This window comes from Cupressus sempervirens, chromosome 5 (assembly GCF_028749045.1).
Source record: "Cupressus sempervirens isolate cs-2001-9-10 chromosome 5, ASM2874904v1, whole genome shotgun sequence".
Classification (NCBI taxonomy): domain Eukaryota; kingdom Viridiplantae; phylum Streptophyta; class Pinopsida; order Cupressales; family Cupressaceae; genus Cupressus; species Cupressus sempervirens.
The window spans coordinates 68,071,025-68,215,203 of record NC_143122.1 but is presented as its reverse complement, the minus strand read 5'-3'; the positions used below and the strand labels follow the sequence as shown (position 1 = coordinate 68,215,203).

The 144,179-nt window shown below is 35.2% G+C and overlaps 1 protein-coding gene and 1 long non-coding RNA gene across 3 annotated transcripts; one reads left to right on the top strand and one right to left on the bottom strand.

The window, feature by feature from the left end:
• Positions 1-50,611: 50,611 nt before the first annotated feature.
• LOC149554584 (uncharacterized) lies at positions 50,612-80,608 on the top strand. Its single transcript, XR_016364389.1, has 3 exons — positions 50,612-50,796; positions 60,891-60,958; positions 80,311-80,608. It is a non-coding gene; the product is annotated as an uncharacterized LOC149554584 (long non-coding RNA).
• On the bottom strand, positions 51,638-78,097 carry LOC149554585 (Regulator of Vps4 activity in the MVB pathway protein). Of its 2 annotated transcripts, XM_089828641.1 has the most exons (6): positions 77,890-78,097; positions 75,211-75,343; positions 54,544-54,647; positions 53,858-54,029; positions 53,304-53,444; positions 51,638-53,181 (listed from the first exon to the last, which is right to left on the bottom strand). In XM_089828641.1, exons 1-6 carry the CDS (start codon positions 77,958-77,960, stop codon positions 52,066-52,068), a joined length of 1,737 nt encoding a protein of 578 aa, XP_089684767.1. In that variant the 5' UTR covers positions 77,961-78,097; the 3' UTR covers positions 51,638-52,065. The 2 variants fall into 2 exon arrangements, with proteins under 2 accessions (XP_089684767.1, XP_089684768.1); XM_089828642.1 differs by lacking the exon at positions 75,211-75,343 and having other exon boundaries at positions 77,890-77,997.
• Positions 80,609-144,179: the final 63,571 nt, after the last annotated feature.

Here is a 144,179-nt window from a genome sequence, read left to right as displayed (position 1 = left end):
AAATAATGCATCATGTATATGATATTGTCAAAAGATGACATACTATCTACCCATAGGTTAATCATTGGTTTAGGTAAACATAGATCCACAAATGTATTGATGAAAATAAAATAGAGTATTAACAAATTGTTTTAAAACTATCATGAAATAGAGGTAATATTTAGCCTCATCAAGGACTGACACTCGACACTTGTGTGTCCTGCACACTCTATTCATATTGTTTTTTCTCTATTGTTGCCTTATCATCATCTTGCTTTTTTATTTCTCCCCCAAATATATTATCTTTATCATCCTCTTCCTTATCATCATTTTTATCATCATCTTTATCATCATCTTTACCCTCTGAAGGGTTAGCTTCTCCTTGCTTGACAATGATCAACCCATAAATGAGTTTCCATATTTGTGTTGACTTTTTCACAACATCCTCAAAATTATTTTGGAAAATGCTAAAGGCTTTGTATTTAGGTGTAAACCTAACTACATATTTCTTGGTAGCCTTAGTAATCTGTCCCTTTGTTAATTTTGGTATTACTTGGGATAAAGTGGTTTCCCCGATCTATTTTTCCAAATTTAGACAATAATGCCATTTTTGCTAAAAAATATCATATAGACTCTTAGGTATTGTGTTGGAAAATTCTAGTTGTGTGTTCTCCTCTTTTCCTAATTTATCAAAATCAATATTTCTAAGACCTGATAAATCAGCATTTCTTTTGACATTTTCACATAAGTTTTCAAGATTTGAGAGAGGGTTGTGACTTACCACCTTGAATTAACTGTTATCATCTAACTCTATCTTTTCTTCATCAGAATCTGGTGGAGCCACATACTTCCTTCTCTGTCTTTTTTGTTCATAGCCTCCTTGCTATGTCTACTTGGTCTTTTCTTTGCCCTTTTGAGTACTTGCATGATTGGTATCTCAAGTGGTAGGTGTAGTGAGCTTAGCTTTCCCAAGTTTGACAATTTTCTTTTCCTTAGCCACTGGCTATGCCTTTGCCTTCCTCTTCTTTGACTCAACAAGAGTAGGTGCTTCCTCAACTTCTTTTCCTTTGACAACTTTAGTCTCCTCCTCTTCTTTGTCTTCTCCCATGCCTTGAATAAAAGTTAGAGGTTCTTGAGTTTGAGGTTCATCTTCCTCTTCATCCTCTTCTTCTTCTTCTTCTTCTTCTTTGGCACCCTCTCCAAATTTGGCTTGCAATTTCTTCACTAGCTTGTCCTTCTTCTTAATTGTAGAGGCAGTTTTCAATTCCATGGTAATCTTTGATTTCACAATCTCATAATTTCCAAAGACTTTTGCAATCTTATCTACTTCCTATGCAAGTAGAGTTGTGATGGTTTTTGAGGTTTCATCTACATTTATCTCATATCCTAAGGGTCTCAACCATCTTACCCTTGGTATGGTAGCTTGCACATATGTGTAGTCAACATCAACAAGAAAAAATACATCATTATAATGTTTCTCCACTAAGGAAACTAGTATCCTCATCCTTTCCTTCATTGACTTCTTGAAATCTTCAAAGTAAATTGTCATTATGGATTCAAAGTTTTCTCCTAGTTGCTCAATGTACTCCCCAATTTGTACTGCAACTAACCTAATAATTTTCCATCCTACTATTCCAAATGATGGAAATGTGTTCTATACATAAAAGAATATGCAAACTAGTACAAAACCAAACTTGCATTGTGCACTCTTGGTTTTCCTTATTGCTCCAAAGTTCTCCATAAGTTGTTGTAATTAGAGTTCTGCCAGATTATATGAATGATCTTTCTTGACAATTTTATAATCTACATCCATAGTTATGTAGGATACACTATTCAATCTACTAGATTGATATAATTTATGTGAGATTACCCTTATAGCAAAGTTTAGCAATGGATCAATGATGGTATCTATAGTCATACCTCTTTTATTCCAAACTACTCCAGTATTCTTCTCAATTACTTCCTTTGAATTACTTATGAGTGTCTTTGGATGATCTAGTGTTGGGTAGCCTATAACACTATGAATTATTCTCTTGGTAATCCTAATTGGTGCTCCTTCCAACCACAAGGAACCATCATGAATTTGGCTTGGCACAATACATATCCACTCAGTTTTGAATACATTTGGAAAATCTTAGGCTTGTGTTAAACCCTTTTTCTCAACAATTTTGTATTCCTTTTTCAAAACACCATTTTCACACAATCTATTGTATGTAGCTCTTATTTTCACATCCCCTATACTTCCTATCTTGCAATTATAGTATTTCTTTACATCTTGCACCATTATCACATTTGGTGGGATCATAGACAATGTGTTGGATGGGTCTTGTTTGTAAGTGATGTCAGGAATGACCTTAAATATAGGTTGCTTAACTTCATTACTGACTAGCTAAACATTTAAAACTTCCTTCCCTTCAACATTTTTCAAACTTGATGCCATTTTGAAAAACTAGGGTTTATGAAAATTTAAACTACATAGCTTAGTTCTCGATAAATACCTTTGAAAATCTGATGAACTGGTAATGAATTGCTGCACAAATCCTCTGTAATTAGTTTTGATGAATTTCCAGGTTGCTTCTAGCTCTTCTTACTCTTTCTCAATTTCAAAATGATGAAAAATGAGCTCAAATCGATCATATACCCTTTGAAAACCTTGTATTTAATGCTAAATGTTACACAACTGTAAGCTTGGCAATAACTAACTTTTGGGTTCATTTGGCATCTATTGATATTTTCATTACTCGACAACTACTGTGACCTTGGCATCCACTAATTAGTTTGACATCTTGGCATCAATTAGCATTCCACTTGGCACATACAGGAAACTTTTCATACTCGGCAACAACATGAAAAATTTAAAGATTTGTCTTGAATTTATAATAACATCTTGCATACTTACTTATGCTAATGTATTCCTTTTAGTACTATCTTCTTCTGGAACTGATGCATTATTTAACCTTTAAATTCCAATCCCATGTACCTCTTATTTTCCTAATTTGGTGGGGTTTGATCACTTGACCCATTGGGTGAAGTGATCCCTTCTCCATTTGATGTACTACAAACATCTTTCTTTTTTCATGTCTTGTTCATCTCATCTCTAAAGTGTTCAATGTTTGCCTTGCCTTTACCTTTATTAAATTCACAACTTGGTGCCTTTGACCTAGTTGGACAATATCTACTAATGTGACTAGTCTTCAAACAACTAATACATGTAGTTTGACTCAACCATCATTTGTAATTGCCACTAAAGTGTGTCCTAATACAATTCTTAGGGATATATCCATATTCTTGACAATAATAATAGCTGTATCTTGTGTTATAATCCCAAATATAAGAGTTATCATTGTTTGTTACCTTTGATGGCTTGTTAAATGATGACTTGGATCTGCATTCAAATCCATACTTCTAACAATTGTAGCAATATCCTTCAAATCTTTGTGTATGCATGGTCCTAGTTATGCATTCATGTGCCTAATGACCTTGCTTGTTGCACTTATGACAATGAATCATGTTCTTAGGCTTGACGTTCTAATTTTTAATCTTGCTTCTACACATATTAGTAGTATGTCCTTTCTTACCACAATTATGACAAGTAGGTTTGGAGTTCTTACCTTTGATGTTCTTTTCTTTTGTTACTTTGGATGATTCTCCTCCAATGCTTGTGTAGCTCAGTCTTGATGTATCATTGTTGGATCTAGGGGATCTCAATAATTTCTCAAAGTATTTGATGGCTTCATTTGGCTTGTTGAAACTTTTAGCAAATTTCTTTTCTCTCTTTAGGTCACTCTACAATTGTTCATTTTGCAACTTCAATGTGGTTATCTCAATGTCCTTGATATTCAATTTATAGTTGACATTCATCATTTGACTTAGGGTATCCAATTGCATGTTGAAAATCTTGGTTAGCTCTATTGAATTTTCTTCTAGTCTACTAGCCAGAATTCTTTTGTCTTCTTCAATCATGGCCTTATCTTCCATAGATTTCTTCTTTTGTTCAGTCACCTCACATAGCAGTATAGCTTGAGATTTCTAATTTTCTTATCTTGGACTCTATTCTTTTCCATTAAATCTAAAACTACTACATCAAATTCATTGGAGTCACCATCTACAAATAGCTTGGTAGTATCTATTTCTTTGTATAGTGTGTCATTTGCCACAATAGCAATCGCTTTCCTTCTCTTCAAGGATTTCTTTATTTCCTCTCTTACCTCATTTAGTTGATGTAGTATGAGAATTATTTCAATATCCCTATTTTCAATAGTCTTTACCAACTTGTAGACTTCCATTTCAAGATGTTTCCTCAAAGTTGCAAATCTTCTCTTTTAGAGAACAAGGCTTTGATACCAATTTTTGGAATTAAAAGTTGAAAGAGTAAACTTTTGAGAGGGGGGATGAATTAGTAGTTCAACCTTGGACCCATAAAAATTTCAGTATTCATTCATAACATGCATTAACAAGTAAGCTGAAATAACATGTAAATCATATGCATCTAAAATATATAATCATATAAGCATTCATACATAACACCAAATATGATCTCCCAGAAACCCCTCCAAGTGAGAAGGTAAAATTGGGGTGGGTATGACACCTAAAAATCTTCACTACTGCAATAATAAAGTATATCTAATGAAGATTACAATGTTTTGACTATGAAATATGATCTACCTTGTGAAAGGTTTTCCCTGTCAAAGGCTTACAAAGACTGTTAGGTCTTACCTTGTTAGAAGATTTCAACACCCTATTAGAAGTGTGCCTTGTTAGAGGACTTCAACTTACAACTAAGTAAGCACCCTATTAAAATATTTCATACAACCTGTTAGGACTACTCTACTTAAGAGATTTAACTAAAATTACCTATTAAAATGTCTCAGCATAGATCTTGCAATTGGCACTTGCTTGACTTATAACGATCACCTCTAAACAATGTCTAATTGATCCTTCTCAATTAGATGTCATAATTTTTTATCCTTTTCTTTATCCTCTATTCTTCTCTACTTTTTCTAAGTCACCTTGAATGCTCTACATGTAAACTATCTTGTTTGCTCCTTCAATTCCTTCCACATTCACTCTCCTCTATCTCATTAAGAGTTTAGGGCTTCATCCTCCTTAAGTAGACTTAGGTGTCTTAGGGTTAGGTATGAATCTACAACTGAGATTCATTCATTTTGTCACTTAATCCTTCCCATTTTTTGATTGGTTGCATGTAATTGCATAGGGAATCCAAATAGAGATTCGAAGATATCAAAATCTATCTTTAAGTTGGCTCAAAAATGGTTTACATAGTTGTTTTTTGCATTACAAACAAATACATCAAAACTATGTTACTTAGCATATGAAGTATTTGATTCTTGGCATGCACTGTTTTGTGTACTATGACTCAGTATCTAAATTACTTAGGATCCATTATTTACTCAGCTCCTGAATCACCTGACATGGTCTATCTGCTTGGCACTTGAGTGACTCAGCACATGAGTGAATTAGCACTCATTGCAACTCGGCATGGTCTAATAGTTACATGTTATGCTAGGCATGTATTACTAGTTCAGCATGAACTAAGTAAACAACTTAAGTGTGTTGACACTCACTTGTCAAAACTAATCTGAGATCAACAATTTGTAGGTCTTCTCAAAATGGCCAGTTACACTAGATGATTTCTTCATAAAGCATCTCTAAATAGAATAAACTATAAATAGGACAAGCTTGAATCATTTTTCATTATAAAGACTAACAAAATGTCATGAATGGATATAAAAAGAAAGAGAAGGAGAAGAATGACAGATGTCTAGAAGAGCATCATGCCTTCTTAGAAGTAATTGATTTGGCTCTGTAAGCTTGCATGGCTTCAATTACTTTGTCCAATTCTTAGGCATCTAGGCATCTAGAATGATGATGTTGTCAACTCAAACCATCCAATAGCCATGCATCTCTATCAATTCATCTATTATGGCAACCCTTGACTAGAAATTCTATGATTCTCTCCTTATGATTACATCTGCTACTGAGTTTTCTAGATCTTGGACACTTGAAAGTCAAGTGGGTCAACATCATTGACAAATGCCAAGAAATTTGATTTCATTCTCTCAATATCCATGAGCTTTCCATTAGTGGACATAAAGGACTCTATGTGCAATATGTTCAAATATTGAAATAACTTCTCAATGACCTTCTGCACCAAGTCATGCACATCCTTGAGCTTATTTGTGGATCTCATAGAGCTTTCTATAACAAACTCCAAGGATTATTTCCAATGAAACAATGAATCCTTACCAATCTTGAGGATCCCATGAGTTATGGCAACATTTGTCTTTATGTCAATTACCTCTTGCACAAGGCTTGACTACTCTGTTAGCTTGTCTTCTTCATTTTATATGGCAGTTTGATGATTTGAAGATGCCTCCCTGATCTTGTGAGCATCCAACACTAGAATTCCCAAATTCTCAACTAATGGGGGACCTTGGGCTTTCATTTAATCTACCCATGCTCGGCTAACCTACCCAAATTACTTTTCTTGCCATAACTTTAGGAGTAAATTTTTATTTTCTTCTACATTTAGGTCAAATTGACTCAACAAAATTTTCCCAAGTGCAGACCTTATGTAGTCCACCAATTCTCTATTCAAGACCTTCAAATTTTCCTTTTCTTCTCTAAGCTCTTCTAGCTCATCTTCAATTTTCTCATTGGTGGACTTCCACATGTTTACTATGGAGTCATGAAGAGGGATGCCAAGATCCACTATTTTGATCTAGAAATCATCCTTGGAAAGCTCATGAATGTCTTCCTTTTGTGGCTTAACAATCTCAACTAGCGTATGGCCAGTTGTTGAATCAATTGCTAGTGCAATGATTGTCTTCCTATTGATCTTCTTGGATGGATGGGAAGAGGTTACTTGTGTGATCAAGTCCTTTGATGGATCTACATCATCATATCTCCTCTTCTTCCTATTAATGGTCTCTTTGATCCATGACTCTATAGATACCACATTGATAGCCAATTGCAAGGCAATAGGGTCAAATAGCTTCCTCAAAATTATGGGACTTTTCTTTCTCTGAGAAGAAACAAGGAAGGTAGATACCTTAGTTATCGAGAGGGAAAAGGTATCTCCTTGTTGAGATGCATCTTGTTCTTGGCTATCCATAGAGCTAGTATCACCAATTAAATTGATGACTTGGACAGGGAAAGATGACTTAGCCACAAATTTTTCTTTTTCTTTCCCTTTATCCTTGTCATGCTCCTTCACCCCAACTTTCTTATTGTTTGGAATAGAGCTAGCTCCACAAGTAGGAGTAATTGGCACATTCTTCTCTAGAGGATGGTCACCACCTTGACCAATGGACTATGATGGGCCTACATATGTTGATCTAGTAGCTATAGTGGTTGTTGTTGCACTTGACTAGGCAGCTTCAATAGATTCTCCCCCTATAGAACCAGTGCTCCTGGTCCTCTTCTTCCTTGCTTGGGTCCACTCCACCCATTTATCTATTCTTTTGATTATCCCCTACATAAGAACCTCCATAATGTCAATGACTGGACCTGTAGGTGGGGTAGACAAAATTGGGGTGCCTTTGATCTTCTCATAGGATGTGGAGTGCATGTAGTCTCCTTCATATGCAAGGTTAGGAACATCAACAGAGTCATTACACAATTTGATCTCACTAATAGTTAACCACAACCAAAACCTTTCTTGAGTTTGATACTCATTGAGACACTCAGAACATAAGGCTTCAATATCCAAAAAACTCCTATAGGCATATGCCAACTTCAAGTGATCCCTAACAAAATTGTATGGGTCATATTGAGGCCTCAGTACCTCATAGTCTAACAATTTAATTCTTTTGTCAAAGATCTTCACCAAATTATGAGCATCTAATTTGGAAGCACATGAATACAGTCCAACCACTATAGGGAAGGCAATCCTGGCTATCTTCTTCACATTAGAATACAGGGTGTTTACTTCAAGGATCTGTCAACAAAGTTCGACTAGAACTACCTTGTCTTTTGGATATCTTGGAAACCTCTTAAGAAATCCATTGTAAGATCCTATTTTCAAGCGGGAGAAACTCAAAAACTAGATGAATGAATATCTGAATTGGCTTATCGTCAAAATTGCCTCTAGTGAAAATCTCCCTTCAAGGAATCTTTTCAATTCTAGGCATAGTCTCATTGTGAAGGAATCATTAACAACCACATACTCCTGATAACTTCCTTGTACCAACAGATGTGGGTAAAATTCAATATACTTTAGTGTGCTCATCATCGTTTAGGATGCTAGGGAGGTTGAGCCACAAGTGGTGAGTTGCTAGGGTAAAAATTAGATATAAGGACATGTAGAATTACTTGAATCCTTTGGCCAAATTCAACCAGGAGTTGAGCTCATCATAGATCATCTATGCCCAGTTAATCTACATATCCTCAACACAAATTTCTTTTACTAAGAAGAAATGGTGCTCAATGAACTCCAAAACCTCCTCTTTTCCTTTTAGTCTAAGGAGAAGTAGGAGGATATCCACTATTTCTCTTTTCAAATTTGTGTCAAAAAGGGTCTTTAGCATTTTTCTCTTCTTTGAGCAAGTAGTCTGGAACCATGTCCTCTACATATCTTCCTATCTAATGGTCTTCTTCTCATTGAACATATATTTAGAGGAGCCAAAATAAACATCACAATATTGTTCCATTACAAGAATTTTGAACACGAACTACATCACTTCCTTGTTGATTGAGATGAGGATAGATTGATCAGGAAGTAAAATCTACTTCATTTTTTGGTTGTATCTCTTGATACATTCCTTCACAAGCTCAGGTGCATGCACTGCCATTGGAAAGCTAGCTACTTCAACTAGTCCACTCTCCTTAAGCTTTTGAGTGATTTGGATGAATGGGTTGAGAATTGAGTCTTCTATGAAGATCACCCAAATCATAGAATTTGAAAGATGTGTCTGTTATCTCTTTTAACTCACTCTCCAAGCCAATTAACCTATCATAACCAATAGATCTGATTTCCAGTTTTTATGATTGCATAGGATACATTTCTTGATAAATAGTTGTTTTAATACACTTGAAGAAACCAATTACAAGTGACTTTGATGAAATCATTTTAGGAATTAGAACATTGGTGGCACATGAATGAAATTAAGTTTGACTAATGACTATAATGGTAGGATTTTCATTTAACTTGATGAGTAATGACTATTTAAACTTTCTATTCATTTGCATGTAAAATATTAAATTCTTGAAAGCTCTATTACTTAAAGTGATATGACTAAGAATCACTTAACAACACAAATGCTTTAGCTTTAGGGGAAGTGCCTTACTTTGCTTTAGAATCTGAAATGCATTTATACTTGATAATGTTAACATATGCACACTCGCACACGAGAGAGAGAGAGAGAGAGAGAGAGAGAGAGAGAGAGAGAGAGAGAGAGAGAGAGAGAGAGAGAGAGAGAGTTAGCTTTTCCATAAACCCATTTTCCTTGTATTCAGGTTCATAGCATAGGAAGTGATCCAAAGATGGCTTGCACACTTCATCCTTGCATTTTCTGCACTAGGCATATAACACTTGTTTTCCCCTATAACAAGATTGCATTCTCACTACTAACTTCTCTAGAAGTATCTTTCAAGCATCTTCGAGGAATATTCATACTTTAAAGTTGCTTGTGTTTCTATATACAAAGCCTTTCGATAAGTAACCTTTTTCATTACCTTGGGATGAAAAAACCCTTTCTCAACAACATTTCTTGAACTAGAAGTGAATCAATAGCACTTAACCTTTTGATCACAATCTGATGGCTATGAGGTTAGATTTCGAGCATCACTTATTGATTATGAGCCCAGTATTATTTATTCAACATCATGTTCATACTATTTGATCATTGAGACTAGGATTTGGCTCAAGTTATTATAGCTTTAGAAGTAGAAAAAAACAACTTAATTTCCATAAGTGCATAGTAGGAAAGATATAGTTGCATTCCCTTGTAGAACTTGATTTTAACTCTACATATTTGAATGGGATTCACTCTGGCTTCAATTCATAGCTTCTTAGGCCTTTCCAACATGACATAGTCATATTCACAGTTTGCAAATCACTTGCACAGCTTCATCCTTTGGATACACACTTGATATGGTTTGCTCAAGGGGAAAAATAGCTAAAAGGCTCAAAATCTATGGGACATGGTATGCTAGGGAAAGATAGCAAAAAATAAGATGTGGAAGAACTTACTTCTCATCAGGAAGATGCCCAAACAACTCCTAAAGACACTTAGATCACCTAGACCCCTTACGCACTGGAAAAACATAAAACCCACACATCATGATTAGGAGACTCGAAAGGCAAAGGAAGTGAGGTACTAGGGAAAGATGATAAGTAAGTAACCTAAAGGATACTTAGACATCACACTTGAATAAAAACTCACTTTAATACCAATAACTTCTAGCTTTAAGGGAAGGACTAAAACTTGGCAACAACTAGCTCTGATTGGGGACTTAGGCAATGCAAATGTTTGAGAAGGGACCCAAAATCTTTAGTTTCACATAGCTGGAATAGAAAACTACAACAGACAACTAAACTACACACACAATTGAAAGAGACAACTAAACTAGGAAATTAGGAAAAAAAAGCAAGGAAACACACAAAGAAAACATACCTAGGCTAACACTAATTGTAGGTGTTACCTACTTTTCAATTATGAATTTGAAACAAATTTAGATCCTGACCATTATAAGAAAATAGCATAATCTCTCTAGAAGGATACTCTAGAATGAAAGAGTTATTCTGATTTACTTGCATAATCTTGAAAGGGCCAAATGGAGTTGAACTTGTGATGCATACCTTTAGGTTCATGCCTTCTATCCCTCAACATGACCAAATCACCCTCCATGAACTTCCTTGGTCTAGCTTTCTTGTCAAAGAATTTTTTTATGCACTTTTGATGCTTCGTAATGTGATCAACCATCCTTTTGCATTCTTCTTCCATCTTAGTTAGGTACAAAATGCACTTCTCCAAACCATTTTGGAATATTGGATCCTTGATCACTTATTTTAGTTTTCAAATGGATAGCTCTAATGGGAGAGTAAGACTATCATCAACTCCATATACTAGCTTGAACAAGGAAATCCCAATTGCCTTCTTGGGTGTTACTCTGTCTGACTAGAGGGCATCATGCAATTTCTTGTGCAAGTTCTTCTAATTTTCATAAATCAACTCCTTCGTGATATTAATCAAGTTCTTATTGCTTGATTATGGTTGACCACTTCATTGAGGGAAGTAGTCTAATGAATGACTAAGATGTATGTTGTTTTCATAGCAAAATTCTGTCATTTATGCAGTAAAAAAGTAGGAAGCGTTGTCCATGACAAGCTTCATTAGCACTCCAAACCTTATCAAAATGTTCTCTTTGATGAAATCACAGACAAATTAAGAAGTAGTTTTCTTAGTAGGCTTGTTTTTCATCCATTTGGTGAAGTAGTTTGTAGCAATGATGACATATCAATGACCAGGAGAAGAGGGCATATTTATTGGTCCAATGAAATCAATTCCCCATTGATGAAAGGGGCCTTCAATTATAACTAGATTCAGAGGAAGAGTAGCTAATTGAAGCTTGCTAGAGAACATCCTACACTTTTCACACTTGTCCACCCACTTATAACCATCCTTGAACATGTCAGGCCAGTAATAACATTGCCTCAAGATCTTCTAAGTTGTAACTGTTGAAGAAAAATGACCACTACAGGCCTCACTGTGGAAACTATGAAACAACCTTTCTAGTTGAGGTTTATCCACACATCTCAAGAAGGGTCCATCTATTGTTCTCATATAGTTTATCATCATATATGACATACCTAGCCAATTTAATTCTAAGGTCTCTCTTCTGCTTGTATGTCAATCCATCAAGGCAATCTCTGTAATTTAGAAAATAGGCAATGCTGGTGAACCAGGGGTCTTGGAGACTAATCATTAGATCCTTTTAAGATTAATCTCCTTGAGTTAAACCCTTATTTTCTACAATTATCTTGTAGAAGCCATTCCTACACACTACTTTGGTTAGCTTTAGCTCAATGTCATATTATTGAACTTTTTCTATCCATGCACCTCTAGTGTTGTAACCTATCTCTTGTTGGGTCAATATGCTTTTGATAGCTAAATCAGGTATAAACACAAAAAAATGATAGTGCAAGACATAGAACCTTAAAATTTTGAGCACTCTTACCACTACATAGGCATACTTTTCCAGTTGAGAGTATCTCAACTCATGCTCTTTAAGGGGGGTAATCATGAAAGTGATTGGCACTTGGAAACATTTTCTTGCATGAGTATTATAGATAGCATATCAGATAAGGCATAACAATATATTGAACTCCTTAGTGTAATTTGGATGTACCAATATAGGTGCTTTGGCAATGATGTCCTTAATTTGATCGAAAGCCTTTCTTCTTCAATCATTCCATTTGAAACCTTGAATTCCTTTTATCATATCGACTATGCACTTCATGATTTCGAAAAAATCAAGGACCAAACATCTTAAAAATTTCACTTGTCCAAAGAATGATTTGACTCTAGATTTTCTTCCTAGTGAATTCAACTGCTAGATGGATCTAACACTTTCTAGATGAATCCTGATGCCTTTCTGGGAGACTATATGACCTAGCAACTTTCCTTTTGTAACATAGAAGACTAATTTCTTGGGATTGAGAGAAATTCTATGTTCCCTACATCTTTTCAACACTTTCTCCAAGTCCTTTAGATTATTTTCTCTTTTCTTGGAGAATACTATTAGATCATCCAAGTAGATGATGATTATCTTATCTTTTAGATCATCAAAGGAGGACTTCATAGCCCTTTGAAATATGGCACCAACATTGATGACCCCAAAAGGCATCCTATTAAATGTGAATTTTCCCCAAGGAGTGGTGAATACAACCTTGAACTAATCTTCTAGATTTACCTCAATTTGATTGAAAACGAAAAATCCATCTAACGTTGACATCATTTTAGGTTTGGCCACTTTTTATAGTAAATGATCCGTATTGGGCAAGGTGTAGTTGTCCTTTAGAGATGCCTAGTTAAAATTCCTAAAATCCACACAAATTCTAATCTCCCCACTCTTTTTCTAGACTGAGAAAATGTTAGCTATCCATGTCAAATAGTGTATGGGGTAGATAATTCTAGCTTCCAACATCTTGTGAACTTTCCTAAAGATGGCATCTAAGACCATAGGGTTGTAGTTACTATGCTTTTTCCTAAAGGGAGTAGCTTTAGACTTGAGGGGAATTTCATGCTTGAATTCACCATTCCTAATGGTCTTTAGGTCTTCATATCCCCAACCAAATACATCTTGGTATTCATATAAAAATCTTTTTTCTTTTTCCCTTTCATCCATCGAGCAGTTGCTACTGATATTAACCATCTTAGGGTTTATATTTAGTGCCAATGTTCATTCCTTCATAATCTTTGGAAGTTCTACCTTTTCTTTCCCTTTTCCTTCTAATAAATGTAGCATGCTTGTCAAATAGTTTCTCAAGGGAAATAAGATGTCAAGGGATCTTGTTACCTTTGAGTTGTTCAGCTCCAAGCTCCAACTCTTTCTTGGAGTCAGGGGAGAAATCTTTGTAGGCATTTTTTCTTCCTTTGAAGTACTAGTCACTAAAAGGTTTGGATCCTTCTAGGAAATGCTAAATCGTCTTATCATCATTGAACACTTGCCATGTCTCAACGTTGTCAGGAACATTCATCTTGAACAAGAGTTCAACCTTGTATTATTATCTATGAAATCTAGATGTGGGAGTAGAAGCGAGGATGAGGTGGATACTAATTTTTCCCTTGAATTCTACTCCCTTGGAACAACTTGTATTGAGAAAGTGTCCAAGTGCTCAATCTCATCCCAACTCCTATTTCTATAATTTTTGGGCCTTGCATTCTTTATGGTGTACTGAGCTTGAACATGCTTCACTATAAGCTCCACATCTCCTTGACCTCTTAAGACCTTTGCTCCTCTCTACTTTGAAGTAGTGATATCTAACAATAAGGCTTCATATTTTATTTTATTATTGGTGTTTTTGAATTGCAACTTATATGCAATTTGAGTCACATATCCATTTGGGTATACAATCACTACACCAGCTCTGAACTGGGCAGTAGTGCAACTGTCATCGAACTCTAGGGTCCAAATCTTTGGGTCACTAGAAGGCTTTAGATTTTCCTTAGAACAATTGAAGTCAAAGAGTATCAAGTAATTTTTAAACTCCATTTCTTGATATAAGATATGTGTCTTAGGGTCATCAGACTTTAGGAATGTGAATATGGCCTTCTCCTCAAGTTCTAACTTGATCTTTTTGTTACCCACGAGAATTATGGCATGAGACCAATCCATCTTGATCTCCCCTCCCATGTCCCTAAAAAATATTCTACTCAAAATCATACCATAGTTGGTCAAAATATCTACTATTAGGATGGTTAGCTTCATTCTCTTTGCAGGGAAAGCAAAAAATGCTACTTGTTCATCTTTCACTTGACCTAATAGAGGGAACTGCTTTGCATCCATGGAATAGAAACATCCAAAAGTTTTGGTAAGGGTAAAACCAAGGGCATGAGCAATTGAAGAGGGCATGATTTTATCAAAAGAACCAAAATTAATTATGCAGTTACCAAGCTTATAATCATTTACATATAAGAACATATAGAATGGATCAGGCTTCTAACTAGGGGAGGTAGCCAAAATTGATGTTTCTTCCTCTTTGAAGAGCATAGGCAAGATAGGCTTCTTATCAACTAGTGGGCCACTATCCAATTGAGGCTGGTACCTAGAGTTGACATTAGGTTAAGATTTGGCATTAGCATCACCTTTACAATAATCTACTAGCTTTTGCAATTGAACAGGATGAGTTTTGAGATAATCAAGGGGAGATACATGGATATGAGCATCCTTACAATATTTTATTATGTCAAATGAGGATTTAGTCTTACCATTTGGCTCAATCTTTGTATGGTCTTTCCTCCAGGATGAGGATGAGGATGCTCCAGCTGTAGCTGGTAAAGATCTAGTGACTATGTTCCAGGAAGGAATAGAGATCACTAGATTCTTCTCTCTCTGACTTCACATAGCCATGTTCATCTAAATTCCATCTAAGGCAGTGAAGCATTCACCTCCAACCTATAAATTTGATTCATACTCTAAAAATAATGTTTCAGAGTCACCATGGGAAGCAGAACTTTCTTCACTTTTGGGGTACTCAATGGCTAACCCATTAGAAGTAGTGAGATGCTTATATCTACTCATTTTTGGTTAGGAATCACCATCGTGATCTGCTTGTAGATGAAAAATGCACATATTTTTCTTTTTAGAAGGTGCCTCAATAGCAAGCTTTTATTGAGCTAACAAAAATTTCAATGGTCTAGCTTCATGTGACCTTTGGGGAATGTCTTGACATGGTTACTAGAGTGAAGAAATAGGCTTCCCCATTTGCCTCTTCATGACAATCATTTCATATGAGAGCTTCTGAAGCATCACTTTAGTATTGTTAGTTATACTCGGAGTAGAGCTTATTGAGGCTCCACTCTAAATTTCTCCTTTCCATTCCTCGATTTCTATTAGATCATCCTCCAATTTGATTATCAAGGTCTAAGTAGCTAGAAAATCAGCCACATATACATGTCTAATTTGAAAGCCTATGTCAGGGGGCATGGAGCTAATGAAGAACATCTTCAGATTATCAATAGTAGGTTCTTGCACCAAGAATCCTATTAACTAATTTGTTAAATTTTGCAATGAAGTATCTCATAGGTGTATATGAGAAATATGTTAGCAAGTAATACTAATCTATTCAAAAACAAAAGCATTAACTAGCATAAAAACCATAACATATATGAGAGACAAAGTGAAACCCTCAAATGAGAATATGAGCCATAGAATGGCTCTCCCAATGAGGATGGTCACTTGATTTAGGGATGAGTCTATTTTCTTAGATTTGGTATTTATGCTCAAGGTTCTCAAAAATAGCTTCAATGGAGATGGAAAATGGCAAATTGGTAGCTTTGTGAGCTCTCAATTTGGCATTATAAGGTTAAGGTTGGTGGTTTTGGCTCTCAAAAGGGCATTATAACTTTAGCTCCAAGATTTTGATAAAATGGCTTGGGAGGGGATTCAATTTATAGGCTAAGGGCTTGAGGGATGGAGGGCTAAGATGCAAGGAGAGAAAAAAGCTTATGGAGGGCTAGGATGCACTCAAATGGGAGCACATGGATTGTGCTTGTTTAGCACCAATTAGGGAGTGACACATGTCACAAGGTGAGTGGATGGAGGAAAGGGCAAGGATGAGTCAACAAAGGAGGCTCAAGAGATAATATCTTCATAAAGACCCTTCATAAATGGCTTGTAAGAGCTTGTAAGAGTCTTTATTGCCTTTGTAAGAGCATTCATTGTTGGGTGGTTGGAATATTTTGGAGGGAGTTGAGATTGTTGACTTTCCTTGGCTTAGGAAAGTCTTAAGCTTGCTTAGGGAATGTGACAACATTAGGGGGTGGATTAGGATTGGGTTTAAGATTAGATTAGGGATGTTAGAGATATGCAAGTGGATGGCATTCATGAGGGTGGGTGAGTTAGTGGCTAAGCTTGGTTAGTATGGGTGGATGGGGTGGATTAGGCTAAAAAAGGGGTTATTAAATTTGAGGGTTTTATTTATCAAATAGATTTATTTGATAAATGGGGATTTTGGAATTAGATAGAAGAATAGGATTTAATTGATAAATAATAGGTTATTTGATTTATCAATTAGGACTATAGATGATTAATTAAATTAATCAGCTAGGGGATGGCAAAGGATTAATTAAATAATAATTTAATTAATGATGCCTTTAGAGATAACTAAATAGGATTACCAAAGCGGTGTAATCAAATTTAGGTGTCTAAATTTTGCCCCTCTTTGACATAGTGTTGAGAAAACATTATTTCAAAGAAGTTCGAACGAAGACGACACGAGGAAGATGTTTTAGCAACAAGGTTGCCCCAGTCTCAAATAAGAAGAGGAGAGACTAGACTTAGATGATGCCCCCTCAAGAAGGCAACGGGAAGAGAAAGTGAGGCTCGACGACTTCTTGAAAAGTACAAGAATCCAAGATGAGCAAGGAGACTCAGATTGGCTTAAGAGAAGAGGTTTAGTTAGCTCAAACTCTCACTATGGGAGAATGATAAAGGGAGAATCAGAGGCACAAGAGGAAGCAAGCTTAAGAATTTCGGGATTGGGGGGAGGATGAAGGAGCAGAGAAATATAAAAAGGAATCTAGGATAGGAAGATGGATGATGGGATGATAGAGCTGATGCAACAGGATTTCAAAGAATCAGATTGGTGGAAGATGGTTTTCGGAGATCCCTAGGACTAGGATTGTGGATCTCGAAAGATGAGGCTTGGTGAATTGATTGAATTGGTGGATCCCTAAGACTAGGATTGTGGATCCCTAAAGCTAAGAGAGATGATTGATTCAAAGAGATACAGTTGCACAAGCTGGGGTAAGAGAGATAGATGCTGGAGATGGATGGGGGATAATGGAGATGAAGGGAATCCATTGGAGCCTTTTGAGCAGGGGGATACTTCAAAGAGAAGTACCACCATGTAGTTGAGCACTAGATTTGCTATGGGACTATTGGTTAATTGCCAAGGTTACCAAGAACATCAAGGCCTTTTCATCAACTGTCTAGAGGACTGACGAACTAACTCAAAACAAACACACAAGGATTTCCCAAGCATCACACATGAATCTTGGAAGAATCAGAGTGAAACCGAAACTAGGTAACCCACAAGTAGAAAAGAAAACAAGCAAAAGACATGATCAAGACCTAACACTTAGATTGTCCCATTCGCAGTATACCGTGATATGGAAGATCGTGGCAACCATGAGGAGGGAACAAAAAGATTGCTTAGAAAAGATACTGCAAGACCCAAAAGGGAAGATTTCAAATCAAAAGAAAGTGAAAATCCAAAAGAGAACCATTTGCCAACGAGATGGGTAGGACGAGGTACTAACGGACCAAGATCAGATATGAGGAAAGCTATATCCTGCAAGGATCTATTGGAGAGCACCTAAGCTGATGGATCTGGATGAGTGATGCGTCTGGCAAGCTGAACTAAGAAGTATAACACTTTGGTGACAGGAGATCTAGCTAAAGGATGCATTAGAATAGCTAACCAAGGGTTGTGCGATGTGTGCAAGATGTTGATCAACGAGGAACTGACACAAAAGCTGCATAGATACAATGGTACTAAGCTAAAGAGGATGTACAAGCTGACAGAGCAAGATATTTACAAGCTGAAGCTGACCAAGATAGTTACAAGCAGGCAAAAGCTTAGGATGATAGGATAGCAGGATGGTTCAATGCTGTACAAGATGTGAAAGCTAAGGATGGGGTGATAGCGAAAGGTATGAATTTGGCAGGATGCATCCAATGATGATGATAGATGTGCAAACAAGGATGGGGACAATACTAAGGTTGGTGGTAGCTGAGCTGATAGTGGTGGTAGAGTGAATGGCTAATGAGAGGATGACATTGGATTTGCATGAGGATAGCCTAGAGTGAGATACCAATGACAAGGGAGGATGGACAAGACAAGATCTCCAAGGAACACAATGTCCCCAGTCAGAAGATGACATGCGGAAGGAGGTCTTACAATGGATGTGATAGGATTGAAGCTAGGATGGAAAAGTTGAAGGCGCTAGGGAGATGGATGATAATGGGGATGATGGTTGGCTAAAGCTGTAGGAGATAAGGGGATGGTGTGAGATGGAAGCTAGAGGGTGCAGGATAGGTGGATAGATTGGAATATGGAGTTGGATGTCAAGAGATGACCAAAAGCATGAGGGTGATAGGCTAGGCTGGGGATGGCGGGATTACGCATGACGCTTGTTTGCCAAGTTTTCATCATGGTACTGGTCCAAGGCGCTTGAATTACCAAGTTTTCACCAGTGGACGCTTTATTTTTCTTTATTTTTTTGACTTTTTGACTTTGGACTTAGCTTGAATGATTTTGGCTTTCTTCAACTATTTTTGACTTCTCCTTTTTTTTGGGATTTTTCACTGGCTATTAGAATGTTCAATTTTGTTGCTAGTTATTGGTACATCGGATGTGTGATTTATGCAATAGATTGGATTAGATGGGATTGATGGTAGGAGATGGAGGGATGAAAAGGCTGGAAAGGAGCATGAGATGGGGATGCTTGTAGGATCAACATTGGCACATGTTGGGACAGGTGTGAAAATAGCATATGGGGGATAGATGGTAGATGTGGGCTTGATGGTGGATTTTTGGAAGCGCGCTTGGGGATATAGGCACCCAAGATGGAGTTAGGAGATGGGGGACACAAATCATTGGATGAGGGATTAGCAATGGTGGATGCCATTATGCATTGGGTTTCAACTTTTTTCTTTGGGATCCACATGTTTTTGGATTTTCTTTTCATAGGCTTTTGCATTTTTTTGCATTCTTTGATTGGATTTTACCTTTTTGGAGTATGTCTTTTAGAATAGACATATGATTGCCTAGGATGTGGATTTTTAGCTTTATGCATTTTGAAGTTGGCATTCACATTGTTGTGGTAAGCTTTGGGAAGATGGTAAGGAGAAGCTTTGTGAGATGAAGAGGATATGGAAGAGCATGTAGGGGGATGATGATGGATGATATGCCCTAATATGTGCCTTTGTTGATCTTGCATAGGAACGAATGAAATAGGATTTTTATGACGACTGATAGGAGGATGGAGGATGGTAGATTGTGGGACATAGGGACCCCAAATGGATTTAGCGGATGAAGGGGGGATATGGTAAGTTGTTTTGGGTTTCAAAGATGGTGGAGGGGGGATGACATAAGATTTCTTGAAGGAGTGATGGGAGGCTGGCATGGTGGGCCTGGAGATAGGCTTGGTTTGGGGATGGCGTGTACCAACACTTTTAGATGGTGAGCCTTTGGATACATATCCAAGACCATGAAATCTTGGATTCTTTTGTGCAATAATAGGCTTTCTAATTCCTTGCTCTTGTGGTCCTAAACCTTGACCTTGATAATGCCATTGATTGAGCATTTGAACTAGCTGAGGATACTTTTTGCTTGCAAAAAATGGTGGAAGTGCTTTATCAGATGTACTGCAATTGGGAGATATTGTTCTTAATTCTTCTGTTGAGAGGAGACCACCATGGATGAATGTAAGTGAACCAAGAGGGTAGATTATAGATGGTGGAATAGCTTGGATAGGTGGTAAGATGGAAGCATGGAGTGGAGGAGATGGTAGGATAGGATTTAGATTTAGTTGATGGGATGAAAAGATATCCTACAGTAGAGGAGGTATGGTTTGAGGTTTTGGAGATGGAGGGGATGGTGATTGCACTATGGATGGAATACATGATATGATGATATCTTCGTTTATGCTTTGGGGGATGTCAACATGCTTTTGGGCAGGATCTTGATAGGATTGGATTGGAGTGGATGGTGCGATAAAGGGTGAAGAGATGGATTCTTCAAAGGCAGTGCATGGATAGATGGGAGATTCGGTAGTGGAGATGGGTGAGTAGAAGATGGATGCATAAGGGTCATTACGGGAGATTTGGGAAATGCTTGGAGGTGATGTGGATAGGATTTGGAGGGATTTGATAGGTGGTGGGATTTTGATGCTTGCGGGAAGTGGAAGGATTTTAAGCAATTTGATGGATGGTATGGGGATGATAGCCATGGGAGATGGAGGTGATATTATAGATGGGGAAGCTTCATCACTAACTACTTCACATGGCTGGATTAGATGACATGACTCATCGACTGGAGGAGATGGATTTTCTTGTATTTCCTCTAGGAGATTCCTTAGAGACTCGTGTGTCGAAGGTGGAGGTGGATTGACAAGAATAGCTAGTGTGATGGGGGTGGAAGATTGGAAGCTTGGTTGATTGGGTGATGGAGGAGAAGCTAGAATATCAGATGGCATGACTAGATAGTTTGCAAGAATGCAAGGATTTTGTGGGATAGTTGGGGGAATGTTTCTAAGGCTTTCAATATACCTATCATAGTCAACAAGATTTTATTCATCATTGGAATAGGAGGTGGCGGGAGCAAGGACAATACGATCGAACACATCATGATAGGTTTTGGATTTCATGTTTTGATGATGAGTCAAATGTGGATGGGGTCTTACATATGGATGAACACGGAAGCTCATGGTTGGAATTGGATTAAGTGCAGATTTTGGATTGGCCGATGAAAGATTTCCTAGGGAGAGTCAAAGCTGCATGACTGACCTAAGGAGGATTGGCTACAAATTTTTGGCTTTCTTGTGGAAAGAAGTCTTTCAAGGGTATGATGTCAAAAGGTGAGAGTTTTGCTTTCCTACATGCTGGATTTGGTGGTGGTTGTGTTAACTTGAGGATAGACTAATGATCCTATAGGCATGACACGAGATTGACCACTTGTGGATCCCAACCTTTAGCTCAAGGTGATGAGGGATACAAGTGACAAAGCTGGATTACCCTAGCCAATGCTCTGTCAGAAGGATAACCTTGGTGAGATTAGGTTGATTGGTAGGATTGATTGGATAGCAAAATTCTAGCAGAGTGACAACAACTCTTTAAAGGCTTGGGTGTGATTTTGGATTTGGTTGCTAGCTGGCTGGGGGGGATGATTTGGATGGACTTTGGATTTGGGATTGTTCTAAGGCAAAGAACTAGATAGATTTTGTTGCAGCGTGGGAGCTTGGATGATTCTCTAATGAGGCAGTGACTATGCTAAGTATGTCTTGAGTTGGGATGATTTCTGCTTTTCTGGGATTTTGACCAAAGTTGGCAAACATTCATTCAAAAGGTATGAACAAACAAGCAAACAAAAGTTTGGAGCAAGCACGTCAAACACACCAACATCCTAGGAAGCTTTCTACAAGGATGAAATTTGGTTTAGCTAGGGAGTCCTCGATATACACAAGGTACATGAGGCCCATATCTGTAGATGAAACCAAAAAGATGTCACATAGCTGAGAGGAGCGGTAACCCACTTCTCCTCTTTCACTTCTCAAGAGTATAAAGTTCCTTGAGGCTTAGCCCGAGTGATAGAATTTTGATCCCAAGAGAGGTGTCTTTGGATTCACCTCCTGATCTTTATACTCTGCCAAAACACTGGAGTTGAGGTCGTCCAAGGGGTGATGAAATCCCCAAGTAGGCCTCCTAAAACTAAAAACAAGGTTTTGGATCCTAATCTTATGCACCCAAGATGGCCTGCAAAGGCGACAAGGGGAGAGAAGATTCAGATGACCTTGGGCTAAAAAGCAGAGTTCTTTTCCAATTGATGATTTAAATTTTGTAAGCTATGATTGAATACACTTGTGATTATGGCATACAATGTTCATTCTAATTTGACAGCATTGTCAGCATAATGGAAGTCGAGAGATCATCAACATAAGAAATGCGATCGTCATTGAAAATGTGTCAAAACCATGTGATGTTCATTGATTGTTAGGCATTCAAGATTGAGTGTGAGTTTTTTTTAAGCCCAAAACAAAGATGTATGAAACTCAATTGTCAAGCGCACGCTCGAAGGTCCTCCACATCAATTGGTTGTTCAATTTTAGTACCCAAATGAAGTGTTAGTGAACCTAATGTGCATTCAAGAAATTTTCTAACTTAGAAAAACTAATAAAAACACAAGTAGAGTTTGATTTTTGTGGAGCACTTAACACCCTCTTAGGTGGACCCATCCCCATAGATGGCATTGAGATTGCAACCAATGGTTAAATTGATGGGTGATTAAAGAGGGTGAGTCCAATGAGAAACTCACTCAAAGCATTTTTATTTGTTTTTATAACTTAGAAGATTACAAAAATGTGGATTTAGATTCATTTTATGCCCAAAAGTTGAAATGTGAGATATTGCAATGGTTAATTGATCTTATGCATTCAAGATTGAGTTTGTTTGTTTTAAGCATGCATTCCAAGAAAGATTAATTTTAATCCATTGCATTCAAGAGTGTGTTTTGAGCAACATACATTCAAAGAAAAATGCTTAAACATTCAAGTTCATTTTAGCAATATGAGAACCTGCAAAAAAACATGGTTAAGTTTGTTGCTCCAACCTGCAATAAGGCAGAAAAAGCAAATTGATTAGTCACTCAAAATCTTTCAAAATGAAAGCTTAACTATGGGAAAAAAAATTTCAACTTTTTTTGTTATTTTTCCTAAGTGTAAAAATGCTTAGAAAAACCTCTATTCTATGGAACCACCAAAAGTTAAAATTTGATTTATACTCTTCTTCTTCTTTTTTTAAATAAAAAGTGTAGGAACTGATATGCTAAAATAGAAATGCAACATAAACAGGTAGAGACGATAGTTCAATAGGAAAAGATGCCAAAATGTGAAGACCCTGATTTGCGGAGACGATAGTTTGGGTTGGCAGCAGCGGAGACGACAGAACAGGAAAGGCGACGGCAGAGTCGATAGAGTATCTAGCAGAGATGCTGATATGCACAGACAATGGTCTAGTGGCGATGCCGACAGCAAAAAAATAGGCAGAGATGCCAAACTGCGGAGATGACAATTTGGTTACGGAGATGACAGAGTAGTTGGTGGAGACGACAATTTGCAGGCATAGATGCTAATCTGCGGAGACAACACTGCGTGAGAAGAGCTGAAATGCATAGATTTTTTTCAAAAAAAATTATATTTTTTATTATTTTCAGATTTTTGAGGGTATCTCTTCTTCTTAAGTGCGTCCTTCAACCTGAAAAAATAAGTGAAACACCCTACAACTCACTCAAACAACAAGAAACATTAAATTATTAGAAAAATAACATATAGATAGAAATGGATGATTAAATGACCCATAGTGGGGTCCCATCAGGCGTGCCAAAATGTATATGAGAAATATGTTAGCAAGTAATACTAATCTATTAAAAAACAAAAGCATTAACTAGCATAAAAACCATAACATATATGAGAGGCAAAGTGAAACCCTCAAATGAGAATATGAGCCATAGAATGGCTCTCCCAATGAGGATGGTCACTTGATTTAGGGATGAGTCTATTTGCTTAGATTTGGTATGTATGCTCAAGGTTCTCAAAACTAGCTTCAATGGAGATGGAAAATGGAAAATTGGTAACTTTGTGATCTCTCAATTTGGCATTATAAGGTTAAGGTTGGTGGTTTTTGGCTTTCAAAAGGGCATTATAACTTTAGCTCCAAGATTTTGATAAAATGGCTTGGGAGAAGATTCAATTTATAGGCTAAGGGCTTGAGGGATGGAGGGCTAAGATGCAAGGAGAGAAAAAAGCTTATGGAGGGCTAGGATGCACTCAAAGGGGAGCACATGGATTGTGCTTGTTTAGCACCAATTAGGGAGTGACACATGTCACAGGGTCAGTGGATGGAGGAAAGGGCAAGGATGAGTCAAAAAAGGAGGCTCAAGGGATAATATTTTCATAAAGACCCTTCATAAATTGCTTGTAAGAGCTTGTAAGAGTCTTTATTGCCTTTGTAAGAGCATTCATTTTTGGGTGGTTGGGATATTTTGGAAGGAGTTGAGATTGTTGACTTTCTTTGGCTTAGGAAAGTCTTAAGCTTGCTTAGGGAATGTGACAACATTAGGGGGTGGATTAGGCTTGGGTTTAAGATTAGATTAGGGATGTTAGAGATATGAAAGTGGATGGCATTCATGAGGGTGGGTGAGTTAGTGGCTAAGCTTGGTTAGTATGGGTGGATGGGGTGGATTAGGCTAAAAAAGGAGTTATTAGATTTGAGGGTTTTATTTATCAAATAGATTTATTTGATAAATGGAGATTTTGGAATTAGATAGAAGAATAGGATTTAATTGATAAATAATAGGTTATTTGATTTATCAATTAGGACTATAGATGATTAATTAAATTAATCAGCTAAGGGATGGCAAAGGATTAATTAAATAGGAATTTAATTAATGATGTCTTTAGAGATAACTAAATAAGATTACCAAAGTGGTGTAATCAAATTTAGGTGTCTACAATAGAAATTTTGGGTTCCTTCTTTATTTGGGTAAGTTGAGTCAACAGAGTATGCTCATCCTTTATACTATCATAGTGTACTTCAAATTGGTTTCACGTACCATCCCAAGTTGTGATACATCCTATTGGAAGGTGCTAAAACCAACTAGTTGTGTTCTCAACCAAGGTTTCCACAAATATCCTCACTGCTACATCCTCATGTTGAGGAAAAATAATATTGCATGTGGAAAAGAACACTGTGATGTGCTCATTAGTGAAGACCTTCCCATCACCATTGAATTCGGGAAATTCTTTCAAGAAGCTCTAGGCAGGTCATTATTGGTAGCAATCCATAGAGGGCCATTAGAATCACCCTAGGGAACAACCATTGAGGTAGGGAGGATTACTAGTATGGCCTAAAAAGTGAGAGGAGTAGGGGTAACTACTCTGTGAAGAGTGAGGGCATTGCACAATTATGGGATTTGAGTGTGGAAAATAGGAGGTAAAGATGAATGGTTGCGCATCTAGGAAATAGGGAGAGGTGGTGGAAAAAGAGAACCATGGATACCTTGATATACTAGATCCTAAGAGTGGGTTCTCTCTCTTCCTATAGGATCTTCCAATAAAGGAAACTCATCTTTCTACAATTCTTTGAACATAGGGTCGACTTGTCCTTTACCATGAGCACTGCGGGTATATGTAGGATCCAGAGTGAACTATCTTAGCTCACAACAAGCACACTTGTCTTAATCTTCTTTCTCATAAAACCCCCTCCCAATATTCAACATTGGCTTCTTCTCTTTCAAGGGTGAAGCTTACTCTTGTATATTAGTCAAGGAACTTTTAGCTTTTCTAGATGAGAGTATTCAACTGATTTATTATGTCTTCTTGTTCATCATGGAAGCTAAGATTAGGTTGCACTACAGGGATTTTTCCTTCACGAGGAAACCGTATTTCTTCTTATAAGTTGTTATGCCTCACTCAACTATTTGAGTGCCATAGAGATCATTTCTAAGTTTCTCAAGAAAGCCATAGACATACTTACTTAAGAAAACTTAGGAGATATGGGTTCAATCCCTAGTAGAGTCACCAAAATCTATTGGTTAATAGTTTGTCTCCTTATCTTTTTGGTTCATACCTTGACCCTTAACCTACCTAATGGCCTATGGAGAACAAAGAAGTTAACAACAAAACGGTTCAATGTAATAATTTATCAAGGACCCTTGAATTGAAAGGTACAACTCCCTTTTGAATGCAAGATAGGCAATAAATTTTGTTTTTTTAGGTTTTTGGGGTATGCTCTTAACTAGAGAGTAGAAGAGGCAAATGTAGACACCTAAAAAACCTTTAGAAAATAAAGTATTTTTATTTTCTAAAAAATTCCTGATGACATCATCATTTATTAATTTATTAATTTATTTATTTTTATGCCATTAAATCCCTTTATCTTAATTAAAAATATTTAATTAAGAAATCCCTCCCAAAAATGTTTAAATCTTATTTAAACATTATTTCCTTATTTATTAATTATTTAATTAATAAATTGACCAAAAATCCCAAAATAAATATTTAATTTATTTTTTTCCCAAAAGTTGGACAATTTCCTTAAGACCAATAACCTCTTCCAAAATCTTCTAATCATTCTTTAATTTCGATTAAAGGCTAATCTCATCATTTCCTACCCCTAATCCCAACTCAAAATATTTAATCAATATTAAATATTAATCCTCATGTTTATTAAAAATATTTTAATAAATATCTCCTCAACCCAAACCCTTTAAATAAATAAAACTTTATTTATTTCATAAAATCTTATCCTAGGAAGTTCTAGACTCTTCTAGAAAGTCTTCATCCTCATCCAAAGCCTAGACTCTTCTAGAAGATGTCTTTAACCCTAATCCTAATCCCCTCCTAATCTTGTCACATTCCCTAAACATGGGTTAAGACTTGCTAACTCAAGCCAAAGTTAACAAATATCTCCTCCTTCACCCACCCTCATTAATTGCAATCCACTTGCCATCCACTTGCCTAGTCCTAAGCCATCTCTAACCCTTCCTCTAATCATTTTTACAACCCTAAGCAAGCTTAAAACCCTCGTAAACCCTCAAATTCAAATTTCATGGTATCTCTCACAAATATCTTCAACCACAAAACTTTATAAAGCCCACAAAGTCATAAATGTTCTTACAAAGCACTTATGAAGGGTCTTTATGAAGATTTTATCTCTTGAGCCTCCTTTGTTGACTCATCCTTGCCCTTTTCTCCATCCTCTCACCCTGTGACATGTGTCACTCCCTGATTGGTTGTAAGGAAGCACAATCCATGTGCTCTCCTCTCATGCAATCTAAGCCCTCCATGAGCTTTTTCTCATCCTTGCATCCTAGCCCTTGATCCCTCAAGCCCTTTGCCTATTTAAGGAATCCTCTCCCAAGCCATTTTAACACAATCCATGAAGTAAAGTTATAATGCTATTTTGAGAGCCAAATCCATACTAAAGCCATCTATCCACACTAAAAATCCACAATCATCCATTGAAGCCTTTGGAAGCATATTGAGCATACATCCTATCCATTTAGATAAAAGCTACTCAACAAGAGAGCTTCTTATTGAGAGAGTCCATTAATGGCTCATATTCTCAATTGAGACTTCATCTTAGTCTATCTTGAAGTTTATCAATTTTGTTTAGTTTGTAGAAGCTTTATTTAAATTTGGTTTCTATTAGCATACTAACATTGCTCATATACAGCAAAAACCAAGTTGCTCAACACTTAAACAAACCTAGGCAATTGAAAGGGGGGACTAACTCACAACATGCAATTTATTCTGACTAAAATGCAATGAATGGACACATTCATAACAAACTATGACAACAAAAAGAAAGGAAGAAATGGCAAAATAAGTAATTCCTGGATTACACAACTAGCAAACAATACCCAGATTATATATCCCTCAGCTACTCTACACACCAATTGTTGGCTTCCTTATGCAACAAACTATACTAAAAATATAGATTACAATGTATATCAGAGAGAATAAAGAGATGCTTATGCTAAAGAAAATAAGAAATACAATCTGTCAACAAAGGAAACAAAACCAAGTTCATTTACACTCATTCAATTCTCAACATTAGCACATTCATTCCATACACTATATTGAAACTAAATGAACAACAAAACTAGAAATGGACTCAGACTCACACACAGTAGTCCTAGCTATAGGGGTTTTCCCAAAAGTAATTTTGTCGATCTTATTAACTTCTCAAAAGGTTACATTTATAGGCCTTCTCAAAATGGTTGGTTACACTAGATGATTTCTTTGCAAAGAATATCTAAACATAATAAACTATAAATAGGACAAGGTTGAATCATTATATGTTATAGAGACTAATAAGATGCCATGAATAGCTACAAAAAGAAAGATAAGGAGAAGAATGATAGATGTTTGGAAGAGCATCAGAGCATCATGCCTTCTTAGAAGTAACTACTTTGGATCTATAAGTTTTCATGGCTTTAGTTACTTTGTCCAATTCTTTGACATATGGAATAATGATGTTGCAAGCTCGAACAATCTAGTAGTCATGCATCTCTATCAATTCATCTATTCTAGCAACTCTTGAATGGAACTTCTCTGATTCTCTCCTTATGATTGCATACACTATTGAGAGTTCCTGAAACTTGGACACTTGGAAGTTGATTGGGTTAATGACTTCATCGAAAAATGCCAAGAACATTGATTTCATTCTCACAATATCCACAAGCTTGTCATTAGTGGACACAAAGGACTTTGTGTGCAATATATTCAGATATTGAAATGACTTCTCAATGACCTTTTGCACCAGGTCATGCACATCCTTAAGCTCATTTTTGGATCTCATAGAGCTTTCTATATATAACTCCAAGGATTTTTTCCATTGAAATAGTGACTCCTTGCCTGTCTTGAGGATCCCATGAGTTATGGAAACATTTGTCTTCATGTCAATTACCTCTTACAGAAGGGTCAACTGCTCTTTCAACTTGTTTACCCCATTTTGTATGGTGGTCTAATGATTTCATGTTATCTCTCTAAGCTTATCAACATCCAACACTAGACTTCTCAAGTTCTCAACTAATGGGAGACCTTGGGCTTTCATTTGATCTACCCATGCTCAACAAACCTGCCCAAATTATTGTAGCCTTAGGAGTAGATTTTTTTTCCTTCTACATTTGAGTCAAATTGACTCAATTAAGTGCTCTCGAGTGCAAACCTTATGTAGTCCTCCAATTCTCTATTCGAGGCCTTTAAAATTTCCTTTTCTTCTCAGCTTGTTAATCATTGTTATGGCTTCATCCTTTGGATACACACTCGATATGGTTTTCTCAAGGGGAAAAACAACTCGAAAGATCAAAATCTATGGGACATGGAATGCTAGGGAAAGATAGCAAAAAATGAAATGTGGAAGAACTTACTTCTCATCAAGACAACACCCAAACAACTCCCAAAGACACTTAGATCACCTAGACCCCTTGCGCATTGGAAAAATAGAAAACCTACACAGCATAATTAGGAGACTCAAAAAGCAAAGAAAGTGAGGTACTTGGGAAAGATGAGAAGTAAGTAACCTAAAGGATACTTAGACATCACACTTGCACACAAACTCAATTTAATACCAATAACTTCAAGCTTTAAGGGTAGGACTAAAACTTGGCAGAAACAAGTCAAATAAAGTGTTGTGTGGATTAAGGCAAGCACCTAGAACCTGATGTGTGAGGTTTGATAAGTATTTGGCAAAATTAGGATTTTCTAAAGGTACTATAGATAGTTACCAATATTTGAAAGAAATTGAGAATGATTTTTTGACTATTGTGATATTTGTGGATGATATAATCTTTGGAGGTGATGACGAAGAAAGTGACAAATTTGCTAATGAAATGAAGAATGAATTTGAGATGAACATGATTAGTGAGATGAGATATTTCTTAGGTTTATAGATTGTGTAGAAAAATGATGATATTTTCTTATCACACACTAAGTATTTTAAAGACTCATTGAAGAGATTCGGCTTGGAAAGTTGTAAACCTATTGGTATACCTATGATAATTTGTCATAGGTTATCTAGAAAAGATGAGACACCTGCAGTTGTGTAGAAGAAGTATAGATCCATGATTGGAGGTTGTAATATCTACCTCATACACAAGACTAGATATTAAAAAAATGCAGTTGGTATAGTAGAAAGATTTCAATTAGACCCTAAGGAATCACATTATGCAGCAGTAAAGAGGATATTTAGATATTTCAAGGGTACATCTGATTTTGGGTTATAGTTGGAAGATCAAATGACTTTACTATATCTACATATAATGATGTGGATTGGGCAGGAAGTATAGATGACAAAAAGAATACAAGTGGTGGAGCATTTTTCCTTGGAGGAAGATTATTTTCTTAGCTGAGCAAGAAGAAAGATTGTATTTCATAGAGTGCATCAGAAGTAGAGTATCTTGCAGTAGCAAACAATTGCAATCAAATCATGTGGATGAAATAGATGCTAAAGGATATTGAGATTCAGAACATATTTTCATACATTATGATAGCACGAGTACAATATATCTAAGAATCTTGTGTTACATTCTAAGACTAAGCATATATCAATTAAGTATCATGTTCTAAGGAAGAAAGTTACAGAGAAAGAGATTAGATTAGAGTATGTTCATACAAAGGAAAAATTTACATATATCTTTACGAATCCTTTGCCTAAGAATACATTGAGTATCTGAGAGGTATGATTTGTTAGGAATAAGGTGTCTCAACCTTTTTATAATTCCTATTCTTATTATTTGTTTTGTAAAATGTATTTCTGGCAAATAATGTTGATGTGTCGACATCTTGAATTGTGTGTAAGGAGATCATGGGTAAAACGGTTATGACGGATTCCTATGACACGTAAGAGCTATGTTAGGAAGATTCAATGATAGGTGAAGACATGTGGCAACTAATATATTTGAGTACTGTATACTCTACCCAAATAGTGGGGTGAAATTTTTTTTGGGGTTTCTATTTTCTCGGAGAATGGTAAAACCCTAATACGGTTTACCTTTGGGAGTAGCCCTAAAGTGAAGCGCATGTTATAAGCATTTTTAGGGTTGTGAAGAGAGATGATGTGAAAAAGGTGTATTGTTGGTACTGCGAGTTGCTACTAGAGTCTTCTGTTGTCGATGTTGAACTTGCATTGCAAGTGTATTGTAACCTTGTGTTGAAGATAATACATTGTGTAGGTTCTGAAGGGTTGGGGTTGTTTTACCGAAAGGTTTTTCCCCACTAGAAAATCTTTGTGTTATGTGTTTCTTTCTTTGTCTATTTTTGGTATGCATGGTTGGCTACAATATTGTTGTTTACATGATATTGAATATGTAAGTGTAGAAGATTTTAATAGGATTTGCATCATACTTTCCTTATGAGATTAGTGTAGGAAGCTGTTTCCACACCTGAGTTTCCTTACATGATTGATGTTATGCCCTTGCCTACTTTAGAGAAAATGATGTAGAGATTGTATCAATCTAATGGTATAAAGGACTATTATTTATCTAGACTAAATGTTAATGCTTCCTTTATGGGGGAGTATCTATGATTGAGCAGAGTCATGAAGAATTCTTGGTTGCTGGTATTGAACTTGGTGTCTATGGACACTTGAGATAGTTGAAGACTTTGAGTAGATAATTGACATAATATTACCTTTGATATTGATGTCAATGGGGTGGGGGGGAGAAGCACTTGAAAAATACCTCTTAAATATTGAGGAGATAATGCATGGAAAGATAAGTATACAAAATGGGGGAGAATTATGAAGAAAAGATAGGTTTTATGTCACTGGGAAATTTATCAATGAGGGAGCAACAATTGTTCCTGAGAGTATCAGATTTGATTGATGAAGAGGATTTGAAAAGATGAGAGCAGCAACAGTAGCAGAGTTGAATTTGGTATTCTTGGAACTTAGTGTTGTAATCTGATTGAAAAAGATCATTGTATGAAAGATATTGTTGCTATAGAATGTGTTCAATCATTATCTTGTCATTGATGTCAAACCTACTATTTGCTAGAATGGAAATTGCTTATAAGATCCAAGCACTATCACTTAGTTGATTGATGAAGAATCAATAAGATGTAACAAAAGCATCTAAGGGAAAGGTTGAGTTATGGTTTTGTAATGAAGTGCAAAGATCAGTTAAGACAATGATAAAGTGATGTATTGACAATATACTTGAAGATGAAGAGGTTGGCTACACTTAGAAACTGTAGAAGAAGAAGTTGTAATATGACTGTCTACAAAGCTTGATTAAATTCATCAGAGGGAGCTGAGCAAGCTAGATCAAGTGCCGAGTGAAGATCAAGTGTCGAGTTATGTTCATGTGCCAAGCATCAGAAAGTCAATAAGTGTTGAGCTACTGCATTATTTGAAAAGTTGAAGATTCGCCTGATCTGAGCTAACATGGTTGTTATCTAGAATTTTGTGAAACAGATAGAAGATAAGAATGATGAGTTGGTGGCATAGAACTCTATGTAAAATATTTTTGGGCGAATACAACTAGATTCTAGATGAAGTTTCTAGATAAAAATGAGATTTAGGATAGATGCATTGTATCCTACCTAATCTATTAAAACCCTAAAATTGGAGAAGGAGAATCGAGCAGGAAAATTATTCCATATTTCTATTTAAGGAGTCATAAGGTCACGAAGAAAAAGGTTGGTCAAGTATGAAAGCATGAAGTGTTGAAGAAGGTGCTAAGGAGGAAGAGAGAACAGAAACTCTGTTTTGATAAGTGACCATAGAGATGATTGCATTGGTATGATGAGAAACAAGACTCAAGGAAATGAAGCTTGAGAGGAAGACAAGCTGTCAGAGCCACAATGATTAAATCCAAGCAAAGGATTGAACTGAAGTATGATCTAAAATTTACAAGATATGTTGTGAGTTGTATCAAATCAAAAGCCCTTATTGTTACTCTCCAGCAATTGTAACAGTTAGTATAAATCCTATGGACTTAGGTTGGTTTAATAGTCATGTTGTAAATCTTTTAACACGGTGACATTCCAAGTGAATGTTCCAAAGTCCTTTGACCAAGCCCACTCCTAACAGTGTGGTGAAATCCTCTAACAAGGTCACATTTAATAGTGTGTTGTAAGCCTTTAACAGGGCATCACTTTAGAAAAGTGAAAATTGAGTAGCATGTTACTGGTAGTTTTTCCCAAATTGGATTTCCATGTAAATCACTGTGTCATGTGTTGATCTTGCATGTTTTATTCTTGCATGATGATTTGTTGTAACTTGTTAAGATGGTTGTTTTAAGCTTGGATGCATGAATATTTTAATGGACTCACTACAATAATTGTTGGAAATGTTTTTGGATAACTGATTCACCCCCCTCTCAGTTATTCTAAAACATTTTCGACGATTGGTATCAGAGCATTACTGTCGGTTTAGTTTAAAGGAACTAGAAGCAGAAAAGATCAAAATGCCTAAAAGAGAAGTTCCCAAGCTCAAAAAAGACAACTTTTTTGCATGGCAAAGTTTGATGAAGCTGCATCTTGGATCAATAGGTGATTATGCCCAAAATTCAATTGTTACTGAATATGTTGATCCAACTGGTACTCTTACTGCAGAAGATTTGAAGAACAAGGCATTTAGACCTTGGACAACTGATCCACCCCCCCCCCCCCCCCCCTCAGTTATTCTAAAAAATTTCCAACAATCGGTATCAGAGCATTGTTGTTGGTTTAAAGGAACTAGAAGCAGAAAAGATCAAAATGCCTAAAAGAGAAGTTCCCAAGCTCAACAAAGACAACTTTGTTGCATGGAAAAGTTTGATGAAGCTGCATCTTGAATCCATAGGTGATTATGCCCAAAATTTAATTGTTACTAAACATGTTGATCCAATTCGTACTCTTACTATAGAAGATTTGAAGAAAAAATAGGAACACAATTAGACAATGTTGGAGATTGCTTCTGCACTCAACTACGCTAAATTTAATGATATAAAAGGATGTAACACTACAGTCAAGATTTGAAAAGCCCTGTCAGACTTTTATGGAGGAGATTAGAATGTCCAAAGAGCAAAAAGAGAAAGCCTCAGAGGAAAGTTTGATGAAATGAAAATGGAAGAAAGTGAGAATGATGCTCAGTATGCCTCTAGAATAAAGGAAGTGGTAAGTGAAATAACATGTTTGAATGGTCAATTAGATGATGATATTGTTAATAGTAAGTTCCTAAGAACCTTGCTCCCTATCTATGCTATTATAGTATCAGCTATACAAGAGCTAAGATGTGTACATGGAAACAATCTAAGTTTTGAAAGTATAGTGGGTAGACTTACTGCATTTGAGTTATCTAACTTTGACAACTACAAACCTGAGAATGTTGAATCTACTTTCAAGAAAAAGCTATCACTAAAAGATACTGAATAGGTGAAATCAAAGAAGGGAAGAAAGATGAAGTATGTATCCAGTGACAGTAGCACTGATGAGGAAGATGTGGAACAATTGGAAGCATTACTAACTAGAAGATTTCATAGAGGCAGAGGAAAATTCAAGGGTAAGATGCCTATCATTTGTTTCAATTGCAATGAAGTAGGACATATTGCTACAAGGTGTACATAGAAAAAGGATTACAAGCAAGGTAGAAAGTACAAAAATAGAAGAGAAGATGATAAGATAAATTACAAAGACAAAGGCAAGAAGTGTTGTTGGATTCTGATGATAATGATGATGAAGTTGTTTATGTGGCCATGAAGGACTAGTTTGATGAAAAAGAGCCTACAACACTAGTAACATGTATGAACAAGAATGACAAATGGATCATAGACAGTGGGTGCTCACATCACATGACAGGAAACAAAAGTAAGTTTGTTAACTTTACTCAGTATGATGGAAATAGTGTTAGATTTGGAAATGATGCTCCATGTCAAATCAAAGGAAAAGGGACGATTAAGCTTACAGAGCAAATTTCATGTGATAATGCATACTATGTTGAAGGACTAAACTACAATTTGCTAAGTGTCTCACAGTTAGGCAATGTAGGGTGCAAAGTAGAATTTGGAAACAAAACTGCAAAAATCTATGATACTGATGGTAAATTGATAGGAAAAGGAGAACAAACAATAAGTAATCTATTTTATCTTGATATGGAAAATGCTTCTTTTTTTGTTGCAAAATTTGATGATGTGTGGTTATGGCATAGAAGGCTATGTCATGTCAACTTTGATAATCTGGTCAATATTAGCAAAATAAAGAAAGTTAGAGGTTTACCTAAACTGAAGAAGCCTGACAACATCATGTGTAAACAATGTCAGCTAGGAAAGATGACTAAGTCAAGTTTCAAGAGTAAAAACTATACATCTAAAGAAGTACTTGAGTTAGTCCATATTGATTTATGTGGTATAGAAGTGCAAAGATACAAAGGAGATAAATATATAATGTTGTTTTTTGATGACTATTCTAGGATGATGATTGTTATGTTCTTAAAGCAAAAATCTAATTCTTTTCAAATGTTTAAGTGGTATGTGGCTAGAGTTGAAAAAAAAATAGGAAAGAGTTTGAAATGCTTGAGATCAGACAGAGGTGGAGAATTCACATCAAACGAATTTGAGATATTTTACAATGACAAAGGAATCAAGAGACAAACATCAGCTCCTAGAACGCCCCCACAAAATGGAATTGTTGAGAGAAGAAATAGATCTATGGTTGATTGTGCCAGAACATTGATGATGGAAAAGACTGTTGCTTTGAAATATTGGAGAGAAGCTGTAAGTGTAGCTGTTCACACACTAAACCGAGTGCAAGTCAAGAAAGGTACAAATGAAACACCTTTTGAATTATGGTATGGTCACTCACCCAATGTAAAGCATTTCAAAGTATTTGGTTGCAAATTCTTTATCCTTAAAGATACTAGAAATGGAAAATTTGATGCAAAAAGTGATGAAGGCATATTCCTTGGTTACTCCACTAGAAGTAAAGCATATAAGTGTTTAAATACTAACACTAAAAAAATTGTGGAAAGTGCAAATGTAAACTTTGATGAGCATACAGAAGTCCAAGTTGAAGAACCAAAGAGATTAGATAAATACAAAACCTTTGTGTATTCTTATGAAGGAATGCCTGTTGACAAGGATGCTATCAATCAAATTGGGATTCAACAGCAAATTTTAGTTTCAGTCGAGTCACAACTACTGAATGTTGAGTTGCATTCAGGCGCCAATTTGTAGAATGAAGAAAATGCACATTTTGATGCTGAAATTAGTACATATGAAAGAGATGTAGAACTACCTAACATCGACGTGCATAGTGACCTTGAATCTAAAAGATCAAACATGGAAACAAGGACAAAACCAAGATTATCCAAATATGTGAAGAGACATCACCCTGCTGAACAAATAATTGGTGACAAAGATGCAAGACCAATGACAAGGAATAGACTAAGAAATTAATCATTTCTGTTAAGAAAATTTGAACCTAAGATAGTGTATGATGATTTACAAGATGGTGACTGGTATAAAGCTATGGAAGAAGAGATTGATCAAATACAGAAGAACAAAACTTGGAGTTTAGTTCCTAGACCAGCTGACAAGAATGTGATTGGCACCAAGTGGGTATTCAGAAACAAGCTAGATGAGAATAGTGAGATTACTAGAAACAAAGCTAGACTAGTATGTAAGGGTTATGCTCAAGAAGAAGGATTAGACTATGGGGAAACATTTGCCCCTATTGCTAGAATGGAAGGAGTAAGAACTTTACTTGCATATGCTACATATAAAGGTTTTAAAGTCTATTAGATGGATGTAAAGTCTACTTTTTTGAATTGTAAATTGGAAGAGGAAGTCTATATTGAACAAACAAAGGGATTTGTTGATGAGAAAAATAGGGATATGGTTTGTAAACTACATAAAGCACTCTATGATTTGAAACAAGCACGTAGAGCATGGTATGAGAGACTTCACAAATATCTTGTCAAGATAGGATTTGAGAAAATAGTTGACAACAACAATCTATAAATCAAGGAAGAGAAAGGTAAAGATGTTTTGATATCTGAGATCTTTGTTGATGATATAATATTTGGAGGAATAGATGCTCTATGAAAATATTTCACTGATCAGATGAAACATGAATTTGAGATGTCAATGTTTGGAGAGATCAAATTTTATGTTGGATCGCAAGTACATCAATTAAAACATGGTATATTTGTAACCCAATCAAAATATATCAAGGAAATACTCAAAACATTTGGTTTAGATGAATCAAAACCAGTGAGTACACCAATGGCGATAGGACATAAGTTATCTAAGAATGATGATTCAGCTAAAGTAAACCAGACAGTATATCCATGATTGGAAAGCTACAGTATGTTGTACACAGTAGATCAGATATTGCTTTATCTGTTGGAATAGTGGCAAGATTTTCTACAAACCCAAGAGAACATCTTATGGTTGTCAAGAGAATAATGAGGTATCTAAAAGGTATAGATGATTTTGGTTTGTACTACAAGAGGACTAAAAAATTTGATTTGAAGGCCTACACTGATGTAGACTAGGGAGGTAACATAGATGATAGAAAAAGCACCAGTGGAGGAGCACTTTTCTTAGGAAAAAGATTAGTCACCTAGACTAGTAAAAATAAAAGTTGTACATCATAGTCCATAGCAGAAGCTGAGTATGTTGCTACTGCTATAAATTGTACCAATATTGTGTGGATCAAGCATCTGTTGAAAGGAATGAAGGAAGAAATAACTAAACCTGTGATACTTTATTGTGATAACACAAGTGCTATCAACATATCAAAGAACCCTGTGATGCATGCCAAAACAAAGCATATTGCAATCAAGTATCACTATGTAAGAGAATTGGTGGAAGACAAGCAAGTGAAGATGGAATGTATCAATACAAAATAAAAAACTGCTGACATCTTCACAAAACCATTACCTAAAGATGCATTTGAATATCTTAGAGTTAAGTTAGGGGTGATACCCCTAACCAAGGTTGCTTAAGTAACAGCAAGACTGCCCTGCATCAAATGAGTTGATTGTTTAGATGATATAAGTTGATGCAGAGGGTAATTACTTTAGGTTTAGCCTGAAGTAATCAAAGTACTGACATTCCAAACAAGTCACAAGCAAGGTGGTAGAGGGAGATATTGGAAGTTCTTGTAAATGCTACACATGCATGATAAGATGCTAAAATAATGTGTCTTTGGCATTGTTGTCAAAGAGGGAGAAATAGCAGAAATTGATCAAATCTAGAAAAGAGGGAGAAATAGCTACAATTGGTCAAATCCCTGAAATAGAGAAATAGCATAAACTAATCAAATCATGAAGCAAAAAGGATAGGAGATATTAAAGGGAGGAGTAGAAGCAAAGAAAGAAATCAAGATGATAGATCTCAGAAGGAGCAGCTTAGGAGATTCAGTTAATAGATAGATCAGAAGGAATAAGATCAGAGGAAGATACAAAAGTCAACAAGTTTTCTTTTTGGCATTTGACTTACTATTTTAGACTAGTTAGAATTTTTTTAACTTGGTTGATCATTCAGCTTTGGTTTGGTTGATCAGTTTGGTTTGCCATCAATGCCAAAGAGGGAGATTGTTGTAATCTGATTGAAAAAGATCATTGTATGAAAGATATTGTTGCTATAGAATGTGTTCAATCATTATTTTGTCATTGATTTCAAACCTGCTATTTGCTAGAATAGCAATTGCTTATAAGATCCAAGCACTATCACGTAGTTGATTGATGAAGAATCAATAAGATGTAACAAAAGCCCCAAGGGAAAGGTTGCGTTATGATTTTGTAATGAAGTGCAAAGATCAGTTAAGACAATGATAAAGTGATGTATTGACAATATACTTGAAGATGAAAAGGTTGGCTACACTTAGAAATTGTAGAAGAAGAATTTGTAATATGACTATGACTATCTGCAAAGCTTGATTAAATTCATTAGAGGGAGCTGAGAAAGCTAGATTAAGTGCCGAGTGAAGATCAAGTGCCGAGTTATGTTCATGTGTCAAACATCAGAAAGTCAATAAGTGCCAAGCTGCTCCATTATTTGAAAAGTCAAAGATTCGCCTGATCTGAGCCGACATGGTTGTTATCTAGAATTTTGTGAACCAGATAAAAGATAAGAATGATAAGCTAGTGGCACATAACTCTATGTAAAATGTTTTTGGGTGAATACAACTAGATTCTAGATGAAGTTTCTAGATAAAAATGAGATATGGGATAGATACATTGTATCCTACCTAATCTATTGAAACCCTAAAATTGGAGAAGGAGAATCGAGCAGGAAAATTATTCTAGATTTCTATTTAAGGAGTCATAAGGTCATGAAGAAAAAGGTTGGTCAAGTATGAAAGCATGAAGTGCTGAAGAAGGTGCTAAGGAAGAAGAGAGCACAGAAACTCTATTTCGATAAGTGACCACAGAGATGATTGCATTGGTATGATGAGCAAGAAGACTCAAGGAAATGAAGCTTGAGATGAAGACAAGCTGTTAGAGCCACAGTGACTAAAGCCAAGCAAAGGATTGAACTGAAGTATGATCTAAAATTTGCAAGATATGTTGTGAATTGTATCAGATCAAAAGCCTTTATTGTTACTCTCTAGCAATTGTAACAATTAGTATAAATCCTATGGACTTAGGTTGGTTTAATAACCATGTTGTAAATCCTTTAACAAGGTGATATTCCAAGTGAAAGTTTCAAAGTCCTTTGACCAAGCCCACTCCTAACAGTGTGGTGAAATCCTCTAACAAGGTCACATTTAACAGTGTGTTGTAAGCCTTTAATAGGGCAGGCCTTTAATAGGGCATCACTTTAGAAGAGTGAAAATTGAGTAGCATGTTACTGGTGGTTTTTCCCAAATTGGGTTTCCATGTAAATCATTGTGTCATGTGTTGATGTTGCATGTTTTATTCCTGCATGATGATTTGTTGTAACTTACTAAGATGGTTGTTTTAAGATTGGATGCATGAATAGTTTAATGGGCTCACTATAATTACTATTGAAAAAGTATTATTAAGGCATTTAGACCTTGGATAATTGATTCACCCTCACACCCCCCGGACCACCCCCCACCCCCCCCCCCCCCCCCCTCTCAGTTATTCTAAAACATTTCCAACACTTAGATGTTTTTCATTTATGTTGCCATCAATGGAAAAGGGGGAGATTTTTAGCATGAATGTTGATGATATTCCTATGGGTGATTATTCTAATATTTTTGAGAGATAGTATAGTTAGCATGACTATGTGTTGCATTCATGACTATGTTTGTCATTGATGTCAACATATTGTGAAGATTGACAGAGTGGCATACAAAGAATGAGATTGTATGGATCAAGTATTAATGATGAGGTCAAACACAATTGAGGATATGTTCTACAGTGTGTCCTGGTGACATGGACAAGTGCACGTACAAGAAGCCAAAGATATGTGAGAGTTATTTGTGATTTATAGAAGAGAGCATGCATATAGAGTACCTGAGAAGTGGATTCTTGTGTTTGGATTGTATCTGCTAATAGGGATATAATCTAGATGAGTGAAGCTAGACAAAAATAGTAGATAGCCTAATGATGATGTCAGCAAGTGGGCAAAGTCTAAGGTTGCATGTGTGATAATTTGTGAAGACTGTGAGTCGATAGTTTTTTGTAATTGTGAAAAGATGTAATGAATTGTTTTCTCTTAATGAGATCCTATTGTAATTAATTGGGAAAGCCTCAAGGCTGACTCAATGAATTATTTTGAGGATATGGTATAAAGAAAGATATTTTCCTTGTGAAAAAGGATGACATGTATGTGTTGGAAGCAAATTGTAATGGATATGCGAAGTTGGTAAATGTGAGTAAGCAATCAAAGGGATCAGCATGATGCAAAGTTGGAGATATGGTATTGAGATCTAAGAAGTATTTGGTGTGGTATTGGCACAGTAATAGGACAGAGAAAGAGTTTGAGTTGTTGAGATCAGTTGTATTTCTATTATTCTGAAAGGAATAATACACATGCCAGTTGGACAGTGAGTTTGATGGTCTTTCCCTTGAAGCTGTTTGGGCAGTTGGCCCTTCTACCTTCTTCAACTCCTAATAGGGTTAGCATAACTCCTAACAAGGTTGGAATTGCCTCACAGGGTTTTAAAGTCTCCTAACAGGGACTAATATGTACAAAATTTATTTCATTGATTCCTAATAGGTCCATCCTCTTACAAGGAACTTATATATTAGTACACCATTTTGTGGGTACCATCCCCATTGGGGCTTTCCATTTGATCAAGGGTTTACCTAGTTAACATATCTAATATTATTGTGTATGTGTATCTTCTTATGGTTGTTGATTATATTAATCAAATGTGTAAGGTTTAATAGGGTTGATAAAAGTTGTATTGATCTAATAACTGATTCACACCCCCCCCCCCCCCCCCCTCAGTTGTCTTGGTGGACTTTATTTTCTAATGACATGTAGATGAACATAGGTTGACCTTCTTTTATGATGCTCTTGATATATGTTGTACATGGTTTTATTTACATTGATGTATGAGTCTTTGGTAATGAATTTGACATTTAGGTTGACTTCCTTGATGTAATTGATTATATTTATGGTCATGTATTGACATGTTGCATTCAACAGGTGTATCTTGGATGTAATTTATATGGCATCTTACTCGTTCGACTTGTAAATTGATATTCATGTGTAAATTTATTTATTATTGAAAAGGAATTTATTTTGGTTGGCTTGAAAAATGTGTTGTTGACCTTTGAATTCTATTTCAATGTTTATGTAGTTCTCGCATTGTAGCTTTTGTGGCATGTTGGTGAAAAGGTGATCTTTACATGTGGTATGCGATTTTTAGTCTTTTTAAAAGATTAAGTTTAAAATAGTTTGATTTTTTATTATATTATTTTAGTTCAACTTCTTTCTTCAAATTTTTTTTGTATTAACATAGTTCAATCAACTTGGTTACATCATAGATCTTTAAATACACTGAGCATTTTACAAAATATGCTTAGTGGGTGATATATGTTTATGACCGATACAGAAACTAGGAATGAAACAGATTCATTACAATCCTACAATACCTTTTAACTGCTTACATTGCCTACTATTAGAACCATGTTTTATAATATAGTTAATGCAAAAAACAACTGAATACCAATCTTGGCCAAGCATCTGAACATCAAAAAATAACCCAAATTTTGGGCTAACCACTCTGTCTATCTGCAGCATGATCATGAGAAGTGTAGTTTCCACCTTTAGCTCTATCACCAATACTAAGATCTTTGATAAATTAGTTTAGATTTTCCATCTCCCTTTGCTTGAGCATATCCTTGTGTATCTCAAGATATTGACAAGACACAATATCATCTTTGTGAATCAGGATCATGTCCCTCCCGCATCAACATCATAAACTTGTCCTTGGAGATTTCCAAAGAAGCAACAACTTGTAACATAATATGAAAGTATATGAGTTTACAGCCAAACTTAGTAAGTTGTCTCCATCTCTTGTAAAAAATCTTTGCATTTATCTCCTTCCAAAGAAACCTAAGAACTTCACAAGTAAAGACAGGGCAAAAATTGTTCATTTTCAAATCAAAATCATACGCAAAACCAGTAATCACTTCACTCCAAGAAAGACCTAGCCTACTATTCCAAACAATGGGTGACCCAAATAAAATAGCCCAGACACCCCTGGCAAAAGCACAATAAAAAAAAAGGTGGTCAAAGGTCTCATGGACAAAACAAACCCCACACAAAATAGGACAACCATGACCATTAGGAAAAGTGTTATTCACAACAAGTTTCTTCAAAAGCAACAACCATCTAAAGCAAGATTTCTTAGGTTCACACTAAGAATGCCAAAATAAATAAATGAATAAAAGGCCATCTATCAGCCAAAACCCCTAGCCCCCAGCCAAAGTTTACCCTGTCAAAAATAGAGCAATCCTCTTTAAGCATTTTGTAAATATGCCTAGATGAAACATAAAGAAATGATTGCCATATTTCCATTTGATATTTTGCACAAACTGATTTGAATTCATAATATGTCTAGGAAAGACATTTCCTAAAGCTTTAACAATGATGGAATAAGTCTTCTTTTGAGAATTTGGAATGTTGAACTTGCCAGCAATCTCATTCCACAGCCCTAACCTATTGTCAACCAAAATATCACCAACAGTAGAAATGCCATATCTATTCTAGTTTTTTGCAAAACAACTCTATGTCAATGCAAGAGGTTTACCATTAGCTTCAACACCCCACCAAATAGATATATCCAAAGTAGAGTATTTAGGAGGGACACCAACTGCATCCCTGAATGGAAAAAGTTTCCTAACCTGAGCCCATGCTTTCCATAAAGGCTAAAAAACTTTAGCTCCAAACACTGCTAACTCAAAGTTCCCAAACACTTTATCACGAATCTAAACATTTTGCCAACTTTTCCCTTTTTTATAACAGATCTAGTAATATTATTTCTAATCAAAACCTTCTATGGTTCATTCCCATTTAGAGCTTGAATGGTCCACTTAGAAGCCAATGTCATACCTTGATCTTTCAAATCAATTATCCCCTAACCACCCTTATCTTTGGGTAAACAACACCACTCCCAGTTAACACAGTGCCTTTTTTAAGTCCCTAAGACATCAGACCACAGAAAATTCCTCATAATTCTTTCTAGACTATTGTTATGATATTTGGAAAATAACCAACCTGAAGACAAATATATGTGATGAGCAAATAACACTTTCTATACCACTTGAACTCGACTTGCCAAAGATAATAAATGTGTTTGTCACTTCAAATATTTCTTCTCCACTCTAAAAAAGATCCACATCCACATATCCTTAGTAGATGGTTCAATGGAGAATGGTATACCAAGATACCTAACAATTTCATTAGGTCACATCCATTGCCAACCCTTATTCCCCAACCAAGCAGGAGGTGACACTGACCATCCAATAATGGATGATTTGTGGGGAGCCACTTTGTCCCTAGATATGAAGCAAAAAATCTATAATCCATGGAACATATTATCAAAATTAACTTCATCCAAACCTATGAACAGGGCAGTATCATTGGTAAATTGAGCATTAAGCAAAACCTCTTGATTGGCCAAAGTAATACCCCTAACAAGAGGTCCTAATTGAGAAGCTCTAAGAATATAAAATAATGCATTAGCAGCCATTACAAATAATGAGGGAGCAATTGGACATCCTACCTTATAGATCTTTGAAGAATAATATTATCAATCAATTCTCCATTAGCATTCATAACTGTAGAAGAATCATTAAGTAATATTCTAATCCATTTACGAAAACTAGGAGGGAATCCAAAATCTTGCATCATCCCCATTACAAAAGGCCACTCTATTCTGTCATAAGCCTTTTCAAAATTTAATAGAACCATTGCTGCATCCTGCCCATCATGTTTAGCCCACTGCATTGCTTCCCATCTAGTGATGAGATTTTCCAAGATAAACCTTCCTTTGATAAAACCAGTTTGTATAGGAGAAATAAACTCATTAAGGAGCCCCCCAATCCCCCTAGCCAAGATTTTAGCAATAATTTTGCATGAAAATTTTAATAAGGTTATAGGTCTCCAATTCTTAACCTTTGATTTATCCCCACCTTTCGGTAACAGTTTTATAACCCCTTTATTAATGTTAGCTCCAAGTGAGCCAATCTAGTAGGCATTCTCATACAAATCCATCAATTCAGAACCAATCCACTCAATAGTATGCTTATAAAATTTGGCATAGATACCATCAGGCTCGGGAGCCTTATCATTAGCTAAAGAAAGAATAGTATCCTTAATCTCCTCCAAAGTGATGAATCTATCCAATTCCATAGCATCCTTATTACTAATCTTTTTTGGAATAAGCTTAAGACAATTGTCTAACTCCTGCTTCTTAGTATCATTGAATTCTAAATTAAAAATATCTTTATAAAAACTATAGAAAGCTTCCTAAATGCAACTAGGATCATTATTTGGATTTTCATTGACTTTAACAAACTCAATCATCTCCTTCTTATGTTTAGCCCTGATGATATTAGAAAAATATTTATAACCTTTATCACCTTCCTTCATCCAATTCATCCTAGCTTAGATTTGCTGACCTCTAATCATATATTGTTGAATCTTTCTTAGATGGGCTTTAGTCCATATAAGTTTCTCCTCTAAATTAGGATCACAACCCTTGCTCTAAAGATCTCTTTCAATGAAATTCAAGGAACTCTACAAGGCCTCCTCTTCTTCCCCCCTATCCCTAGCTCTTTTCTTACCAATAATTTGATAGACTTTTCTCCAAGAGTCCACCAAATGGCTCCACCTATCCCTAGGATTCAACTCAGAGTTACACAATTTACAAAGATATGTCACTATATGAATGGCCCCATCATCCTCCTCATTGTTTAATAAATACGTGTTGAGTTTAAAACCATTTTTAGATTTCCTAGTGTTATCAAGCCCACTGTCAACAAAAAGATTTGCATAAATTGGATGATTAAAAAGAGATGCAGGAACAACACTAATAGGATTATGACCACCTTTATTGGCAATACTAAACATAGAATCCTCCACATAAATCCTATCAAGCCGACAATATACTCTTTGCCTCCCAGACTAATTATTGAACCAAGTGAACCAGATATCAGAGAATCTTTTCTTTTGCAAACTCATAGGATCAACAATTCTATATTTCCTCTTGAAACTAGACCAGAAGAATAACTCATTACCTTCCAACAATGTGCAGAGCCTCCACTTTTATCTTCCTTATTATCTATCATATTAAAGTCCCCAATAAAAATCTAGTGAGCTTTAGGTAGGTTACAGGTTAACCACTCATGTAATGCAACATGCTCTCTATAGTCATTAAGGGCACAAATGTTACAGATCCCAATAAGCCTTTCATCCTATTTAAACAACATCCACATAGCTCTATGACATGGAGAGAACCCATTCTCAGCAATCTTATCAACCCAATGTGGACCGACCATGATAGCTAACCCACCTTTTCCTTTGGGATGATTTGAGTAAAAACCAAGAGATTGATCCCACATAAATTTCAATATGCTATGGGATTAAAACCTAACAATCTTAATTTCCTATAAACAGATAATATCTTTAAGATTGCTGACCCACTTTCTAACCAAGTATTTCTTGTCAGACATCTCTAGACCATGCACATTCCAACAATGTAAATGCATCAATTATGATGGAGAGATTTAGGTTTATTATACAATTTGTTAAAACAATTAGGCATCTCATTACCACTCTTTGTATTTTCATAGGAAATGGACTTTCTTTCCACCATTTTCTCTTCTTTTTTGCAATCTTATTAATAACATCTATAAATGGTCCTTCCTCCATAACAACATCTAAGTTACCACTGCCATTCCTGACCACCACAAATTTTAGGGCTTTGGCTAGGCTCTTACCCCCATTCAGGGATCCATTAGTGCTCTTCCTGACACCCTCAGCTCTAGCGTTAATGGTATTAAGAGCTAATTGTTGAGCATTCAGTTTAGGGGAAATAACAAAAACCTCTGCACTTCCACTATTAATGACCAAAGGAGATATCGACTGACAAAAAGTTAGGGCTCTGGAAGAAAAAAGACCCAGGGTAGGCACAACCTAAAAATCGGTTTCAAACAACATATTATCCAAATTGCAAACTTCACAAACATTCACGGCCTTGGAAACTGCCTCACTAACTGACACAACTTTAGAAGCATTAATAGATTCAACATTAATATCAGTTCTAATATCCTTCACTGAATCATTACCAATATCTACAACTTTTTTAGAATTATCCTGTTATCACCATTTTTAGGGTTAGCTTTAGCCAAAGACTCAAATCTAGGATCTTTGAAATTAACAAGGGCTGGACAATCCTTCTTTGTATGGCCATTCAGTTTATAGTGAAAACATGAACCAAGGTTCGCTAGTAAAGAGATTTCCCGCAAAAAACTTTCCTCTTCTAAATTCATCGAAATAAAATCTTGGAATTAAATATCAGGCATTAGGGCAAGCAATATTCTAGCATTCAGATGGGCATTGTGTATCTTGTGTTCTCAACCTGAAGAACAGGTCCTAAAGGCTAAACAATCTGCAGGATAAACGACCAGAATTCAAGCTGCAAATTCTTAATCTCAACCCATCTAGGGGGAGAACGAGAAACTACCTACTCGAACTGACCCGAAACCGACCATTGATAAGCCCTAAATAGTGACCTACCAACATTCCAGTAATTTTTCTTGAAATTTGTCTTCTGCATTCCATGTGTCTTAAGAAAAACAACAAAAATCCCTTTTTGGATCATTCTACAAAAACTAACTTTAATCCCCAATTTCCTCCCCCAAATATTAGCAATCCAGTCATCAAAAAAATTACAGAAGGAACAGACTTTCTATCAACACAAACAAAGAAAATGACAATGTCCTTCAATCTTTTATGTTCCTTCATGATAGCAACAACCATATCTTCATTAGGAGATAAAGACAAAGTTTTGAAGTCATTAGAGACGAACTTACCAGTTTCACCATTGTCTTGGACTCCATCCTCAGCTAATCTTCCTTTACATCTACCTCCATAGGTTTTGGGCCTTTGACATCCGTCGACTTCCTCTTTAAAAACTCTTGTGGCTTGTTATGCTTTTGTAAGGCTTATATATCAACCATCTAAAGTGAAAAGATGACAAACTAGCAAATTGCTTGCCAACATTAAGAAGGAATGAAATGAATACTACAAAGAAAATCCACGTATTGGCTACCCACTATTATAAAAAAAAAATTGTATTAACATAGTTCAATCAACTTGGTTTCATCATAGTACTTTTAACACATTGAGCCTTTGGTAATGAATTTGACGTGTAGGTTGACTCCCTTGATGTAATTGATTATATGTGTAGTCATGTGTTGACATGTTGTGTTCGACACATGTATCTTGGATGTAATTTATATGGTATCTTACTCGTTCGACTTGTAGATCAATATTCATGAGTAAATTTATTTATTATTGAAAAGGAATTTATTTTGGTTGGCTCGACAAATGTGTTGCTAACCTTTGAATTCTATTTCAATGTTTATGTAGTTTTTACATTGCGGCTTTTGTGGCATGTTGGTGAAAAGGTGATCTTTACATGTGGTATACAGTTTTTAGTCTTTTTAAAAGATTAAACTTAAAATAGTATAATTTTTTATTGTACTATTTCAATTCAACTTCTTTCTTCAATTTCAAACAATATATAAAAACTAAATGAGCAAAAGTGAGAGTGGTCAAACTCATAATGTTGAGCTTGAAGCCAGTAGTGGGCAGCAATAATCTTTGGTTGAGCAAGGGAGACTCTAAATTAAAGGGTGTATCATGAGCTCCCTTGTTGTGCCTAGTTTTTTGGAGGCAAATCCTTCTGTTCGAATTGTTGCTTCCTAGTTGGTTTTTTGGTTTTGGCTGGTAATAGGCTTTTCTATCACCACAGTTACCCCTATTTGGGCGATGATCAGCTCCTCTTTGGTTTGTTGTAATTTTTTCCCTGTGCTTATTGAATATCTTAAACTGTGTATAGGGTTTCAGGCACCCTTCAAAACCTATTTTCCTTAATCAAAAACAAAAATAATCCTCTTCTTCATTATGTCATACCCAGGGGCTCAAAAGAAGAAAAAAATGCAAGAGAGACTAAGGTGTGTGATTGTCATGTTGGTCAAGGTAACTTTAGGACTAGATATACAAGGGTTAGGACTCACTTTTTGGGTATTGCACGCCACAAGGTTATAACTTGTCCAAACTTAATTGAAGAGGAGAGAATAGAGTGTTATAGATTGCCCAATGAGGGAACAAGGTCTGAAACATCTAGCGCCTACTTTATCAAGTGCACAATCATCTAGCCATTCTCACCCACTATTGATGTTAGTCCTATTAACGCAAGAGAAAAGAGTTAGGTTATTGGTGGTAACAAAGGAACTGAAAGTATGTTTGTTGCACAACAACAAGAAGATATAGAGTCATCAATTTCTAAATTATTTTTTTATATTGCTACCCATGTCATGTTGACTGCCTCTTATTTCAAACAAATGATGAAAGATTTAGTCGTTATGGTTCCATCATTCATACCCCCAAGTGATCATAAGCTACAAACTACCCTTCTAAACAATGAGCCCTCCAAGATTATTGTGGTGTTGAAGGATATGAGATAAACTTGGTCTAGGATAGGTTTCTCTATTGTGATAGATGAGAGGATTATGTTAGACAATGTCCACTCGTCAATATCATTGTCACATCCCCTGCTGCTTCTTATTTTTACAAAGCCATAGATTGTTCAAAGAAGCATAATGATGCAGAGTTTCAGCTCACCATCTTGGGAGATGTCATAGAGGAGATTGAACTTGCTAATGTTGTACATGTGATCATAGATTAAAGATAATTTGTGCAAATTAGTTGGTTTGATGGTGGAGGGTGCTTACAAACATATCGTTTGGACCCCTTTCTTATGTTAAAAGATATTGGTAACACAGATTGGGTGAAGCTAGAGAGGTTTACATGTTTATTTTCAACCACCACACCTCACTTGCTCTTTTTGGGTCTTTCTCAAAGGAGTTAGTGCTGAAACAAGATCTTAAACCAGCTGAAACAAGATCTACCAATTTGAAATAGTGCTTTTTTTAACTTCATTTTAAAATTATTTAAATTATTGTTACATGTGTTTTGATTTTCTATTTAGTGAAAATTATTTATATTATAAATATGTCACTTGCTATATCTTGATGAAGACGCTTGAGGTGCATGAGGCATTACAATTGATGTGAGTGAATCCAGAGTGGACCTAGTGATCTAATTCTAGCTCTACTAAAGGAAGATAAGTAAAGCTAAAGATCCTTGATCGCAATTGGTGGACTACAATGAGGTAAGTTGTTGATTTTCTTTAAAATTAAAATGTTACTTCATATTGTTGATTTTTTTATTATATTATTTTTTTAATTCTCATTATATAATTCTTTCAAATTGTTTGTTTACATCTTGCAAATATCTTTGTGTTGTCATTTCCCTTTACATAGACATCATTAGATACGTTGATACAAACTCTTAGTCTTGGAGAGATACATGAGATGTTTGATTATAAAAATATTTGTAGCTAAGGATCCTACTTTGGAGTTTTATGAGGAGCATAGTGGACTCATTGTGACGTGGAGGTGGAACATAATGAATACCCTATTGGCATAACTAGTTTAGTCGTGAAGAAAGGGGGAGGTTGTTGGTATAACAATGATCAGTTGAAGTATGTGGAGGACAAAATGCAAGAACACTTTGAACAGTTTAAGTTTGATCTTAAACTGGTAGGATTTGAGCTGACTCCAATAGATCTTTCATGATGGAAAGTTATGTGTTGATGTGGCAATGATGTAGAACTAATGGGTTGTGATGAATTGGTCATACATTGGATATTGTGATCGAATTTCTCGAAGTCAGGCATGTTCATTGGAAAAAGTACATAATGTCAGATGTTCTTTGTTGAATCAATGTGTGATTCAAATTAGTGCTCAAGATCTGATAAGGAATGGATTAGGATTTCCAGAGATGGCAAGCCTAAGGTAAATTTCTAGTGTAAGCTCTTAACTAGATGCATTTCATAAGAGTGTAAACTACTTGTGGGTACTAATTCGCAATGTGATTTTTCCCTCTGACAAAGAATTGTCACATTAAAAAATTCTTGGTGTCTTTGTGATACTTGTGTGAATGTTTTCTTGACTATCTTATTGTACATTACATGCATGTGGTGAATGGTTCCATGCTAAAGATCTGATTTGATAGATCGTTGTTTGGTAAGTGGTTGAAGTTGGAGATCCAGAGTGCAATCGAGGAGCAGAGCAAGCAAGGAGGTGAGCTGCGAGTTGATTGATTGCATTACGGATTATTTATGTGCAGAGCTTGGAGATAGAATCTTTTCATTGTATTGAATAAATCCAGCTATTTTTGAGGCCATCTGTATTCGTGAACATAGACGCAACTTGAATTTGTATCTGTAATGCTAAGTTGCAAAGGATAAAGAAATCGTGTTTATACCATTCGAATTTGTGTCGCATTGTGTTGTTGCGTTCATTTGTGAGCTCTTTTATTTAAGTCATTGCTTGCTGGTCGAATCCAATCCTTAAAGTCTGATATTGAATTGTGCAGACCTCAAAATCATCTTGCACTTGGCAGATATCTAGATCACCAGAGCCAAACAAATTTACAAAGGAATGTAAGCCGAATGTTGATGAACATACAAAAATATTAAAAAATTCTAAGAATATATCTACATCGTTATAAAATCAGTTACAGTGAGAACTGGAATACAGAACAGAATTTTAGTAGACCGGATGTCCCCCTATTATATGTTTTATCTATAGACCAGGCACCTTTGACGAAAATGCAAAACCGTTACTGCTATTTAAATTATTGATCTTTACACTAGAATAGTAGACACCATAGTTTGCAGCAAACTGAAGCCTAACTTATGTGAACCACGCAAGCAACAACAAGTCATCTCCATTATTCATGAGCTTTCAAAAGCAGTGCTACAAGATTTACGTGTGCAGACACAATCCCATACGGGAATTAATTTCAGATACTATTCCTCTGAATGCCGGGTGTGCAAAGTGTAATAAGAACTACAGAAAAGTTACTGAAAAATAAAATTTGCTAGCATAAAGATCAAAATGGTGCATAAATCATTTCAAATGTATCAAAATTAAAGAATCGTCTTAACCCTAATCAAGGTTTAGATTTCATCATTCACTTTGATTTATTAAGAAAACAACAAATTAGAAATTACAGGTAAATATATTTGAATATGGCTCCCAGTTCAGCACCAGTGTCAGAAGCTCGGTAACCTTGCTTAAAGCCACGGAAGAATAGAAGAAATAATTTTGTACCAAAACAACTTAAATTTTTAAAATGATCAATAATATGACTTAATAACCGCTACAAATTTCTAAAGAATGTTAAACATTCGTGATGTATTGCGACCTCCTATCCGTACAGCAGGATTTATATACCTTGGACCTTGTAAACCTTGGTGAAAAACCATTATAATGTATGGAAAGAACAGAACAGAGCTGCCTTCTTCCGAGTGCTCTCATTATCTTCATCAACACTGTTATCATGATTTATTTCCTTTGGTACTTTAAGGACTCGAAACGGGAAGCCAAGGCGTCATAGTCTGGGAGCTTTGGATGAACATGGTAGGCCCTTGAATTGCTAAGAGTCGAGGATGTCACTCCTGGAGGAGCCCTTGTTGGGGGTTGGTGGTTTGTTTGCCTTAATTCTGATTGAGGGTTTCTCCTAGTCTCAGAAACAAACTCTTCTGTATCACTATCCTCGTCATTCTCAGAGTCTGTGTAGTCTGATTCATCAAAAACTGGAGAAGCAAGATTGTTTGAGTACACCATTTCAGTCTTCCTGGGAGGCACTGATGGGATGTTCGAGTCCCTGAGTGTGTCATCTCTGTAGCCGCCAAAAGAGAGCCTTTCTGGTCTCATATCTTCATAGTTTTGCCTAGCATTTGTATTGTTACAATTGTATTTTACTTCACTTTCATTGTGTGCAGCATCCTGTTTGCTACTCCTCTTCACAGGCATTTCATAGTCGTCATCAGAATCTTGCACTTCAGTTTCCCTTCTTAGTTGTCCACTTTCATTCCTCGAAAGGTTTTTGTTTCCTACTTGACTTTCAGCCCATGTTCTCCTGTTGTGATCATACCCATGAAAAGATTGTGCCTGATGTAAATACTGTTTTCTGTTCATTCTCAAATTGCAGGCAACATCCGTCTCATCGTCACTTAAGCTTGGACCATATGGACCAGGTGCTTCTTGACAATGATGTTGAAGATTATTCTGCTTTGCAAGTTTGGCAGCAGCTCGTGCAGCCGCAACTGCTAAGTCTGCAGAATCGGCAGCCGCCTTAGCAGCAGAGGCTGTATCTTTGAAATACATTATGTGATCTTTCTCAGCATGCTGCAAAACAGCATTCTCATTGAATGTGCCAGATGATTCTGTAGATGTGCGCGATGTGTTTCTTTTTGTAACTCCCGAGTCATGAGTGTCCTTTGGTTGATATGTTGTAGGAGAATGGGATGGTAGAGCGCTTTTAGAACCGAATAGCTGGGGACTTTGATGTGAATCTGGGGATTTTGATTCAAACTTGTGACCAGAAAGAGTAGGCGAGTGATCCTTTTTTGAGGCTGTTGATAAATTGGTAGCAGCAATAAACTTACTTGGTCCTTCCTGCAAAGAATTGAAGAGACAAGTTAGTTCTCAAGGTCCCATAAAAATGAATTACAAGTTACTGTCAAGAGCGTAGAAATTCTTGTTGTAATCTTACAAGTAAATTCTTGTTATAATCTTACAAGTAGATCTTCTGGGCGCTTTAAGAATTCTACTTCTGATTCTGCTGGATCCCAGTCAACATGATATTCCTTGGCTATTTCTTTCATGAGCTTTAGCTTCACTTGACCACTAGGCGCTTTTACTGATAACTTCTCAATAATCTGAAAAGAACAAACTGGCATCAATCTCAATGTTCTGAGATTGCATAATTTAATTGGAAATAATTTTATAAATGAAAGTCACAGACATGTAGCAGTTACATGAGGCAACCTCCCTTGTAATTGTTAGACAAATGGAAGGCAACCCAAAGTCTGAATTGTTTTGCAAAGAACAGGGGGAATTTAAACTCATGACCAGTGATAGGCCAAAATCTCTCTTAATCATTACACCAAACTCAATTCCCATTTAATCAGCATGGCAATATCAATTGTTCTACACTTTCACAATTCAATATATATGGTGCTTGAATACCCCCAAAAAAATAAAAATGGGTTTACTTAAACACAAAACAGATTCCTAACATTTATCATACTTAGCTTCATTTAATAGTGTACAATGTTGAAATTAAACGTACTGTTCTGTTGACAGCACAGTCTGGTCGTAGTTCTGAAGCTGCAGTTACAAATTCTTTACCATACTTCTTTCCAAAGAGATCACGAATTTCTAGAAGTTCTGGAATGTCGGCGCACCTTGGAGCTGCAAATATTAAACTTGAAAGAGCTTCCCGTAAATCAAGAGGGCATTTGCTGTGTAACACACAAACGAGCTGTCATCCAGGGGAAAAGTAAAATACAAACAAAGTTTTTAAGGTTAGATTGCAAGGTAAATAATGTAAGAAAAAAATACAATACAGTATTAAAAGCTAGATTGGAAGGTAAATATTGTATGAAAGAAAAATATAGTAAATTGATTAAACAATTATCAAATGCTCAATGGCATTCACTATTCTGAACTAGTATGCCCAAAGCACTTGAAAAGAAAAATATATATAGAAACATGGTTAGCCTGCACATCTGTTGTTGATCGATATATAATCACTACTTGGAATGTTTAATTGGGCAAATGAAGCTATAGTAACTTGCTATACTAATTGTTCAAGGATTATTGAAGGTAAAATTCTGTTCAAATTTCCAAAATAACTTTAAACTAAACATGCTTGTATTAGTAATCTACTATGATGCAGTGTGCAATCTTTCTTCTTCCAACTAAAAATGGAATTACTGAAGATTTCTGTGTTTTGCTAGAGGTAAGGATTCATACCTCTGGGATTCAATGATGGATAGGCGTGCCACAATTAGCTCACAGAAGAGTTCAATGATATCATATGCTGCCATGATATTTTGCTCTCTAATTACATGTTCAACCTGTAAGAAACCATTAAAGATAAACAGGGGAAATACACAAACTGAAATCAAATGAATGGCCCAGAAATTAAAGTCTGAAAGATTTGTTCAAACAACATGCAACATTTTCAGACATGATAAAAGAGAGATTTTGAACATCAATGCAGGGAGTTGTTTATTTTTTCCCTCTAAATGAATGCATCCTATATTCATGGAAGAACATCAACTTATATCAACTGAGTAACAAAGTTGTACAGAAGAGGTTAATATTTGAGCCTTTATCCCCGAGGCTGAAACAAATTACAGTCCATAGTGGAAACTTATGTGAAAGATGGGACAATCAATTTTCCGTGAACCAGTATCCACAATCTCAATAAGTCTTCTTGTGTGAAGGTGCTATTCTTTCTTATCAAAGGAATCATATTATGTAACCACAAATAACATGTAAATAAATTAGATTGCTTATAAATGTAAATCCACATTAAAAGACAAAATCAGAGATTTTGATGAGTCACTCGACTTGATTTCTCTCTCTTGTAGCCTTTCCTGAGTGGAGCTTCTGTCCATAACTCCATACTTGCTTTATAACACTCCACTATTCAGAACTGAACTCGCCTCATTTTACTTGGCAATGTAAATCTACACAAGGACCAATCAGAGCACAAAGTGAAGCCCTTGTATTTGATTTTATGATATATGTCTCTCAAGTAGAGATTTACACAAGCATGGTGTATGATAAATTATCATGTATGCAAATACAATTGTAATTTGTATCATGAAAAATCATCTTTTAGTGAAATGCTTGAATTTTAATGTAGATGTAGAACTTAGTTATGACTGAAGTCGAGATATTTGATGGGTATAGTTAGTAGGCAAGGGCATAAAGCTGCGCTTTCCTTACAATTGTATGTATGCTTGTTCAAGGAAACATCATTTATAATTGAAACTTCGCATTACCCTTCTTCCCCCATGAGATTCCTCAGCGATCATTTCATCAAATGGATAAGTCCTAGTTTCATTATTATTATTGATCTAAATTAAGTCCGTAGACATGCATAAGTTGAAAAGCTTAATGTATAATAAGCAGCAACTGAATACAACTAAAATGAAAGAAGATTGACACTAACAGAAAAGCCGAGCAAATCAAATTTGAAGCTTCTTTGTGTATTGGAAAGCTTTGGCATAAACAAGTCAATTCAAATTGGAACAGAATGTAAGCACATTGACCATTACAATAACAAATTGTGCTCTGAAAAGCCTCAAAATGCAAAAGTAAAGTATAAAATGTCGAAAAAATACCCAAAAATTAAAAAATATATTTCAAAAATTTGTTCATGACTACCATTTGGATGATTTGAGATGGTTTGGATATCTTTTGCATTGGGCCTCATTGCTCACAGTTTTTGCACTAGGTAAGGGTATTTTTGTTTACTATGATTCCTAGTGGATGCTAAATTTCTGCACAGTTTCCCCTCTGACAAAATAATATCTAAGCAACTCTTAGTCACTCTAGTTAGTAGTGAACTACTTGCCCTAATGCACAAATAGAGTGGAATTTGTTGATTAATCTCCTTGACAAATTTATCTACGATTTAATACGTAGAGAGTATGCAAGGGTTTCGTTTTATAATCTGCAATTGTTCAACCACCTCTGACATGTCCAACATTGATAAAATTAGGGCTGAAGTGATTATGTATTGAGCACCAATGCAACAGAAAATTATGATGACAAGTTCAGTTTAAATGCACCACATTGAATGGTGTAAGGTTTCTATTTGGCCACTAAAACCCTTCTTTCTTAATGTACAACAATACCTTGTCTCAAAACTAGAACTCATAAGGGTCCCAATACTGATAATTTGCATGCTTGTTTTTGTTATCACATCTCTAAAAAATCCTATTAACCTGTCGTTAAATTGTGGCCTAATCCAACTCATTTTTATGCTGTGGTGATGTTTCAGCTAACACAAGTAGTGCAATTCTGATAAAAGCCCATGGTTGAAACCTAAGACAGACTTTGAATGGGCTGTGTCTTGAAGGTTCATGAAGAGATTGATCGTAGTTCTGTTGAACATAGTGCAAGCTCTCACCCCGTGTGCAAGGATGCTTGTAGTAGTACATTTGGAGAATGTAAACAATAATCTAGCTGACAACCTCTCTTGTCAATTTTGAGTCCATCGTTACCCACAAAGAAGACAGAAAATTGTTGAGAAACATGCTGTCCGTGTCTAAAACAATAGCTTGTGATCAGCCAAAACTTACAAAGAACATCTTAGCAATGTTTTTTGCAAAGACAATCTTGTTTTGGAGCATCAAAATTACCGTCTTCAAGACTGGTCAACCACAACCTATACACAATCAAGACCGTGTGCGATCATAGAGAGGCCAGACATGAAATTGATGCGCATATGAATTTCTATGGCTTGCCACAAATCATTAGGTCTTGTTCTTTATTGGTTAGATTTGCAATGCCACAAGTTATGCAAGATTTGATATATCCTACATCCAATGTAATTTTGGCCAACAAAAGTACTACAAAATCACTTATTTTCTCTATCTAAATGTGTCTTGCCACTATGGCAAGCTTAAGAATTTGTATTTTTCTAAAGATGGATCGATATCTTGTAACCGTCATTGCATAATCTTATGGTGTTAATGTGCTTGACATTGAAAATTGTTTAGTATAATTGTGGAATTTTGTTTATGTTATCCACGTTTCTTCTTCTATTTGTTACAAATGGTGTTATTTGTTCCTTCTTCAAATTGGACATGGGATGACATGGCATTATGACCCATACAAGTCTAAGGTGGCTCGTGTTATGACACATCATTTTTTATTATGTCACTTTTTGGATTTGATTGTGTAAACGTTTTTTATCATCATTTTTCCTAGATTATTAATGTTTGGGTTCATTGTAAAGAAACAATGTGTCCATTTGTATTCCACTAAAAAGGAGACTATTCAATCTTGTCGATCCCCTGGAGGTTGGAATTCATTGAGTATTGAAAATTGTTCATTTGTATGTGAACTCTTGGTGATTGTTGTATATGAAGTTTCATATTCTCATGCCTAGAGAATAAGCATTGAAGTATCTATGAGATAATATTTGTTTTGTATTTTACATGGCTAAGGTGATTGAACTGTAAAAGGCTTATTGATTGATTGATAAGTTACGAACAATGTAATTGTTTTGAATCTTGGTGATTGTGTTGAGAACAATGTAATTGTTTTGAGCTTACAATAAAAGGATCAATATTTTGTGGGGTTGGATTTTTCTAGCTCGTGAAGAAGGTTTTTCCCAGGATAATTTATTGCTTCATATGTTGTTATGATTTTCTGAGTTTTTGGTTAATGCATGTTATGCTATTCTAGTTCTCAAAAACTTAACAAAACAATGCCTTTGAAAGGAATAATGAGCTTTTGAGGCATGTTCACAAGTTATATACAAAATTTCAAAATATGCAATGTCTCCTAAAATCGCCACCCTATATAATGACGAGCTTTGGGAAAGCATTTTAAGTCATTTTAATCATAAGACGGGCTTTGGAATATGCAATGCATGTGAAATTCGTCGCCTATGGGTAATGAAGGGTTTTGGCTTTATTTTAGCATGTCAAAAACACAGAAAAGAATCAAAGGGCTTTTGAGTACCACTTGCAAGTCAATACATGTAATCCTCAAAACAAAAATGATACTTATAAGTAAGCTTTAAAAGCCCAATAAGCAAGTATAAGTTTAATTAAAAACATCCTTTTGGTTTAAGGATGGGTTTCTCACACACATTTACAAGCATTCAAAAATTTAGAGAGAAAACATGTATTGAAGCTCAAGAAGCCCACCAATGCTTTATAATATCATTGAAGTTCATATGTTCCCTTCCAAATATCAAATATGTAATGGTGAAGTTTTAATTCCATCTTGCAAGCATATGATAAACAATAAGACATGTAATGACTAACAAAAAGTCCACTTTGCAAGATTTTAAACAAGAAATAAAGACAATTCAAGCTTAAAAAGCCCACCTATAGTGTGCTTAATTCCTCAACATCTCGTGAAAAATAACTATGCTTGAGACCTAAGATATCTTGAAACAAGTGAGATTGAAAATGCGAAAAACCTAGGGTGAAAACAAAACAAAAAATTAACCAAACTAAGAAATTGCCGTAGAGAGTTTAAACTACAAGATTTTTTGTAGGGTTGTCCAATTTTGCTAATACAAAATTGAGGACAACATTCATAAACTAGTCATCCAAACTCCTAACTCCTAACTATAATCTAGTTGATGCCACCATTCTATGGATGATACCTAAATTTTGTAGGCAAACTAACAGTCTCCCCTAAAAAATAGGGACCTTCCCAAGAAAATAGGAACTACAATCAAAGTCTCCATAATGATCTCAGAGGTCCCTTGATATGTTTCAGTCAACTTCTAGTCAATCCAAAAAAAGGAGGAATCACTCCTAAATTTTAGATGACTATCCCAAACTACCCAAACAGCTTATATAGTTTGTGCTTAGCTCCACAAACCTCTGGATCAGTCCCCTATCCATACTACTGACCAATGGGAACTCAACTAGTAGGCCAACCTTTGTTGATAATTTAGTTATCTAAGGAAGGGACATTACAACATCACTAAATCAATAGTTTAGAGTTGTAACCAATTTCGTAGCATAGAAGTTGTTTTGGCTAGAGCCAAAGAAAAAAGTAAAAATGGTTGAGAAAAACAAGTAGAGGCGCTCCAAGGGGAACTAGTTAGATCTAAACTAGTGATCAAGTAATTTGTTGAAGAAAACATAAAACTAGAGGATGAGCTCAATGAAGCTACATGACAATATCGTCAACGCTTTCTTGTTGACATGGAAGCCAAATTACTAAGAGCTAGATTAGAAAATACAGAATTGATTAAAAGAAATCATAACTAGAGGAGGAGATTCAAAAAGACAAACATAAATATTATAAGCAGGTTCATGATATGGAAGATGAATTATATGGAGCTAGATTCCTATGTAAGGCATTCAGTACAAATAGATTGGGAAAAAAGGAGTTGATAAAAAGAAAAACAAAACAAAGTAAATGAGCTCCACAAAGATAACAAGAAACATTATAAGAAACTTCATGACATGGAAGCCGGATTACTTAGAGCTAGAACCAAAAATAAAGAATTGGTTGAAAGAAACATCAAACATAAGGAGGAGCTTCACAAGGATAAAGAGGAATAATGTATGTAGATCCATGACATTGAAGCCATTTTGGTTAGAACCAAAACAAAAGTTAAGGAATGGGTTGAAAGAAACAACACGAGGAGCAGATTTAAGAAGCTCAAGAAAATGAACAACTCACTACACAATATCTTGAACAAACAAGAAACAAGTTGCATGAGTGGTGTGCAACATTAGCTACAATGAAATAGGAGTGTGATCAAGTAACAACAAGAAAGAAGAGTGTGTAGGAGAGGCACCACAAGTTTATAGAAAGAGGAAGTATGTTCTTGAGCTTTATGAGATTAATGACTGTGTGAATCTCCCAATTTGCTTCTAGCCATGGGCTCAATCTCGAGAGCATGTTATACTAACAAATAAATCTCAAAGACTTGTAATTTCAATTTTTGTTGTATCAAATTATGAAATTTCAAGGAAGAATTTTAGCATTCATAACAATGGAATTCTAGTTCATTTTCCTATGGTCATCTTTTTAGCAAATAATACATAACACAATGCATCAAAAAATTGGAACTTAGGGTTCCTTAAGTTGAATTGAACTTGACTCATTTTATATTTTTTATGCTACGTGAATTGCTTCAATTGATGGGATTATTTTTTTATTCAATGAAATTAATATTTATATAACTTATCATAGTGTCCATTATGCTCAAATAAAGTAAAATTAAAAGAAATGAGAAATCACTATGTATCAAAAACCTATGTAGGGCATGACCAGTTTTTAAAAGGTAGTTTACTCAGCTTATATATCTTATATAAACAATTATTTGTGATCAGAACATGTTTTCTATAAATTACTGTTCATGTCTTGTTTATTTAGATCAATACTTGGATAAATAGAAGTATATTATCTTATTGTAATTGAATTTTACATGGTGGAATTCATCCTCTATCCTATCCAATAAATCCTCTATTTGATATGTTTGAAGTATAAATTTTCAATTAAAATTCTCAACTTGGAATAATAGCATATAGATTTGTGAAAAATAATTACTTTGTTCTTAACATTTCAGCAAACTAACATGGTTCCTTTTGTTTTACAAGTTTGAAGATATCTAATTATAGTTGTGCAAATGTGAGATAGTCTTATAAGCGGGTTATCGGGAACTTTGGTGAGTATAATTTTCAATTATCTAGAAATTTGGTTTAGATTTCCATAGTAAATAATAATATGAAAATTTTTTATTATTTTAAAAACTTGAATAAATGTGCTATACTACTGTACAGTGCTATTCATTTTGATGATGTGATTGACCAGCTCTAGTTATTTTTCTGTATGTATTTGAATTACACAAGTTTTGGAAGCCACATTTAAAAAAAAAAACTTAAGCTACCATACCTATTGATAACATTAGCAAAGTAATCCTTCTTCCTATATCTACTGTCCTAGATTTTGATGTTTTCAAATATACGAGGTAAAAAATGCTGAAATCATTGGCAGAGAGTGTATGGGATTCAAAACTAGTTAAGAAACAATGGTTGGTATGCAAGTTTTGCAGCGTAGGATACTGTTTAAGGAAAAGAGCATACAATAAAATCCACTCTACAAAAAATACTTCCTTTTAGCTGCATTATAGTATTCCTAATATATGTATTTATAGTTTTAAAAGCTGAATTTTACTATATCTAATTTTCTCATAAAGTAGATGTCAAGAAAACAAATGTATTTACTTTGAAAAAACTAAAATTAATTCAACATTCATAATAGACAAAATTATCCATGTAGAAGGAAATTTGCTGCAACAGTTTCATCATATTCATCTATAAAATTCTAATGCACAGTGTTAATGAATTGTAGCTTTGATTGGATTATTCCTATCGATGAATCAAATGCATAAGTGGCCTATTGGCCTTGAGCATTTGAAATCTATCCTTTTTTTGTATTCTATTATGATTTATCATAATACATGATTAATAAATAGTTAGGTAACAATCATATATGAGACAGAGTAGGATTACCAACCATATTAGATAATAGTTAGATAACGATCATATATGACAATCTATATAAATTCCGTTGCAAAATAGGATTACCAGCCACAATATGTGAGATAGAGTCTCTCCTACCTTAAAGGGAAGGCTCCTCTTAATCATTGTACCTTGGATCAACTCAAGGTAAGCAAGAAGTTTAGATATATTTGTAAAGGGTGTTACCGATATTCTTTCCTCTTGTTTCAAGAAAGAATCGACTCACTCGTAGAGCAAGAATGGGCAAGATAAATCTCTTAACTATACTTCTATCTTAAAATTGGAAATGATGATACCAATAAACTCACACCAACTCATAGGCTGATTGAAAGTGTACCGCTTAGATCTTTGTCTATTTTTCTATACTATGAAAGCAAATCACTACTATTGGGGCACACAGACTTCCAAAAGTAGATGATTTCTAAATTCTAAGCCTATAAGTTATTCTAGTTCATAGAAATGAAAATAACGTAACTCTAATAGTATGCATGAACACGAGAAAACAATATAAACTACAATCACAACTTCTAATTTGTATTATAATAATTGCTTCCAGACACAGCTTCGAAACAAATTGCTTCCCGTACTCACTTTGCCCCAAATACACACAAGATTAACATGAGCTAAATATAGCAACACAAATTGTAGTCACAACTTCCAATTTGAGCTACCACAATTGCTTGCAAACACAACTTCGAAACAAATTGCTCTTTATATTCACTTTTCTTCCAAATTGTACAATTAATCAATGTTATTGCACAAACAAAGACAAGCAACTACCATTAAATTAATGATTCCAAGAGGGTTTTCATGCTCAAGGAATATGAAAATAACTCAATCTGTCACTCAAAGCAAATAGTGTTCATGCAAATTTTAATCTATCCTTTCTTTCCATACAAAACTCCTTAAATAGGTACTACAAGACAACTTTAGTGCAGCCGAATAATTTACCTTGTAAAATTTAATTTTCCCCCTCAATAATAAAATAATACTTTCTTATCATTGATTTTGATGTCACTTATAAATAATAACCCTATAATTCACTTGTAACCCATGCCTAGTGCTCAAACATTATGGTATACACCATAAGTTGCACCTATAATATAAAGTCACCTTAAGATAATTGAACTATTTATTTAATTACTTTTATCCACACATTCCATGGTCTTACAAAAGTTGGCACTCTCCAAGGAGGTTTGATATCTTCAAAAGTGTAGAATACTATTTGAAAGTTGGATCTGCATTCGAAAAAATGTCATTGCAATCATCTTGACCCATGGAACACTCTTAACATTATCAAGAATTGTTTTGATGAAACAAGCGCTCTCCAAAACTATAGGAACTTACCAATAATGTTGGAATGGACCAAAACAACAACATTACAATTTGTAACAAGGAGAAGGAAATTAAATAACCTGCAAAGATTATTACAATAATAGATAGTCGTCTATTATTAGTTAATGGTTATCTATTGTAAATATCTAGTTACCTTTAGTTTGCTTTCATTTTTTAGCTTTCTCTGTTAGAATAGAATGGTTCTATTCTTTATGATCATTTCCTAAGGAAACATCATTTTATTCTTTTGTATAAATTGACCTTTCGGTCTCTATTAATAATAAGCAAGTATTTTACCAATTACTTCCGTAATATGGTATCAAAGCAAATACTTCAAATTCTTTCAAAAAAATTATAATTTCTTTTTGAAATAATTTCAGAGTTTTTGTGTTTGATAAAAAAACCTGGCTAGGGTTTATGTTCGGATTTTTGGAGAGTTATCAACAACAAATACTCAAATTTGTCTGAAGATTGAAGGATCTCAAATTCATGACTACAAAAAAACTTGCATCCCGTGCAATTTTAGTATTTTCGCAAAGCAATCTACCCTCAAAATCATGATTTTCATGAACTCATATTTTTTCTTGCTCCCATTTTCATTGGCTAAGGAACTCGACATCTTCTCCACGCGTTTTTTGCAAGGTCTAGTGACGAGTTTGGCAATTATTCTCGAATCACGGCTCTGCAAATCGAAGAAACAAAAAACCCAAGTCGTTTTTTAGAACAAACTCCGTCGTTTTTTTCCTTCTGATTGTGACTTCTGGGCATCAATCTTCCTTCTTCATGTTGTTGTAACCTCCTTCTAGCACTAGTTGTTTGTCTATATTGCATTTTTCAACCCAGTTTCAGTATCAGTTTTTCTCAAAATTGTCATTACTTTGAGATTTTTGTAGCCGGTTAGGGTTTTGCTCGAAACCCTAATTTTTAGGTTCAAAATTTTTTTTGATCATAGATACTTGGTGGGTTTTTCGAGAGCCCAACTGGGTTATCATCAAATTTTTCTAGGTGCATCAATTTTTGTGCCTCAATTTTTGAGCCAGCAAATCCAGAAATCGACAACATATTCCTTCTGGGTTTTTCAAGCTCTCTTCTTGGTCACTCCTTTTTTTGGGCCTTCTGTTTTTTTGCCTTGAAGAACATGCCTTCATAGTTTTTCATTGAAAAACGTGCCATGGCATCTCCAACAAACATTCTGCTCAAGCACAACTCCAAATTCAATGGTTGAAATTATGGCACTTGGAAGCAATGGATCATCACAATCTTTGAATATCTGAACACCAATTAACTTAATCTGGGTGATATGAAATGTCCAACTTCTCCTAGTCCTGATCAAGATAGATGGGATATGAATAATCAAGAGGTAGTGATGCTTCTCAAATTATTCGTGGTTGATGATCAGCTTTCTCAGATTCCATCTGGCAAGATAGCTGTCAAGATCTGGACACATCTCAAAGGTCTTCATGAGACTTCTAACAAAAGCAGAGCCTTCTTTCTGAAAAACACTTTGTTTTCTATTGTCATGGATGAGCGCACCTCTCTCTAGGTACACCTGAATCGAATTCAAGAAATCCGTGATCAGTTACTTGCCATCGGTCGTAAGATGGAGGAAGAGGATATTGTGGTTATCACTCTTCGGAGTTTACCAAAATCCTATGAGCATTTTATCAAGACTCTCAACATCACATCTTCTGGTGTTGATTTGAAGTTCATTGATCTCTGCAACCTGCTACTTCAGCAAGATCAATGGAAACAACAGTTTAGTAGCAACTCCAATTTCACCTCCACAGAGCAAGCCTTTGTTACGAAATCCTTTCAAAAGGATAAAGGCAAGTTTCAATAGCCATCTCAGCAGAAGTCTTTTGCTCCAGAATCAGATGGTTCCCGAAAGAACATTCAATGCAACTACTCCCACAAGTTTGGACACATGAAGGTTGAATGTCAGAAATGCTTAGTTGCACAATCTAAGCAATTAGGTTCGCAACCCAAAGCGAACAGTGCAGAGCACACTGAGTAGGTGGAATCTGTTGAATTCGAAAACGCTTAGCTGCACAATCTAAGCAATCAGGTTCGCAACCCAAAGCGAACAGTACAAAGCACACTGAGCACCTCACTCTAGGCACACCTGAATCGAATTTAGGAAATCCGTGATCAATTACTTGCCATCGGTCGTAAGATGGAGGAAGAGGATATTGTGGTTATCACTCTTCGGAGTTTACCAAAATCCTATGAGCATTTTATCGAGACTCTCAATATCACATTTTCTGGTGTTGATTTGAAGTTCATTGATCTCTAGACCCTGCTGCTTTAGCAAGATCGGTGGAAACAACAGTTCGGTAGCAGCTCTAGTTTCACCTCCATAGAGCAAGCCTTTGTTGTGAAATCCTTTCAGAAGGATAAAGGCAAGTTTCAATAGCCATCTCAGCAGAAGTCTTTTGCTCCAGAATCAGATGGTTCCCGAAAGAAGAACATTCAATGCAACTACTCTCACATGTTTGGACACATGAAGGTTGAATGTCGGAAACACTTAGCTGCACAATCTAAGCAATTAGGTTCACAACCCAAAACAAATAGTGTAGAGCACACTAAGCAGGTAGAATCTGTTGAATGTCGGAAACGCTTAGCTGCACAATCTAGGCAATCAGGTTAGCAACCCAAAGCAAACAATGCAGAGCACACTGAGCAGGCAGAATTTGCCTTTTACGCCTTCATGGCTAAAAGACCTGCAGATCATGTCAAGTCATCTGCCTAGTACATTGATTCAAGTGCCTGTCGTCATTTCACTCACCGCAGAGACTGGTTTACTGACTACCAACCTTATTCAGACTGTTATTTTTTGTGGCACAAAAGAGTACATGGTTGTCGGCAAAGGCAACATTTAGATTCAGTCTATTGGGAGGAATCTCATATTCCTCTATGTGTACTATGTTCCAGGGATGGAACTAAATCTACTCTCAGTCGGTCAGTTGCTGCGACATTCTCCACACTTGGCAATCACCTTCAATTCACATTAGTGCATCATCACTAATTGGGCGACTAAGTCTATTGTTGCAGTGGGTCTTGAGGATCATGATCTTTTCAGACTTATCGATTTTGGTGATTCTCAAGCTATGCTACTCGACGGTCCTCTGTCAACACACTTTGGCATCAATGATATGGGCACTTAAATGTACATTATCTCTCACAGCTTGCTTGGGATGAGCTTGTTCTTGGATTGCCAGAGATTCAAACTCAACAGCTTGGAGTTTGTGACGCATGTCAGGCTGGGAGGCAACATCGCACACCTTTCACCAATGGCGATTCATGGCGAACTTCTCAAGTACTTCAACTTGTTCATGCTAATATCTGTAGCCCTATGGCCACTCCTTTTGTTCTTAGGTCCAAGTATTTTTTGTTGTTTGTTGATGATTTCAATAGAAAAATGTTGGTGTATTTCCTTAAGAAGAAATCAGATGCATTTCCTGTATTTCAGAAGTCTAAACCTTTAGTTGAAAAAGAGTCTGGGAAATCTATTATTACTCTTAGATCAAACAATGGGGGAGAATTTTGTTCTAATGTTTTCTCCAACTTCTTGGATACACATGGCATCAAATGCCAATTTACCACACCCCACATGCCACAATAGAACAGTGTAGTTGAATGTCAAAACAGGACAATCACTGAGATGGCTTGATCCATGCTCGAATACAAACATGTTCCGAAAAAGTTTTGGGCAGAAGCAATTAACACTATAGTTTATCTGTTGACCTAGTCACCCACAGTGGTGTTCAAAGGTAAAAACTCCGAAAGAGGCATGGTCAAGTCGCAAGCACAAAATCAGTCAACTGAAGGTTTTTGGCTCCCTTGCTTTTGTTTGTATCCCTGATGCATCACGCAACAAGTTAGATGCCAAGAATCAAAAACTCATGCTTACTGGATTCACAAAGCCTACTGTCTGATCGATGTTGAGACATCTGGTCTCATCTATAGTTTAGATGTAGTCTTTGATGAGTAGCGAGGACCATTCATGTCTGTTTCTCTTGTTCCTAATCCAGTAGACCAGTCTATGATGGCTCATCATTTGGGAGTTCGGCTTCCATTAGGTCCACCTGATGGGAGGGCTCCAATAGCTCCTACAGCTCTAGTTATACCAGTGATACCTATACAAACACCTCCGGCTTCTCCTACAGGATCACCACGTTTTGTAGATGCTTCACCTGAGTTTGATCCAGATTCTTCTGATGAGGGAGCCTGTTGATTAAGCATCTCCTGATACACGTCAGTCATTCCCCTATCTGGCCTAAGTGGTGGGCTAAGACGCTTGCTAATCTTCGTAATGATGAGCTCATTGATGGGAGAACTGCTCGGAAAAAGAGCAAAACTATAGATTTTGTTAACTTTTCTCTCATGGCCAACATTTACAGTGTGTTTGAACCTCAAACATATTCCGAGGCTAAAGGAATTTCAGAGTGGGAACAGGCCATGCAATCTAAACGTCAGAGCCTGCTGAAGAACAACACCTAGGTCCTTTCTGATCTTCCACCAGGGAAGAAACCCATTGGCTGCAAATGGGTTTACAAAATCAAATAGAAATTGGATGGTACTTTGGACAAGTACAAAGCTCATTTAGTTGCAAAGGGCTTTTCTCAGTGTCAGGGCATTGATTATGAGGAGACCTTTGCTCCTACTGCAATGATGAGCATCATCATATTAGTCCTAGCCATGGCACTACAGTTTGGCTGGAAGGTCCATCAAATGGATATCAAGAGTGCTTTCTTGAATGGTGATCTCCATGAAGAGGTCTACATGACGTAGCCTCCTAGTTTCAAGGTTGCTGGTAAAGACCATCCGGTTCTCAAATCGGTAAAAGCTCTCTATGGCTTGAAGCAAGCCCCTCGAGCATGGTACATAAAAATTGACAAGTACCTCAGTGATCAAGGCTTCAAGAGGAGTTCTTTAGACTCAAATCTATACATCAAGAGTACTGACAGTGACATCATCCTTTTGATTATTTATGTGGATAATCTAATCATCACTAGCAGTTTGGCATCTTTGATTCAGGGAATCAAACAAAATTTATGCCAATCTTTTGATATGACTGACCTTGGGCTCATGCATTATTACCTAGGTGTTGAAGTTTGGCAACACTCTTCTAGTATATTCATCTCTTAGTCCAAATATGCTAGGGCCCTGTTAGACAAATTTCGCATGAAGGATTGCAAGCCTGCATCTACACTTATGGAGAAAGGTCACAAGTTATCTGCAAAGTCTAATTCTCCTTCCGTTGATGATACTATATACATGCAACTAGTAGGTAGCCTCATCTACCTCTCTGCTACTAGGCCTAATATTGGCTTTGCAGTCAGCTATATTTCACACTTTATGACAATTCCTAAGGCTGATTAGATGGCACTTCTAATTATGGACTTTTGTACTCTTGAAGTTCTAATCCTAAACTCAGTGGGTTCACAGATTCAAATTGGGCAGGCTCTGTTGATGATAAAAAGTCAATGTCTGGATATGTGTTCAATTTGGGATCTGGTGCAGTCACATGGACCAATAAGAAGCAATAGGCAGTTTCTCTCTCCTTTACAGAGGCCGAATACAGAGGGACTGTTAAGGCAAGATATGAAGTTGTTTGGCTTCATCGGACGCTTGGGGATATGCAGATGTCACTAGCAGGACCAACTACTTTGTTTGTTGATAACAAAGGCATTATCAAGTTAGCACAACATTCAGTCTTCCATGAACAAACGAAGCATGTGGATGTTCATTGTCATTACATATGACAGCTGGTTGAAAACGAGACTACAGATTTGTAGTATTTTCCTACCATAGATCAAACTGTAGACATTCTCACCAAGCATGTTTGTCCTGATAAGTTTGTCAAATTCAGAGGACAAGTTGATGTTCTAGATAGATTAACCATTAAGGGAGGGTATTACAATAATAGATAGTCGTCTATTATTAGTTAATGGTTATCTATTGTAAATATCTAGTTAGCTTTAGTTTGCTTTCGTTTTTTAGCTTTCTTTGTTAGAATAGAATGTTTCTATTCTTTACAAGCATTTCCTAAGGAAACATCGTTTTATTCTTTTGTATAAATTGACCTTTCGATTTCTATTAATGATAAGCAAGTACTTTATCTATTACTTCCATAATAAAGATAGCAAAGGAGAAAGAATTGCATTTGGTTTGGAAAATGATGACACCCATTAAGGTAAGTTTGTATCTCTTCGATTCACAAAGACAATTCTTTCAAAATTCAACAGATACTATGTGGCTAGAAAATCACAATACTCATAGATAGTGTACCTAGCCACACCTCCATTGTTGAGGGTTGGGCAATCAAATGGGCTCAAAGTTTAAGGATTTGAAGTAATGAATGTGAAGTCCCCATTTTTGGTGAGTCCCTCTGCAATTGATTGAGTCATTTTGTTGGTGTAATTAAATATTCACTAATTACACTTACTTAAGCTTACTTAGGATAATGTATTGCATAGTAGTTTGTGATTGAGACACTTGGGAGTTTGCACCTCAATTAAACACATGGTGTAGGAGAATTCCACTCTAGGTGGTCATAGTTGTTATTTCATTCCACCTTTAGTGTACTTATCACATTATCATCCTCATCATCGTACATACTTCATTGCATAATGGAGGATGATCCACCTTTGGTGGACATGTGATTCCACCTTGTGTGGGTGATAGCTTATCTTCTTCTTATCATTGTCTCTTATCGCCTCTCCTATATAAGGAGGCCTATTATGTACATTTCAAATCAATCCATTGGATGTCAATCAGGTCCATTATCAATAATAGCATTCTTGCATCTTCATGCAATTGTCTTCTCATTCTCTTGTGGAAATTATCTTGGTCTTTCATTTGCTCCTAGGGGTGTTGTAGAGTCACCTAAAACTCTAACACATTTCATCATAGCAACCCTTGTGAATTGACTGTGAGATTTGAGGGTCTCAATTGTGGACTTACTATTGTTAGTAAATTTATTTCGGGCAGTTGCCATATTTGGCAATGCAGTTAGTGACGCTAGTATTTGGTCATTGCCTAGATTAGATGGGCTATTTATTGCACAAGCTCGTATTTATTAATTAATTGTTAAGTTTACATTATTATAACACACTTTATTATATTTAATGTTATAAAATGATGTGTTGATGAAGCTTCTTAAGTGGAGTTACGTTTGGGAAACTAAAGTGCCCTTTGGGGATTATAAATATAAGCTCACTATGAAGGAAAAAACATCCAATTGTCTAATTTCCTTTTGTTGCTTTCTTCAAAGAGTTTTCTAAATTGTGAATTTCATTCCCTTGATGAGGTATAAGGGTTTAATCTGAGGTATTTCTCCATTGTTGAAGCATAGTGGAGATTGGAGTTTGTATATTCTGAGGAATTACCTGTCACTTCTTCTAGTATTCTAACTGTGCTCGAGAAGTCAATTATTTGGTGGTAGATTTGGAGCTCTTGTGAATTTCGATTTGCCATTGTTGAAGGGGTTTGGTGTTAGCATTTCAAATTTAGAGAAATTTGTATTTGAGTATTGGACACTAATTGTATTGGCATATGAAACGCCAATATTCTCTGTGTAGGCATTGATCTGTTAAGGTTTTGGAGAGCTCTTAATAGCTGATCAAATTGATTCTTACACTTGCAAAGTTATCTCAGTATAATTGCAACTTGGGCGCACATTTTCCTAAGCTTGGGTGTGACTTACTATTGCATTACATACCCCTTGCGTTAACTTATAAGAGGGGTTTGATCTGCAAACAAAATGGTTGTCGCTACCTTGCAAGGCAACGATTTGGAATTCTACTAAGTGGCATTTATGTTGGGGTGCCAATGAAGACATTCTGAGGTTGTGTGGTTGAAATTGGGAAGCCTACAAGTTGTAATGTGGACCTGTGTATTTCCTAGGAGAACTGTGATCTAAATTGGGAGCCCAGCATTTGAGTTTGAAGGTGTCTTTGGCTAGCATATATAATTCTAGGAGTTACATGTTGAGTTTGGACAGAAGTTTGGGATTTATACCATCAAGCAAACAAGTTCCATTATTAACTTTTATAATTATCTCTTACTGTTGAGTTGGGAATGTTAATAAATAATTGTAAATTCTTAGATTGCAAATTGGGAATTCAAGAAATTGAGTTTAGCATAATAAGTGTAATTCGATTAACGAAAGTATATTGGCTTGAGCATTTGAGGGTGAAACAATAGTTATGAATGTCAGATTATTTGAAACTGTAAGCAATGAATTGCAAAACACAACTACCTCATATTTGGAGATTGGAAAGGTTATAAAATATTTGTTATCTTTTCCTCCTTGTATTTTGAGTTGTCTTGGCATAGACAATAGAACTTCAATTTCACTAAAAAAATTGAAGAGCCAGACAAGGTTATTACAGTGGTATCAGAGTGATTTCCTACCAACCTATAGGAATTGGGCTCAAGAGCTATTGTTTTCAGTGTTTTATTCAGAGATTATTAGCATTTGATTTGGTGATCAATATTCAGTGTTCATTGATGGAGATATGAGATTTTTTCTAGGTAGGCATTATACCCGCAAAGGGCACACTTCTCCACCTAGAGCTGGAGAGCCGGATATTCAATTTGGTTCTATTGGCGACAAGGATGGCTAATAGTCCAGGTGGTTCTACTAGTACGAGATATAGAGATGTTGGCACAGGGTTTGAGATTGGCGAAGAGGTTAGAGAGACATTCAAGGACTTGGCAACTACAACATCATGTTGCTAAGGTGTTGTGGTAACATCTAACATGCTATAGCATATTGTTTTACCTAGAGATCGAAGCTTGGAGCGAGGTGCTCGTGATGCTTCTGTCAATTCACACCGATCCTGAGTAGCTGACAGGATTGACAAGGTTGGACAGACTGGCACATATGATAGACTGCAAAGGCCCATGTTTTTGAGACCCAAGGCAATGCAGTCAATAATGAGTCTAAGGCTGCACCTTTTGCAAATGATGTTGAACACTTTGCAAAGTGGGATGCTCTACCGCAGGCAATTAAGAAACATTTGGAATTTGATAGATTTATGACATATAAGCGGGAGCATTCTAAAGGTGGGCCTATGTCGGATAGACAGAGGCCTAGGCAGGTGGCTAGAAAGATGGCGCAATATGATACCTTTTGCAAATGATGTTGAACACTTTGCAGAGTGGGATGCTCTACCACAAGCAATTAAGCAACATTTGGATTTTGATAGATTTATGACGTATAAGCGAGAGCATTCTAAAGGTAGGCCTATGTCGGATAGACAGAGGCCTAGGTAGGTGGCTAGAAAGATGGTGCAAGACATTCATTTTGAGTCACCACACAATAGTGCTCAAATGTTTGACACAGTGGATGTGGAGTATGATTGGAATTCATGTCAGGTTGAGTTAGATGATGAGATTGTTGGCATGAATTCGTGGGATCAGGCACTCATTGGTGATGTAGTGATAGTGATAGCATGCTATGATATTGTCAGATCAACATCTTCTTTCGTGCCAGTTGAGTCATCTGTTGATGTGTTTAGCAGTATGCATGTGGTTGTTGATGTGTGCACTGATGTTGTTGATTTTGAGGAGAGTGATGTAGGGATAGCGCCATGTCATACTACAAATCAATGCAGTGTTGAGGTTCACTTTGTGGACAACCCTATGTTCAACATGGATGCAACATGGACTTATGGAAATCCACTTTTAGAGGTTGAAGTTGATCACTCACTTGAGTGGAGCTGGGCACAATTTACACCATCTACAGACACAATTATGTTTCCTATAGCAGTAGTTGGTGATGATCAATATTCCAAAGCAGTATATATTGTGGGGAGTGCACACAACTTCATATTCAACCCACGTCTACACAATATATATCGGGTGTGGAGTTTGTTTGTGCCTACGTTAGATTGTTGACAGAGTAGTTGGGTGGATACATGGAAGGAAAGTATGTTGAGATTTCCTTTGGAGTTATCTTCTTGTGATGTCCTGACTTCTACATCATCAACGTAGGTATTGGGTCTTATGTTGCAAGTTGTGTTGATACCATTGATGATGTTATTGGCTTACAATTGGTTCATTGATAACAAGGATGTCATGTGCTTCTTCTTATGGGATTCAGGTGGAGGTTTCAGTGTGTTGCCGAATTGCTTGAGGACAAGCAATCTTGGAGTGGGAGGACTATAATGTCCCCATTTTCTTGTGAATCTTTACAATTGATTGAGTCAATTCATCATAACGACCCTCGTGAGCTGACAATGAGATTTGAGGGTCTTAGTTGTGGACTTACTATTTTTAGTAAGTCTATTTCAAGCAATTGCTATATTTGGCAATGCAATTGGTGACGCTAGTAGTTGGTCATCACCTACATTAGATGGGGCTATTTATCGCACGGGCTCGTATTTATTAATTAATAATTAAGTTTACATTATTATAAGGCACTTTATTATATTTAATGTTATAAAATGATGTTGTGTTGGTGAAGCTTCTTAAGTGGAGTTACATTTGGGAAACTAAGTGCCATTTGGGGATTATAAATATGAGCTCATTGTGAAGTAAAAAGCATCCAATTGTTTAATTTTTTTTTGTTGATTTCTTGAGAAAGTTTTCTGAATTGTGGATTTCATTCCCTTGCTGAGGTATAAGGATTTGGTTTAAAGTATTTCGCCATTGCTGAAGTATAGCGGAGACTGGAGTTTGTGTATTCTACCTGTGACTTCTTCTACTGTTCTCACTATGCCTGAGAAGTCAATCACTTGGCAGTAAATTTGGAGCTGTTGTGAATTTCCATTTGCCATTGCTGAAGGGGTTTAGTGTTAGCATTTCAGACTTAGAGCAATTTGTATCTGAGTATTGGGCACTGATTGTTTTGGCATACAAAACACCAACCACTCTCTGTTTCCGTGTTGATTTGCTGAGATTTTGGAGAGAATTGAGTCTTACACCTGCAAACTTATCTCAGTATAATTGCAACTTGGGCGCACATTTTTCCTGAGCTTGGACGTGACTTACTACTGCATTACATACCCCCTGCGTTGACTGGTAAGAGGGGTTCAGTCTGCAAACAAAATGGCTGCCGCTACCTTGCAAGGCTGCGATTTGGAATTCCACTGAGTGGCGTTTATGCTGGGACGCCTGTGAGGACATTTTGGAGTTCGTGTGTTGGAAATTGGGAAGCCTGCGAGTTGTACTGTGGACCTGCATATTTCCTAGCAGGGCTGTGATCTAAATTGCGAGCCCTGTGTTTGAGTTTGAAGGCGTCTTAGGCTAGCATATATAATTATGGGAGCTGCACGTTGAGTTTGGACAGAAGTTTTTAATTTATACCATCAAGCAAACAGGTTCGATATTAACTATTATAATTCTCTCCGACTGTTGCAAGTTGGACTGTTAATAAATTAATTGTAAATTTTCAGATTGCAAGTTGGGAATTCAAGAAATTGAGTTTGGAATAATAAGTGCAATTCGACTAACGAAAATATATTTGCTTGAGCATTTGAGGGTTAAACAATAGTTATGAATGGTAGATTATTTGAAATTGAAAGCTGAAACAGTGAATTGCAAATCACAACTACCTCATATTTAAAGACTGGAACTGGTTATAAAATATTTGCGATCTTTTCCTCCTTGTATTTTGAGTTGGCTTGCATAGACAATAGAACCGCAATTTCACAAAAAAAATATGGGAAGAGCCAGACTATTACAGAGATAATTTTGTCTCGGACAGGCTTCCCTAATCAAATTACTCATTGAAAACTCAGATATTGAATTGAATGCCTAATGCAAAATAAGTTAAGCCAAATATAACTTGGATAGCACTATCTTCTCAGATCGAATCTACGTACAATATTTACCCTGTTTACGATTCTTACGACAGAGGCCAGAAATTTCTTCAAGTAAAAACAAATTAAGTGAAATATAACTTGGATGCAAACTAAGTATAATTTGTGAATAAATTCAAATTCAAGAACAGAATATGCAGTTATATTATTGAGATTTCGATCTCTGATTTCAGATGAAGGACTTGAGAAAAGACAATCCATCAAACAGCAAGGAAGATTACAAAACAAACCCGGATTCTAGCACTTGGATCTTGACCAGATTGAAGAAGAAGGGCCAAATCCCTTTTCAATTGCTGCAGTAGCATATCCCTTTTATTTCTCAGCAACTTTATACGTGACATTGCCAGCCTTACTAAGGTTTTGCTGTTCACACAGGCAAAATGGGTATTTGATATTTAGCCAAAGAAACAAAACATGCATTCAAGTATAATTATCGAGAGACAGAGCATCAGTGATCAGCACATGCTTTCAAATTCAACTAATCTACTACTAAAACCCTCAGCAGAAGATCAAAGGATATTTCCAACTGACTTGAGGCCAACCAAAATTATTGAATCTATGTAATGGGTTTCCACAGTATACACTGATGATAATTGCAAAGACGTAGAAAGATTGTTCTTGAGTGCTCTACACATAAACAGAGTATCAACGTGCAACATATGCTTTAAAGCAATCAAGTAGATAAAATCCCTACCAGAGACACTTGAGATGATCTAAGAAATGAATGCAAAGTATCCTGAGAATGACTTCAAAGAAAAGACTCATGGCCAGCAACCAAACGCTGGTTAGGATTAACCGATTAAGTAATCAGATACTACATAAACCTAAAACTCATACAAGAGGGGTTCATAGACAAAGTTTATGCATTTACCTGTAGTTACCAGGACATGAGAATTTACCTGTAGTTTTTTCACTTAGGTTGATCAAACAGAGACTTATATTAAAATCTTAAATGTCAGTAAAAGGCTGCCAAGTGATATTTTAGTCAAAGGTCATCCCCCAATCACTGGTCCTTATTTCAGATAATGGTATTACAATTCAATGTTTTCTTACTCTGTACATAGGAAGACTTGCCATAGGATTGAATGTTAGCTTGAAAGGCTAAATCTAAGTAATCGGTTGACAAGTGAATAACCTAATAATGAATCTCAGGAATTACGGGCAGCACCAAAATATTGGTAATTAATGTAGTAGTTGGATACCAAGTGAAAGATCCTATTGCAGATTCTCTTAGGAGGAGACATACCAGAACCAAAACGACTCTATGTTATCTTCAAATGCAAAATCCAAGAAATTGGTACTCAAGTGACTAAACCTGGCATGGATTTTTAATCACAAGAATGAAAATTCTGATTGTTAATTACAGTAACAGGATGCCAAGACAGTGACGTATAACTTCTCAGAGAGGGAGACTTGGCAAATAATTGCATTATGGCTTCAAATCTAAATATAAGCAATAAATCATAATTTATAAAGTGGATAAAATGAGATTTTGATATGTAGGCAGAGTAAAAACACTGACTCTTGAACTGGTTAACACATCTTCGTAAATCCTATAATCTTGTATGGTGGATACTTCCCATAGATTTGAATGGTATCTTACTATAACCGGAAAATGAATTTTTAAGACTTGTGACCATCTCCCACATACTCTTGACCTTTGAAAGCGGATTCTAATTTTCTAACTGAACGACCCTATAATCTTAGCCATAAATAGCAAATCCACGAAATGTACTGTCCACTAAAATACACGATAAAGGTGTATTAAAATATGACACAGACGATGGAAATGAACTCATCCACAATACACAAATACTGATCATTGTTCTGAGTAACAGGATTCCAACCTCATGACCAGCAATCCCTCACAGAGGGTCACTTGTCATTGAATTGGCTGTCAGCAAAATGCCTCAGTAATGGTTTGCCAGGCAAACAACACATAATTGATATTTAAGACTCATGAACAGCACCCAAATATTTAGTACTTTCCATATAATCAGATGTCAGCTAAAAATGCTAAATCTAAGCGACGGATTACCAATTGAATAAGCCAAATCTGACATTTAAAGATTTGTCTGAAGCAGCCCAAATACTGACGATTAATCTAAGCATCATCGTTCCAACTGAATCGCAATAAGCTTTTTATAAGACTCGTGGCTATCACCCAAATAATTGTGATTTTCCCATATGAATGGATGCTAGTGACAGGTTGCCAAGTGAACAATACAAAATTGATATTCAAGAAATATGGACAGCACCCAAACATTGAATCGTTTCCATTTGATTGGATGCTACCGAAAAATGTCAAATCGAAATGACAAATTATCAAGTGAGTAACCCAAAACTAATAATTTAAACACTCAAGGAAGCACCCAAAATCTGGCGATTGATCTGAGCATGATCATTTCAACTGAATCACCAATTGCCGCTTAGCTAGGGAGACTTGACATAGAATCTGAAGCCAGCTTAAAACGCAAATCCAAGTAAAAGATTGCCTAAGGGATAACCTAGAATTGATTTGTAAGGCCTATGGACAACTCTCAAATATGGTTCATTGTTAGCGGAAACATTATTCCAATTAAATCGCTAATAAATCCCTACCAAGATTATCTATTAGAATTAAATGTTATTCCTGATGATAATTCTGAAAACCAGTCGCCAACACCTAAATGGGATGATAATTGTCAATGACTTAGTAACCTCTTAACAGAAACATGTATTGACAAAGAAAAACCTAGATTATAACTAATATTATGTATTGAAGCCAAAGGGATGCAGTGGGTAGAACCGAACAAATAGAAACTTGTTTTTCTCATTCGACTTAAAACAGAGCGTCGTCTGCTTCATCAGAAAATACACGCAGGCTCTATTTCTTTTTGAAACTGTTAAGTGGAGCGATAGTTGCTTACCATTTTGCCGATTTGAAACCTTTTCTGAACATTGTGAATATCTTCTTTGGGTTGAAAAAATCTAAGAGCATTTTTTCTGGATTATCTAGTGAAAAATTATATTCGTTGAGGAATGAAGTGAATGACGGTGGATTTCCAACGGGCGTTTTTCCCTCGCACCTTCAAAGGGAAACATGATTTTCAAAATTGGAGTAATTCCGAAATAGATTTGACATTTGTGAGTAGCATTGAGAAGTGTATATTTCCAAGCAGGGATAAAAAGAAATCTCCTTTAGAAAAAATATAAAATTTTGGCGAATAAAATATTAGTTTAGAGGAAAAAAACTTAATTTCTATTAGTGATTTTTTTAGTACAAATTTTTTTAATTTTATTGACAATTTTTTCATTATTGGTAAAAATTGTGGACAAAAGTACACATTCGTATAGATTTTATAATTATTATTATTATATGGATCCTAATTAATTATTCAACTATAAGGTTAAATTTATCCCATTTTTATCATTACAGTTTCCCTCTAAATTATTAAATGGTGGTTTTGGGGCAGCACCATTAGGTAATCCTAAATTATTGGCCTAAATCTTATTTCGAGGAAAACTTTTAAAAGGATACCAAGTTTTACAGAAAGCCCCCAAAATGAAGATATGTGTCCCCCAATCAAATGTATTTCGAGCCAAAGTGAGAAAGGATTTTTAAAAGTTTCATGAAAAGTATTTGGAATAGAAACACATGTCAAATCTATGTACTTAATTTATAATTTGACTTAAAATGTTTACCAATATTGGCAAATATGACCATCGATTAAGAATGTCCTTTGAAATTTTAGGCAAAAATATTTAATTTACCTTGTACAAAAATTAAATTCGATTGGTGAGGTCATCACTAAAATACAAATGCTTCTATATTATTATTGGTGATTGGCCTAAGCATGGGACCCAATTTTGGTAAAGTGCAGGCGACATGGACACCCAAAATGTGCACAAAAATTAGCTAATTTTGGTTTCCCCGTTTAGTGAGATTAGCCAATTGGTGAATATTAGCCACTAAAGTTATCCTTGTTTCCGAAGAAGAGTCGCTCGAAAACTTATGAAAAGAAAAGGGATATGGGTCCATTTCATAACTGTAATTTCATGTTTTCTATAAAGTGCAGACTAATGTATATGTTCAAAGTATGAATTGGAATTTGATTTTTCCTTGGAAAAATCTTGTGAAGGATGCTAACATGTGGTTTAGTATTATTAACTTTTCCTAATTTTTCTTAATGTATTCTCATTGTTTGTGGCTCTTTCACTTTGTTTTTTGGACAATTTTTTTTTCAAAAGTCCACACTAATTATGAGAGGGGGAATGAAAATTTGAATGATGTTTATAATATTATTGTTTAGGATATAGGTGACATTTCTAGATTCGAGTAGGTGCCTTAGTTTGTACTTTTATATTTTGTTTATATATCATGTTTTAATCTTTTTTATTATTCAGCTCAATCATGTGACTTTATTTTAATAGACTGTGTTTCACATTTTTGTTTGGTGTTTGTTTTGACCATCCTCGGATAAGATCTCTTTCAATTATATGATAAATTCTACACATAATTCTCTATCACGCATTTCTTTAATATGGGTATGCATTATTGCATCTGCAATGAGTCTACTTTTAAACCTCTTTTATTTCATTGTACTTAAGGATTCATTTATCTTCGAGCATTAATTCTAGAGATTTTCTTGTTTGTTATTTGTTACAAAGCATGGTTGTTCATATGACTATTTTGATTTCAACTTTCTAGTAGTAGATATGGTGGTTTGTTTTTAGTTCTACGTATGTATGTCTCATCCATTTAGAGTTTGATTGTAGGATTTCACTTGATTTCCTTATTTCTCTTTTATAGATCTATGACTAGATTCCCATAACTTCTATCACTAAATTTATTCTTGGATGTTTCATTCAAAACCTAATAAGATTATGTAAATGACATAATACTCAAATTTAGCTAGAAATCCCTTATTACTATGACACCATGTTCATGTGATTGTATTGATTTCATATATTTGTTTAATTATTTTTGTTTTCTATTTGTTTGTAGGTATGGTAGTTGGTTTCTTTTTCTTTTTTTCCACCTATGTCACTCATTTAGGGTTTGATTGTAGAAACTTTGATTATCTTCCAAATGTTGGTAAAGAGTATGATTTATACTATTTTCCATTCCAAATTAGAGAAGGATCAAAGTACTTATTGAAGCAATTTGATAGATAGCATTCCTTTGAGTCATACAATTATTAAAAGTTGATCTAGAAAAAAAATCTAGATATATTTGTAAGTTTAGAATGAAACATTTTTTATTATTTTAATAATTGTGCATTTGATGGAGGGACTTCTAGCGGTCATAACTTTTGACCTAATTATCTAATCTTGTTGAAATTTGACAGTTGGATTCTTTAGAAGATGGCATTAGGTTTACCAACCAAGTGATGGTTGTTTTGACATTTTTTGGGAGCTAGAAAGTTCATTTGGGCCTCCAAAATTAGCTTTTCATATTATTTTTTGTTGAGTTTTTAGAAAATGAAAATTTTGAATAAATTTGAAATCATGTTTTTGATTTCAAAGATTAGTTGACAATTATTTTTATCTTAATTTAGGGAAGCTTTAGCAGAAAACATAATTTTTAAGAAGTTGTTTTCAAAGTTACCAAAAATGGAAAAAATAAGATTTTGTGACATCTATCAAAAAGGGTAATTTTCTAATGGAGTTAAATTAGTGTGTCCTCTCTTTGTAATGCAAAGAAGTTGGGTGAATACTGAATAGTTGTGAATTTTGAAAAAATCTTGTGTTGTTTTTGTTGTCTTCTTATGATTCTTGTTTATAGTTAAAATTACAATTTGAAAGATATTTACTTATTTTTCAAATGTTATATGCTTAAAGTTAGGGGGCTCATTTTGTTCGTGGCATAAATTTAACTCAAAAATTTTCCATAAGCATACATTGTCAATGTGGAAGAAGACCTCCCAATGCAAAGGTGGAACTAAGTGTCAAAAATATCAAGATTAAAAGTACAAATTAGGTTTTTGAAAGGAAAATATGTATTTTATTTGCAACTACTCATGCCATATATTTTCATTTATCTTAAGCCTCTTCTCAATTGTTTAATTTGTTGATCCTTGTGCTTACTCTAAAGTAATATACATTTTTAAAATTTTGATGAACTGTTATTGTTTCTCCCTGAATCACCTTAGTATGATTTTTATTTCATAACTCTAAAACAAATCCTTCTCAAATATTGAATCACCTTACTATGCTTTTTATTTTGTTAGTGTAAATCAATTCATTCTTCAATCATCTTTGTGTGTGTTTCACTTTTTTCAATACAAAGACAAGGTTGGTCATCAAGTACATCAGATACACCATTTAGTTGAAATACAGTAAAAAGAACATTAGAACATACAAAATGAGATTGTGTATGCATTGAACTAAATTGCATATGTCAATGTCATTTGTAGGTGTCCTTATCACAACCATTGACATGATTATTCCAAATAGTGTTTGATATACTATTGTTTGGAAAAGTGTTGCCCAATAGTATCTACTTTTCTTTGTCAATAGAGACAACTCTATTTAGGTTTATGTCAAGTTATTCATAATCCCACAAGAGTAGTAATATGCAGTGGCTCCAACAATTATAAAAAAATAACAAAACTTCATTTTATTAATATCATCATAGCATTAGATGAATTACTTTTGGATATGTTTTCCTTTATATTGAATATTAGTTCAAAATGAGTAGAATTTTGGTTAATCTTGTATCACATGTAAATATGCAATTGTCTTGGGTCCAAGTAGTTACTTTTGACATTTTTTTTTGTACCAATGCTTTTGAATGTTTTCACAGATAGGTGGCAAAGACCATCAAGAACGCTTTCCAAACATATAAAAAATGTCCATTCACTATGCTTTGGACATAGAAGAATTCTATCTTATAGTTTCGACAAAAGACAAGGACTTTAACTCCATCAAAGCTCTTGTACATTAAGAAACAAATAAAGCATAATTCTGCCCCAAAATTAATAGTTAAATAATCAACTTTGACATAGAATATTTTCATAATGTTGGTATGTGTAAAACAATCATGATGTTGGACATAGATTTTGTTGACTTTTTCAACTGTCTCCCCTCTCATGTGCCTCCAATCAACTAATAAGGGTGCAATGTCTAAAGGGACGACTCCTTTGGAAAGGTCCAAGGGTAGAGCTTTTGGAATGGGTATGGAGGCAACACCACTAATCAACATTGACCCCAGTGTGGTAGGAAATGTGAATCAAGGATAAGATCCTAAGTTCATCACATAATCTACACATACATATGCATATAAAGGGAGGGAAGTCAAGGAGATGAGTCCTTTCAATCCCAATTTAAAAAACTAGGTCTAAAGAGATTAGTGCTAACCCAAATAAGTAAGGAGCACTAATGCAAACTAGGTCTAGGAAGAATAGGGAGAAGATATCCAAATCCTTGAAAATGGGTCTAGGAAGAATAGGGAAAAGGTATCCAAATCCTTGAAAACCCTAGATGAATGTAAGAAGCTAGAGCTACATATAAGTAAATGTGTTGAAAAGGAAAAGAAGGTAAAGAACACACCTTTAGAATCTTCTTTATGCTTGTTATTCTAATCTGAATGAATGAAATCATCGAATCCAAGCCTGAAATTGCGCAATGGACAAAACTCAAAAATGTGTGATCTGTCAAGGGCGAAATGGAGCAACGGGTGTGTAGTGTGCCCTTGATTTACTATGTGTGACATTGATTCTAATTTTATATTTCTAAAGAAATCCTAAAATGGTACTCAAATCCATAACCTATTCGTCGATTCAATACTATCAACTTGCAATTAAAAGGGTTTTTTTTGTTGATGGGGGGTTTGCCTAGGTCAAACCCCTATTAGGAATTAACCTTGAATTAAAATAATTGAAATAGCATGAATGTAAAGTAAATGTATGAATTCACCTGACAATAGGTGGATCTCTCAAATTGAATGCAATTTTCTTAGTTCACCAATTGATGTGGATCAATAAGATGAAGATGAATGGGTCACGTAGAAGATGAAACAAAGGATCTTGAATGGATTCGAGATCTTGAAGATAAACTCCGTCAATTTCTTGAATGATTGAATCCTTGATCTTCAATGGAAGGAATGCTTGAATGGATACTTGAAGACTTAAACGCTTGAAACTTGAACACTTGAGAGCTTGAGCACTAGAGTGATTTCTTGATATGATCTGAGATATGAGAAATGGAGAAAATTGAAGGCTTTATATAGAGCTCAAAATTGACTAACTCCCATAGACCGACCTGCCTAAGAATTAACTACCTTGAACATATTGAGACATGGGACCCAAAGAGGAGACCCAAAATAGGTCCAATCAAGGGCGCATTGTGCCCTGTTGGATACAATTGTGCAATTGTGTTTTGTCTTTGATGTTACACAAATATCATATTAGTTATCAGACAGAGTCTACCGAGCTCAATTGGTTAGCAAAGAAAAAGACAGATTCTATCAAGCTCAAATGGTTAGCAAAGTGATTTACAAAGTCTACCGAGTGTTCCTGGTAGTTACATTGTGGAGACAGTTTCTATTGAGCTCACTCAAGCGATGAAGGATTTTATGGTAGAAGTCAGTTTCTACCTAGCTCACAAGGTTAGCGAAGGAAAGTTAGTGTTTACCGAGTTCACTCGGTCTCCAAAGGATTTTGCAAAGTTCTCAGTGTTTCTTGACCTTTAGTTGGTTAACACTGGAAATCATTTCTGAAGTAGTGTTTACCGAGTAGGGTTGGCCAATGAAGGATTTCATTAATTTGAGAAATGAAGTTTAATTGTTTCATTTAATGTTTGTAGCCGAATGATGTAATGATTATTGGTAATTGTAACTTGTAAATGAGTCGACTGGACAATTCGTATGGTATAAATAAAAGGTCTAGTTGTGAAATCTAAATTGTAATGAGCAAGCATGCAAGTGAGTTAATTGTGTGAAGAGGAAGGTGTGAGAAATTTTAGAAGAAGTATCAGATATCCTTGAGGAGCAGCAAAGGTGTATTTGATCAGAGAGGATCTAGTGAAGCAGAAAAAATATCTGTAACAACAAAGATCAGTTGCATCTCATTTAGGTCACTTCATTGTTACTTTTTCATCATTGTAGCAGTGATTCCTAAATCTCTTAACAGAGTTGGTTTAACAGCCATTTTTGTAAATCCTCTAACAAGGTGGACAGTTCTATTGAATTGTTCTCAAGTCTTCTAGCAAGGCCACTCCTAGTAGGGTGTTTAAATCCTCTAACAGGGTCACACCTAACAATGTTTTTTGTAACCCTTAATAGGGTTGGCTCCTAATAGGGCTCACTTTAGAAGAGTGAAAATTGGTAGCTAGTTACTTGGTGGGTTTTCCCATATTGGGTTTCCACGTTAAATCCAATGTCTCTTGTGTTAATGTTATTTCTTTTATGCATGCATGCTAAATCTTTGTGAATGCTTAAAGATTAGTAATAAGTTAATACACAGTACATCTACAGAGTTACAACATTTTTCTGTGTGGCTAGCAAGTGACAGTAGTAACTAAGTTTATAATACAATTAAGGGATCTGTGGATTTGTTTTTGTGGTAACTGATTCACCCCCCCTCTCAGTTACTCCATCTATATTTTCAACAATTGGTATTAGAGCTTTTGGTCCTTGTAGGAAGGATTTCAAGGATCTAAGCTAAATATTAGGATGTCTTACAAGAGGGAAATTCCAAGGCTTAACAGGGATAACTTTTCAGCATGGCAAGGTCTCATGAGACTCCATCTGGCTTCCATTGGAGATATAGGATTGAAATATCTTGATAAAGCATATGTAACTCCTTCTAGCACATTATCTACTAATGAAATTGCTGAGAAGAAGACTCATAACACCATGATGATAGACATTGCATCTGCCCTAAGCTATGAAGAATTTGATGATGTTAAGGACTACAAAACTATCTTTGAAATGTGGAACAAACTGAAAGATATCTATGGAGGTGATGATAATGTGTTTAGAGCCAAAGAAAAAGTCTAAGAGACAATTTGATCAGATGAGGATGAGAGAGGATGAAAATATCGCCAAATATGTTGAAATAGTCAAAGTACTTGTCAGTGCAATCAAGGCTTCTGGAGGAGACATTGAGAAGGAAATAGTTGTAAGTAAAGTTCTTAGAACATTACTTCCCATTTATGCAATTAAAGTTTTTGCAATTCAAGAAAGAAGATGTGAAGCAAATCATAAGATAAATTTAGAAGCAATAGTAGGAAGATTGATTGCATTTGAGCTAGATAACTATGACAACTATGTTCCAACTTCCAAGAATATTGAATCAGCATTTGAAGCCAAGCTTTCACTCAAAGAGAAAGTCAAGAAGATAAAGGAATCTTAGTCAAAAAGTGAAGAAGAATCAAAACAGAGTGTTGACAGTGATCTTGAGGTGGTTGAAGCTCTACTAGGAAGGAAATATTCTAGAGGTAGAGGAAAGTACAAAGGTAAGGTTCTTCTAATATGTTTTTCATGTGAGAAAATTGGACATATTGTTGCTAGGTGCCCAAACAAGCAAAACAAGGATGAGAAGAAAGGTCATAAGTGCAATGGCAAGAAAAACTTCAAATCATTCAAGGACAAAGGTAAGAAAAATGTTTCATGGCTAAGAATTCTAATGATTTTGATAAAGAAGAAGATGAAATTGTTTACATTGCTGTGAAAGATGAATTTGATAATGATGAAGAAGATAAAATGACACTTATCTCTCATAAAAAATGATACATGGATCATAAACAGTGGTTGTTCTCATCATATGACTAGTGACAAAACTAAGTTTGAACAATTTGAAGACTATGATGGTGGTAGTGTGAGATTTGATAATAATGAACCTTGTTGCATAAAAGGTAGAGGAAGAATCTCACTAACCAAAGAGCTTGTATGTAATAATGCCTACTGGGTTGAAGGTCTAAAACACAATCTGTTGAGTGTGGCACAACTACTCAATAATGGATTCAAAGTAGAATTCATGCATGGAAAAGAAAGACTGTTGGATGAAAAAGGAAAGTTGATTGGATCAGGCATACAAACAAAAGGTAACTTGTTTTATCTTGAACTTGGTGAATGTTCAGGATTTATTGCTCAAGTTGAAGAAAGTTGGTTATGGCACAAAAGGTTGTCATGTGAACTTTGATAATCTGGTAAAAATAAGCAAATTCAGGATAGTAAGAGGCATTCCTAGTATAAAAAAACTTGAGGTTGGTTTATGCAAGAATTATCAGATTAGTAAGATGGGAAAAACTAGCTTTAAAAGTAAGAACTATCAGTCTGAAGAAGTTTTGGAAATTGTGCATATTGATTTGTGTAAACCTATTGGAATTGAAAGCTATACTAGAGAAAAGTTCTTCATTCTTTTTGTTGATGATTACTCTAGAATGATGACTATCATGTATTTGAGAGAGAAATCAGAAGCATTTGAGAAGGTCAAATGGTATTTGGACAGAGTAGAGAAGGAAATAGGGAAAAGACTAAAATGCTTGAGGTCAGACAGAGGTGGTGAGTTCATCATTCATGAATTTAATAACTTTTGCATTGAAAGGGGAATCAAAAGATAGGTATCAGCACCGAGAACACCCAAGCAAAATGGAATAGCTGAAAGAAGGAATAGATCTATCATGGACTATGCAAGAATTTTAATGATTGAAAAATATATTGCTATCAAATACTGGAAGGAAGCTATCAACACTGCAGTTCATACCTTGAACCAATTACAATTGAAGAAGGACTCATTCAAAACCCCCTATGAGTTATGGTATGGCTATAAACCTAATGTAAGTTACCTAAAAATATTTGGAAGTAAATGTTATATTCTGAAAGAATCTAGAAAAGGTAAATTTGATGTGAAGGGTGATGAAGAAATATTTTTGGGATATTCTTGCAAGAGTAAAGCATATAGATGTTTGAATTTGTCTACTCATAAAGTCATAGAAAGTGCACATGTGAAAGTGGATGAGTTTTGTAGAAAGGATTGAAGAAGATAGCAAAAAGTAACCAAAAGATTATAGGAGATTTGTTTTCATTGAACTTGATATAGTGCTAGATACATCTGTCAATCAAGAACCTTCTACTCTCGAGTCTTCAATAATCGAGTTGCAAGAAGTTCAAACTGAACCTGAGTCACATTCAGATGCTACCAAGCCAATGCCTACTGAGTCTGAAGGACCTGAGCAATAGTCAGTTCAACCAGAACAACTAGATTCTGAGGTTGAAGTGCAAGAGGATGACAATGCAATTCATTCAAAAGGCAAGAAACCTATATTAGCCAAGTATGTCAGGAGACATCATGCACCAAATTAGATCATTGTAGATAAATTTAAAGGTACTATGACAAGAAGTAAGCTAAAAGGTACTTGTTTACTTGTTGACTTTGAACCTAGAAGTGTCAAAGATGCATTAGAAAATGAAAGATGGATTGAGGCTATAAATGAAGAGATAGAGAAAATAGAGACGAACAAAACATGGACTCTTGTACCCAGGCCTAAAGATAAGAATGTGATTGAAACTAAGTGGGTATTCAGAAATAAGTTGAATGATGATGGTAAGGTGTCAAGGAACAAAGCTAGACTGGTATGTAAAGGATACTCTCAAGAAGAAGGAATAGACTATGGAGAGACTTTTGCTCCTATTGCAAGATTGGAAGGTGTCAGGACCCTACTTGCATATGCTGCATACAAAGAATTTAAAGTATATCAAATGGATATTAAATCAACATTTCTCAATGATATACTAGATGAAGAAGTCTACATTGAATAGCCTGAAGGTTTTGTTGATCCAGACAAGAAGGACATGGTCTACAAATTACACAAAGCATTGTATGGTCTGAAAAAAGCCCTTAGAGTATTGTATGAAAGATTGCATAACTATCTTATTCAAATTGGTTTTCAGAGAACTAATGATAACAATAGCTTGTATATCAAGGTAGGACCAGATAACAAGATTGTTTTGGCATAAATATTTGTGGATGACACTTTGTTTACAAGAAATGATGATCTTTGCAAAGAATTTTTAGAGCAAATGAACAAGGAATTTGAGATGTCAATGTTTGGTGAGATTAAATTCTTTGCTGGTCTTCAAATTCAACAAAGTAAGAATAGTATCTCCATCACTCAATCTAAATACATCAAGGAGATACTGAATTTTTTTGGTATGGAGGATTATAAATTAGTTGGAACTCCTATGTGCACTGGTCTAAAGCTTACCAAGGATGATGAATCAAAAGAGGTGGATTAGACATTATATAGATTAATGATTGGAAAGTTGTAGTATGTAGTTCATACAAGGCCAAATATTGCTCTTGCAGTTGGTATTGTGGCAAGATTTTTAGCAAAACTAAGAGAGAATCACATGATGGCAATAAAAAGGATCATGAGATATTTGAAAGGAACTAAAGATTATGGATTATGGTACAAATTTGGAGGTAATCTAGATTTGAAAGTGTTTACTGATGCTGACTTGGCAGGAAACATTGATGATAGAAAGAGTACAAGTGGAGGAGCTTTCTTTCTTGGAAAGAGGTTAGTTTCTTGGACAAGTAAAAAGCAAAATTGCACATCCCAATTCACAACAGAAGTAGAGTATGTTGCAATAGTAGTAAACTATTCTAATATTGTTTGGTTCAAACAATTATTGGAAGGCATGAAGGTGGAAATCAAAGAACCTATTGTGATGTTTTGTGACAATACAAGTGCAATCAACATATCTAAGAATCCAATAATGCATTAAAAAACCAAGCACATTGCAATAAAGTATCACTTTGTCAGAGAATTGGTGCAGGATAAGGAGATCAGATTGGAATATGTCCATACAAAAGAAAAAATTGTTGATATATTCACCAAACCATTACCTAAGGATGCATTCTTGTATCTAAGAGGTAAGTTAGGGGTCATTCCCCTACCTGAGGCTCACTAAAATAAAGTTTTAGTGATGCATCAACATGTATCAAGTTGAAGATCTATCAGTTGATGCAACATATTAATGAGAACATTGCATATGAATCAGTACTTAAGGTACATTGCTACTCATTTGGTTTGTGTTGTCTTTGGCATGTGTTGTCAAAGAGGGAGAGTATACTGTCATATCCTTCTAAAATTTGAATTTGATTGTGAAGAATTTTCTATTTAAAAGAAGTTATGCAATTCCTTCACAGAGGGAGATTACTGTATTTGAGAAGTTTGTAGAATAAAATCTAAGAGGGAGAAATATTCTATCAGAAAAAGACTTGTTGTCAAATTTCATTCTACTATGACATGTTGTGTTGCCATCAATGCCAAAGTAGGAGATTGTTGGATACAATTGTGCAATTGTGTGTTGTCTTTGATGTTACACAAATGTTATATCAGTTATCAGACAGAGTCTACTGAGCTTAGTTGGTCAGCAAAGTAAAAGATAGAGTCTACCGACCTTAGATGGTCAGCAAAGCAATTTACAGAGTCTACCGAGCATTCCTAGTAGTTACATTGTGGAGACAGTTTCTACCAAGCTCACTTGGACGATGAAGGATTTTATGGTAGAAGTCAGTTTCTATCGAGCTCACAAGGTTAGCAAAGGAAATTTAGTGTTTGTCAAGTTCACTTGGTCTCCAAAGGATTTTGTAGAGTTCTCAGTGTTTACCAAGCTTCAGTTAGTTAACACTGGAAATCATTTTTGGAGTAGTGTTTATTGAGTAGGGTTGGCCAATGAAGGATTTCATTATTTTGGGAAATAAAGTTTAATTGTTTCATGTAATGTTTATAGCTGACTGATGTAATGATTATTGGTAATTGTAACTTGTAAATGAGCCAACTAGACAATTTGTATGGTATAAATAAAAGGTCTAGTTATGAAATCTAAATTGTAATGAGTGAGCATGCAAGTGAGTTAATTGTGTGAAGAGGAAGGTGTGAGTGAATTTAGAAAAAGGATAAGATATCCTTGAGGAGCAGCAAAGGTGTATTCGATCAGAGAGGATCTAGTGAAGCAAAACAAAGATCTTTAACAACAAAGATTAGTTGCATCTCATTTAGGTCACTTTGTTGTTACTTTTTTATCATTGTAGCAATGATTCCTAAATCTCTTAACAGACTTGGTTTAACAACCATTTTTGTAAATCTTCTAACAAGGTGGACAGTTCTATTGAATTGTTCTAAAGTCCTCTAGCAAGGCCACTCCTAGCAGGGTGTTTTAATCCTCTAACAAGGTCACACCTAATAGCGTGTTTTGTAACCTTTAACAGGGTTGGCTCCTAATAGGGCTCACTTCAGAAGAGTGAAAATTGGCAGCTAGTTACTTGGTGGTTTTTCCCATATTGGGTTTCCACGTTAAATCTAGGGTCTCTTGTGTTGATGTTAATTCTTTTATGCATGCATGTTAAATCTTTATGAATGCTTAAAGATCAGTAATAAGTTAATACACAATACATCTACCGAGTTACAACATTTTTCTACGTGGGTATCGAGTGACAGTAGTAACTAAGTTTATAAGACATTTAAGAGATTTGTGGATTTGTTTTTGTGGTAATTGATTCACCCCCCCTCTTAGTTACTCCATCCATATTTCCAATAGTGCCCTTGACAACTAGGTCTCAAAACCTCTAAGATCCCTTTGGGATCCCAAAATAGGTCCCAGATCTCTGGAATCAAGTGTAGAATATGAGATATAGTTATTACAATGCAAGGAGCAAATTCCAAGTGGATAGATGAAGGGAAGAGAGGAGTTAGAAGGATAGATCCTACCTCAAGCTTAACATCATGAAAATAGGAGCTTTAAAGAGGACCTATTAGGTTTTACCCCAATTCCACCTATGAGAAAGGATAGAAAAGGGAAGAAGGAATGAAAGGTGCAAGGAAATTGATGATCTCTCATTAAATAGGTGATAAACCTTCATTAAATTGGAGTGCATCCAATTTAAGATGATACAACCCCAAAGAAAGACTTGTCTATTATTTAATAAAAAAATTGAATATTATTTTGACATGTAAACCAACCTTTGTAAAATGCCTGAAAGCCCATGTTAGAGTAATAAAGTATTTTCTTATTAATTAAATTATATTTATTTAATTATTAAGTCATTTATTATCTCTAGTTTACTTAAGCTAAACTTTAGGCGTATAATAATTAATTCTTTTATTAATTATTATCATGCAACCTAGGTTTTACCTTTTATGGTTTTGATCTCCTTTATAAGGATGATCTCTCTTTGTAATATAGTTGATTCAATACAATTTACAATTATTTTTTGCACATCAAGAATGTCTCATCTATGGATCTCTAAATTCCAGCGTCCATAGCTTTTGCTTCTCCCTTTCTGTGACAAGTGTTTGCATGCAAGTGATTCTTGGGAGTTGTGGGGTTGAACTTTCATCAACTTCAACAATCTCGTAAATAAGTGGTAGTGTAATGTAAAATATATTATATTGTAATTTTCTCTTCGTTGAATAATAAAATAGAAGTAGACAATCTTTTCTCTGTTAGATGTAGCTGACATCATGTAAACTATGTTAAATCTATATATTATTGTGTTTTGTTGTTTTTCTTAGATCTTATTCTACATTATATTTCTAATATTGTTTATTGCTCTAGTTTTCCTTCTAAATTGAGCATATATTGTAGTGGAATTATCTTTGATGCAAGACAATTAGGTTCTACTTTCTTTATGCATTTTTCATTTTTTTGCATACTTGATATGAGTTAGGTTGGAAATATTTATGTTATAAAGAGACGTTTTATCCTAAATCATCCCCAAAATATGTATAAAGATATAAAGATGGTAGGTAAGTGTTGGAAATATTCAAGATATGACAAGTTACTGAGAGGGGAGGGGTGAATCAGTAACTTTTAAAATTTCAAACAATAAAACTGCATACTGATATATTCACCATTCATCCAAGTAACCTACTGTAAGCATGAAACAAAATCATTTGCAACACTTGAACACACAGATTTGGTGACCCAGAAACCTTCCAAATAGAAAGTAAAACTAGGGTGGGGATGAAACTCACAAAGCTTCGTTACTGCAGTATGAAGTTGGCCGGTTAAGGCTTACAATGACCACTTCTGGTGATCTGCCCTGTTAGAATGAAACAGTGGATCTGATTACAACTGATTGCTGATAAGATCCGCTATGCTCTGATTCACCTTGATGTGATAGATAAAATTTTTCTGCTCCAAAACTTGACCTTGCTGAATACCTTCACAACTCAGCACACATACTTTCGCACGCATGTATTTCTTTCACACTTTTCATTCATTTCCATTACCATTGCATTTGAATGATACAATACATTGCATATATATACCATCCAAATAAACAATACATGCAAGGTCGGCCAAAACAACAAGTGCAAATCTCTATACAAAGTTGGCCCAAGGTAAAAACTCGGGTTCATTGAACTAACTCGGTGTCCTTCTGATACTCGGCGTCCACTGCGTTACTCGGCATCGTCATGCACTCGGTAGAAGTGAAGGCACGGTCCATACTAAACACTTCGAGTAGTTCTGAACTCGGTAACCACTGGAGACTCGGTAGAAGAGATGTCACTCGGTGAACACTTCTATCTGAACTATAGCTCTGTGATCAAAGGAAACACTTGATAGAACCTTGTGACTCGGTGATAGTTAGTTTCCTTGATAACCGTCAGGAGCTCGGTTATCACAAAGTTCTCGGTCAATACTAAGTACATCTTCACTCGGTCAAAACTGATTCCTTTCTTTACCTCGAACACTCGGTAAACACTAGCTGCTTTGTTCACCTCGATCACTCGGTAAACACTGACTTCTTTGTTCACCTCGATCATTTGGTAAACACTGAGAACAAGGTAAAGCTTGGCTTACAAAGGAATGTCCGGTGAGAGCTCGGTAGGCATTCAGAATCCAATAAGTGTTGTAACTAATGACAAAAATGTATCATAATGCCAACAATCTCCCCCTTTGGCATTAGTGACAAAAACACTTATGAGACAAAATTTATCTGACATTCTGATGACTGATTCTGAATATCAATAGCTTCATTATATACAACTCCCCCATAGAATGTACATACAGTATTTACATGAGCTGTATATCTCTTCCTTTGTACAATTTTTTGAAAACACTTATTCACCCATAGTATACATATCCAACAATAATCTCCCCCTTTTTGACAATAATGCCAAAGAATAAAAGAATATATATACTTATATAGAAACACCAAAATGAGAGATGAACTCTGAATGTACCTGAAGAATAAGATGGAGAGTCTTATCCCAATTCTCTTGCAAAATTTTGCAGGTGGAAAGAGCTACTTGAACTTCAGCCGAAAGTTCAATCACATGGTCTGCAATGGAGAAGTTATTATCATGGATTAATGTCTTTGAATGTGCAATGTGCTTCTGCATTGAATCCATGATGGGAAGGATCATGTTTTGGATATCTATCAATGTAGATCGGATCCTTGCCTCTTCTCTCAACAGCTCTGCCTGCTTCTCTGACAAAAATTTGATCCTGAGGTGATGAGATGAGCTTGAACTGGGGTCAAGCTTCAAGTTTTGTGCGCTCACCTTCAGATCCTCATCAATTTTATTTAGTTTCTCTCTTATTCCCTTAGTGTACTCGGTAACATCACAAAGCTTAGCAAAAAGAGATGTTACATTATTAAAAGAATTTTCCATATCTGCCAAAACTGAGGTTAATGCAACCTGATTTATTGCAATGTTCTGGGAAATGTGCCCCAATACCTTATTATCAAATTTCTTTGTTGCACGCTCAATCAACTTTTCTTGTCCGGAGGCATCTTCATTGAATTTATTAACTGCCTCTTCCAATTGAATCAAAATGTGTTGAGAAGTATCAACATCAATACCTATAGCCTCAGTAATTATGTTCCGGGCATCCTCAATTATCCTGTATTCCTTATCCCTTTCCGATCTTAACTGCATCTGAGTAGCCTTTTTCTCAATAAGTTGACTAGCATACCTCATTTCTTCAATGGTAGCATTATCAAAGTCAATCTTTGGAATTACTATCTCTGTGTCCAAGTCAATGTCTTCAGGAATTTCCTTTCCAGTGATCATAAGTCTTAATGGTTGCTTTTGTTTGACTTTTGAGATGACTGGTTTGACCTTTGGAATAGACACAACAGTAGAGACAGAAGGACTAGCAGTAAAAACTGGGATGCTTGAGGGTTGAGTGCCAATAGGAGTATGTACAGGGTCAAAAATTTGAGTACTGGCCAAAAATGGTGATACACTCGGTAATATAGTATCTAAGCTCACTGTGCCTGAAGTAGATGGCGAAAAAATTGTAGAACAAATTGGAGTAGTCAAAATTGGAGAACTCACAGCAATACCAACTGATGATGATGGAGTCGAGGAGGCCAACTTGGTAGATGAAGAGGGGTGCAGCTTGGTAGATGAAGAGGGATGCAGCTCGGTAGATGAAGTGGTAGTCACTTCCACTGATGATACCTGGAGCTGAGATATGGCAAGTGTAGATGGTAAATCTGGTGTAGATGAACCTGTTGAAGCTGACTGCAACCTTGATGATGTCACAGGTTTAGCTGGGGAGTGAGGAAGGGATGCAATAACTGCTGCTGCAATTTTTACCGGATCATCCTCCTTATCTTCCTTTTCACTTCTTCCTCTTTGTCTTCTTCCTCTTTCTCTTCCATCATTGCATGCAACTCTCCTGGTGTAACTGTGATGGATGGAGCGCTATCTGATTCATCACTGCTGCTGCTGCTGTCATCATCCTTTATTTCTACTGGGTCTACACTGGGCTTATGTAGATGATAGATATTTTCCCACATGTTTGTAGCATCATTTACAACATGCTCTATATCTTTGATCAAAATCAAACAAGTGTGGAATCTGATCATCATTTTACCTTCATGGGTTTTCAATTCAGATTTTACCTCTGCTCCAGTGAGACTAGGCCGAAGATTCTTTAGGGATTGCTCATATATATCTTTTACCGTCTTGGTGGCTAACTCCCATCTTGGTTGTACTCTCTCCAGTAGTTCTTTAGAGATATGAGGAGCAATCTGGTCTGGGGAGTATTTCCATTTTTCCATTTTGTTAAGTACCAGTTCCTCAATTTGCATTTTCTCTGCATCAGTCCTTGTCTCAAATTTCAATGCCTTGAAATTTGTGATGCCAGCTCCTTCTTCCAATGATTTTAGCCTTTGCTCGAATGTAGGTGCAGGCTTGACCAATACAGGTTCCTGAATACCTCTTCTTGTCCTCCGAGTAAATACTGCAGTAGGCTGCTTCTTGGGCTTGGTAATGATTACCTTGCCTTTCTTCTTTGTCGGTTGCTCTTCTTCTGGTTCTTCTTCTCCTTCTTTTTCTTTTTCACTTTCTTTATCTTCACCTTTTCCCTCGGTGAGCATAAGAGGACCCATTGCAGTTTTCAGTTTGGCCACTTTCCTCTTACCTTTGCTGATGGCCTGTGGAATTTTGATTTTCAGTTCAATTCTGGCCTTTGCTTCATCATAAGTACCAAAAATCCGTTGCCTTGGGTCTACTGGCTCATTTACCAGTGCTTCAATGATATCCCTTGTTTCATCAATATTTACCTCATATGGAAGAGGTTTCACCCATGCAACTCGGGGTCTAACTGCCTGTATGTACACCTTGTCACAGTCAACCATAAAACATACGTCATCTTTATATTCTTCAACAAGGCTAGGAGGAATTCTGAATCGGTTATTCATCCTCTCCTTAAAGTCTTCAAAATAGTTATCCATGATACTATCAAAATTTTCTCCCATCTCTACTATAAACTCTTTAATCTGATACAAAATTGGGATATCTTTTCTCCATTCTACGGTTCCCTTTGATGTAAAGAATTTTTGTACATAAAATAGTAAACATATTAACAGAGATCCAAATTTATAGGGGTTATTCTTTGATGTCCTTATACTATCCATGTTCTTGTTTAACTGCTTCAACATTACTTCTGACAGATCAAACTCAAGATTCTTCTTTACAATTTTCAGGGCCAAATCCACAGCTTCACACGGTACACTATTTAACCTGCTGGAACTATATAACTTATATGCAATAATATGTATGCCAAATCTTAGTTCCAGATTTGCTGAGCATCGGGAGACCCGTGATTTTGTGAATCATCTTCTTGGTTATCAAAACGGGTTGTTCCAACCACAACTGACCATTATACACTCGACTCAAGATATACCTAATCCATTTGGTTTGGAAGTTTCTAGGCATATGCGCGATGTGAGTCAAACCTTTAGTTTCCAAATGTTTGTGCTCGATTTTGAGAGAACCATTTACACATAACTTCGCTAGGGCATTATCCATGTCCAATGTCCCTATTTTTTGAATAGCACACTTAAAATGAGTGCGAATGTCGTTCACGAGGAGTACCTTGGGTGGAATCTGTGATTTAGTTCCATTGGGATCGAGCGATTCAGCGATGGCAGGAACGAGCTTGAACGTAGGTGCCTTCCATTCCGTTCCCTTCACAAGCATTTTAGAACCTTTCTTCGCCTTGCTGTTGCTGGTGCTTGCGGATGCCATTGCTACTCGGTGAGTGAAAAGGTTTCATAAGAATACTTCGCTGGAAAATCTCTTCAAATCGCTTGAACTCGCTTGAAAGCCCTTTTTTGTGTAAATCTCGAATTCGCGGTGAAAAATGAGGTCGAAATCTGCCCTTTTGATGAAAAATTTGCCATTAATGTTCAGTACGGAGGTAGCTGCGATCGATAGACTGTCATTCACTAGCTCGGCTTAAACTTCGCAACTCTGTGACCAAAAGAAAATAGGTTAAACCGACCTTAACTCGATAAGAGAAGAACCAACCATGCTCGGTAAGTGCAACTTGGTGAAAGAAGCCTTATTGCACCCGACTGAGCTCGGTAAGGTCATGTACCGACCATGATCCTGATGTATCTGAAATACTGATTTGATCATATTTTCATTCTAGGACTACTTAGGATATTACTTTGTAGATACAGTCCTGGTCTTATCCTGATGAGTCTTAATTGGAAATGGTAGAGTCACTCACTTCTTGAGTGACCATTCCATCACTTGAATTATATGGCTCGGTAGACTTAGGAATCCATTGCTGCTTCATTTGCTTCCGAATATTGTCTACTTTGATTTTCTTCTGATTCTCGACTTTCTTTATGTTCATGCAGTTTTTAGATATATGACCAAGTTCTGTACATGTATAACATCTTATAGTGGTATCCCTTTTTCTTAGGTGATGCCTTGCACAGTTTATGCCAGTATGACCATATTCTCCACAATAATGACATCTGCACCAAGTGTTGTAGTCCCAACCAAATATTGCTTTGTCAAGTTGTTCAGCTGGATTAAATGATTTGGATTTGCATTGTGATGCCTTATGACCTTGCTTTTGGCATTTGTGACATTTACCTTCAAATTTTGGTTTCTCTTTGCATTAAATTGTAGCACTTTCCATTAAATTTGCCTTTTCCATTGCTCCAACATCTGTTAGATGTATGACCTAACTTACCACAGTGGTTGCAAGTAGGTCTTTGATTCTTTTGAGTACCCTGTTTGGAGGATTCACCTTTTTCCTTGTATCTAAGGCCTGCTTTACCATTTTGTTTATGAAAGTTTTCTTCATTTTGTAGATTCAATTGATCTTGTAGATTCAATTGATCCATGTCCTTTTGAGATTTTACCATTCTCTCATTGACTTATTTTTCAGAGATTAGATCACTTTGTAAGCTTGCATTGATTTGCCTTTCAGTAATTAAGTCATTTCTCAAATTCTCATTCTCAGATCTTAGATTCATAATTTCTTCATTTGCATTAGATAATTGAGTTACAAGATTTTCAAGCTGAGAGGATTGATTATTGCTTACCTCTAAGTCTTTAGCTGCCTTGTTCCTTTGCTCCAAGATTTCACATAGCCTGATGGACTGGATTTCTTGTTCCCTTTTGAGCTTTCTTACTTCTTCCTACAGAGATCCATTCTTTTCTAAAAGTTCTTTGATTGCTTTGTCAGCTTCATCTGAACTACTTGATGGTGAGAGATCTTCAATCTTTTCTTCAACATACTGATGGTCATTCATTTGCCTTGCAAGTTCTTTTCTTCTTTTCAAGGATTGTGAAAGATGCTCTTTTGCTTCATTGAGTTGAGCCATGGCCATTTCCAGATCTAGCTTTTCATTCTCAATAGTTTTGTCAAGTCTGAATATCTCCATTGTCCTTGATCTTTGCTCAAGCTGTGAAACTTTTATCTTGAGAACCTTATTGCTCTGATACCAATTGTTGGAAATATTCAAGATATGACAAGTTACTGAGAGGGGAGGGGTGAATCAGTAACTTTTAAAATTTCAAACAATAAAACTACATACTGATATATTCACCATTCATCCAAGTAACCTACTGTAAGCATGAAACAAAATCATTTGCAACACTTGAACACACAGATTTGGTGACCCAGAAACCTTCCAAATAGAAAGTAAAACTGGGGTGGGGATGAAACCCACAAAGCTTCATGACTGCAGTATGAAGTTGGTCGGTTAAGGCTTACAATGACCACTTCTGGTGATCTGCCCTGTTAGAATGAAATAGTGGATCTGATTACAACTGATTGCTGATAAGATCCGCTATGCTTTGATTCACCTTGATGTGATAGATAAAACTTTTCTGCTCCAAAACTTGACCTTGCTGAATACCTTCACAACTCAGCACACATACTTTCGCACGCATGTATTTCTTTCGCACTTTTCATTCATTTCCATTACCATTGCATTTGAATGATACAATACATTGCATATATATACCATCCAAATAAACAATACATGCAAGGTCGGCCAAAAAAACAAGTGCAAATCTCTATACAAAGTCGGCCCAAGGTAAAAACTCGGGTTCACTGAACTGACTCGGTGTCCTTTTGATACTCGACGTCCACTGCGTTACTCGGCATCATCATGCACTCGGTAGAAGTGAAGGCACGATCCATACTAAACACTTCGAGTAGTTCTGAACTCGATAACCACTGGAGACTCAGTAGAAGAGATGTCACTCGGTGAACACTTCTATCTGAACTGTAGCTCGGTGATCAAAGGAAACACTCGATAGAACCTTGTGACTCGGTGATAGTTAGTTTCCTTGATAACTGTCAGGAGCTCGATTATCACGAAGTTCTCGATCAATACTAAGTACATCTTCACTCGGTCAAAACTGATTCCTTTCTTTACCTCGAACACTCGGTAAACACTGGCTGCTTTGTTCACCTCGATCACTCAGTAAACACTGACTTCTTTGTTCACCTCGATCATTCGGTAAACACTGAGAACAAGGTAAAGCTTGGCTTACAAAGGAATGTCCGGTGAGAGCTCGGTAGGCATTCATAATCCAATAAGTGTTGTAACTAATGACAAAAATGTATCATAATGCCAACAGTAAGAGTTCCAAAATGATTGCAAATACTTTATTCATTTTAAGTCCCAAGTGAAAATGTATTATTATAAATTGCTCCTTTAAAAATCTATATAACATGTTAGAATGTATGTAATGAATGTCTTTAAATATTAATACAACAAAAGAATTATTAGGTCAAAGATGTACTAAGTTTCAATTCATATTAGAAAAAAAGGAGTGACAAATGAAAAAAAGGAGTGACTATATGTGCTTCTACACAAATGATCTTGTTTTCTCTATGGGCAGTGACAAATATTCCAATAGTTAGATAGATTATAATCCAATCACCATCGGATTACAATATTCCTCTGCATTTAAGGGGGGTGAATCCCTTGTATGATGGTGTATTTGTATTTTTAGTGTACTTTTCACTAGAAAGTACATAAAGGAGAGGACATATAAGTAAACAAAATGAACAAAAGAAACTCCAATGATAGACATACAAATATCAAATAGGATTTCACAAAAGTGAATAGATTGCAAAGGGATTCAAGCAAAAAATAAAATAATGAGAAAAGAAGGATAGAAGACCCAAACATACTAAAGGATATACTATTCTAATACATTCAAATCAAGATACCAAGAAACAAATGCATTTTGACCTATTGATTACATAGATCAGAGAAGAACTGGATGTCACCATAATAGTTTAAGATATTACTAATTAAACATATGAAAAGTTAGAATTAGCAATTCACCTAAATACATTCAAGAAATATGAATGGTGTATTATTCATTATCCTTTGAAAATATATTAGTTCAAAAGCTCTTTAGTACATAGTGTAAATCCAAAACTCCTTTAGAAATTTCTACAACATTTGCCCTTCATAAGAGTTCACCCTTATCTTAAAGTTTTCCTTGTATTTATAGGCCTTGAAAAATAAATATCTCAATTTGGGTTAATAACTAACTTATTTTTGTGCAATTTGGAGAGGTTAATTAACCTCAAGATTTTGTGCAAAAATGGTCAACAAGTTAACCTTTGACAAAAAGTGAGAAAATCCATTATTAGCAAATAAAAAAGAAATAATGATTTTTCCATCAAACTAAAACCAAGAAAGAGGTTAATTAACCTCAAGATTTTGTGCAAAAATGGTCAACAAGTTAACCTTTGACAAAAAGTGAGAAAAGACATTATTAGCAAATAAAAAAGAAATAATGATTTTTCCCCCAAACTAAAACCAAGAAAGAGGTTAATCAACCTTAAGATTTTGTGCAAAAATGGTCAACAAGTTAACCTTTGACAAAAAGTGAGAAAAGCCATTATTAGCAAATAAAAAAGAAATAATGATTTTTCCATTGAACTAAAACCAAGAAAATCATAATGTCATCCTCAACATCTTTGAGAAAGTATTTTGACCAGTAGCTTATCTCTGCTAGAATGAACCTTTTTCTTTGTAAGTTGAATTATCTCTTTATGTAATCATGAACAACCCGAACTTAAGGAAAACTACTATATTTACATCTTTGTAAAGTTTAAGGAGAATATATTCAATGATGTCAAGTATTTATGTGTGTCACTATCATAAAGTCTTAAGGGAAAAATAGTACATACCATTGACATTGTAATATCCCATAAATGTAGTATGTCATATGCTAGTGTTTCTTTAAGCTTTAAAATTCAAAGGATATTTTTCACATCATAAACTTGGGAGCATTTATAGACCCATTAGCTACATGTATACCCTAATTTATAAAAACATAATCAGTGTTGTGACCACTAGATTTTCTTGATATTATTTCACTTATATACCATTTCCCAAAGTGGGCTCATTCCCCGCAGTTTTTGAACTTAATCAATAGTGAGACTTATTGCCTTTTCAATTTCCTTTATTGTAGGAAAATTGATGATTCCAAATATAATACAAGTATGTTCCATATCTTTCTTTAACCCCAAAATTCCTCAAAACATACAAGGGTTCCAAACTTGCACAATTCAATGCCATAGTGATGATGTAGGTACTTCCATAATAAAATTGCAAAGATGTTTGTACAAATATCTAAAAATTATTTATGCCAAGATGAGGCTCATATATCATCCATTACACAAATATATGCACCAAATCCACTTGGAAACTCCATAAACCTTTTTACTATTATTGAATCATTTTATGAATATGTGGAAATTATTGCATTTCGCTCTTTAAGGCAAAAGAACTTGAGATATTTCATCAAACAATTTAGTACTTTTCATGTGACTTCATAGTTTGTGTACCTATCAACCATAACATTTATAATTGCGATATGAAGCATAAATATCCACTTCATTATGTTTCGATGGGTTTCTTACATTATTCCAAAGTTTTGATATGGGCTTATTGATTTTCCTCTGAATATGCCTAGACTATTGATATATAACTTTAGAAGGTAGATTTGGGGTTTTCTATTTTTACCAAATCACTTTTGTCACCATGATATTATCTCCATTCCATTTTCCCTCCTCCATGACTAGTAAGCTAATATTCTATATGTCAAGGATAGAAAAACAAAAGGGAAAAACTTAACTATCCTTTATTAAGGGCTTATCCTATGCATGTATAACTTTTGTCTTGCTCTTACCTACCTAGATGTGTTGCTTTAGTCAATAATTAGGGCATGTAGAACCTTTCCAGAATGGGGGGTGGAAGCTTCTCTAGGGCTCCCACCTCTCAGTTGTCCCCCTCTCCCATCCCCTCAGGTAACTCAAAAAATATAAGAATTTGTCAGGAGGGACCTAAGTTAATAACAAAAAATCCAAAGTTAAAAAATATGTTGATATTGACCTTGTGGATTTTGAAGAGGATATTGAGGGTGGTCGTAGAAGCTCGAGTATAATAGCCAAAAGATAGGCCAAGAAAAAACAAATGGCCAACAAGTTGGATTTAATTGAGGAGGTGTCGAGTTCAAGAGAAAGTGAAAAGATGAAACCAAGAAGGAAGGGGAAAGTTGTGAGGAGGAATTATGGTGGAGAAGATGAGGAGGAGGAGAAAGATGAAAATGAGGAGGAGACCTTGGACTAAGAGGTGGAGAAAACTAAAATTAGTGAGGAGGTGAGTAGAAACCCCACTTATGTCTTAGCTAGGTTTACAATGAACATGTTTATTTTTACCTCCACTCTATTGACTTTACAGTCATTCTTTTTATTACCGACACACACTTATCTAGATAGATAGTATCTAGCAATCTTATTTTATAGTTAACAATGTTAACCAAGCATTTCAAGCTTTACCAAGTTCTATAGTTGCTACCGAGTTCAAGGAACAATATTTAGTTTTCACTGAGTAGTTCCTACCAAGTTGGTGATCAGTAGTGTAAACCAAGCATCTCAGTGTATGTTGAGCTCCTTAGTGCAAACCAAGTTCATCAGTGCTTACTGAGTTCATAGTTACGGTAATACAAATCCAGTGTTAACCGAGCCACTCAATGTTAACCAAGTGATTTAGTTTATACTAAGCTCATTGTGATAGCGTTGATAGAGCTATGCAGTGTGAATCAAATGATTCAGTTTATATGTAAAGTTTCATAGTATTCACCGAGTCACTAGTGTAGACCGAGTTTAGACTACTTAGAAGTGATCAGTATGGACCAAGCTTCTACATCTACCAAATGCATGACGATGCTGAGCATTGACAGTAGATGTTGAGTATCAGAATCTCATCGAGCTAGTGTTCAAAACCTGAGTTCTTGCAATTGGGCCAACTTTGTGTATTTTGTGTAAACTTCTATTGTAGCCAACTTTGTTGAATTGTAATTTGTATTGGTATATATTTAATATATCCAAAGGTATGAGATATAGTATGGAAGTAATGTAACAAGTAGAGAAGAACAAAAGTGTGAAGTAAAAAGGCTACAATAGTATAAGGAGAAACAAAGATTTATCTATCACAACAAGGTGATCATTACACTCAAAGGGATCTCACTTAGCAAACCAAGTTACAGATTAGAGATCAACCATCGTTTCATCCTAATAGGTGGATTAGTAAATCCTTTCACAAGGTAGACTTAATAGTCTTTTGTAAATCTCTTTACTGAGTGCATACTTCATTGTATATTTGTAAATCCTTTTGCAAGGTGGACCTAGTAGTCCTTTTTGCTCCTAATAGGGTAGATCATCAGAAGTGATCATTGTAAGCCTTAATAGGCCAACTTTATACTACAATACTAAAGCTTATGGGCATCATCCCCACCCTAGTTTTACTTTCTATTCGAAAAGTTTTTGGGTCACCATATTGTGTGTCAAAAGTGTTATGAATGTTTTGATGCTTTCAGTTTTTCATGCATGCAATTAGATCCAAATATACAAGAAGAATTAATTGCTAATAAAAGATTAAGCTTTATAGGTTACTGATTCACCCCTCCCCTCTTAGTAACTTAGCCTATCACATATATTTCCAACAATGATATTAGAGCATTATGGTTCTCAGGAAAGAAGTTTAACTGCTTGTGCAAAGATTAGAGGCTATGGAGGTATTCAAACTTGATAAGGCTATTGAAAATGATAAGCTAGATTTGGAATTGGCTATTGGACAACTTAAGAAAGCAAAGGAACAACTCTCTCAATCCCTAAAAAGGAGAAAAAATCTTGCAATCTAGATGAATGACAAACTCTACATTGAAGAAAGAATTGAAGACATCCATTCAAAAAATTCAGATCAAACCAATGAAGCAATCAAATAACTATTAGAAAAAATGGAAACCTTCAAGAAGAAGTGAGAAAATTGAGAAGAGAGCAAGAAATTTAGTTAGCAAGATTGTGTGAAGTCATGGAAGAGAAAAGAAAGACAAAAGAAGAGATAGAAGGAAAGAACAATGAAATTTAGCACCTATCCCTTTAGCAAGAAGACTTCATTAATCAACTCACCAATGCAAATGAAGAAATCATGAATCTAAGATCAAAAAATGAAAGATTATTGAATGACCTAAACACTAAAAAGAAAATCAATGAGAGGATGATGAAATCTCAAACATACATGGATCAATTAAATGAGCAAAGCCATTACAAACAAAAAGGAAAAGCAAGAATTAGATATATAGAAGAAGGTGAATCATCCAAGCAAGGAGCTCAAAAGAATCAAAGACCTACTTGTAGTCACTATGGTAAGATAGGCCATACATCAAATAAATGTTGGAGCAATGGGAAAGCTAAATTCAATTGAAAATGTTACAATTGCAATCAACATGGTCATAAAGCTATTGAAAGCAAAGAGAAACCAAAATTTGAAGGAAAATTTCATAAATGTAAGAAGCATGGGCACAAATCTTCAGAATGCAAAACAAAATATTGAACCCAGTAGAACAAATTGTAAAAGCTATATTTAGTTGGGACTAAAAAACACTAAAAAAAAAATCAATGAGAGGATGATGAAATCTCAAACATACATGGATCAATTAAATGAGCAAAGCCATTACAAAAAAAAAGGAAAAGCAAGAATTAGATATATAGAAGAAGGTGAATCATCCAAGCAAGGAGCTCAAAAGAATCAAAGACCTACTTGTAGTCACTATGGTAAGATAGGCCATACATCAAATAAATGTTGGAGCAATGGGAAAGCTAAATTCAATTGAAAATGTTACAATTGCAATCAACATGGTCATAAATCTATTGAAAGCAAAGAGAAACCAAAATTTGAAGGCAAATTTCATAAATGTAAGAAGCATGGGCACAAATCTTCAGAATGCAAAACAAAATATTGAACCCAGTAGAACAAATTGTAAAAGCTATATTTAGTTGGGACTATAAAACTTGGTGCAAATGTCATTATTGTGGAGAATTTGGACTCATTAGAATGAATTGTGTAAAATATCACATGAGGACAAGAGACTCCACCAAAAGATGTTTCATTTGTATAGAACTTGGTCATCTTGCCAAGAACTGCATGAATATTGGAAGAACTAAAGATGAAAAGAAATCCAAGGCTAATAACATCAGAAAATAGATGAGACATCAATGGATTCCAAAATCTTCTGAGAATGCAAGTTCGAGCAATGATGAACACGTCATTCAAGAATTGGGTGACTCAAGCATTTCCACTTGATCTCTCACAAGGAGAAATAGAACTAGGATTCAAAAGAAGACATCTTACATCAGTTCTAGTCAGTAGAATGAAAAGATCCATATTAGCATTGGAGATGCAAAGGGATCGTCAAGTGTTCAAGAAAATGCTAGTCTTTGCCAAGAAAGGTCGGGTCACAAACCCTACCAAGCATAGTCGGGAGTTACTAAGATTATTGTGTGGACATCGAGTTATGGATGACTCTGTCAAGCGCTTAATGAAAGAAAAGTGGAATACAGTCTATTATTTGAGTGAAAAATCATACCAGACATTTATAGCAATTAAAAGGAAGAATTTGATAAAAAGGTTGAAATTGAAGTCATTTGTCACCGTAAATTTTTGAGAGCTATTTGTGCAGAGCGTTCTTAGTACATCTAAGTGATCTGTGCTAATTACTATTAAAGTTTTTTGTGTTCTCTTAAACCCTACCAAGAAAAATGACATCCACTAATTGTAAATCAAAGAAAGGATATGATATGTTGGTTCAAGGCATGGAATGAAAGGCACCAGAATTCAAGCTGAGTCTGGCTCTCGTGAAAACCCTAGATCCAAGTAGAGCACAATCTCAAATTCCATCAAAGGTACTATTGATAAATGATATTTGTTCACATTTTTGGTGTGCTATTCAAGATATTGGAACTCTTGAAATGGATGAAACCTTGGAGAAGCTATGTGTGAATGGTGTACTAAAACCAAGACATCAACGCCTTGAAGCCAAAGGTTTGACTCATATTCTGAACATGCCACGAGATTTTTAGATTAAATGGATAAGATTTATCCTCAATTGTGTGCATAATGGTTAGTTGTGGTTGGAGCAACCCATTATGATAACAAAGAAAATGATCCATAGGATCACTAGTCTTCCTATGTTGGCAAAAGCTAAAATGACCAAAACCTTTAGTTGGGTCGAACTAGAAAAGAAAACCCTTGCCAAGTGGGATGGAAGGGGAATGAAGATCACCTATGTTATGGACATGGAATTGAAGTTCAAGTTACATGTCATTGCACACAAAATATACAACTCGAGCAGACTCAACAGTGTATCATGCAAAGCAGTGGATCTCGCATACAAAGTGGTCAAAAATAACTTGTCAGTTGACCTTGCTGAGTTGATGTTGAATCAATTCAACAAAAGAATGAAGAGTATAAGAACTTCAAAGAATAATCCTTGTAAGTTTGGTTCACTCTTAACTTGTCTATTTTTCTATGTGCGAAATTGTTTCCCTTCTATTGGTGCCATCATATGGAGGAAGGATGTACCTATTATTTATCAGATCAATGAATATATAGCTAAAATGGGACAAAACTATAATAGTATTATGGATAACTACTTTGATGCATTTAAGGATAAGATGAATAATAGATTGAAGATACCAAAGAAATTTGTTGATGATTATAAATATGATATTTGTTTTATGGTTGACTATGATAAAGTATACATTTAAGTAGTTAGGCCAAGAAATGTATGGATCAAGCCTCTAGGTTACGAGGTTAACATTGATGAAACTAAGGACATTATTGAAGCACTATTGAATGAGCCTCTTGACCCAAAAGCTACATACTTTGGCACCAATGATGAAGCAAAGGCAAGAATAGAACTTGAAATAAAACTCCCCTAGGAAGTCAACAAAGGAAAGAAGAGAATTGCAAAATTAAAAACCATCCCCACTCTTCTATTAACTGAAGGCAAAGGAGACGACATTGAGGATGATGAAGTAGAAGATGAAGAAAAGTTGAAAGAAGTAGAGCTATAAAGAAGAAAGGTAAGGTTATTTTAACCAAACCTACCAAACCATATATTGTTGTGTTCACAAGGAGGGCATCCAGGAAGAAACAAGGTGGAGATGTAATCTTCAAAAAGCCACCACCCTCTTTCCAAGAAAAGTTGAAATAAATTGACACTAGAGCCGGTATGGAAAACTTTAAAGAACTAAGGTATGAAACCAAAACTATAGAGGAGTAGAAGAAAATTGAAGAAATGGTTATGTCTAAGTTGAGAAAATGGAAATATTCTCCAGATCAACTTACTCAGTAGATTCCAAATGAGCTAATGGAAAAGATAAAGCCAAGATGGGAGCATGTGAGGAAAACTGATAAAGACATATACAAGGAGACCTTGAGGCAGCTCATGTTGAGTTTAAGTGACAAGGAAGTAAAAGAATCCTTAAAGAAGAATGAGGAAAAGCTGCCTTGAAGTTCAACACTTGTCTAATTTTGATTAATAACATTGAACATGTAGTGAAAAATGCTACAAACACATGAAAAAACATCTATAATCTTCATAAGAAGAGTGATTTTGTCGTTAATATGAGTGACAAGGAAGATAATTGTGAACATGAAAACGATGAGGAAATTGATGATGAAAAAGTAACACATTATGATAACATAGATGACGAGGAACAAGGACAGGGATAGGAAGCTACCAAAGAAGATTTACCTAAACTTTAGAACATAGAGGAGACCGACTTAGAGAAAATTGCAACAACAATAATAGCCTCACTTCCTCATTCTCCAAGCAAAGCATTGAAAACATCAAGCATAGAGAAAGCTACTGCAATATTGATTATGTCAAACATTTCAAGTACCAGCACTCAATCAATTTTTGCACCTGTTCGGCTCAATACTTCATTGACAGAACTGACAAGCACTTCATCTACCAAGTAGTCAACACTTCCTCCTTCATTAGTTTTGATTACACAAGGTATTTCATCAATAAGTATAATATCTACTTTTTTAGCTAGTCATACTATTTCTACAATTATTTCTATTTCTAGCATGCAAATAATAAGTACAAGGACAGTTGAGATAAAGCCTCAACCAAGTACAATTTTTTTTTAATAAAGGCAAAGAAAAAGAAGAGGTAATTGATCTTGATGAGGAGATTCTTATTCCAAATTGGGACATCTCCAATCTTAATCCTGATCAAATGCATATATTTGGAGAGCTACTTCAAAACGAAGCTAAGTAGTAGAGGATTAGAGAAGAAAGAAATAAAGAATTTCAAGTGCTTGAAGATGCAAAGAATATTCTAGCAAAGGCACTCAGCCCAGAGGTTGACACTTCTCAACCAATTTTGGATCAGTTAGTAGAGGTAGTCTAGAAATTTAATGAAGATGTAAATGGATAGGATAATTTTTTTGCAAAGAGTGGAGAATAAATTTGAGATAAAAAGTTTTGGAGCTAATTGTAGAAAAGATTGCAATTCATTAAGTAGATCTATCTATATTCTGAGCTCATTGGAGATCTCCTATAACAATGTAACTTCATTATTAAGTAAACTTTGTGATATTTCAATTTTCACCAAGGAAATCAAAGATAAACTTTCAAAGATTGATGAATACCTAAAGGAAAGTACACAATAGTTGCAACTTGACTTGAGTTATAGCTCTGCCCCTTACACAAATATCAAATTTTTAACTAACATGCATGCATAATTGCTAAGAGAAGAAACCAAAATAAGAGCTACACTGGAAAACATACAAGGCATGATTCTCCCAAACATGGAAGCATTGTAGAAACATATTGCACATTCCAAAAACCTCATCCATGATAACAAATTCTCAATTGCAGATCACATGAAAGAACTTTCAACAGAAGTTCAAGTTGCATTGCACACATGCAAGGTGTTGCAAGAAAATTGGGACAAGACAATGGTGCTAATTCTAAAGGTACATTTAGATTTCTTGTCACATTTTGGCATTACTTTATAATATACAACATACATCTTTGGCATTAATGTCAAAAAGGGGGAAAAGATGAATATTGTAAAGAGGAAAAGATATAATATAAGATGTAGCATACATAATGGTGGAGAAAATGTATATATCATATGTGAAAAGATATAAAGAATATTGTATATATATGTATGGGGGAGCATTATCATATCATATATGTATAGATACTTAGAAAAAAATCTCTTACAAAACAATTTTGAAAAATCCCAAAAATAGAGTACTTTACTGAGTTGGAGATATAGATGATGAATAAAAGATGTTCTTGAACTTTTTGAATTCAATTTTGATTGATAAATGTTTTTGTCACTGATGCCAAAAGGGGAGATTGTTGACTTTACAGTCATGTTTGTTATTAGTGATACACACTTATTCAGATAGATAGTATCTACCAAGCTTATTATATAGTTAACAATGTTATCCAAGCATTTTAGGCTTTACAGATTTCTGCAGTTTCTACTGAGTTCAAGGAACAATATTCAATTTGCACTGAGCAATTTCTACCAAGTTGGTGATCAACAATGTAAACCAAGCATCTTAGTATATGTCGAGTTCATCAGTGCAAACCAAGTTCATCAATGCTTACTGAGTTCACAGTTATAGTAATATGAATCTAGTTTTAACTGAGCCACTCAATGTTAGCCAAGTGATTCAATTTATACCGACCTCATTGTGATAGTGTCGATCGAGCTATGTAGTGTAAATCAAGTGATTCAATTTATATGTTGAGTTTCATAGTATTCACTGAGTCACCAGTGCAAACTAAGTTCAAACTACTTGGAAGTGATCAATATGGACTGAGCTTCTATGTCTATCGAATGCATGACAACACTGAGCATTTACAGTAGATACCAACTATCAGAACCTCACTGAGCTAGTCTTCAAAACCTGAGTTCTTGCAGTTGGGTCGACTTTGTGTAAACTTGTATTGTAGCCAACTTTGTTGAATTGTAATTTGGTTTGGTATATATGTAATACATCCAAAGATATGAGATATATTGTGGAAGTAATGTAACAAGTAGAGAAGAACAAAAGTGTGAAGTACAAAGGCTACAATAGTATAAGGAGCAACAAAGATTTATCTATCACAACAAGGTGATCATTATGCTCAAAGGGATCTCACTCAACAAACCAAGTTGTAGATAAGAGATCAGCCACTATTTAATCCTAATAGGTGGATCAATTAAATCCTTTCACAAAGTAGACTTAACAGTCTTTTGTAAATCTCTTTATTGAGTGCATACTTCATTGTATGTTTGTCAATCATTTTGCAAGGTGGACCTAGCAGTCCTTATTGCTCCGAATAGGGAAGATAATCAGAAGTGATCATTGGAAGCCTCAATAGGCCAACTTTATACTGTAGTACTAAAGCTTGTGGGTATCATCCCCACCCTGGTTTTACTTTCTATTTGGAAGGTTTCTGGCACCATATTGTGTATCAAAAGTGTTATGAATGTTTTGATGCTTTTAGTTTTTCATGCATGTAATTAGATCTGAATATACAAGAAGAATTAATTGCTAATAAAGGATTAAGTTTTATAGGTTACTGATTCACCCCTCCCCTCTCAATAACTTAGCCTATCACATATATTTCCAACACACTCCTCATCCAGGTACCCAAACTACCACATAAACCTCTCTAGTGAAAATCAACTCTTCTAAAAGGACTAGCAAAAATGAAAAATACAAGGTTTTTCCTAACCCACTATGATGTAGGCTTTATACAAAGAGATTCCTAAAGGGAAATGTGTTGACTAGCAGGGACTTATTGGTATTGTGGAAGTGATCAATCGTGAGATGGAAGAGTTCAAATCATGATTCTCTAGAAAGATTTAAGGCCATGTCTAGGTTTTCTATGAAGGCCATGCACATGGTTGTGATGATTCTCCAACTGCTCTTGCAGGAGGAGGAAGAAGACCTCATCATGAAGGACTCTAAACAATTGTATTGCTTCCTTGTAGAGGATTGGGCGAAGGTGTTGCTGACAAGGAAAGGAAAGGAGAAAGGTGATGTTGGGGTCTCTATTGTAGTGTCCCCTATTTCAAAATAGGTTTTTATTAAACCATTATGATAATATAAATATTATTATTTATTATAAAGTATATAAATAAATATATTAGGCTAATAAATAATAATAATAATATAAAATATAATAATAATAATAATAATAATAATAATAAATAACATTAGAGTAAAATATAAACTAATATAGATAAAAGATATTTGTAACAATATATAAATTTATGGAAATTTAATACAATAAAATATTATATAGTTGATCTTTATACACACACACACACACACACACACACACACACACAACTTAGTTACAAATATAATTATATCAACATAAATTATATTTAGTATTATAATAATATGAATATAATGATTATTATATTAATAATATAATGAAATTAAGGCAACAAAAAGACACTCTTTTTTACTTATCACAAGGAAATATATTTAGAAAACTTTGATATCAAATAAGTTTGCAAAAATAAAGATTGGAATGGGGACATTACAATTGGTATCAAAGCCATGATCTCGTCATCCTGTAAGAGAGGAGAAAGGAAATAAATAGAATTCCAAATTATTGCTAAAAATGTTATTTTTAATAGTGATTTGTATAAACTATACCAGAGTATTGAAATTTTGAACATCAACTGATCCAAATTAATAATACATCCTCCAAATCAGAATTACAAGTTATTTCCTTTATGTTTCACCCTCTTGGATGCATAAACTACTATTAGATGATGAAGATTGCATCTTTCCAATCCCCCACAATTGCTACAGGTGACAATGGTTGGTAGTTATCAATTCTAGGTAAAAGATTGTAATTTATCTGCAAGATCAAAACTCTAGAATCACCATCAATAAATGTTAAAGTATGATGTGAATATTGAGACTATTATTAGATTTCAATAGAGACTATGATTGGTGACACTAGATTTTCTATGCAAGCAATTAGACCCAAACTATTTGATTTGTCCTCTAAATTGAAATTAGTAGTCAGAACTATGAAGTTGTGTCATAGAAAATAGAGTTCTCAAAAGTGTTGCCCAAGACAAGGTTTGATCTTCCCAAGTTCCATTCACTTGTAACTCTAATCACCACATAAATTATTTTTTATAAGTTTAGTTTGAAGCCCATAATGACACCCAAAATCATACACACAAACATTTAATAAAAGCTTAGCTCTTTCTCTAAAAATCAAATGCCCTAAATGTTTGATAAAAAAATTATACCAAAGGTGTTTCGTTATTTGAGTAGGCCAGCCTGATTTTCAAAATGAACAATCCAAAATGCAGGAGAGCGGTGAACTACGATTGAAGTCTTACTCACCATCTAATTTTGTTATCATTTAATTTTTCATTCCTTCACTCTTTGTGTTGCTTTTCCCTTTGCCTAGTTCATTGGTTTAAATTTTTCATTAATTTCTGCCAACTGCAATTGTCAAGTACGGTAAAAAAAGTTTCACATCGCTCATTAAATGACATTTATATGTTTCTGACAAGTGTTATGTCATTTATTGTGTTTACTTAGAATGACCTTGTTGAACAACGTTGAGAATGACCTTCTTCCCAAGGTGGGATTTCTTCAGAATGTTTTTTAGTCTTAGGATTTTCTCATCTAATCCTTACTAAGAGCTTCCTACTTTTTCACTTACAATCTAGAGAAGAGCCTTAAGCTATTTGTTTTTTTCTGGGAGAATTAGAAATTTCATAGAAGAGAGCTTACTAGACTTTTTCTAGCAGGCTCGTCCATTCTCTATTCATCAACACTCTCAGACATTGTTTGAATTTTGGCAAGGTTTGGTAGAAATGTTATAAAGGGGCATTTTGATTCATCAAAACTCAGAATAATTTATGAAAATGCCACCAAATACTTTTATATATATATATATATATATATATATATATATATATATATATATATATATATATATATATATATATATATATATATATATATATATATATATATATATATATATATTTGGAACAAGGTGGAAGTGAGAGTCGATACTCAAAAAAAAAAGTTTTAATCTAGTCTTTAGCAAGGTGGCCACCTTCAATTCAAGTGTTGTTTTGGAGCATTTCACATTTCAATAGCTATGGATACCTCATACAAAACAAGAAGCTACACCAATATGGCCTTTTGATATGTTCCATGTCCAATTCTACTTCAAGCAAGGTATGCAGAATAATTACTGATTATTAAGTGTGCTACTTGTTTTCACTGCATCCATTCAGTGAGATGTAATTGATTATGACTTATTAGCTATGCTATGTTGCATTCTTGATAAATAAGATAAGATAATATATTATTATTTTTTTATTAATAAAATAGTATATATATATCTTATTTATTAAAAATAAAACAAAAGATATTTTTGAATGTATATTAGTATTAATGGATCGACATATGTATATTATTTTTAAAAAGTTTGATAAGTTTTTTAATTTAAGTTTGTTAAGTCTTTTAATTTTCTATTGTCTGTCTTTTGACAATAATAAGATTTTATTGGTGATATTTATAAAAATATTAATTTTGAAAAATAATTTTGTATATTTTCATTCCTATTTTTTTTATAGGTAATCGAATGAAGCCTAGACTATTTATTATTTATTATTCATTTATTATTGTTGTTAAGATTAATTATTATTATGTGTTAATCTCAAGTAGATTTGAACCAAGACCTCCTCGATGAGAGACTGACAATTTACCGATGCATTGTAGGCTCTTGCCTAGTTTCATTTCTGATTTAAAATTTAGCTCTCAAGTTAATACCTTTTTAATCTTTTATCTCATTTTAATAATATGTTTAGTTTTGATGGAATGTTTCATAATTAAAGAACTTTTGAGATCTATTTTTGAAATACTAAACATTGTACTTCTCTTTAGGGACAATTATTTTTTCCTCGTATTTTAGAAATAAAATGCTAGAATTATTATTTATATTATGATAGTTATATGATTTACAAACTCACAAATCTATTGAAATATTTTTAGTATTCTTACAAATTAGTTATTTTCTATTCATCAATAATAATTACATAAATTAAAATAAATATATTATATTTTAATAAAAAAACATGTATAGGAAAAAATGATGGCAATGTAATTTAAGACTCTCAAGGTGAAAAAAATATACAAACAAGAGAAGAGAGAAAGAAGAAAGAATAGATGAACTACAATATAATTGAACCAACAATTATTATATAACTTCATACATATCCAATGAAAATGACACATGTTATAAAATGCTTCAGGCATCTTCAACAACTTCTTAGTGTTAGAGTCTGATTGAATTTTTGTAATTGTTGCTACTTGTTTTATGTGATAGTTTGTCAACCTCTAGTTCTTAGGCCTTTTGACAGATTATTTGTCTCAATGGGTCAGTTGTTTTAAAGCCTTTTCGCTGGTTACAGTTTTTCTTGTTCAACACTATAAGTTTGCTCAGTATATGTTTAACTATAATCATTTATTTGTATTTTTTATCAGCTTTCTTTAATAAAAAAATGACACATGTTATGCAATTACTATGTGGTTTCCCCCTTTGTAACTCTCTCCTCTATCAAATTGAACATAACAATTAGTACAATTATGAATGACATGTCCAATAGCACAGTTGTAAATATTTTATGTTTTGACTCCTTAAATGCATTATATATTGACAAGTATAAGGGTATAAAGGCATGAAAATATGGACCCCTATCATTTACTCCACCTCTATTTAGACCCTTATATGTTCCTCTCAACAACCTTCACTTATGGAGGGGACATTGAACCCTTAATCTAGCACAAATAGGAAAGATGTTGCCAAAATTTGAAGAATCAAGCTTTGCATCTACCTATTGCACTTTCTTACAAGTCTCAACAAATCCATTGGCGCATATCCCATGAGACTAATTTTTGTCTAGGCATTCTAACAAGATTCCTACATGTTTATGCTTCCACCTATATATATATATATATATATATATAGAGAGAGAGAGAGAGAGAGAGAGAGTAAATTATTCCTAATTAGCTTTTCACACATCTTGGTCATACGCATTGCACACAAAGGTGTGATTGCTAGTTAATTTTAGTAATAACTAGAGCTCCCACATTAGAGTAGAAGCAGTGGGAAGAGATGTAGAAGAATATTATCAAAACAATCCAAAAATATAAAAATTATCTACCATAATGAATGCAATAAGGATAATAGAGACATGTAAGATATAATGGGAATAAGTCAACCCTAAGGTTTTGCACAATTCTTCATACAAATATCCATCAACCCAAATAATATTCTCTTTCATGGATAAGCAACACCCACCACTAAGAGAGTGAGTATATATATTAAAAAATGAACTAAAATATACATGGAGAATTAAAAAAAAAAGTCCATGTCAAAAATTTGAAGCATGAAGGAAAGTGCAAGACAAAAGAAAAAAACAAAGAAAAGAATTCCTCTCCTTATGAAAGGTATGTATTTGTGCTAAAGTTTGTCATCATGAAAAGGTAAGAGGGCTAGTTGTGTTATTAGTATACTAGCAGTTGCACGTTTATGTATGCTCAATGATTGGCTAATAGGAGTCATTTGTGAAAGAAGAAGATTTCTACTAAGACCCTTTAGATTTTATATAACAATAATTAATATATTTAAATATAATATTTAAATATTTTTAATTGTTGGGGTTTGAGTAGGAGTATTGAGGAAGCGGAGGTAAGAATGTTGGAGGTTTGGGTGGAGTTGTGGCTGACCGGAAGTTGGCATTTGGAGAGTGTGTTCTTTCTACGATGGTGAGGGAGGCACAATCATGAACTGGTGGTTCTGATTCTGATTTTTGCTTGAAATTCTTGCCTTTGAGTCCAAGCATGGGGCAATCGGAAGCCCCTAGGGCTCAGATTTTGCCTAATGATTTGGAAATACCTGATACATCTTGTCAGATATGAGGGGGGGCTAAAGGTCAGATGGACAATATACCATTTGGAGAGAACGTGGCATCATCAAAAGGTTCTATTCAAATTAAGAAGATGAATGGGTGTTTGGAGAGATCGGATGATCGACCAGCGTTGATTATTCAACCAGAGCAAATTTTAGAAGATGTGGAGTATTGGAGCAAGCATGCACTCATATGCAAGTTTTTGGGTCTTTGACTCCCTCTCCCTATGTTGGAATTGTGGGCGCACCAGATTTGGAATCTGAAAGGGGATATGGAAATTCTTCTGGCAGCTAACAACTATTTTATGGTTATTTTCTCATGCATGTCGGATAGGAACAAAGTATTTGAAGGAGGCCCATACTTCTTTAACCAAGTTGTGCTGTTCATCAAACCCTGGCACACTGGATTCAATTTTGCTGAAGAGATCCCATCTCGGGTCCTTGTGTGGATCTAGCTTCCACATTTGCCACTAGAATTTTGGAGAGAGGATATTCTTCATTCGATAGCTCTTTTGCTTGGAAAACCAGTTAGGTCGCCCACCCAAACCCAGGATCAAAAGGTAATTTCATATGCACGAATCTGTGTGGAGGTTGATCTTATTAATCCACTGCCTGATTCTATGGAAATTTGCTTAGGCCCTTCTTCATGGACTCAGCAGTTGGATTATGAAACTCTACCCTTCAGATGCAGGATTTGTCGTAAGTATGGGCACTTGCAATGCAAATGCCCCCAAAATAAATTTTTTCAATTATCAACAACCACTTTTTCGAACCCTAAAGATGAAAAGGGTAAAGCCCCTATGCCAGTTGGTCCCTCTATAGATAAAGAAGGTTTCTTCTCGGTGAAGCCGCGCAATAAAGGAAAGGGGCAAAAGAGAACATGGATTAATAAACAAAGTGATGACACCTTCAATAGGTTTAATGTGCTGGAGAACTTGATACAGGAGGAAGGTATACCTGTTGAGATATCCCCAGGTGATGGTTTTCTTTTGGAACCCAAGCTAGAGGAAGTTGGGAGTCTAGTCCATATTCTTGAGGAAGTACAAGGCCAACCTATTGGTTCAGGAGTTATGTTATGATATTCCTGGTGAGTCACATCCTCATGATGGTCCAAATATCATAGCCTGGCAAGAAAGGAGTGACCGATAGCACAAAAGGCTCTAAAGCTACATCCACATTGGGCTTACAGCAAAAACCCTTTAAAAAAGGGATCTCTGAGAAGTCTGCTAAAAGTGGAAGGAAGACAGATTAGGAGAAAGTTAAGATGATGGGTGAGACTTTGGTTGAGGTGGGGTTTGTGAAGCCCATTGACTCCCACTTCTCGCAATCTTCTAAATGATTGTTATCTCTTGGAATGTTAGGGGGTTGAATAGCATCCCTAGACAAAAGATTGTTCATAGATTGATAAATTCTCACTCTCCAGCTATTATTTTCATTCAGGAAACTAAAATTTCAGTTGATGAATTGAATAGTTGAGGGCCAAAGTTATGGCCCTATGGTAGCTAGCAGGCAGTAGGTGCTCAAGGAAGCTTAGGTGGTCTTGCTTGTCTCTGGAATCCCAAGAAGGTAACTCCCCTGTGGTGGATTATGAGCAGGTCTTCCATCTCTTTTATGGCTTCTCACTTTGAGACAGGTGAAAGATGCTTGTTCTCCAATATTTATGCTCCTAGTGACTTGGTAGGAAAATCTCTTATGTGGTCACATATTATATTTGTCTGATCTTTAAATCCTTTCCTTCCTTGGATTGTTGCCAGAGATTTTAATGCTGTTACTAGTCTTGAGGAAAAGAGAGGCGGGTCTTCTCGATTGGGTCCTTCTTCTAGTATGCTTAGAGATAATATGAGCTCTTTGAATCTTAATGATGCTAAACTTGGTTTTGGTATATTCACCTGGAATAACAGAAGGAGTGGGATGGAGGCTAACTCAAAAAGGCTTGATAGGTTCCTGGTATCTTATTTTTGGATGAATATTAGATGGTCTACCAACTCAGATATTCTTGACTGGAGAGGCTCTAACCACTGGCCTATTAGGCTGTCTATCACTCCTTTCAAGATGACTAAGAATCCCTCTTTCAAGTTTTAGTTGATGTGGTTAAGGTATCCTTCCCTTCAGGATCTTATGATAGCTTGGTGGTATGAGGGCAGGCCTCCTCATGGTACTTCCATGTTCACCTTTGAGAAAAGCCTTCAACATGTGAAATTCAGGCTGAAAAAGTAGAATAAACAGTGCTTTGGAAACCTTCAAGAGCATTTAAAAGATGCCCAGGTCAGGCTGGATGGTATCACTCACCAGATCAGGGACCAAGGAATGACTCCAAATTTAATGTCTGAAGAATGGGAGCTTCGAGAGGAAATATTCTGGAAATAAAAATCCTAAGTGGATTGGCTGCAGGTGGGAGATAGAAATATTGCTTTCTTCCACAATGTTGTTAAAGCTTGTAGGTTTGGAAACTCCATTACTTCTCTTGTTTCTTCTTCTGGAGATCATCTCTTTTCCAAGGAGCAAATTTCTTTAGAGGCCACTAATTACTTCTCTCAACTCTTCTCTAAGGAGGAACCTATTTCCTTGGTAGAGACAAGGGCTATTTTAGATTGCATTCCTCATATTGTGTTTGACAGTATGAATAGAGATCTGTTAAAACTTTTTATGCTTGAAGAGATGGAGAAGGTGGCATTTTCTATGAAGAAAGGTAAAGCCCTAGGCCCAAATGGATTTCCCATTGAATTTTTCCAGGAGTTTTGGGAAATTATTAAATTTGATCTTCTAGAAGTTGTTCGGGAATCATATCAAAATAAACAAATGCTCAAGTCTTTGAATGCTACTTTCTTGACTCTCATCCCCAAGATTGATGGAGCTAATAGGTTGGATCAATTCAAACCTATTGCTTTATGTAATGTCACATACAAAATTAGCACAAAATTGATTGTTGAAAGGCTTAAGCCTTTCCTTGCCTCTTTGATATCCGAGGAATAGGTAGGTTATGTTGGTGGTAGATAGATTCTAGATGGAGTCGTTATTGCTTTAGAGGCTATTCATTCTATGGCCACATCCAAGGAAAAGGCTATGTTTATTAAGCTGGATTTAGCTAAAACTTACGACTGAGTTAGTTGGGAGTTCCTGAGTCAAGTGCTTCTTGCTTTTGGATTTGATAGGGAATGGGTGGATTGGGTTCTCAGTTGCGTGACTTCCACATCCTTTTCAGTTCTTATTAATGGAGAACCTACTGATTTATTCTCTGCTTCTCAGGGGTTTTGGCAGGGGGATCCCATCTCTCCATATCTATTTATCATTATGGCTAGGGCTTTGGGCAGATTTATAAAATCTCAAGCAGAGCAGGGACTTGTCCAAGGGTGGAAGTGGCACAATCATATTCCAGTGTACACGCACCTCCAATTTGTGGATGATATTGGATTGATGGGGTTGGCTACCATTAATGAAGCAAGGAACTTTAGAATGATTTTGGATACTTATTTGAAAGCCTCTGGACAACAAATTAATGAAGGTAAATCATCTATTTATTTCTTTAATACTCCTCAGGTGATTCAGGTTAGGATTGCTAGAATTTTCAAGTTTCAGGTTGGATCCCTTCCATTGATTTATCTTGGAGTACCTTTGACCCTTGGGACTTAGCTGAAAGAATACTAGCAAGGTCTGTTGGACAAATTTTGTAGCAAGATAAGTCACTAGACTCATAGATGGCTCTCCTCTGCTGGTAGGGTCAGCCTTCTCAAGACTATGATTCAGGCTCTTCCCATTTATAGGTGTCTGGTGCAAACTCCTCCTAGTGGAGTTATGAAAGATTTTGATGCTCTGTTGTGAAAATTCCTTTGGTTAGGCAATCTCCTCTCTTCAAAATGGAGCTTGGTCAAATGGGACACTGTTTTCCTACCTAAATTTGCTGGAGAATTAGGCCTTAAATGCATGGCTCTTGGTGTCAAGGCTCTGGTAGCAAAGTTATATTGGAGGTGGTGCAAGAATCAAGAATGAGATTGGGCTAAGATTCTTGCTCATAAGTATTTCCCAGGAGCAGAGCTTCATGATATTCCTAGAATGGAGCTGGATGGTAAGGGATCCTTTATTTGGGACACTCTTAAAAGAGGTGCTCCTCTCATCAAGGATGGCCTCTTCTAGATATGTAATGAGGGATCGTGTGTGTTATTCTGACAAGACTCCTGGGATGGCTATCCTCCCATTCTCTCCAGCTATCCACACCTTTAGCCTCTATGCCAGATTTTTTCAGCTGCAGGTTGGACCAAAGTAGGTCACTTAAAAAATTTGAGGAGTTATGGCTCGATGGTTGTGGCTAATTGGAAGGATCCTCAGGACTGGCCCCCAGGGGGCTCCTCAAAGATTCGGGCTGAACTGGCCAAACTTCTCTCTATTAGGCTATGCAGTTCTTCTAAGGACAAAGACATTCTGGCTTGGGGTCCTAGCCCTAAATGTACTTTCACTATGGCCCAAGGGTATGCTTGGTTGGATAGTCAATGTAATGAATTTTAGGAAACTCCCTGGTGGCAAAAAGTTTGGAATAGGTTCTCATGGCCTAAATGTAATTTTTTTCTATGGTTGATTGCTCAAAAAAAGTGTCTTACTTGGGATAACCTCTAGAGAAGAGGGTTTCAGGGTCCTTCTTTTTTCCCCCTTTGTAGGTTGTATGAAGAGGATGTTTCTCATCTATTCTTCTTATGCCCTCTCTCTAGAGAAATCTGGCATAAGTGGTGGGAGGCATGGTGTCATGGATGCATTCATGCTAAATCTCTTATTGAGTTTTGGGATAGCCTTGGTAGACCCCTTGCGAGAACTTCATTCCTCTAGGTGGCTTAGGCTATTGGACCTTCTTTCATTCTTTGGAATCTTTGGCTGGAGCGTAACCGTCAGATTTTTTGTAACTCTAGCCTGGGAGTCACTAAATTATGGCAGTTGATCTTAAGCAGGCTTCAGGAGACTATCTATGCTAAATGTGATATGACGGAGCTAGTGGATCTTGATGACTCCAAGATAGTTAGGAATTTGGGATTGGTGGACACAGGATTGGGAAGTAGAAGCAGTAAGAAATCTTAGCCACTAAAAAGAAAAGTGTGTAGGATGGGGAGATGGAGACCTCCACTAGATAATGTCCTAAAGATTAACACTGATGGTTGCTCCCTTGGTAATCTTGGACAAGCTGATGTAGGAGGAATTGGAAGAGATGTGGATGGCAAGGTTTGTTTCATTTTCTCTATTTACAAAAGAGTTCATTCCAATAACATGATGGAAGCCTTGGCCGTCAAGGTGGCTATGGAGCGGGCTTGCTCTCTTGGATGGAGGAGAATTGTGTGCGAATTAGACTCTCAGATTGTTGTGGACATGATTAGTAACCAGAGAATAGATGACTGTAAATAGCATATTGCCTCTCTTGTTAGAGAGATTCTTCACTTGAGCAACTTTGTGGATGAGATCTCCTTTTTTCATATTCCCAGGGAATGGAATGGAGTTGCTGATGTCTTGGCAAAATGGGCTTCGGAGAAGGGAGCAAGTTGGGATATTTTCGATATGGAAGATCTTCCTAGTGATTATGTGGAGATTTTCGAGCATTTAGTGGAGAAGGATAGAACTTAATGGCTTTTGGGTTGTGGTTTGGTAGATTGGGCCCGAGGCCTTTGTAATCTGGCTTTTACTGAATAAATTTTTACCCCCTTTTTCTAAATATTTTTAATTGTTAAATCTTGGAGAAAATATATAATAGTTTACGAATTCTATTAATAATAAATATATGATCAAATTCTACGTTGGAAACATAATGTAAAGTAATTATCAACCCTAATAAATAAAAATAAAATTGTCACATACTCATAGCTTAAACATATATACATAGTTTAACTATTGATAATGACAATCCATACATAAATGAAGCTCTTGTAAAAAAGAAGGCAAATAACATAATTTTAATTTTTCAAAATTAGAGTATATTTTTTGTGAATGCATATAATTTATTTTTAATTGTAGATAATGAAATAAAATTTGATATTTATTTATTTATAAAGAGTCTCATATGATAGGAATGTTTTTTCTTGGGTATGGTTGATAGATTTTTTTCTATAATGTTGAAATTTTAATTATATATGTTCATATATAAAATTTAGCATTTGAAGATATTATTCATTTGACCTAGAAAAATAAGATAACTTTAATTGTCACAAATAATAGCACTATAAATACTAAGATTTATACATAATTACTTAGAATAGATATTAAATTTTTATCTAATTAAAAAATAATAAGTATTTGTTAAACAATTTAAAAATTATTTTTCTTTAAAAATATGTGAATAATTTAATATTTATATTAATTTTCTATCAAATATAAAACAATAATTATTATTTTTAAATTAAATTAATTAAAATAAAAAATATGTTTATATTGTTGACTACTATCATCTATTGTAAGAAAAAATATATTTTGTTGATATTTTATGGTGCCTATTCTACATGAATATCAACTTGAAGTAATTATTAGTAATTTACAATGTTTTTTACATGTTCAAAATATCAATAAAATTGAATGAAAAAATATATAAAATATAAAATAGATGTGAATCTATGAACTATGAGATCTACAAGAAATCAAAATAGAAAATTGCCAAAACATTAAAACTGAGATCCAATTAAAACATTACTCTTTGGGAATATTATAATCATTATTAAGTTTGAGGAGAGAGAAAGAAATGTAATCACGCAAAGGATTCACTCTTGAGCTTAGTATGGGATAGGCTTGGAATACAAAATATCACAATTCCTTTGAAACTTACACACACACGTCTATGTACTCATAATCACTTTGATTACACAATTCTACAAAGAAATAAAATTAACTCCTTAAATCCTAATTCATTACAATTTGCAAATTATAAGGTATAAATAAATAATGCATGTATTATGTGGCTACATCATGTCTACTTTGTGTTTGCATGTTTTCATTTATTCATGGTTTTTCTTCGTGTTTGATGCATCAATATGTATACTTCATGTATTCTTTGTACATAATTATAATTTTGTATATATTAACCTTATAGGGGAATATTTATATATTGTCCTTGCTTGAGGACAAGCAATTTTTGAGAGGGGAGGAATGTGATGTCCTCCATTTCAAAATATGTTTTTATTGAAATGTTTTTTCTTGCATTTCAATGCTACACTTTATTATGATGTCCAACATAGAAAAAATAGGATACTATTCTAACTTTAAAAGACTTCTACATTGCTACATGTTTGTAGATTGTAGCTTTTATAAGATCTTTTGGTTATCTAATATCTAGTAATATTAATGTACATCATTGTGCATCAATAGAATGAAGGGAACATAATTTTTTATTACCAAATAAATTTAGGAAAAAACTATATTTACAAACATGGCTACCTATGTTTAATTATTTGTTCTCATTAATGTTGGAAACTACAATTGGAACCATTTTTTTATTGTCATTGATGTTGAACCTATTGATGAGATAGTTTTTTATTTGATCTGAGTGTCATATCTATTTGATTGATGAAGAGGATTTTAGAAGTTGTTCATAACAAAAGTATCTAGAGGAAAGGTTGAGCTATGAAGAGGAAACTATAAATGGACACTTGATTAGTTCAACTTTGACAAGATAAAGTAATTGTTTAAATCATGTTGAAAGTGGAGAAGACAATACTACTAAAGCCTTGAAGATATGCTTAAAGACATATTAAATGCATAGGCTTGATCGAACAATAGAGCAAAAGATTAAGGAACTTGAAGTTTATGTCGAGTGATGCTAGTATCGACTGAGCACCAGAAAAAGATGAGCATAATCAATGTTGATTGAGCATTAGCATCGAATGAGTGATAGTTTGTGTGACAAGCAAGAAATTTAGTAACAACCAAGTAACCTAGTGATGACTGAGTGTTAGAATATAGTGTTAGCTGAGGAAGAAAATTTTAATAGTTTATGAGAAATTGTAACTTTTAGTTGACTAAGTTGATTTCTTGGAATGTGGAAAGCATGTTAAAGATAAGGATCGATGAGTTGGATCATTTAATGTCAGGAGACGATTAGGTAAATGACCTAAGGTATGGATTTATGAACAAGTTTCTAAGAAAGAAGAGGATAAACAAGATGACAATCAAATTCATTGTATGTGGTGGATCTAATCATAAACCCTAAGATCTATGGTGATCTTTAAGTGAAAAAAGAATAGAATTACCTATTTAAGGAGGTACAAGGGAAAACTTTCAAAGAGTTCCAGAGTGTTTTTGAAAGTTGGAGCACTTGCTGATGTTATTGATTGGAGAATTTGAGAAAAAGGTTGAGAAGAGGGGAGAAGAGGGGAGAGTGATTGCTTCAAGGATTGCCAAGTGAATTAGAGACTGAGATGACAATGAGGGCCAGTTAACAAATCAGTGCATGTGAGATAAAATGAAAAGTGAGTTGTACTTGATATATATGCAAAGTGAGTTGTACTTGATATATAAAAATGTGTTGTTACTTTCTAATCATTGTAAACAATATTTAAAATCCTTTAATCAAGGTTGGCCTAGCAGTCATATGTACATCCTTTAGTAGGGTGACATTCTAATGAAATCTTCTAAAGTCCTCTAACAAGGCCACTCCAAATAAGGGGATTTAATCCTTTGACATGGTCACATTTAACAGTGTGTTTTGTAACCTTTAATAAGGTTGGCTCCTAATAGAGATCACTTCAGAAGAGTGAAATATTGGTGACATGTTACTGGTGGTTTTTCTCAAATTGAGTTTCCACATAAATCCTAGTGTCAAACTTGTGTGGATGTTATTTATGGTGTTTTACTGATTAATTTTTACATTCTGCAAGTCTATTATATTTAGGATAGTGGACAACTAGTTGATGTTACTAAAAGTTGACTATAGAGATCAAATTATGGAATGATAAGATTTGAAGTTTTTTAAGTAATTGTTTGTCAACTGGTACATCTAGACCTTGGATAATTGATTCACCCCTCTCTCATTTCTTCTAAATATTCTAACAATTGGTATTAGAGCACTGGTGCTTGCAAGAGAAAAGTTTGAAGGTACTCAAAGCTAAAGATCATGATGTACAAAAAGGAGGTACCAAAGTTGAACAAAGAGAATTTTCTTGCATGGAAACAATTAATGAGACTACATATAATTGATATTGGTGATGTTGCACTCAATTTTTTGGACAATGCATATGTGAATATAACAACAGTCCCTCTGACCACTCAATAACTGAAAGAAAAGAAAGAACAAAACCAGGCAATGTTGGAGATTGCTTCAACCCTAAGCTATGCATAGTTCTATGACATAAAAGAGTGCAATAATGAAAATAAAATGTGGGATACACTGAAGACCATATATGGAGGAGATGATAATGTCATGAGAGCCAAATCAGAAAGCTTGAGAGGAAAATTTGATGAAATTAGAATGATAGAAGGTGAGAATATAGTTTGGTACTATGCAAGAATCAAAGAGGTTGTCAATGGTATTAGAGATGAAAATGGAAATATTGAGGATGAAAAAATAATAAGCAAGGTATTGATAACTCTACTTCCTATTAATGATATTAAGGTTTCTGCAATACAAGAATTGAGATGTACACCAGGTAATACCCTAACTCTGGAAGGTGTGATTGGTAAGATTATTGCTTTTGAGATGTCTATTTTGATAATTACACTCCTACTACTATTGAATTTTCTTTCAAATCACAACTAGTTCTTAGCAAGAAAGGAAAATGAAACAATGTGAAAAGTGACAGTTATACTTTTGATGATGAACTTTATGAACTTGAGGCACTGGTGGCTAGAAGACTTGGAAGTGGAAAATGAAGATACAAAAGTAAACTTCCTATAAAAATAAATTCATGTAACAAAATTGGTTAGATTGTTGCAAGATGTCTTGATAGAGAAGACAAGGATGAGAGAAAGGAAAGCAAGTACAAAGGAAGAAGAGATGCCCAAGACAACAAGAAAAACAAGGACTACAAAGACAAAGGTAAGAAATCTTGTTATATTGTTGAAGAAGAAACTATTACTAAATCTAAAAGTAATGATGAAGAAGTTGTCTATGTTACTATGAAAGAAGATTATGATGAAGATGAGAAAACTACATTAATGTCTTATGTGAATAAAAGTGATAGATGGATAATTGATAGTGGTTGTTCTAATTACATGTGTAGACACCTAAATTTGATTACATCACTAGGTGATCATATTTAGTCATCTCTTAGGACATTAGTGATTAAATATTTATTATTTAATTAATTAATTACCATCCCATAGTTAATTAATTAATTAAATTAACTATAGTCAAATTGATAAAATCAAATGATAACCCAAAATCAATTTATCAGTTTAATCCCTATTCCTCTATTAAATTAAATAAATCCCCAAATCTTTTTAATTTAATCTCACATCCCCCATTTGTTAAATAAATCATTTAATAAATTATCTTTATCCCTAATCTAACCCATTCACCCATACTAATCTCACTTAGCCTCCTAACTAACACATCCCATCAAAGCTAAGCCACTTTCCCCTTAAACCTCCCTTCTAAACTAAGTCTAATCCCCCTCCTAAACATGTGCACAACTTTAAGCAAGGGTTAAGACTTGCTAACCCAAGTCAAAGTCAACAAGTCTCACTTATCCTCTTCCATCCCTATCCAAGAGCATTAATTGCTCTTACATGATCTTAATGGCTCTTACATGCTCTTACATCCCTTTTAATTCCTCTTACATCCCTATTACACACTCATCTTCACTCATTACTCCTCTTGACCCTCCCTTTTGACCACCCAATCCCCTTGTGACACTTGTCACAAGGCTAGAGCCCTAAACAAGCACAATCCATGTGTGCCCCTTTCAAAGCATCCTAGCCCTCCCTCACCATTCTTCCATCTTTACATCCTGACCATCCATCTCACTACCCCTTGGCCTATAAATAAAGCCATTCTCTCTCATAATCCATCATCAAATTTTATGCAAACTTACAATGCCCTATTGACCACTACATCATAGTCATTTTACACTCTCACCATGCTGAAATACATCCACACCTCCATTGTTGAAACCCTCACCCATCCACACACTTGGTAAAAACACTTACCCATTGGAAGCTTGAGGACACTGTGAGCATACATCCCCTATCCATTAGGGACATATCTATGTCATCATAGGTTACATCCAATGAGCTTACCATTCTTGGTTTGCCTTGCTTCTTGGTGATAACCTCATCCTATCATAAGTGTTAACTACTTTAGTTTTGTATATGCTTTCATTAATAGTTAGTATTCAATATTACACTACTAAATTAGGTGATACATTTTGGCACGCCTAGTGGGACCCTACATTCAGGTCACCATAATCATGCTTGTTTTCTCATTTTTGTTAAACTAACTCACCTAATTTTTTGTGTTTTTTTGTGAAAATTGGTGGTGATTTAACATTGTTTGCATGTACCAAAATCCCCAACTAGGAAGCACGCTCCTGGCCATCCAATCAAATTCATGTTAAAACACCTTGCAAACACCCTATATTCAGGATCCCACAACAGCAAAATTGTGAATGCATAGCTGTGAAATCACAATCTTTTACCGGTGGGAATGCAAAAATGCAAGAGAAGGATCATTGTTTTCCCTAAAGCCCACCACCTCGTGGTAGTAAAAACCCTCCCCATCAATCCCATTGACCAATTCTCATGTGGGTATGCAAACTTTTACTAATAGTATCACTGTAAAACCTATGAAAATGCTTGACCAAAATAGTCGAGCCCAGAAAACCAATTTTATCTTTTTGCCCTCAATCCCACAGATACACTTGCTAGTGGGAATGCATTCCATAAACCTGTGGGATTGCTCTTTTGCAAGATCATACTGTGAGTATTTTTCTTGCAACCCACTTTTTTGTTGTTTTCACCAATCTCTATACCACAATCCTATGCCAATTGAGTGCATCCCTGCAATGTGGGATTGTTGTTTGACTTGTAGGATCATTATTTTTGTAGGATAGGGGTTATGTAGGATAGGAGTTTTTCTAAGCATTTTTACGCCTATAAAAAAGAATAAAAAAAGTTGATTTTTTTCCCCATAGTTAAGCTTTGATTTTGGGGATTTTTTGGGTAATGCTAATCAAGGTGATTTTTGTTGCAACATTGAAAATGATAAAATTCTAGAAACACCTAACCATGTTTCCTTGTAGGTTTTCTTAATGTTTTATCACTTTTAGATAAATGAACTTGTATGGTCTAATCATTTGTCATTAGAATGATTGTTGCAATTAATAATTTGATCTAAATCAACTCTTGAATGCATTTAAAGATAACATTACACATACAATCTTTAGTGCCTAAATCAAATGGACAAATCTTTGATTGAATGAATGTTGCTAAAATCAATCTTGAATGCCATGGACTAAAATATAAAAGTTTTCATTAGAATGCATGATTAAAATCACAAACACAATCTTACATGCCAAGGATCTAATAATCATTGTTGTCCCTCACACTTCAACTTTGGGGCTTAAAAGAAATCGCTTAATCTTGAATGCATAAATGAATTGACTCATTAACTTGTTCCTTATCAAATTTCTCATGCTGACAATGCTCAAAATTTCTTACGTTTATGAACTCTCAATTTTCATTATGTTGACGACAATGTCAAGTTGGAAAGAACATTGTATGCCATAAACACGAGTGTCTTCAATAGTATATTACAAAATCTAAATCATCAATTGGAAAAGAACAAGTGTCTTTTAAACCCAAGATCACTTATGTAGTCTTGTTTTACACTTTTTAGGAGGCCTTCTTGGGGATTTCATCACCCCTTGGGATGACCTCAACTCTAGCATTCTGGTAGAGTATAAATATCAGGAGGTGAATCAAAAGACACTTCTCTTGGAAGCATAATCTTGTCACTCCTAGCTAAGCCCCAAAGAACTTTATACCTTTGGGAAGTGAATGTGGAGATTTGGGTTACCATCTCCTCCTAGCTATGAGGCATTATTTTCTTTCATCTATAGATTTGGGCCTCATGTACCTTGCATATATTGAGGACACCCCTAGTTGAGCTTGTATATCCTAGTAAAGCCTTATAGGGTTATTGATGTGTTTGACATGTTTGAGTGTTCCAAAACCCTCCCCACATTTTAGAAAAATTCAAGTCCTTTTACTAAAGAGATCACTTATATGTCCTTTGAGACAGTTGTTAGCAAGTCCATTCGCAACAACCCTAAGTCTAGTTTGCTCCACTTTACCCATTGGTAAATCATTCAACCCAAATGAAAGGCATACTTAGTGTAGTCACTGCCTCATCAAAGATTCATCCAAACTTCCAAAAACATTGTCATCCTAATCACATCCTTTCTTACATCATTCTAGTCTTTCATCAAGTCTTCCTTATCCTAAGCTAGCTTTGTCTTCTTAGTCATTCCCCACCCCATTTCCATATCCTCTAGAGTCAGTCTTTTCTTCTATCATGAACCTAATCCACATCAAAGTCCTAATCTGCATTTTCATATTCATCTATATTCATCCTTTATCCCCAAGACAACATGTCACAATCCTATTATGATGAGTTTGGTCATCCCACCTTTTCTCCCACTCCATCCTATTCCAATGATGATGGCAATCTTGTTCGAATATGACAGGTATATTGAAAGCCTTAGAGATATTGCTCCCAACATCCTCCAAAATCCAAACATTCCTCCAACTACTCCATCATTCCTTTATGCATAACCACTAGTACTCCTTACCATGCCTTTAACAAGGGAAATCCATTAATGTCCTCATCAATGTCTCCTTCCTATATTGTGCTCACATATTCCTCTTATACATCAATCATATATCCATCTTCCTCCACCTTCATATCCTAGTCTCCACCATTCCAAAACAATTCTAGTAGCTTCATCTCTAGTCCAAGCCCATGATCCCAATATCTTCCAAACCCATTTCCAAATCCTCTAGCCAATCTTATTTATCCAATGCATCACCCTAATCCCCTTACCCTTCCTGGTCCAACACACACATCTCTAGGGATTTTTACAAGGAAACCCAAAGAAAACCCATCTCCCACACCCATCATTCCTCTTACATCATCCTATCACTATCATCCTTATTTCATCTACCCCATTTATCAAACCCCTTCCATCTCCTACCTCCCATCCATCAAATCCCTCCGAATCCCATCTACATCTCCTCCTCCTAGCATTACCCAAATCCCATGTCATAAACCCAATAAGTCCACCCCCCATCAACCCATCCCCATTAAAGAACCTCTCACCCATCCATCTACCTCACTTAAAGAAACCATCCATACTTCTCCTATCATACCATCCACTTCCATTCATTCCTATCAAGATCTTGTCCAAAAGCATGTTGAAATATCCCACAACATAAAAGAAGATCCCACTATCCCACTTATTCCCCTAAATAATCAACTTTTACCATTCACTCCATCCAAAGAGTAGTCATCATCACCTCCATATTTGAATCCTACCATCATACCTACTGCATCTCAAGCTCCATTTCCATCAACCCATCCAAATTGAGATCCTATATGTCCATCCCCTTAGCTTCATGATCATATATACCCTATAATCCATGATGATAGATCCATAGAAGAAGAACTAACTATCATATCTAAAGCTTCGACTCCTTCAACAAGTAATGGACTCACATATTGTGTTCCAAATAATGAACATCAGATTGAAGAAATAAATAAAAGTGTATCTCTAGATGTTGGTATCCCTTCTATACCTATATGGTCACAAGTCCTTCCATCTTCACCCCAAAGTTCCCATCCATCTTGTTCTACATCTATTTTGGGCCCTTATCCTACTACTTCTTTCCAACCCTCTAGTTTGGGTCCTTATATCCCTTACCTAAATCCCCCACCTTTTCCATCCATTTTGGGTTCTTATATACCTAATATGAATCCTTTATCTCCTTCATCTATTTTGGGACCTACTCCTTCCTCATTTCCATCTATTTTAGGCCCATATCCTTCATTCCCTCCATCCATTTTGGGCAATTATATGCATCCATATCCTGTATTCCAATCCATTATTCCATCCTCTCAATTCCACAAGCTAGATCATCAAAGGCACTGATCCTTGAATCCCTTCCAACCTTCAACCTCTATCACTCCATCCATAATCCCTCCATATCATCCATGCTCTTGTTACCATACCATGGCTAATAAAAGCATATTGGATGCTAAAATAAAAAAGGATAAATCCAAAAATTTCCAAAAATCCAAGTTTTGACATGTCCCTTCTAAAATACATGTTCCAAAAGAAAAACATTTAATCCCAATCAAAGAAAAAGTTAGGAGGCCACAAAGGCCCAAGCTACACAAGTCAAAAATTATGTGGGTACCTAGGATGCTCATAAAAGAAATACATCTCAAAGAAAAATCTCAATTGGCATCCATTCATGCTACTCAAAAAGTCTCATCCATTCATACTTTATCAAAATCTCCATATATACATCCTTCATCCCCCCAATCCACTCTTAGTCCATATGCTTCTTATCCTAAATTTCTCATCCTCCATCTTCCAACTTTAGTTGTAGTCCTTATATTTGTCTTTCTCCATTTTCTTCTTCACCTCATTCAACATCATCTTTCCGACTACTTCATCACCTCTCAAGGTGTGTGCCAATGATGATCTTTCCATTTTACCCATCCATTTACCCACAAGTCTTATGTCTTCATATACCTTATCTACCAACTCCCACCCACCATTCCACTCCTTTAATCCAATCTTTTTCTCCCTATCCTACCAACATCTATGAGTAAAAAAGTATGGCAAAAGCCAAAAAGTCCAAAAGTCCAAAAAAAACTGTCCACTAGTGAAAACTTGGCAATTCAAGTGCCGTGGATAAGTACCATGATGAAAACTTGGCAAACAAGTGTCATGCATAATCCCTTTATCCAAATTCCCTATATACCTGGGGGCAAGTTTCATCACCTACCACACCCATCTCATCCCACCATAGTAACCACATCTGTAAGAAATGATAAGATTGAGCAAGGAATGAGAAACAATCCAAGTAAGTTAAGTGTGAAACAATGTTACCATAAGATAAGCAAAATCCAAGAGCATACACCAAGATGGTTCAACAATGGAGACAAGGATTTATAAGGGGAAGGCAAAGAAAACCCCTTGTGAGTATTATGAATGAAGGCAAATGCCTAAAGAAGAGAGAGAGAGAGTGTTGGAGCAAAATAACTCAATACAATAACATCAAGTGCTAAGAGTGAAGTAGAAAGAAGGAGGATCATCTCTTATATAGAGATGAGAAAGGAGTTGCATTTGTAACTCCCATTTCTATGAATGCCACATTCATAATAGGTGTGTGCAAAGTGTCACAATCCTTTTAAGGAGGATAGACTAAATTCCTTAATAAAGGAATAAAAAAGAGTTGTCCTTACATGTGGAATAAAGGACAAACAATGACATGTCCTTCACATGTGTACAATAAGACAAACTACACGTAGGGATCCTTGGAATATCTCAATTAATACATCCAAGGGAAGATTAACCTTTCTAACATCCCCCCTTAATCTTTACTTGGGGAGTTTACATCAATGGGTTGTAAACCCAAATTTTTACAATGGAATTGAAATCTCTCTTTAGAAAGTGGTTTGGTTAAAATATCAGCCACTTGATCTTCTCCTTTACAATAAAGAAGAGTAATTTGCTTGTCTTAAACTTGTTCTCGAATGAAGTGATGTTGAAGTGAAATATGTTTGGTTCGTGCATGAAAAACTGGATTCTTTGCCAAGGCAATAGCACTTTGATTGTCACAATGTATAGGGGTAGGTGATTGTTGAGGTAGACCCAAATCGTCAAGAAGTCTTCTAATCCATAAAGCTTCCTTAGCTGCATTGGTACAACCTTTGTATTCAGCTTCAGTTAAGCAAAGGGAAATAGAGTGTTCTTTTTTACTTTTCCAAGAAATTGCATCTGAACCAATAAAGAAACAATAGCCACAAGTGGATTTCCCATCATTGGGATCTCCACCTAGATCGGAATCAATATAGCCATGTAACATAAATTCAGAATTTGCATCATAAAATAATCCCATATCAATAGTTCCTTTAATGTACCTTAAGATTCATTTAGCAACTTTAAAATGAGTTTGTTGAGGTTTAGACATAAATCGAGAAACTAAACCAACACTATAAGAAATATCAGGTCTAGTAAGAGTTAAATAATTTAAACTTCCTACCAACTGTCTATACAAAGTTTCATCAACAAAAGGAGTATTCATATCATCCATTAATTTAGTTCCTAATTCACATGGAATTGAACCATGGTTAGAGTCATTCATCTTAAATTTTTCTAAAAGATCATGAGCATACTTGCTTTGAGAAAGAAAGATACCCTTAGGAGTTTGGCAAATTTTCATACCTAAGAAGTAATGTAAGATACCTAAATCAGTCATCTAAATTTTTTGTTTAAGTTGGAACTTGATATCAGAAATCAAAGCGTCTGAACTAGAAGTGAGAATTAGATCATCTACATAAACAATAACAATGATAATATCATCGTTAGTATGTTTAATATACAAATTAGGATAATTCTTACTTCTAGAAAAACCTTGAGAAATAAAGAAAGAATTAATTTTAGAATACCATTCTCTAGGTGATTGTTTAAGACCATAAATAGATTTTTTCAATTTGCAAACCAGATTTTCACTACCTGTCTTAACAAAGCCAAGGGGTTGAGCCATATAGATTTCTTCATGTAAATCACCATTTAAGAAGGCACTTTTAACATCCATTTGATGAATGGGCCAATTCATTTTAGATGCTAAAGCAAGAACTAATTTGATAGTAGGCATTTTAGCAACAGGAGCAAAAGTTTCATTATAGTCTAATCCTTCAATTTGTGAAAAACCTCTAGCAACTAGTCTAGCCTTAAATTTACTAATTTCATTATTAGTATTCAATTTTGTTTTGTATAACCATTTACATGAAACTATATTCTTGCCATGAGGTAACTTGACTAAGTCCCAAGTTTGATTAGCAATTAAAGAATCATATTCCTCTTGCATGGCTTTCTGCCAATGAGGTTGAGAGTTAGCTTGATCAAAAGACTTAGGATCGTTAGAATTCATAATAGTAGTCATCAAAGCGTAATTACAATAATTAATCCTTCTATGTTTAATTCCACCAAATCTAGAAATGTAGTCATCACCTTCATTCATTGAGTTTTGAGCCCATTTAGGTTTACGTTTAGTTGCAATGGAATTATCACTAGAGGAAGAATCATTAGCAATAAAAGCATCATTAGTAGCTACTTGAATATCATTACTTGTAGGAGGAGAAATAATAGGTGGTACTTGAGTTGAAGGGTTAAGAGGAGGAGTAGGGTTAAGAGAAGGAGGTTGGTCCTCCACCAGCACAATTTTAGTGCCACTGAATTCTGCATCATGTGTAGTAGAATAGTCATGGACTCCATTTTCTGCAATACAAACATCTCTAGCAACTTGAACTTTTTTAGTAGTGGAATCATAAACACGATAACCCTTAGTGTTTTCATCATAACCAACAAACATATAAGGAGATGACTTAGCATCTAATTTATGCCTTTTTTGTTTAGGAGTATGAACATAAGCAATAGATCCAAAAATCTGCAAATGATGTAAATTAGGTTTCCTACCAGACCAAGCCTCTTCTGGAGTAATAACCTTGAGAGCTTTGGTAGGAGTCCTATTAAGAATATAAGTTGCACAAAACATGGCTTCAACCCAAAATTTATAATGTAGATTCTTAGCATGTAACATGCTTCTAGCCATTTCAACAATGGTCTGATGCTTTCTTTTCGCCACACCATTTTGCTGTGGTGTATAAGGAATAGTAAGCTCGTGTTTAATTTCACATGATTTCAAATAAGAGTGAAAAGAATTATTCACATATTCCTTTCCATTATCAGTTCTGAGAATTTTAAGTTTAAAACCAGATTGCCTTTCAACATATAACTTAAATTCAATGAATATATCAAGAACTTGATCCTTGCTATGCAAAAAATAGATCCAAGTTCGTCTAGAAAAATCATCAACAAAGGTAAGTGCATATCGAGAACCTTGGATGGAGTTATTCTCCATGGGGCCCAATAGGTCACTGTGGACAAGATGCAACTTATGAGTTGCCCGCCATGATTTTCCACTTGGAAAGGGCTCCCTATGCATCTTACCACTCAGACAACCTGTACTGGCAATCTTAGAAGGAATAATGTGAGGCAAGCCATCAACCATATTGTGTTTTTGCATGAAAGTAATATAATCCGAATTTAAATGGCCAAGTCTTTCATGCCATATATTGAAATCAACAGAAGCATGTAACAGATATCGTGAACTAGCAAATTCATGGAATTTAAACAAATTGTCATTATCCATTTTAGCATGAGCAATCACTTTTTGAGTTTGAGGATCTATGAAATAATATGTATCTTTATAGAATTCAACTTTATAGTCCTGACATAACTGTGAAACATAAAGCAAATTAGTTTTCAGATCAGGTACATACAATACATCATGCAATTTACCATTAGGAATAGTTACATCACCTAAACCTTCAACTTTACAAGTCTGATTATTAGCTAACTTAATAGGAATGTTAGCAATATCAGGTTGTAGAGAATCAAAAATTTCTTTATGAGAAGTTACATGTTGTGATGCACCACTGTCAACAATCCATTCTAAAGGTCTACAAAGATTAAAGCTACAAGTAAAAGCATGACGAGAATTAGAACCAGTAGAGTTACCTTTTTTATGATTTGATTTTTGATTATTGTTACTATTGTTCATAGGTTTTTTATCATTTTGCTTTCTAAAACAGTTATTGACAACATGACCATCTTTGCCACAATAAGAACAATGAGGTTTGGAATTGGAATGATTCCTTTGATTATTAGTATTACGATTGTTATTATGATGATTGTTATTATTGTTATATTTTGCATGAAATTTATTGTTGGAATTATTTGAATTAGTATTATATTGTTTGTTGTTATTATTATTATTATTGGAACGAAAATTATTATTTGAATTTCGAGACACAAATGCATGTTCAGTTGATTTAAGGGTACCAAACTGAATTAGCTTAGCTTCTTCCTATCTTAATAAAGTTTGAAAAATAACATAAGCTAACTAAGAAGTTAAAGTAGGAATAGCAAGCTGTGCATGAATATTAGTTATAAACTGTTGAAACTGTCTAGGAAGACACTTTTTAAGAATAAGATGAATTAAATGAATGTCCTCTAACTGAACACCTAAGGAATTATTTGGCTTTTAAGAGAATCAAATTTTAATAGAAATTCATCCATACTCTTAAAATCTGCATACCTGAGATCTTCAAGTTGATCCTGCAACTGTATTTTGCGGTATTCATCTCCATTGTCATACTTGGTTTGCAAGATTGACCAGGCATCATGAGCTTTAGAACAGTGAGCAATTAACACATATAAATCTAGAATAATGGAAATACCAATTAAACCTAAAGCTTCTTCATTTTTAGTTTTCCAAGTATCTTTTTCGTCTTGGGTAGCCGCTGAACCAGGTTCAAGAGAAGGATCAGTGGCTATTTCGAAGAGGTGTTTAAAGCGAAAAATGAATGAGATATGAGTTTTCCAGGAATGATAATTAGAATAACTAAGTTTTATTTTTGGAATTAAGGTTGACATTTTTATGAATAAAAAAAATGTCCCCCCTAATAGAAATATGACTTATACGTTAACTTGAATAAAAACGTGATGATGGAACTGAACAAAAAAAAATATAATTCTGCAACAAAATGTTAGTACAAGGATAAAAATGAAAAAGAATCCTGTAGAAGCGTTATTAGAATGATAATAGCCTAAAAAAAAAAAAGAATCTAATTCTCTATATTTAGGATGCCTATATTAATGATACCTAATGATTAAAAAACTTATAACAAAATGATATGCCAAATAAAAACAATGATTGAATGCAACACAATTGCATGCAAGAAATAATTTGAAAAGTAAAGGAAACAAAATTTCAAACGCTTCTAATGATAACGTAAAACGTTATTTGATAAAAATAGCACCCAAACTGTTTAAGATGCAACACGTGGAACAAAGTTAAAAATGTATCTGCAGGAGAAATGATAATGAAAGTGACACGTATCAAAAAAGCGTCACATGCACCAACTCAGGTAGGAGCGTTACACTGCGATTGCTGCATGGATTCAGACTTTGAAACAGTTGATATGATTTTGCAATGTTATGATGAGCTAAATGGTAGGCGAGAAGGGAAGAAAGTGCTATGGACGCGGAAAGGGTGAGAAGGCGGCGACGAAGAAGAAGATCATAAAGAAGGCTACAAAGCCTGGGGCGAAAATGGCCTCAAAGGCCAAATCTGCCTCAAAGCATGCAAAGCCAGTGGCTAAAAAGGTTGGTAAGAAGGTCGCCAAGGCCCCTGCTGCTCCTGTTGCAGCAAAGCCTGCCGCCCCGGCGAAGAAAGCTGCTGCAAAGAGGCCAGCTCCTACAAAGAAAACTGTTGCGGCGAAGCCTATGAAGGTGAATAATGTTCCTACCTTTCAACTATGCAAGTTGGCCTCACAAAGTTCCTACCTTCCAACTATGCAAGTCGGCCTCACAAACTATGCAGAGACTAAAAGAGGCAGCCGACGAATTTAGGTGGAGAAGAGATTTTTGGAAACGGGTTTGTTTCCAAAAAATTGCTGTAGTTAAATCAGAAAAGAAGGAAAGTTGATTAAAAAAACTTGAACAAAGATTTGGAAAAAAAGAATGAGATATCTAAAATCTCATAGATTTTTAAAAAAAAAAATTTATAATACAAAATAGATATATTTAGGATAAAAATTAGAATTTTTTTTTTTTTTTTTTTTTTTCAAATATGAATATGAAATGTTTTAAATTTCAAAACAGATTTTTAAAAGAATAATCTATGAGAGTTCTAAGGTTTTATTACAACACTTAGAATTATGATTCCCTTCATGAATAATAAGAAGGAATATATATATATATATATATAGATATATATATATATATATATATATATATATATATAAATATTAAAAAAAAAATTTAAAAAAAATGCACAACTTTATAATAAATGAGTGATATGAAGTAATATTTCTTGTTTTGGTGGCACGCCTTCCAAAACAAGAATTTTTTTTTATAAGAAAACCCTTTGGCGGCAAGCCTTCCAAAGAGGGTTAGTAAACAATGATAAACATGATGCAATAAAATCTGCACACAAAGGATGTTAGAATGAGCAAAAAATTGCAACACTAACTTCTTCTCTCAATGACGTCTCCTAATAAGGTGTGCTCTAATGAATGGCAACCTTCAACACAAAACTTAAAACAAGGATTAGATATCCCAGACTCTGATACCATGTAAGAAATGATAAGATTGAGCAAGGAACGAGAAACAATCCAAGTAAGTTAAGTGTGAAACAATGTTACCATAAGATAAGCAAAATCCAAGAGCATACACCAAGATGGTTCAACAATGGAGACAAAGATTTATAAGGGGAAAGCAAAGAAAACCCCTTGTGAGTATTATGAATGAAGGCAAATGCCTAAAGAAGAGAGAGAGAGAGTGTTGGAGCAAAATAGCTCAATACAATAACATCAAGTGCTAAGAGTGAAGTAGAAAGAAGGAGGAGCATCTCTTATATAGAGATGAGAAAGGAGTTGCATTTGTAACTCCCATTTCTATGAATGCCACATTCATAATAGGTGTGTGCAAAGTGTCACAATCCTCTTAAGGAGGATAAACTAAATTCCTTAATAAAGGAATAAAAAAGAGTTGTCCTTACATGTGGAATAAAGGACAAACAATGACATGTCCTTCACATGTGTACAATAGGACAAACTACATTTAGGGATCCTTGGAATATCCCAATTAATACATCCAAGGGAAGATTAACCTTTCTAACAACATCTTATCCATCTTACCCACCATCCTCCTTCGGATCTTGATAAAAATAAAGTCCACCACTAGATACATGTTTTTGGTCATCCTTTTGGTCATCCATTCCCCATAAAAGTTTGTATCCCCCTATACTTTATCCACCCATTCTTTCATCCATATAAGCCCTCCATCATCCTCATCCATCAAACATAATTATCCCCTATCTTCCTTGCTCAATCACCTTTTCTATCCTAGCTTCCATCTATCTCCCTTATCCTCTTATCATCCAACCCTCTATCCTATCACACCCCTTATAAAACCTCCTCTTGAATAACATATAACTAGGGGCACTATATTCCTTGGAGACTGTGTCATGTCCATCTTTCCATCCCCCCCATTCTAGCCTCATTTTCATCTTGTCATCCCCAAAACTAGTCATCCCTTTTTCTTCTATCCTTGCACTTCTCAACATCTCTCCATTTCCTAGTACATCCCTTGTCATTGGTATCTACCTCTAAGCTATCCCCATATACCCCAATGTCATCCACTCATATCCTAATGCTCCTAAAAATCTACCATCCACTACACCATCATATTGTACATCTTTTTAACTCATCCAATCACCTTCTTAATCTTCTACCCAACCTTGTTGCAAGCCTTGGTCGTACCCCAATCATCATCATTGGGATGCATCCTTCCCACCCCTTAAGCTTTTCATCCACATCATCCTATCCACCCTCAACCCTACTATCTCCTCATCCTGAGTTTTTTACCCCTGCTATCTCCTCATCCTATGCTTTTTACTCCCACTATCTCCTCATCCCGAGCTTTTTACACTTGCTATCTTCTCATCCTGAGATTTTCATCTACTATCTTACACTTTTTATTTGCTCTCTTCTCATCTTTAGCTTTTCATCCACTATCTTGTGGTTTTTATCTGCTATCTTCTCATCCAAAATCTTTCATCCGATAATCTTCTCATCCCCAACCTTCATCCACTATATTCTCATCTTTATCTTTCTTGCCACTATCCTATCATGCTCAAATTTTGTATGGTAATCTCTTGTACATACTTTGGTCTGTTAGCTATATATCCCTTATGTGTTAGTCCTTAACTTGGTACCATTGTATATCTCTCATCTCTTCATGTTATTTTATGTTTGATCACAAATTGTAGTTTTCTTGGTTAGGTGCTTTAGCAAATCCTCATAAGAGATCCCTTGTCATCAAAATGTTGTCTTGAAAAGTTCTAATTGCCAAGCTCATCCTAGTCCTCAATATTACTGATAGATCCTTGTAGGATGCATCCTCCCTCTCATATGATCTTGGTCTGTCAGTATCTAGTCCTATCGATCTCTTTGGAAAAAGGTTACTTTTTCATGTATTTACATTTTCTTTTGATTTATTTTCTTTTTAGGATTTCAAGTTTGGTTCTTAAAGAATCTTTTCCAAGAAATTTGGGTTGCTCCATCCTCAAAGTCACCATGTTATTTTATATCATGGTGTGCTACGAATGGGGAAATTCAAGAGCAAGGTCTTGATTGTGTCTTTCATCTTTTCTTTTTCCTACTCATGAGTCAATCGAGATGTGACCCTTGCATAGTCTAATCATGTGATCACTTGTGGTTACATTGTGCACTAGAGAAATATCATTTGCTTGTGGAGTACCTAGTATCATTTCCACTTTGCTTCCTCCAGGATTCATGTGTAATGCTAGGGCAATCCTTGTGTGTTTGTTTTGTGTCAGTTTTATGTAATATTGGTACAAAGGCCTTGATGTTCTTAGTAACCATGGCATATATCCAATATTTCTATATCAAAATAAGTGCTCAACTACATGGTGGTGCTCCCCTTTGGAACACCCCCATGATCAAGCTTCAATGGATTACTTCACACTCCCATCCTATCCAAATATCCCATCTTATCCAAGTATCCCATCTTATCAAAACATCACATCCTATCAAAGCATCCCCTCCAATCAATCCTGCCATCATGATCCTATCAATCCCATAGTATCCAATCCTACATCAATCATAATCATAGCTCTTGAATCAATCATAATCATATCTCACGCATCAATCATAATCTTAGTCATCACCAATCATAATCCTAGAATCATAATCTCCCCAACCCTACCATCTTCCAAATCACTTCCCTAGGTTCAATTTAGAACAACCAATCACCCTCACCCCTCCCTTTATAACTAGTGCTCTTAACCATTGGTTTTCCTTCTGCACAAATTTTTCCTTTGTATCATTCTCCCATAGTGAGAGTATGAGCTTCCTTAAACCCCCTCTCTTAGCCACTCTCAGTCCTCTTGCTCGCCCTAGATTCTTATACTTTTCAAGAAGCCGTTGGGCCTCACGTTCTCTCCCTACCACCTTCTTGAGGGGGCATCACACACTCCATCTCTCCCTTTCTGCTCAAGAATGGGGCAACCAAGTTGCTTTGAAAATTCTTCTTCATTTCATTTTTATTAGAACTTCTTTGAAATAATGTTGTTCTAATAGGTAAAATGTAGACACCTAAATCTAATTACATCACTAGGTAATCATATTTAGTCATCTGCTAGGACATTATTAATTAAATATTTATTATTTAATCAATTAATCATCATCCCCTAGTTAATTAATTTATGTAATTAACTATAGTCAAATTGATAAAATCAAATGATAACCCAAAATCAATTTATCAATTAAATCCCTATTCCTCTATTAAATTAAATGAATCCCCAAATCTATTTTATTTAATCCCACATCCCCCATTTGTTAAATAAATCATTTAATAAATTATCTTTTCCCCTAATCTAACCCATTCACCTATACTAACCTCACTTAGCCTCCTAACTAACCCATCCCATCAAAGCTAAGCCACTTGCTCCCTAACCCCCTTTCTAAACTAAGTCTAACCCCCATCCTAAACATGTGCACAACTTTAAGCAAGGGTTAAGACTTTCTAACCCAAGCCAAAGTCAACAAGTCTCCCTTATCTTCTTCCATCCATATCCAAGAGCATTAATGGATCTTACATGCTCTTACATCCCTCTTAATGCCTCTTACATCCCTCTTACACACTCATCTTCCCTCATTACTCCTCTTGACGCTCCCTTTTGACCACCCAATCCCCTTATGACACTTGTCACAAGGCTAGAGCCCTAAACAAGCACAATCCATGTGCTCCCCTTTCAAAGCATCCCAACCCTCTCTCACCATTCTTCCATGTTTGCATCTTGACCCTCCATCTCACTACCTCTTGGCCTATAAATAAAGCCCTTCCCTCTCACAATCCATCATCAACTTTCATGAAAACTTATAATGCACTACTAACCACTACATCACAATGATTTTATACTATCACCATGCTGAAATACATCCACACCTCCATTTTTGAAACCCTCAACCATCTACACACTTGGTAAAAACACCTATCCATTGGAAGCTTGAGCATAGCATGAACATACATCCCCTATCTATCAGGAACATATCTATGTCATCATAGGTTACACCCAAGGAGCTTACCATTCTGGTTTTCCTTCCTTCTTGGTGATAACCTCATCCTATCATAAGTGCTAACTGCTTTAGTTTTGTATATGCTTTCATTAATAGTTAACATTCAATATTACACTACTAAATTAGGTGATAAAACATGATTTCTAATAGAATTAAATTTGAAAACATTGGACCAGACAAGGGTAGTTATGTTAAATTTGGTAATAACGTTCCATGTCGTATGAAAGGTAAAGGATCAATACAACTAACTAATAATATCAAATGTGACAATTTTTATTTGGTTGAAGGACTTAAGTATAATCTATTGAGTGTTTCACAATTAAACAAATTAGGCTATAGATTTGAATTCCATCACAAAAAGGCCAAAATATTTGATGTTGGTGGTAAACATATTGAAAGTGGTGATCAAACAAGAGGTAATTTGTTCTATCTAGATTTATTTGATCAGACATATTTGTTTGCACAACATAAAGCTATTTGGTTATGGCATCAGAGGCTATGTCAATCTAAATTTTGACAATTTGGTTAGCATCAAGAAAATTAAAAGAGTAAGAGGTTTGCCACAATTGAAGAAACCTGACAATGTTATGTGTAAACAATGTCAATTGGGAAAAATGATAGAGTCTAGTTTCAAGAATAAGACATATTCATCTAATGATATTTTAGAATTGGTTCATATTGACTTATGTGGACCTATTGGTGTTCAAAGCTATTATGGAGACAATGTTGGTATCTCTAACTATTGTTGTTTATTAGTTTCAAACACTTAGTCATATACTAGCTAGAGTCAGATGGTCATTTCTCTGACTAAGCTACTTTATATAGGCCAAGTCATGAGATAAAATTGTATATAAGCATGTATATACAAATCTCTATAGGAGCTGAGTAAGTCTTTGGTCACCAGGTATTTTTAATGTAAGTTGATTCTAATGTTTATCGAGTAGTTTGAAGCATAGTGAAGTTGAGTTACATAGAAGGTGTCAATTATAGTAGAGACTGAGCATCAACAACATATATAATGAGTGCCAAGTATCGAAGATAGTAAGTGTCGAGTAACATAGAATTAAAATTCAAGTGAGGAATGATACAAACTTTGAGCTAAACCATTTTAGGCTGACACAGGCCTAATATTTAATACTTGTAGAGGTTATTATAGATAGTTTTATACATTTTATGATGTGGATCATAGATCTCTATGTTCAATGATGAATGAATTAGATGAAGAGGCAAAACAAGGAAGAATCTAGAAAACTCTTTATGAAATCTTTCAATAGACAAGATCTTAACCTAGTTTTGATATGGTGAAGTGTATGGTGATGAGAAGTAGTGAACAAGCTATTCATGTGATTCAAGTGTGAATGTGTGAACATTGTAGAAGAGGAGGCAAAGAGTTATTTTATTCTAGAATAGAGCAAGTGACCCAGTCAAGTAGTGAAGGAAAATAAAGCTATATCAGATTAGAGATTAGATCAAATTAAAAAGAGGAGATCCAAAACAATTTATCAAGAGTAGACGAAGGATTAGGTACTAAATTAGTTTTAACAAATTGAGACAAGGTAAATCTCTTAATAGAGTGGTCTTAACAAATCTTTTTAAATCTCCCGACAGAGTCCTTACTTTGTTGTAAGTGTGAAATCCTCTACCAGGTTGAGGTCTAACAATCTCAAAAGATTTTAACAGGGAAGATCTCTCATAGGGTAGATCATTAGATATGGTC

Excerpts from the sequence above, each read along its gene's own strand:
- LOC149554585 (XM_089828641.1), bottom strand. The coding sequence starts at position 77,960 with ATGCTCTTAGATTTTTTCAACCCAAAGAAGATATTCACAATGTTCAGA. Across the intron at positions 54,030-54,543 it reads TCCATCATTGAATCCCAGAG|CAAATGCCCTCTTGATTTAC; the intron begins GTATGAATCCTT and ends TGTGTTACACAG. Across the intron at positions 53,182-53,303 it reads AGCGCCCAGAAGATCTACTT|GAAGGACCAAGTAAGTTTAT; the intron begins GTAAGATTATAA and ends AATTCTTTGCAG.